We start from the raw sequence: 142,963 nt of genomic DNA, 5'->3' as shown, positions 1-142,963 counted from the left end.
GGTACTTGTGCTGTTGGCTTGATCTACTGCAGAGATAAGCATCAGCTGCACAATCTGCAAGCAGCTCTACATGCTTCCGTAGCTGAGCTGTAGCCAATATGGTGTTTTTCACTCTTATATAGCTTTCCCTCTTGGCATTCCTCATTGTGGCAAAAAGTAGCCATCCAACCTCTTTTTCTGTAATCGCTCTCATTAATTACAGGCAGTTAACAAATCAGCCTGTGAAAACCAATCTGCAGTCACTAAAGAGTTACAGCTTGTATATGCAAACAGGAAATTTTAGATGTTTGCAGGCAGCCAATAAAAGGAGAGATCAACAATGCAGCTGACTCAGGCAGGAAAGCTTGAGCTGTGTTTGAATGCAGTTCAAAGCCGACTTGCACTTGGTATCTGCAGCAGTTTCGCTCCATAGTTCCATAGTTTTTGTGCCCGTATTTCCAGAGGTAAGTTGATTTTTGTTTCCAATTTCTTTTACTGAAGCATCTGAATATTAACATAATGTAGAGTTTCTCTCGTACTAAGGAAAACATCTTTGCTAGGAATTACTTTTAAAAAAATTACCTTTAAAATGAGAAACTTGAAATAAATGGTTTTATAGCAGTCTTCCTCCTGCCCTTGCCTGCCCAACTAGGGGTGGATGACAAAGTTGTCTGAGACTTTTAGTGTCTTACTAAAAAATAATACGAAACCCTTCATTGCAAAGGTCACCTAAGAAATACTGGTTTTGTGGTTTGATAGTGAGTTTTTAAAAGGGTCTAGGAGAAAAAGCATTCAGAAGAGCAGAACTATTGAAAAAATGGCTTTGGTACCAAACTTGCAATCTGGGGGATAGAGAGAGACTTTATTATCTGTAATTCCATGATAGTCCCATATCCTCTGATTAGTCCTTCCAACTGTTTTAGAAATCTGGGTAGCACCCTAGATAAATAAAAGCTTTCTCATTTTAGGGCTAAACTCTTCTGGAGATTATCAGCAAATCACTCTAAGTCAAGGTGTGGAAACAGATGTACAAACTCAGACGCAGGGACAATGGTGCTTGGCATGTCATGGTTTGTAACAGAGAAAGATTGAAGTGGTTTTCATTTTGTTTGTAGAAAGTCTGTACTTAAATTAGGTTTTGCAAATCCAAAATAGGAGCTGATGGCTAGCTTTTATTTTTTAATCTAAGTAGCCAGTTAGCAAGAGTTTAAAAAACGGTTATAGCTTTACTTAATGCAATTTTAAATAAAAATAGATACTTTCAGAAATGGTTTAGATCCTATATTCATTGTTTGATCTTCCTTGTACTATGTTTGGAGTTGAGTAAATTCTTTTGGCTATTTAAATGATTATTTATTGTAGTATATAATAAAAATGAGACACAATTTTGCTCCTGCCAGCCTTTTGATTACCTCTTTTATATTTAGGATTGGTACATCTGTGTGGTCTGTCTTTGCAACTTTAAAGGATAAATGGCTCATTTGAAAATTTATCTTCATTCCGAGGAATCTTTTCAAATTTTATGAAACTCTTAACTTGTCCGTCAGCCTTATGCCATGTTGGATTTATTCTTTAAGGAAACTCTAAGTAAAGCACCTAGGCAGCTTTCAAACTACAATAATCTAACAAAAAGCAAAAAGTTCAACTGTGCTTTCCTATCAGAATCCAACACTGTTAAAGCTGAACTGGTAAATCAGCTGCTGAATTCTTATTTGCATCTTGATTGTGAGTAGCTGCAAAACTGAGCTTAGTACCCCTCTGATTGTGAATGTGCCTGCATGACACAGCTGAGATACTGAGATTAACCGAAAATAAGTTGGTCATGAACTAGAAGCAGTTCAGCCATGAGCATAGGCTAATTTATCTTCAGGTTTTTGTTTCTATTTTACTTGTGGAGAACAAGTGATCTGCTCAACGTCGGAAGACTTTCAGGCCTTCTGCATCCCAGAAGCTCTTTTTGTAGAGCCCATCTTCTAGAAGGACACAATTAACACTCAACAATCCTTACTGGTTACTTCAAATTTTTGGCCCTGTTACTTCAGTTCCTTCATGCATTTCCTTCTCTAGCCCTGGTCTACTGGACCCTGACAGGAGTATTCCAGTTTGAGGAGTTCTGACTCACTGACCACTGATCTTGCAGTAATCCTTACCAATGGTTTTATCCCATCTGTTTTCTTGGCTTGCTTGTTTTCCTCTTTCACCACTGACTTTTGGTTATCTCTAGTCTAATATAGCTTCACAGATGTAATTAAAAATGTTACTCATGTAGTAACACAGTGATGCTTTGCAGAGGTTATCTCTAATCTGCACGCACTGCCATGCAACGTGTCTGAGAGATTCGGATGGCCCTAGAGAGGTACTGTATAGAGAGTATTGGCCAAATTAGTGGCTGCTATAAACACACAACTCCATTTAGCAGAGTTCTGCCAGCTTACAGCAGCAGGAAATTTGCCTTTTACCTTGTTTTTGCGTTCACATGTGATGTTGTATTAAAGAAGATATGCAAGAATGATGCAGAACACACTGACATGAGTTATTGAAGAACTGTCTTTTTTATGAGAAGTGGGGAAACTATATTTGTCTAGCATGTAGCTGTAAGATACTAGCTTGTTATCTACATAATTCAGTATCACTTTAAAATCACTTTTTATATTATAAGTAATGGCCCAACACTTCAAAGTCATCAGATGGAAATAATAATGAGCAATTAATTAGCACCTTGCAGCCTCAGATGGCAAGTTATTGTCCAGACACTCCTTTGCAATTAGTGCATTTTTCCTGTCTTTATAAGGAAAGTCTGACACAGTGGTAAAAGGAAGCCTGTTGGATTAGGGCAATAGTTATTTGGGAAGTAAGGGGTGGTGCAACTTCACTGTGCTTTGGTAGTAGTGACAAAAAGTAGTTCTTAAAACTTTCTTCTTTTCTGCCATTTTTTCCCCCAAGCCAGCCATCAAGAAATGGCCAAATCATTACCTGTAGTAGCCCAGGAAGATTTGGATAGCTTTACGTTGACCAGGACAGGCTCAGGATTTGCACTCAAAGCCTTTCATATTTCGTGGAACACTCACATCTCTGTGAAGCTGCTGACCAGCCAGGACGCTACAGGGAGGTATGTGTCTTACTTGGCCAACTAACCATGCAGGTGGGCAGCACAGACCTGCAGTGATGGCACCAGAATGAATTGTGGCATGCCCAGGATCATCTGATCCCTAAACACATCTCCATTCCTAGAAATCCTGACTAGCCAAGAGGCAACTTGGAGGCAGTTATACTGAGAAACAAGCTCTATGGTTTTTTACAAATTTTTATAGAAGTAGAGCTTAATCCTGAAGTGATTAATTATCTCTACTATAATAATGTCTACAAACCCTGATCAGTAATACTTAGCATGCTATGATATTACATCTTTCTGGAGGTCCCTGAAGAGATCTTGGTTGAATTTAATCTAAAACAGCATGTACAGGTGAGAGAGTAGAGAAATGGGAGGAGCGAGGGATAATAGTCAGGGTTACAGGGTAGTGAGGTGTGTACGTGTCCTGATTATAAAAACAAATGAGCAATAACTGACGGATGTCAGCCCACTGACCACAAAATTCCAGTGTGCGACGAAACCACAGAAAGTTTCCAAGAATAACCACAAGCTACTTTTGATGAAGCAAGACCAAAGCATTTTAGGGAATGTACTGACCTGACTGTTTATCAAAAAAGGTGTGTCTGATGTGCATCTATGGACTAGTAACTCTTGTTAACTGAGAACGCTGCCATTCAGGTGGCTTTTGTTAAAAGTAAAATACAAAAGTGTCCTACTTGAATACAGAGAGCTTAATTTGTTCCATTATAAAGGCGCGGGAGGAAAAAACAGTATTTCGTACAAATATTTTTAAATTGACAGTTTAAACTGTCAGTGATACTTCAAAAACCAAGTGCTGCCAGAATTTGGGAACAGTTAAAATTTTTAAGGGTTTTTTTGTGGTGGGGGAGAGGATTGCTTGTTTTTAGATGATAGAAGTCCAGCAATTTTGTAATCTGAACAAATGTTATTTGTTTGGTAGCTTGTTTAAAGAAGAAAAGTTTCCTCTGTCCCCTGTCCACATTTTCTTTAAATCAAACAAACCAACCCCAAAACAAAATAGTTAAAAGTTACAGAAATCAACATTTTAGTTTGCTTTGAATTTAACATGCTGTCCTGATTTGGCATCTTTTCACTCAAACTTGCTCCCTAAAACTAAAGCCACTGTTTTGCCTTTCTCTCTCTTTCTACCATTCTGATCTCTTTTTTTTACACTATGCAGTGTTTAGGAAAGCTGGGAGAATAAACTGTGTTTTACTCTGGCTGCAAAATGTTTAACTGTGTGCTGATGATAAATATTTAGATTTGTGGAAATAAGTGTTAAATCAGGTGGGACTGTGAATTACTTCCAGTGATTAGTTTACAGGCTTGCGAGTCAACACAGTAAATATGAGAAATTGAAACTGAAGTCTCAATGTAAAGGCTGGTTAGAATAATGAGAATGAGCTCCAAGTATGTTGAAATCAACTGAAGTTTGAATTAATTTCAATGAATTTTCAGATCACAAGTACCATAGAGTAGAGATAATCAGATCTTTAAAACAAAACATACGATTAACAAAAATTGAACCCGTAGTAGAAGTTCAGTTATTTCCATGAAAATGCACAATTGAATTGATAGTTCAGTGTTCCCTGTGCATGAAGTAGTAACTGTTTGACGTCCGTGGACAACAAAACTTTCTTCTGATTATGATGATCAAAGCAAAGCTTTGTTATTCTCTGTAAATAAACTCTGTTTGAATTCAGGTCTACAATCCAACCGCAGTTGAGCTTGAATCAAATTTGGCAAAGTCACTAAAGTGGTACTGCTTACATCAAATCTGAATTTGGCTTCACTTTTATATCATGCTATGACATGCTATATCATATATCATTTATATAACATGTCCCATTAGATAAGCATGGAAGATCATAATTTCCTTGTAAACGTGGATCTCACTAATAGCAAAAGGATACAATACAAGTTCTTGGGGACAGTAAGGGGAAAAAACTTGATTTTTCTTAATCTAGCATTTCATAAAATTCAGCTTTCTCCTGCCTTTGCACTTCAATCCTGCTTTAAACTGTGCTCTTATGTTCACATTAAAGTATCCAGAGGTCTTTCAAGTTATATTAGAATAATACTTTTCTTAGAATTGTTTGGAAGATGATATAATATTGGGTTTATTAGTAGAATTATACTAGCTTGTGTTCAACCGTATGGTTATCTCTCATTTCCATATCCTACACTATCTCATCTCTAGCTGAAATTCCCTTCAGTCTAACCTGCCTCTAACCCTTGTTTTTTTTTTTTTCTTTTTTTTTTTTTTTTTTTTTTTTACAGGGAGCGGAAGTTGCTGCTTGAGGATATAGCAAGTGTCAGATGCTATGAGTCTGAACGTCTCCTGCCTTCTCTTGGGATTTACCAGTACCATGGACTTGTGGGGATAGTGACTAAATGGATGAACAATGGATCCCTCCACTCGCTCATCCATGAGGTATATAAAAGAAGTCATCTTTTATGTGACAAAATTAATTACAAGGTCAGCCAACAGAGAACAATCAGCATGTAAATTATGGACAGTAATCACAGTCCATCTGTTCTTTAGCTTCTGTATTGTACTTCTGTTTATTGTCAAATGAAAACGTGAATAGTAACAATTTCACGCTACCAAAACCTGTATTTTATGTTACTTAGCATCATCTGTACCCAGAACTTCCATTTCCCTTACTCATAAGGATCCTGTCGGATGTGGCTGAAGGGCTGCATCACCTTCACAGCCTCGAACCTGCGTTCTGCCACTGCAGCCTGAAACCTTCCAACGTGCTTTTGGATACACAGTACAGAGCCAAGGTAGGAGCTTCTACTTTTAGCCTGTAAATGTAAAATCCAGTGATTGTCCTATTGTTGCATATATTTATCCTAATAGTCAACATTTAATACCAAGACTTGAGGTAGTGTCACTAAAATTTACTTTTTTCTCCCATCTCCGTAGATATCAGATTATGGTCTAACCAACTGGAGGAAACAGCAACTGAGGTCAGACCTGCAGAACTGCAATCAGAGAAACTGCCAGGATTTAGTGTATCTCCCTCCTGAAATACTTGAAGGAGGTCTTCCTTCCCAGGAAGGTGATATTTACAGGTGAATGGGATTTCTAAGGGCAGGTCATACCTAGTCCTTGCTATGTTCTACGATGTTGCCGAAATACTTATTTTCAAAGACGCTACAGTAAAAATGTCAGATCTCCATAATGCAGTAGGATAGTATTCCACATGAGGCCAATTACAGCAGTGAATTAAATTTGAAATTCCCTGTATTTGGTGAATAATATACCAAGGTTAAGAACTGTTCTCTAAGTTCGTCATATAAATATTTATATAATGGACCTAAATGTTTAAAAAGTGTAACAGAGCTGCCAAAACTTTCATATACATTTAGAAACTATGTGAAGTAGTTATTAGGTTTCTAAGCGTGAACTGTTGTCGGCTTTAGTTTCAGGAAGAACTGTTTACGCCTAGATGAAGCCCAGGTAACAATAAGACTTTTCTCTCAATAGTGTCCCATTAAGGGCCTATGGAGTCTCTGCTGGAATAACTTACTGAGCCACTCAAGTACTCATACTTTTTAACAAAGTGATTTATACAAAGGAGGAAGATTACCTACTGCCACATGTCCCTTTTGGATATGTTACATGCTTTGTGGTTGTCTCGTTTATTGAGGCAAATTGCAACTGCGGTCTGTATGGACATACATCTTTACAACCAGCATACAGAGCCTGTGGACTAGCATTATAAATAACTTTTAAGCATGACCACTCTTCTGCTTTTAGAGCTTTTATGGAAGCAACAAATTTAAACTCCTGCTTTATTGTCACAAAGGCAGGCTCTAAGATGAGTCAAATAATGCACACACTTGAGGAGACCTATAAATGATATGACTAATCTGATGTTGTTCCTAAACAGAAGATTTTTGCGCAGGAAGAGTGGAGGCTTACTTTCAGGTAGTATAATTCAATTTTCCAACATGTCATTCTTATATAATTTTAGATGCTCAGATGTGACTGAGCAGGATGCATGTGACTGACTCAGATGCATGAGACAGGTGCATGTCTAGACAGTGGTGCAACAGAGAAAACAAAAGTATGTGTCATATATGAAATATTAAGTACATGTAAGTTACATGTATGCCCACATTACATTAATACTTTCCTAGAGGGTATTTAAGTAAAAGCACTTTCAGATTTTATGTGGAAATAAGGCAGAAGAGGGGGTTCTTTTAAACATTGTAATTCAGCACTACAGCAAGACGTATGAGTAAGCAGATATGTTTATCCTAGAACTGCTTCTTCCCCTTTTGATTGCTTTGCTTCTGACTCATTCATAGCCTGCTTTCTCTCTTCCAGCCAGCCTCCTTGCTTCTGCCTCTGATTTTGCAGATTGAGCTTTTTATTAAACAACTGTATTTTATACCATCTGAGTTGTGGGTTATAAACGTAGATCTATGGTATCACTGGAATACTTCCCAGGGTGTTAGAAAAGGAAAAAGGTATTTGGAGCCCCATCAAAATTTGCTGAAGAAAACAGACACACAGTGGGTCAGAACCAAGTTTTTGGTAGGTTAACTGATGTGCTTGTCAGTACCTGCTGAAAAGTCCAGCTCTTTCAGTTGCTATTTAAATTACTTGAAAACAAAACAAAAACCATAGAGAAAGGAGAACAGAAAGTTCTGAAATTCACAAGAGCAAATGGAGATAAGGTGGTAACCTGAAATGTAATTCTAATTGATCCTATATTTTAAAAAAATTAATTCTAACTGATTTATTATTTTATAAGAACAGCTCAGTTCAAAACTGAAACTTAATAATGCGGGCAAAAGGATCTCATCAAATTAAGAAAGGCTTGGATAGACTTTGTCTTGAAAAACTCCTTTCTCTTAAACCAATAAACTGGCTCTTGGAAATGAGAACATAAATACAGATTGCAAACTAATGAACAGTCTTTTGCTGTTCTTTCTTTTAGTTTTGGAATACTGTGTTGGGAGAGCCTAAGCAGACGGAAACCTTTTGAAGGTATTTATCTCTATTGTTCACGTTAGACTTTGCGTTGCCCTAATCTTTTCTACAAATTCCCTTATTGTAGGGAAATTACGATACAAACAGCACTGTCTTTTCAGATGTCCCTTTGACTTCTATTACTGTTAAAGCACAAAGCTCCACGTTATGGGATGTAAAGATTCGAATCCCTCAACAAATCCTCAGTGTTTCCAAAGAAGCTGATCTTTCTGAAGGGGAAAGGCATAGCTTCTTACCCCGCTTGTATCATCTCTCTGTGCTTGCTGAAGCACTCTGTTACTGAGTTGGATTTTCCGCTTACCTTTAGTGAGAAAGAACACCACTTTATATTTGACAGTTGTCATTTTAAAATCAGGGAACATTTTAGTGACAAGCAGCTAACTGGATGAGCAGAATGCTAATTTTTAAAGTTGCCGTGAGTTTCAAATTCTGATCAAGAAATGCCAGTTCATGCTGAATTCTCTTAAGCAAGCAGGGAATCTTACTTTCTTAGATGCATGTGTGAGCAATTTTAAAGAACTTAGTTTGCAAAGCATTGGATAATAATTGTCAGTCTAGGAATGATCCCTGTTTCATGGAGGTGGAGATCAATGAAAGGCTTCTTTGCTATGGGCTCCATTCAGCATGGCAAAACTGATTGAAGGACTCCTGTATTTTACAGGCTGAGGACCTTTTAGAAACACTGCATAGAATAGTATCTTAATGGTCATACTGCTTATGGCTGCCATCTTGTGGCTGCCCAAAGTAGATTCTTTTTTTTGCACGATAGGCATTAAATTCTTATAATGCAGGTGTAAGGCTTTATATAAAACTGTGTGCTTAGAATATACCTCAGGAATACATGTAATTATTATGGGTATCTGTGCATGTAGTTTACAATGCGTATTTACATATCCATTTGTGACTTATTATTTGGACAGAGTTCTTTATCCTGAAATGTCCTGTTGTAGTAAGTAGCTATAGTTATTGGTAAAGGTTAGCTTATCTATTTACAAGAGTGTTAATATATTTTGCTTTTAAAAAAGCAGTCTTTGTTTTAAAACACACAAAATAACTTATGCTGAATATCATTTTAAGAGAGTTCTGAGGTCTTCAATATTTTTTGCAGTGACGTTTTCCTATAAATTGCAGGTCAAACAACCCTGCTGGAAGTTTTGATAGGAATCTGCAGCAGTTTGCGGCCTGGCATTTCAGAAAAGTTTATACCAAGCAATTTGCCTGAGAGGAACAGACTGTTGCACCTTATCGCTCTGTGCTGGCATCAAGAACCAGATTATAGACCAAGTACTGCAGGTAACATTCAGGATTTTCTTTCTTTGCAAGATTTGTAATGGAGATAGTCTTGCTGGGAACATTGCTCTAGCACTCTAAATCAATGACAGAACAACTGAAGTGGAAGTATTTTTCAGATCGTTAGAGTACTTCAGATGGTTCTTCTAACTGAAGCTTCCTACCAGAAATAGCTTACTTATCTCCAAAATTGTGTTTAGTATAAATTAAAAATGAGTACAAATAAAGGAAGGGATATTATCAGCTATATATACTAGTTCAACAAAGATCAACCTGTCTTCAGCATTTCTTGATTCCAATGCATAACCAGTTCCCTTTGAAGTGTGCTATCATTGTTTACTTTAGTGGAACTGTTATGTTTATCATCTGTTTCTACAAAGATAGCCAAGAAATGTTAAAATTGTGATATTTGAGGACTTTTGAGCAAATCTTCAAAGTTGAAGTGCTGAGGAAGCAATTTGCATATAGCTTTATTGTGATAGATTTATACAGTCATGTGTAAACCTTTTGCAAGTAAGTTCACTACATCTGTACGAACACTTAAAATGTGATTTTAATGTGACTGCAACCGTTCTTGAAAATCAGTTCAAAAAGGAAACCAAGAGGAGGTATGAAGTGGAAGTTGTATTAAACTAATTTCATCTACTTCACCCAGCTACTCAACATCATAGTAAAGTTAGTTGCAATATGCTGATGCCTAAATATATACACACTTTCATACACAATGTGGTATTTAAAATGCCTTATTACCCCTGCAGAATGTGTAGACCTTCTAAATGGAATTTTGACTAGTATAAATAAGGAGGCAATTTCCACTGCAATCTACAATCTGATGGATGCAAAGGTTAGTGCAAAATTAAGTTTTGTTCTCCTACAAGGACATTACTTGATTCTTTGAATTGCAATCTTTGTGGTCCAAAACCAGGAAACGCTTTGTCTTCATTGTTTTACTGGACATGCCAGAGAGCTGGAGAGTACCCTTTGGCACTTTGGGTTCTTTCAGGAATTGCAGAAAACAGATGTTGTGAGGTTCTCTAAAACTATGTCAATTGCTACCTGTGATTATAAAAATACGATAGCTTCTTTCCAGTCACCAGCTGTAGTCAGACTGGTAAGCCCATGTGAGTGAGAATAAATATCAGCCTTAAGTAGATCAGATTAGGGCTAGAACCAAGGACAATTTTTGTTGTATGTACTGGTTAGAAGACATTTAGTTCAAAACCTGGACAGTGTTTGTACCTGTTGTAGCAATACTACTATCAGCACTTTTCTGTACGCTTCACTGCTTCTAAATTGACGTGCTTCAGGTACAAGACATTGCTTGTCCTAGGGTCTAAGAGGGTCCTCTGATACCACAGGAATGGATGGGGAACGGCCAACAACTGAGGGATACAGCTAACTCCACACGTCTACATTGCCATGGGAGATCTGGTACAAATCCGACTGCCACAAATATAGCTATATCCTATCTAGTTGACTTAGTCATAGTGGGGAAACTAGTGACACATTCTTCAGCCCTTGAACAAGTATTCTGACTCCATCTGGATTTACACAGCCCATGCTGTGGTGTCAGTTTCACTGCTGTGCTTACGTGAGTTGTTTATATTAATGCATGCTGGATTATTTCTACATGTTGCAATCACATTCTGGGATTACAGAACAGACTCGATCAATGTTTTAATAGGTGGCATAGTTATAGTCCAAGTCATTTTTACTACTGTTGAAGTTTATTTAGGATCGTACTGCCAAATATTCCATAATCTAATGCTTTGATCTCCCTTGAGCAAGGTTTTATTTTTCTATTTGCTAAATTAGCAAAGAGCACTATTATTTAAACAACTGAACTAATATGTCCAAAATGACTGTGAAAATGCTACTGGAGATTATTGAAAATGGATTGATTCATAAGTGTTGAAGTATATAAACTAAAAAATAGTTTAACGAATCTGCTGCAGATGTACAAAACAGCAAAAAAGTTACAAGTATTGACACATCCTTATTGCAGACAGTTTGGCATACTAAACACAGGACAGCCCTGCTGTGTGGATACTTAAAGGAAAACATGTTACAGCTAGCCCAAACTCCCTCTCTCTCAATATAGGGCTATTTTCACCTTCCCCTGCATGATTCAAAACTGGGTTTTAAAATAAGTTTGAAAGAGCATAAACAGTAACAGGGTAGAGTTGTGTCAGTTTCTATACCCACTTACATGTGTTAAAATGCAAAATTGGTCTGTGCGATTCACTGTTACTATATATCAGAGTATAATATATATTGTCAGTATAAATTGTTAGTGTCAGTATAAATTCTTGCTCCTGACAACTGTGAATTGAACAAACCATATGTATACTTATTAGAGTTACTGTGCTATTTTTTCCAGGAGACAGCACTTAATGCATGCAAAGGTTCAGAAACATACACATTGCAGACGGGCATATGCAATTCAGAGGTGAGTACATGGCATGAGAGTCTTACAAGAGCACTTCATAAGCTGCTTGTTTCTCCTGCTAGCCCTGACAATGTATAATACAAACACTGTGGGCCAAAATGTCCCTAGCCCTTTTTGTCCCTAACCAGGATAACTCCATCCAGTTAACCAACAAAAACCACTGTTTTGCCTTCTTCCAAGCAGCTGACTCTGATGTTGCTCTTGCAAAAACAACCTCCTGCACTTAAGAATTGCTTTGAACCTCTCCTTCTTGAAGAGGTCCTAATGAAATTGCAAAAATCTAACCGTTCTTGGTAGTGTGTTCAAAATGATGGCTGCAAAAAGTCCTAGGCTAAATTCTAGTATTTTCAACCAGTTTTCTTAGAGCAAGGCCAACTGCTTTGTGATAACTCCAAAATAAAGTTAACTCCCATTTTCAAAGTGATTTTGGCACTTGTGGCACGCCTGCCAATACTGAAAAATACAGAGACAGAACTGAAGCTCACGTGCCTGGATCAGAGCTAACTTTAAACAGCTCAAGTTCTAGTGACACCATGGCTGATGGCAGCACAGGCTGCAGAAGCAATCTAGGACTGCAGTAAACCCTAGGACAGTTAGCCTATGGATCTGTGCTGCCACAGAGACCCAAGGCAACTAGCTAAAGTTGAATTAAGTATGTCTCTAGGCTCAACAGCTGCATACCCACCCTGCCTGTACTGTGATACTACTGCCTTATATTCCAAGAGAAAACTGCTTAGAAAAGGTTTTGGAACAAAAGTTTCCAAGAAGGTAATTCTTCTCTATTTTGATCTTTTTCAGGTCATCTGTCCACAAAAAAACAGCCACTTAATCAGCAAGAAAATTCCTTTTGTAGTGCCAAGCTTGTCAACTATTCTACTTGATAGCAGTGCAAATCATGCAGGAAGAGAAAACGTTCTTGAGATGGGTCTGTCAAATACTATCCCACAGAACACAACAACAAAGAAAGGTGTCTACCTTGAAACATATTCAGCTCCAGCTATTCTAAGAAAAGGATAAATATTACCAGTTGGTTCATATACAAATGTTGTTTTCCATGAAAAATTGTCCCTTCTCAGAGTACAGCTGTGCCCTCTCCTGGTATCATCTGAAGCATGAGTTCACTACAGAAAACCAGAGATGCCACAATACCTTTTGATTAAGTGTATAAATCAAAAAGCCTTTTTTGCTGAATTTTTTTTAGAACCCTGACCTGTAATACACAGCTGCCTTTCCCTCGCACATCAAATATTGCCTGTTGCTTTTGACAGAACAAGTCCCTCCTGGGAACCACACTGCCTTGTGCCACCAGGAATAACTTCTTTTTTGTAATTTGCTAATAAGAAAGGGAGATATGTTTTAAAAAGACTGTGTTGCCAGGAACATGTGAATGATTCCTGGTAATCATCATTCCTATGTAAATAACTTCCTTTGCCTTTCCAATGTGGATTTGTCTTATCAAAGTGTTTAAATTTGTGTCAAGAAGAGACATATTTCCTTAAAAGCTTTTCCTGTACTCCTCATGCCTTTGGATACAGAAGTAGAGCCACAGGAAATCAATTCACTTACAGCAACATCTGCATTTCTAAGCATTTTAGTTCTGATCAACAGCCATCAGACTTACAGACAGAACAGAATGTTCCATAACTTCAGAAACAAATTCCTACAGACAGTTTGAAAAAGTGAGATGTGTGTAGTAATATATGCCAAAATCGTCCTAGGAATAATGATGTATTAACAAAGGCCCAAAGAACAGCTAGTAATAAGTAAGTGCTCTCAAGTCAGCCTTCACTTTAGTTCCAGTCTTCTGCAGTGGCTGACATGTATAATGTTCTGTCATGTTCAATTCAAGGGTCTCATCTTACTCATCTTAAACTTCTTCTAGATCACCCAGGCTCTGACAGTAGAAAATCAAATTCCTTTTGCACGATTCCTTTATCTGGTTCAACTGCAGGCAAAGAAAGCGGTCAGCATAACGACCCACCACCGGCTCTTAAGCACAGACCACAACCTATGCATCTTGAACAAGCAGTGACAGGTAAGACGCCATTTCCAGTTTGAGGTGGCAATATTCTCCTTGGCCAGATCTTAGTGATTAAATTGTTTAAAATTTGGAGGACACAGATATCTCTAAATTTTGTGCACATTTTCAAGTGTTTAGTGTAATAACTCCTCCAAACTTGATACAAATGACTCATGAGTCTATTCGTGTATAGCTGGTCCTATGTTCTCAGAAGTTCAGGCATTGGCCACTGAGAACACTGGGTTGTTCTTTTCCAGGGTCATATTCGGGCTGAGAACAGTTCTGAAAAGACCATAATAAAAATACAAAAAATATAGCACACATTGAATGTGAAATACATTAGTTAAGTCTGGAAATTTCTTTTTTGTAATTTTAAGCTGTGTATTCTATACCTCTACAGAAGTAGCTATTGACCACAGAAACAGATGACCGGGAGGAGCGGGGACCATTCATTTCCTTACTTACATGGTCTCAGTTCTTCCTACCGAACAGAGGCAGAAAAGGCCAGCTTCTGATTTGTGAAGCCTGCCTCTGCCTGTAGGTGAAGCTTTGTGAGCTTTTTTTGCTAACTTTTTGCAAGCTGGCCTATGATAGTTCTCACATCTAGCTGGCCATCCTTCTCCACTTCAATTTACTTCCAAGTGATGACGTAATTTCTGGATAAATCAACAGACTAGTTCATGCAGGAAAAATTCATCACAGAACGCTACTGGCAACAGACAGAAATCAGAATGACAGAGGCATGTTCGCCAAAGCAACAATGGCTTTTGGTTATTAATTTTCTCTTGGTGTATGTCATTTACTGTACACTAAAAACCCTAATGTCAGTAGTAAGTATTCTAATCAGTTTGTGAAAAGAGACAGAACCCAAAGCTCTTGACCATTTTACCAAGAGTATTACTTTTGTTATTCGTTTGGCTTTGACATATATTCAAGTTCCCAGTTTCACGCTACGTGTTTCAAACAGTCCTACTATCCTGAACTACCTATTATCTGTTCTACCACTTTCTACAGGACAAAGTTTTCTCATGTATGTCAAGCCAAGCTGCTTTGCATAAAGTTTGATACAGATGCTAGATGAATAGTGTGAGACCTGAAAATCCCCTCCCCTTACACAATCTGAGCACTTAATAATCTTTAGAAACACTTACTTTCCGTAATCTGATCTTCATGAGTTTCGAACAACAGATGAAAATACATTGGACTAGTTTTGAACAAAGAATGCAAATAAACTAACTCCTCCTACTCCTTTCCTCTACTGAGTTTGTATTTCTGGTGTTGATGCTATCACTTGCTAACAACTTCTGGAAGAAGAGAGCACTTAGTTTATCTCATTTTGTTTCCTTTTCACTCGAGATCCTTGCTGCAAAGGAAACTGCTGTCAAATATTAGCCTGCCAGAGACAGACCATACTGAGCTGCATGACAGAAGGACGCCTCAACCACATCCTCGATGTCCTTCGCTCACAGCAAATGTTGTCCCGAATGGATTATGAAACAATTACCTCCTACCCCACAGTGACCGGGCGTGCTCGGGCATTGTTGGACACTTGCCTTTGCCTCGGAGAGAGGGCAGCACAGGTTGTAGTGACTGTACTTCCAGTGACCAAATGTAGTCCTCTGGGACAAGGCAGCCGTTGCCCAGACTGTCCTTCTAAGGTAAACAGGCTGTTGTGACTTTTATTTTTTTGCAGTTTGTTACACGTATCAGAGCACTGGTAATTTGGAATGGCAATGATTCACATTAATTCCTCATAACCCACTGACTGAAGTCAATCCTTCCTACAGCCCATGATTTTAGTCCTCTAGTGGAAAAAGCTAGCTGGATTAAAAGGTCAAGTCAACCACTGCCTGCAGAAATTACGAAGACTGGTATAACAAATTCTAATTTGGACCTCAGAGATGGGAGGAGTGCAATGTGTGCCAGAGCAAACATAGTTCAAGTCAGATGACACCTTATTTCCTTGATTTTTTTAGAAGGGAGGAAAATGGATCATTACTTTTTGGAGGTCACACTATGGAAGAACGGCTGTTACTAAATTCCTCCAAATAAGGATAGCAAACAGGGTACTGGATGAGGAGAAAAAAGTTACTGCCTTTCACTGAGCTCGTATCTGAGCCAGCTGTTAGAGTGAAAGGCTTAAGAGAATCAAGAAATATTTCTTCAACAGGGCCTTAAGTAAGACTTGGAAATTTTATATCATGCATATAAATGATTTTATTTTCACTCACAAATGGTCATATGCTCTGCAAATGGGGCACTGATAGTAGCACTTTGGAGAGATGGGGCTTAAAGTATTTACTAAATGGAAAAACGTTAATACCTTATATCCATGTAGTTCTCTAAGTATGTCTGCAGTTCAAATGTAAAATTAAACTAAGAAGAAGAGGTGCCAAGCTGATCGTTTTGAAATGGTGGCTCTGCTGAACTGTAAAGGAAAGTAGTAAGATTATTTTAATTATAATGAAAATGAGGTTATATAAGATGCTGGTTTTTTTGAAGGCACAGTGGGATTCCTTCAAGCTTCATGGCACTGGATTAACGTGAGAACTTGTTATACAATCTACAAGTATTTCAAATGCAAAACCACATTACTCTGTATCCCTATGTTGCATTTGTTCTCTCTGCAGTTTCAAACTGCTTATTGACTTCAGTAGTTTGGCAGGCTGCAATTTTAAATACAGCGATGATGTGTTTTCTAGGCACATTTAAGAGATAAGACATTTGTTACTTCATGTACTAAATGCTACTGGAACCATAAACATAATTTTTTTTTACGTAAATTCGTTAAACTTTAAGACTGCCTTGAGATAATATATTGTTACAATTAAAAGCAATGTCTATCAGAATATGTTGACAATAGTTTTGCCTATTAAAGGAACTAAACATCTACTTTACTGTTGAATTTTTTTTAATCTACATTTTAAATGGGAACTTGGAACAATCTCTGAAAAAGGATGTCTTGCTTGTGAGGAAAAACTGCTGTTGTGGTGGTTTGCCTGTTTAGAAGGCATAAAATAATCAGAGTAAACCAGATAATTATTCACCCGTGGGAAATATTTACAGACTTCTAAGAGAGAAACTGGCAATCTTGTTGAAACTTAATTATCAGCTTTCAAAAATTATTCCATTCAGTTGTTCTGCTGGACACTTTATACTTCCGTGAAAGACGTGCCAGCTGGCAGGCTATACTGATTTTTTTGTCATTATATTTTTGACACAGAAACCGCTTTGGCTCTTTTCTTGAAACAGCTGCCTACTTGAGAATATCATTTGATGCCAGACCTAAGCCCAGTCTTAATTGTTAATTGCAAAACTGGCATCAAACCAGTGGGAGCACAAGTTATCTGTTTTTCCAAACAGATTTTTGTTCTCCTCATATTTAGCTTTCCAGTTTAAGTATTTGTAATAGGATGTGACCTTAGAGTTAGATCTATTACTATCATGCTTATCCAAATTTTTTAAAAAATAACGCAAGAAGACAGTTTATAACCAATTACAAAACAAAGGCAAATTTGTTACTTCATGTTCAAAAGAGCCTGAATAGAATTCTTTAAATATGTTGTTTAATAATTAACTCTATCCACAATCAGATTTTGGCACCTTGCTCAACTGAAATCAATGCATAAGTTTGAGATTTTTTTGTATGGATACTTTGGCTAAAAGCATTGTCATAACTAGCTATGCTACTGCCAAAGCCCTGCTATAAACATATTTAAGTTGATGTAGCCAGATGCATAGACTTCCTCATGACTCTCCCTTGTGTAATACAAACATTTAAACTTTGGGGTTTGTTGACAGTTGCAGCTGTTGGGAGTCTTTAAGTGTGGTATTTTTGAAGGGATGCTACTAGTTTCTTGAAATAAAACTGCTGTTGATATAAAAAGTTTTGATACAAAACTAGAATACAGTGACCTGAAACTAGCATGGTTTCATTTTGTCTCACCAAAAATACATACTCTTATAAGGCCTATAATGTGTTGGCTATGTAACAAAGACATTAATGTAATGTGGTGATCACTGATGTGAAATATTAAACTGCTTAAAGCTTATGGTATTCTGCTTGTACACAAGCTAGTTCATTAGCTAAGATTTCTATTGTCCTTGCCTCTGTGTTCTGCAGTTCTCTTGATATCACAAAACAATATAGAATAAATTACACTGAGCACGAGTAAAGATAGAAGAATCAAACTGTTCTTTAGTATCTATGGGAAGAAACAAGGCTGCAATGTGAAGAATCTCTGGAGTCCCAGGAAGGACATATGAAACATGGGTAACTCTAGAAAACAGCAAAGGAATAATAAAAAGAAGTCACCTAAGGACTGACCATACAAAGTGATTAGTAGAACTCTCTCTTGCAGTTACTCAGAAAAGACAAAACTAGAATTAATAGATTATTAATTATAATAATAGATAATTATCTAAATAATAGAATTTACATACTTATTAAAAATGATAAGTCATTCAAATTCTATGAAGCTATTTAGATTTATTAAAGGAACAGTAAGTGGAGTAGGCAGATGGTTATTTTTCTGACATTATTGTAACATATTTTTCTTCTTGATGCTGGTTGCAGCTATCTTTTGCTGACTTGTAAAAAGATGATTGTCCCTTGCCCTTTTTGGTATCTATACAACACCTTTATCTTAGCTGGGATACTTCCTGCAATGTAAGATTGTCTGCACTAGAATTTGTTTGAGGTTAATTTGTGGAAAATTAATCTGAGGTACTGGAATGAAATGTCTAAGAGATTAGTCCTTCCAGTAGAGAGCAAAACAAAGCTATAAATACCACTCAATAGTTGTCACCAGTGCCTGTTAAAATCAGTTCCAGAGAACAACAGAGGAAGACAAGTGCATATTCATAAAACACTGATCTACAAAATTTTTAAAAATGCATTAATAGACTGCTAATGTACACAGAAGAATTTTACACCAGGTAGGTAGTCTAAAAGGTACAAAAACTAAAGCACTAACCAAAACATACTAAACCTCAAGGATTTCTATTTTATTGTTTCAAGTCTGAATTCTACATAACCTTGTAAACATTTTTATGCTTGCACAGGTTTAGTCACTTGAGCTATTCATGTGAAGATTTGTAAGGAAGGTTAAGTGCATATATAAATACTTGTGTGACCGGTATGTTGGGGAAGGACCCAAACATCATCAAGGCAGGCATAGAGAATTTAGGTTTCTTTACTGTTATTTATTGATTATAGTGCTATACAGCTATTAACTATGCTCTCCTCCAGTAATCTATGCTGTCTCTAAGACTGCTGGGATTTTTTATGCGTGAAGAAATCTTGTCTTGTGCTATATTCCCTTTCATTCTTTTCCTGCCCCCTTTGCAAAATATTATACTGGAGCTCAAAAGGCCTTAGCATAGTTTTGATTTTGTTCTTTATCAAAGGAAGTAATCCCTTGCTTGCCTTGCCTGGTACTACATTCCCTTTACTGAGCGCATGGTTGACTTGACAGCCGGTATGTCAGCTGAGTTAAAACTCCTGGATTTTGAGGTAAGTCCACCATAAATTAAACTACCTGACAAGATCTGAAAAGAACATATTTAATGAGTTATTTGTGTTACATTAAAGTTAGTGTAGCTGCAAGAACACACTAATTGTACAGTTAAATTCAGTATGTGTTGAAGAAAGGCTGCTTGTAGTTGCAGCATTGCATTTTGCTTAATCCCAACATGACAAAAATGGTAGACAAGAAGCTCAGGTGTACTATTTCCAGCTTTTGTGCTGATATGACAGAAATTTGTGATCAGTATTTTGTTATTTCCTGCCTTTATTTCTCTTTGCCAAGAATACATCCCAAGTAAGAGTTAGAGATCTATAGCCTCAAACTTCCATCTTCGCTGGGTTTTAAGGTTGACCTTTCCACTTCCACAGAAGAGATGCATCAGTTGAAGAAACTGTGGACTCCTTCAATCAGGCTGAATTAAACGGCAGTTATTTAGAATAAATACTTCTTCACCCCTTGAAATGTGATAACATTCCGAAGTATTTCAACACCTATTTCCAACTGTTGGTCTTGAACTTTCCACATAGCAACAGCAATATCCATACGAGCAGAAAGCGCACCTGAATTTCACCCTTTCAGAAGTAACCTGGCTGTACTCCAGAAAGTTCTGTACAGTTAGTCCTTTCTTTAGATTTCAAGGAAAAGTGTTCATATTAGTTAGCAGAATGACTACCAACATTATATTTGTTTTTATTTGACCAAAAAGGGCTCAAAGCTTTCTTCAGCTCATTAGAATGTTACCTGGGAAAAAAAAAAACTGAGAGAAGTGACTAAGGAATACACCTGAAAAATAAAAAAACCCCAAATGTATGAGACTTTTGACCTTGGAATAGCTGCAAAATATGTTCCCAACAGAATTGTCTTTATGCTACTTACATGTGCTGTGATAGCGTCCTATCACAAAAGAACAGGAAACTAGAAGGAAAACACTGTGAGGTGAGTGCCGTGTTCACTTGTGTGTGTGCAAGGTGCCGAAGTAACCCTTGTTTTCCATTCCACACTGGCAACGTTTTAACTGGAAAACAGCATTCAGCTCTAAACATGGACTGAGAAGAGCCCAGAAGAGAGGAAGGCTGATAAGCGGTGAGGAAACCTGACGTGTAAGGACAAGTTGATAAAATTGTGTTTGTTTGGTCTAGCAAACAGGAGACAAAGGGAGGATACAAGAGTCTGGAGCAGAGGTAGTGAACATGCAGTGATGAAACACAGGACCTGGTACCAACCAGTTGTCTGTTCTTTATGGTTTTATGATTCTGGAGTGGCTTTCAAGCAGGTGCTCAAAAAGATTTAAAGGCTGTTATGAAGACAGTCTGCTCTCCCACAGCCAGAGCAATTAGCAATATTCATGGAACTTTTTTTACCTGAATAAGACCTCTTTAGTTGACAAAATTAATACAAACAACAGTGATTTGCTAAGCCTTTTCCCTCAGGCTGTTCAGTTTATTTATGCAAAATACAAATGTTTGAAGTGATTTAAGGGAGAAATTAATGTCTTTTTGCTGGGAGTTACTTAACATGAATGTTTATAACTGCCCTGTAACTCAGTCGCTATTTATTTCACTAAAATCTACCTGTGAAGTCATGTGCCTGTTAGCAAGTCAGCTATCAGGAAGACGGAATAGAGAAAACCTGAACTGAAGAGCCCCAGAGATTATTTCCACCCTCTACAGTGTTTCTGTGAATTCTAAAAAGGAAAGAAGGCGCTCCTGCATTTTTGCTTCTCTGCAGATCATGGTTGGTCATCTTCTCTCAAATACAATGAAAATCTTTTCCATCTTTACTAAAAGGCAATCTTTATCAAGCAAGATTTCTGTCAATCCCTTAAATGTTTGCTGAGAGCGCCACTAAAACATGTAATCTTTTTTCATTCAGCAAAAATAATTAAAACTATTTAAGATTCTTTATTTACCCTGAACCTTCTCTTGTCCCCTTTGTCTATTTTTACAATGGGATTTTCTTCGCGTTAATATATTTTCCTCCCTCTTTTTGCATGAAACCACAGGAACATAAAGAAAAATTACATACAATGTTAAAATGCAAACAAAATCACAGAAAAAAAAAATAGAACGTTACTTGTGCTGAACTGGTATGACCTCACACAGAAATTTGATTGTTTTTCTGATAGACTGCATGTCTCAGACAAGTTCTACTAAACCCTGTATGAGACAAAAAGATTTACAGCCAAAGAAATATTTCGACTCAGGGAAGCTTTCTGCAAAACAAGCCAATATTCCTGCCTCCTCCCTTCTGCTCTGAGTCCTGCAGAGCTGGTTCAAATGCAGTCTGGCATCTCTGGCTAAAACCTGTTCTCTCCACTAAAATCAATTGTATGCTCGTATTCAAGGCTGCAGATCTATTTGTTTTACAGAAATATCTCACTTAGGTATAGAATTAATGAAATATTCAAGAGAAGAGAAATTTGGATGCTGTTTTATATTATCGTGTCTTTCAAAACCAAAATTGGATAGTCTTTGATTTCATTTTCTATATGATATAAATAATAGGGTTTGAACTCCTCAGCTGTTGCATTTTATTTTATTTTAATGTGTTTAGTAGGTATGTTTTCTGCTATTCCATTACTAGTATATCAATATAGCAATTTAATTCGTTCTTAGAATCATAGAATCATTTAGGTCGGAAAAGACCTTTAAGATCATCGAGTTCAACCGTAAACCTAACACTGCCAAGTCCACCACATTCTTAGCTGGTCTGAGACAATTTTTTTTTTTCAATCCGATGGCAACTCTCAGTTTCTTCGCCCCAACTAGCCCCTAGCAGTGAAAGCTGTCATTTCTTGTTCAGTGTTCCTTATGTTCATCTTTGGTAGCAAGAGAAGGTGCACACACTGTGGCCAGGCCTCTCCTGCTTATAACAGTGCCAATTAACTGTACCAATTACTGTGCATAGTGACAACTGCAGCGGTAAAGGTTCACTATGGATTTGTTACTTTAAGGTATGCTTGGGCATGTAGAGAGGATTTTTCTTGTTTGTTTTTACAGCTGTAATCACAGATGTTTAATCACAGATGTTTTTCCTTGGACAAAGGAAGCCTTTTTAAAGAACAAAATAATGTAATTATCAGGATTTCACAGCTGTAATTTTACTGTACAGTATATATTGGATTTAACTCCAAGAGCATGCAATGCAGCTGTCTTCTGATTGTTTCAGTACAACCACCTAATGTAAATCTGTCTTTGTTTTTTGTTTTAATGACAAAACATTATGGGCAACTATAATGTATGTTATTCCAGCATAGAATAATCCAAAAGAACAATCTCTCCAGTGATACAGCAATAAAATTTGTCCTTTACAATAAGGACAAATCCAAGGCTGTTCATGTAGTGTGACACTGAGCAACCTACGTGATCAACCAATTTAAGTGTGAGGTGAGGACACTTACAGGTCTCCAACCATAAAGTTTGTTGCATAAGATGCATCTTAACAATTAACCTGGCCATCTCCTACAGCTTCAAAATAAGCTGAGGTCTTCCAAGTTTTCCCATACTAGTGACACTGAGGTAAAAATATCTCCCTGACCTCCACAAGCAGTAATATGACACCCATAACCATGAGGTTTAGTTTCCTTTATCATACTGCCTGAGCTCCGACATAGAAGCCCAAGTGCTTCCTCTCGCTTCACTTACTCTTCCAGATTCACGTGAAAGTAAAGACAACGTCACTAATGTTGCATAAGTGATCATGTCTCATTAAATCAATGTAACTGGTACTCAAAACGCTCTTAGCTTGTGGGATGTAAACTAAGAAAAATAGTACTGAAAAAAACAGCAGTAAACTTTAACAAAAGTAACTACTTTCTTCTGGAACTGAAATATACCTGTAAGTATCTGCAGCACAGCTGTGAGTGTTTTCAAAAGTTTGATTTATGGCACTTCACAGTATGTGACTGCGAAGCTGAAAAGGCTTTTCATAGTTGTGGGGATCTTGCATAACTTGGGAAACTCTTGGTAGCTCTTAATTACTCCACTACGATTTGCTCTGTGGGACACTATGCACCAAGTAATCCAGAGCCAAGTGCGGAACAAAGGAGCAAAGTGCAAAACACACACAAATAGACTGCTGGGAAATCATTTCTGAAAAGTTAGCAAAGCCAACCATAATTTTAATTTTAGGGCTGAATACCTTCTAATATTAGCAAAGAATGGATTAGAAATTGGAACAACTGTGCTGGCAGACAAAAGACTAAATCCATTAACAGGGCTATCCTATTTACTGCAAAGGCAAACGGATTGGCAATAAATCCTCCCATGTTTCAATAAAATGCAATTTCCCTAATCTTCAAGACCCTCTTAATGTTAAAATATTTTACATCTCAATTTTTAAGGTGTACTTTTAAATATTGAGACATTGTGAAAATCTTACTCATGGAACATGCAGTCTTGGGCAAGTACTCAGCAAAAACTTCAAGGGGGTTCTGATATATTTGTGAAACAACATGGTTTTGTTTATTTTACAAGGAATGCCTATGCTATATAAACTTAAGAATTAGAACTTGTTTAATTGTCAGTATTTCCACATGTTTAAAGGAGTACACATTAATCTGTTCACTTTATAGGCAAAATGTATTAATTCAAGTCAACATGCATAGGCATATTTGATTTGCATACATTGTGTGGGAATCTATACAGAAAGGTCTTTGGGTTTACGTTTTGGAAAACTTTACTTTTAAAGACAGCCTAAATTTCGAGCAAATACAACTACAGAATCCTGCAGAAGTCTGAAAGTTTTAGGAATAAAGGCTGTCCTTATCATCTGTTCACCCAACAATTGTTCCCACCACTATAAAGTACTGTGCTATTATAAGTTCTCTAAATAAAATGGGAGGGAACTCTTTTATAGAAGGTACAAATTTATTTGTATTGTACAAACATTTCAGGGTAATTCAGTAATTAGGAGAAAAGTAACAGGAGTGCACTGAAAGCAAAGATGCATCAGTGGGTCAGAACTGATGGAGTTCTAGCATGCTGAATTCGAAGTAGCTCTGCTAAGAAACATCTGGTTGAATTTAAATTGCAAAGTTTGGACTCAGCATGATAACACAAACAAAATTATAACATTGGCTTCAGCCTCTAGTAACTAGCTGCTTACAAATAGGGTATCAATGTAACTACTGCTGAGTATTATTAGACTCTTCTAAGCTTCCATACTCCTGCTTTTAATCAGAGAGAGAGACAGGTACCACAAGTGAAGAAAGTATATCAAAAAATGACTGACAATAATATAGAAGAATCTGTAACAGAAAGGAACTTTACTGTTTTGAAGAAAGTCTGAGCAGTCGTATTAGAAGGCTGAGAGTTGCATAACGTAAAAAAACCAACAGATGTCTTCAAACTGTCTCGTCCAAAAGAAACTTATCTAAATACTGGGAAATTGGGTTACAAACACTACCACTAAGGACTTCATAATCTATGCACACCCACATACTAATTTGGGACCTCAAACAAGAAAAAAATATTTATTCTTAAGAAGCTATTTTTTACAGCTAGAAATCCTCCTTAGCTTGTTTTTATACATAATCACTTTTATTAGCCTTCAAAACAGACATGGACAAAGAGCATTATCTTTAGAAACCCCTGCAGCTTTTTAAGTCTTGGTGAAACAATGATTCTAACTCCTATGTTGTTTTCCAAGAAAATGAAGCCAGTGATTCACCCACTCTCAATAAATAGCCAGATCCTTACGAAGTTAATTCAACATAGATAAGACAATTTGTATCATCCAAGGGTAGGGTCTCCGAGTTGAATGATTTAGTTGTCTAAAAAATTAAGTCAAACTATTTCTTTAAAAATAAGTATAACTACAAAGGATTATTTTTCCCAAATAAAGCCCCAAAATTGACTGGGAAAAACATGATGTATTGCACGTTCCACTTGTAATAGAGAAGACTACAGCAGCAAAAAAAAGTAAAATGAAAATAGAAAGTTTGGAGCATTAAGCAAAATAATGCTGAAAAAATACTGGAGTCCTTTGAAATTTATCTGAAGATTTGGATTTTTTTGCTGTTGTTTCTTTGCTCTCCTAGCAAAGTTTTACTGATAACATTTGAAAACTTGTCCATACTTTAGAAGATAATCTATTCCCACTTCTGCTTTGCAGCATGGACAGCACTGAACAAAAAGAGCTTGTAATCATGTGCAACAAAGACATGTATAAGCAAATAATAAACTTTGATGAGAGTGGATGAGGCAGTGAAAAGCAAAAGGTACCTGAAAGGCAACAGAACCAGATAGGAAAAATAAAATTAAAAGATGGGATGTTAAAACTTATTTTACAGTCTGTTTTAAAAAACTGCAGTACAGAGAAGCCAAGTTTTCCATAAAAGAAGGCCTAATGTTAATCTCCAGAGTATTTAAATAAGAGTGTAGTTGGACAAGACAGAGCCATCCCACAGTTTCTGGTCCTTAAAGGGACATTTTCCACTACCTCCTCCTCTTCCTTTTCTCTCTGCTCCTAGCTTACTCCACATTTGTACTTTTGTGATTATGATAGTAAAAAACTAACCTCCACAAAAGTATTGTTTTCTGCCAGCTTAGTGAGCAGAATTGCCTCACAGAGGGGGCCAGGCAAGTGCCAGAGCCAGTCAAATGCTGAAAGCCAGTGGAGTAGGAGGAGACTAGGAGCAGGGGAAGATAAATTTAGAAGCCTAAATTTAGACTTTTTTTTTTAATTGCCTAGCATTTTGGTTCTCGTAGTCACTCTCATTTGTAAGTAATACTTACTCTGCTTAAACCACCTACAGCAGAATTTTGTATGATGGGAAAAGGAAGGTAAAAAGTAGGGGCAAAGGATCAGCTAATTTGTTTTTGTAAACAAAGTCACTCAGCTTTAATCAAAGAAAAGAAACAGAAGCACTTAACACTCACTTTTGAACTATTTCTGTTACTCTCCTGAAACTACAGAGTACATGGTTGACACTGTGTTGTTTGAGATGAGGAAGGTTGAAAACTACTAAAAAGAATCTCTGCTTTTAAGTAGTTATAAAAATTGTCATTTGCTGGGATCTGGCTAAAGTCACAGATTTACTGTCCCGAATCATTTTATGATCCCTACAAATAACTCCTGTGTCCGCAGAATGTACATTTCAAAAGAAGCATGAAAGTGGTCCGAAGACTCACTCTGTATGGTAACATTTCAAAAGGAACCAACATAAACCCTCAAACACATGGCTGGAAGCAACATCTCCATGATAGTTAATAGCATAAGTTCCATGTAGCAATGAGTACTACTTACACATACACAACACACCTTCAGTGCTGACCTTTAAAGAGCTCAGTACGTGCTCGTTCTTCCATGAATTAAGTGCATGAGCAACACATTCTTGGGGGACTTAGGCAGTAAGGATATGCTTAAACTCACCCTGCACACCAGAATGAACTTGCTAACAAGCACGAGGCTGATGATTGGGCTTCAGATTCACTTAGATTTAACAGCAATTTTTACTTTGGCTTTGTCACGTTCTAAAACCATTTAATTAATATCCTGTGGATTCGGTTTCCTTTAGTCTGATGCAAGTTGAATTTTGGTTTGTTTAGGTACATTTAATCTGTTTATTCTTCAGGTTTTTTGAGTTGAATTACATTTTCTAAGATGTATTTAAGTGGAAATACTTGTCAGAGAAAAAAAAGCAGACAGGGCAAAACTCACAGACTTACCAAAACTCAGTTTGACTTTGTTCTCACTGGCTAAGAGAGATGTGATCTTAACTTGATTAAATTAGTATCAGATAAAATCCAGTGGAAACAAAGTCTTTTTTTAGGTTTTCTCTGCTATCGCTTAGAGAATGTACACTCCTGTATAAAGATAACTTACCAGTGGCCATTTATAGAGGATCAGGGATGAGGCATACAGTTTGTAGAGGTAATCTGTAGCAAGAAGAGAAGGAGTAAAGTAAGGAGTCCAGACTTACATTTGGCTTCCATAGTAAAATTGAAGAAGTAATTTATAAAGTTATGAACCTTGCCAAAATGGACAAAAATATTTATTTGGATGACTATTCTGAAGTTTGCTTCTGGTCACTTGCAAACACTTCAGAAGCATTGTCTAGCCTTACGATGATGTCTGAACTTGGGTCTCTCATACCAACCTCTACAGTATCGTAAGTTTTTGGAATTCAAAGGGTGAACGTCTATTTTGAAATCCCCAAATGGGCATTTTTTCCAATAGATCTTTTTCAAGGTTCTAAAATAAAATGTCATCCTCTGTACTTCCAGCATATGCCTAATAATTTGTTTCCTATGTCTTTTCAGCTCTCCCCTATTTCTTGTTCCTAAAGGCAATTTTATAATTAGCTCACATTTTATGAGTCCATTTTTTGGAGGAATGAATGTTGTCTCCGGTAGATTCAATTTATGAGAGAGCTTAAAAGGCAGTGTAGCAACAACTGAAATCAGCTGCATCTTTTACATTCACACTCAATCCATTTCTTGATTAATGTGCGAGACAACTGTTGCAAGTATCCATCTACCTGAAAGATGCTGTGTTAGTATTACAGAAAATAGAGCACTATCAATATTTGTAACAGTGACTAAACACTATTACCATCTAATAACTGCTTTCTGGTTCATATTATCTTTATAATGGCAATCAATTAGTTTCATATTGTAGAAATTTGAGTTATATTCCGGGGATGTCTTCTGCGGTTTTTTATCTTCTATCAGTTCTGTACAAGTGGCTTAAAAACAAGGTCATGTATCAGGGCTGTTAAGCTTCCAGAAGAAGGCAGACTGGTTTTGTTTGCTGCTTTGCAACATTGTCAGTAGTTTTAGGAGGTAATAGATTTAGCGTAGTTACCTCTACATGTACTTGCACAAGACCTAAACCCAACAAAAGTCAAACAAAGAGTTGAAACAAAGACAATTAAAGAGCTGAGATGATCAGGCTCCTTCAGATTATGACCTGCAAATGACAGTTTGTTTTGCTATTGTGCTGTATAGTTCGGAAATTAAGTCTAATGTAGTTCTCTCCCATATGTGCACTTAAAAAGCGAACTTCTAACAAAATAATACTTTCTTCATTCATTGTTGTCCAAACACAATGTAACGAATATCTGGAGATACAGAGGGCAGCAGTTGCTTTGTATGCTGATTGTCTCTTGTGACAGTGAAGGAAAAAAAACCTCCTTGATAAAACAAGCTTTGAGAGAGGAAGTAGTATGGAAATTAGAAATGTAAGCCTCGTGGCAATAGAACTGGACTACACCATCGCATTTACTAGCACATTTATGGGTATTAAAAGTGCAAAGTTTGCCTTTCCCTGTTCTTTTACAGCCTTATAATTTTTATTTACCCCTAAGGTTTTTACCCCGGTATATCCTATTGAAAAAATCCACCTCTGACTCATCTGAGACTGTAGATAATAATCATGGACCAGGGGAGGGATAATTAGATTGTTTTGAGGGAGACAAAGACTATCATGTCTCCTGAGCCCCGTTGTCTTTCCAGACACTGACCTTCTCTTTCCCTAGCAGGGAACAGCAAAAAGGGCAGTAAAAGAACATTAAGAGGGGGCTGTAGCCTGGAGTTCACTGGCTTAGACATGCTAAAACTATTAACCTGGTAGAGGAAGGCAAACAAGTCTTCCTTACGCTACCCCACATAAGCCTGCTGAACGGCAAATTGCTTACTCACTATTATTTTCAGACACGGTTGGGCACTTTTAATCACGATTTTGAGAGATCCATTAGATGTATTTTACTGGACCCAAATTTTGGGTGTGGCTGTGCCCCTCTTGAGGGCAGGAACACACTAACGGCAGTATTTTAGGGGTTCCCTTTTTATTTCCCTATCCACTATGGCTGGCACTTAGCACCTAGTAGTCGTCCCCAAAAATATCACCAGATTTAAGGGCTTCGACCCTTTTAGGCCCTCATTTTCGAGCAAACTCATGTGCTTGTAACTTCATGCCATGTCATCCCCCCGGGTTTCACAGGAGCTCTATGTCCCCGAGGCCCTCACCTCCCCTCGGGGTGAGGGCAGGGCCCACCTCCACCTGCGGCAGCCCCGGGGGCAGGCCGCGGGCCCACGGCTCCTCCAGTGAGCCCGGGGGGAAAAGGCGCCGTTTTCGTACCGTCAGCGCTAAGCCTCTTCTCCATCTTGTGCCTGAGGAAAAGGGGAAGGATGGTTCCCGGCTCGGCAACAGGAGGGGGGGGAAAGTGATCGCCCATTCCGCGCGGGGGACGAGAGCTCGCCGCCCTCCTCACCCAGAGGGCGCGGCGGGGCTGAGGTAAACCCGGCAGGATCGGGCGGGAGGCCGGACCCTGCGGCGTCTCCCTCAGGCGGACGAGGCGGCAGGCAGCGGCGGTTTCCTGCCGGGGAGGGGAGGCGGCGGCGGCGGCGGGCCCGGGGCCGCGGGGCGGAGCGGAGCGGCCGCCATCACGTGTCGTGTGGCAACGAGCGAGCATCCCCGGGACACGCAACGGCGCGGCCGGCAGGAGCGGAGGTAACGCGGGCGGCCGCGCCGCCACAGCCGGCGGGGAGGTCCCGCGGGATCCCCAGGGGCCGGCATCGCGGCGAAGCGCGGTCTCCCTCCCACCTTGGGAGAAGGCTGCCGGGGCGACGAGCAGCCGGCTTGGCGCAGGGGCTGCCGGCGGCACACCCTGCGCCGTGCGCGGAGGTTTCCGGCGCCTTTCCACGCCGTCGCCTCCCCTGCAGCATCCGGGGCTGGCGGCTTTGGCGACCCGGACCGGCTGCAGGTGTGCGGGGTGGCAGTGCGACAAATGCCATGTATTTATTTTTTTCTAAAGGCTGCCTCAGCGGCAGCACCTGCGGCTGCCTCAGCCCTGAGAGCCCCGGGAGGCAAGCGGCTGCCCCGCGCCTCAGGGCTGAGGCGGCGCCTCAGCCCTGAGGCGCGGGGCAGCCGCTTGCCTCCCGGGGCTGTCCAGGAGGCGTGAAATATGTCTGAACTTCGCTTATTTTATAAGGAGAACAGAGTAACCACCGCTTGGGGAGGGGGGCGCGGCCACCGAGAGGCGAAATGACCCCAAATCCTTCCTCCTGCGGCGCGACGGCGGAACCCTGAGGGCCGGTCTCGTCACGCCGCTCCCGCCGGCGACAGCCCGTCATGTCGTGCACATCCCGACTTGAGGGTGGTTTTCTGGAGCCACGTGTTTTATTTAGTTTGGCAGCAGGCGGGTATGAGGGTTGGTACTCAGGTCGGGTTATAACAGGATGTTTTTTAGTGGCGGGTGCGTGTAATTATAACTGATCTGCTAACTAGCTATTGCAGGGAACTGAAGTGGGTTTAGTAATACCCTCAGGCAAGCATGTCTTTGCTCACTGCCATTTGGTAGTGATTTTGATTGCTTACGTGTTTTTTAAGTGACATGTATTAAATGCAATCTGATTAGGTGTGACTGTAAGTTACAGCTAAAGAGTACACATGGGTATAGATTTGTAGGTAAGCATGTGCCTTCTGACATTACTTTTCCCCCTTTTTGAGAGGTTTCCAATTCTGTACCCCAGCATAAAAAATAAGATAAATTATGTTAACAAACTCTATTATTGTCAATTCTGTCTTTATCTGGGGCTTATTGTATAAATTTCACCAGATGTTCCTCTCGTTGCAGCTGCTTCGTGCACTCCCAACCTCACTTCTGTCTAAATCAAGACTGTCTACCACAAAGTCCCTTGTTGTGAGCTTGCTTCTATTTTTTCCTTTGGAAATATAAAAATAAATTAGAAGTGTGAAGGACATAGTGGCATGTTATTTTCCACTTGTAGCTAGTACAGTTCCCTAACTTCAAAGTGACTTGGTTTAAAATCTAGGTTAATGTTACTGAGGTGGATTTGTCTAGGATTGGTATTTTAGGAGATTTTGAAAAGTTTCTGAGGCATTGCAACTGAATATCTGTTTGTGAGCTGATTATAGGTCTTTCCCTCATTTAATGTTCATGGTCTTATTCAGGATTTGTCTGAACATGTGGATAGTATGTGTATTTGCTGAACATCTCTTGTGCAGCTGTGTCACAGGTGTGTATAGTTAGGACTTACTGCCATCACTGATACACTATCAAGTGAATAATTGACATAGTAACTTCTCTTCCATACCTTTCTACATGATAAACCTACCTTGTCCTTTTTTAAAAAATGGTCGTTACAACCAGTTCTATTTGATCAAAGGTTTGTGTTGTTTTTTATAGCACTGACAGTGGTGTGTTGGCATACGCGCGCAGAAAAGACTTGGTTGAACAGATTAGATCTTTACATTGGGAATTGCTTTTGTTGCAAGGGCCTTCTGTCTGCTAACTGTATGTATGGCAGGGAAGTGATTCTTCTCTCACCAGAAACAAGAAAAGTGCATGCTACACAAACTCTAAGCTTTTCCCACTTAAATGTTCAGTCTGCGAGGTGCCTAAATATATACATTGCAAGGAATAGGCATTTCTGGGACTTACAACCTTTGCTCTGTTGATGCTTAACTCCCTGAAGACTTTCATGCTGTTTGCCTGTGTAGGGCAATCTTGAGTCTTACCCGAAGGGCCAATCATTGTGTTCAGAAATAGGAGTTTTACAGCTGGTACATGTGAGTAGTCAAAGTATATATGTAAAGCTATGTTACAATAAGAACTGTTTTATGCAGTCAAGACAACTGCGGAAGACAGAGGCAAGAACACTAGAAATGTTTGCTATGAGCAGGTATTGTATAAGAGTATATAGCAAAACATAGTAAGCTTTTAGCAGTTTGGTATTTCACATTGGTCATTAACCCGCTTGCAGGTTCACCCAAAGTTGAACAAATGACAGGTCAGCTGCTGTCCTGCTCAGTGGGAGAGAGGGGATCTTGGCGGACGGTTCCGCTTTCCCCTCTCTTAAAGGAGGGCCACCGTGTAATGTGGTGTTAGTACTTTGCTAACTGCACATTAACCTTCATTAGCTCCTTTGGTACATGGCCAAAGTGTGATAGGCCTTATCAGAATATATATTTTTGGTGAGACAATGAAGTGATCCTAGTTTCAGGTCACTCTGTCCTGGTTTTGTATCAAAGCTTTCCATATCAACAGCAGTGTTATTTCAGTAAAAAAATCTTATGCATATCAGCAAAAAGATTCCTCACAGCTGCAACGATCAGCAAAAAGAGTTTAAGACTTTGTATTGCACAAGGGTGAGCTATGAGGAAATCCATGTGTTAGCTTGTGTGAAGGCATAAGCCTGCATTACCCATAGCAGTCCTGCGGCAAGGCTTTGGCAGCATTAGAGATCATTCTAACAGTGTTTTTAGCTGCAGTATTACAGGATTGTTGTATATTAGAAAATATATACTATTCGTCTCTGGTTCTCCTCTTCCAAGCTCGTCTTCCGTTTCCACAGAAGTAATGGTCTTGTGACAGAATCATGGATTTTAATATACGTGTTTTTTTCGCTATGTTGCTAATCTTGACATAGCTTCACTTTTCTCTAGTCTCTGCTCTCCCTCTTCCTTTGTAGGTTTTTTTTTCAGTTGGTCAAAGCTGCTGAGTTTAGTTCCAGTTAAGATTAAGTGAAGTGCTTGCAGGAAAAAACGTGCCAATAGTTTTGTTTCTGTCATAAAGGTGGTGTAATAAGACACGCGACCCAGGCAAATAAGCAATTCCTGCCCTGAAGGCTTTAAGGATATAAAAAAACCAAGGTTAGAGAAGAGAATGAAATGCCAAATCTTGAGTGAGCTGTTGCATACACCTTCATGCAAATCCTAGTTGTCAGCAGATACGTGAAGTTGGGAATAACAAAAGCAGACTCAGAGAGGAAGAAAGAGTACTGGGGGACAAAACAAGCTAGATTGAGAGATATTGTGGTTGTTCTTTCCTGGGTAGAGTAGAGTAGGGCAAGAAACAGTCAAGGTCATCAGTAACAAAGTTGTATAGAATTGCAGTCACGTGCTTCTAATTGAGGCATTTGAACAGTGACAGGATCTGTAGTTACAGGTAATTAAATGTACCTCTGAACTTCAGACCATGAGGTAAATCACGGAGACTCTTAGTGCAAAACTGCCTGTGTGTGAACACATCAGATTTGATTTGATTTGAATGAGTCAACTGATTTGAATCAAATCAAATCACCAAAATGCCTGAGTATTCAAAGTAATGTTTATGCTTCTGAACAAGTCGTACTTTGAAAGGTGTTCCAGGAAGAAATGGGAATGATGATTAGGATATGTGGAGTAAGAAATCATAAAGCTGTGTAGTTATCACTAAAATGATGTTTTACATCCATGAGTCAATTCTTAACATATTACTCAGTTTTATCCTTTAGCTGGAAGAGCTGAGAATGAACATGGCATATTTTCAAACTGGCAGTCGGATGTCGTAATAATAGCTGTAGTATTCTTATTTTTTCCACTGACATTTGTTCAGAGTGATTTGCCTTCTGAAATACATTTGCAACTAGTGTCCTGTCCGAGTCAAAATAGAAATGAAAAGACTCAATTTGGAGTTGAATGTTATTTTTATGGGTCATAAGTGTTCTTTAAATCCATTTCTTACAGTCAAATTAGTCATGAAGACATCTGCTTTGATTATTTGTCCTGCTGTTTTACACATTTATGCTTTCTGATGATTGCATCATACTTGCAATTGATTATTATAATAATTTATATTCATTTACACAGTAATAACTGAACTTTCTCTTGTAAAGCAAACCAAATAATCTTACAAGCTCATAGGCCACATGTCTTTTTGAAGACTTAGCTCTGCTACACCAGTGACAGAAAATCTGCCAGTATGTGGCTGCAGGTGAACTTGGCACAAGATAGATGGAAGAGTAAATAACAAGGAGAACCGGTAACAACTGGTGAGATGAATTTGCTTTCGTTTTCCTTTGCCGTTTGGGCATACTCATCTGTAGAAACTGTGTGGATCCCTCTCTCCAATTTTATTGGAGGCGCCTCATTATAACACTCAAGCTTTTAAGTTCTGAAATAGCAGAGTTTAGTTTCTGGAAGGTTGAAAGTTTTTAGTCTAATTAAAAGTGTGAAATTTGATGGCTTATGATGTATGTATGATGCTAGATAAGATGTTGACTGATGTGTAAATGATAAAATACATACTTAGTAATTAACCATCTTTAAAGTGTTTCTTTGAAATATTGAGAGGAAAATAAATCAAAAGGCATCTAACTAAGCAGACTGAGGATCTCATTTTGCATTATTTAAAAGAACACAGTTTCTATTTTAATGTGGAAAAAGCTAGAAGATTCATGAGTTGGAGATGAATGATGTAATGTATTTCAGTAAATGATTTGTACTGCGTTTCTAGAAGTTACTTTTTTATTGATTGAAAATAATCTTTATCATTTTCACATCTTTAAAACTATTCTAGATCAGGGATGTCAAGTCAAATTTTCTGTACTGTAGTATACAGGTGTTGGCTTCATAATAAAGGAAGAGTATCATTATTAAGTTTTCCCTCCAGAAAGGTGTGCCTCTAACTGCATGAGCAAAACCTTGTATGTTTGTATGTTACTAGATGCATAGATATATATGTAGTTTGGGTGATTGCATACTGACCTTTCAAAATCCCCATACTCAGGGTTTTTGTTCTCTTAGTTGACAAGTTTATTGTTGGAATAAAAAAACCTTTTGTAAAATTAGTGTTGTCCCAAAAAAGTGCAAAAACTTTTTTCCCCCCTGCTGGATCAGCTGCTTTATTCTAATTGACCCAGACTTTTTAATTTTTGTGTTCTATAGTAAATAGCTATACAAGTATACACTGAGGGTTTAATGAGGGGCAGGGCAAATGAATGGTAGTGCATTCTGGTAATTATGTAGGGCCTATTCTTTATGCAGCTGATAACCTAGTAATCAAAGGTGCATTTGCAATTTAAGCTGGTTTCCATACAAGACTGTTCCTTGAATAGATTATTTCTTACTTGAACTTCTATAAAATGGGCCTTATTCAGAATTACTGCTAGTTATCAGTATATTCTTGTGCTAATAAATGTTATGAGCAGTAACTTGCTTTAGGAAGGCATGGGAGAATTTCCTGGAGACTTGAGAAGAAGGTGGCTCTTTTCCAAATGTTCAATTCTGAAGCAGAGGAAAAAGTTTATTTCATTTCTGTGTTCTTAGGTGCTGTTAAATACAGTTGCTAATGGAGGAATTTGGATTGAAACTACTGTGGGTTTTTTCATGTACAGCCTGCACTCTTAGATAGCTCCAAGAAATGAGGCAGTGGGAACTGGGAACAGTTTTGGGGAGGGAGCGAACTATAGTATCAGTTAAAAGTTGAGAGTTGGATCAAGGGGATTCTGGAGTAAGTATCTCTTCATATTGCCCTTAGCAAGAGCTCACACTGCATTATTAACATGTGCAACCCTGTTACTAGATCACTCATAACTTACATGTGTAAGTACAATAATTTGATTAATTTTTTTAGTACTGCAGTAGATCTGTGTTCATGCTTAGAACTTGCAACTTGGTCTTACAGTGCTTGTTTTTCTATATCACCTCACTTTGTTTCTATCTGTTCTTTCTTCCTTTTCAACATTGGAATCCCTTAATTCTGTCCTTCCTACAGGTGGGTTGGTTGGTTGGGTGGGTTTTTTTTTTCCTAAAGGTAGAAGTTGGTTTCTCAGCTTAAGTTATACTGGAATTTATCTCTTGCTCTGTGTGTGTTGGTTTTTCTGTTTATTTTAACTATGCATGAATTTACCTTTGTGTAAGAAAACATATGAAGCAACAAAAGGGAATTTCTCAATTTACATTTGTAAATCATAGGGTAAAAAGGTAGAAAGAAAATTTGGCAAGAAAGTCCTGGGATAAAAAATTTTATAATGATTTCAGCTGTCTATATTTTGTTTTAGATTGTGATTTGGAGTCGTGGAGAATTCACAGTCTTTCCACAATGGGAGAAAGGACAGATTGTATGAAGTCGCATAGTTCACTGGCTGAATACAGCCCCGTCAATAAATCAGACAGGACAGATCCCAGTGACAGCTGTGAAATGCAGGATGGAAACCAAAATACAATGCAACTGAAGAAAGAAATATCTTTGATAAATGGGATAAGCCTTATAGTAGGCAACATGATTGGTTCAGGTATCTTTGTCTCTCCCAAAGGAGTTCTCATCTACAGCAAATCTTATGGATTGTCTTTAATAATTTGGGCAATCGGAGGGATTTTTTCAGTCTTTGGAGCTCTCTGCTATGCTGAACTTGGAACCACTATTACGAAGTCAGGAGCCAGCTATGCATATATCTTGGAGTCTTTTGGGAGCTTCATTGCTTTTATTCGTTTGTGGACCTCACTCCTAATTGTTGAGCCAACTAGTCAGGCGATTATTGCCATCACCTTTGCTAACTACATAGTTCAACCTTTCTTCCCTTCTTGTGATCCTCCATATTTGGCTTGCCGTCTCATAGCAGCTGCTTGTGAATGTAAGTATTTCTTGAAATTTACTATGGTAATTTTTTATCCAGGGTTAAGTTTTATTAAAGCAAATCCTGCCAAGTCCCGGAGTTGTTGCATACTGAATCTGCAATGGTTTGTGTTACAGTGGGGAAAAGAACAATTTCCAGCACATGAATAACTCGCAGGTATTCAGTCAGTGAATTACCATTTTCTCATTCAGAAGCTGAACATGGTATTTAACTCTTCCAAGTTCACTTACATGGCAAACATGGGGAAAAAAGTTTGTTTTCCCTCAGAGAGGTATATTAAATCAAACCTCAATATACTCTTGATGTGGTCTAAAAGTTGTTGCAGAACAGCTCTTACGCTATACATTCTGGTGTAATTTATTTTACAATAGCTTCTCAATGTAGACATGCTTAAGTAATAACTAGGTAGGGTTTCAAAAGATCATTCAGGATTATTCTTTATGCTTGTGATTAACTGTAACATCAGTACAACAGTACCTGTTGTAAAGCTGTTTTGAAAAGCGGAAATTTTGTGTGCACATAAAACATTGAAATGTTTGTAATCAGATAGCCAGCTCTGTTAGTCAATATAGAGGAACAACTGTCCATGTGCTTCGAATCAGGACTGTTCTGCTGTATCAAGAGAATGAAACTGTATGATTGTACTGTGTGTGTCTTATTTAATTTTAGGTATTTCCTATTAAAAGTGTTTATATACATATTTTACATTTCCAGTAAACAGTGAAAAATATATTTCAGAAAGTCTGTCATGTCATGTCCTTTGTCATGTACTGATCAGTCGCCATGTGCTGTGGAGCCTGCCATCCCTATTGACGTGATGCTTTTATCATAAAGCTAATACAGAACTTGGGCTTTTTTACTGCTGACAATATGCTACAGGGAGGAGATGTCCTGCTCCTAGCTGGTTCCTTTTTGAGGCAACAGGGAGTGTGTTGAAATAGCTCTAATGTTCCTTATTACAGTTGTCTGTAGGACTAGAAGAGAGGAAAGACAGACGAGCACTAGTGTGTGCTTCAAATATTTGACCTCTACAACTAGTTATGAACATTATAGCTTCCCCTTCCGTTTTTGTAAGTTAATTTGTTGCTGTTGGAAAAGCACTAATGTCCTGGTCCAGGTCCAGGTAGTGGGAAGAATAATCACAAACTTCTTCCCAGAAATCTCGTCAGCTTACTCAGTTCTGTTCCCTCCGTCTCCCTCCTCCCTTCCAAATGAGTGTCCACATTTTGTGACAACTTCAGGAAAGAAATGAAGGACCTGTAATGGCATGTTCACATTCCTTAAACAGATACTGTCCCAAGGTATCCTGGCACAGATTGAGGAGTGCAGGGGAATCTGCTCTTCCATTTAAGGTATCTCATGTCTGAGGGGAGTTAGCCCTTATAAAAAGCAGTTTATCAAAAAGCAAGAAATTAAGACAAAGTGATTCAATTAAAATTATTATATTGTAGATGTAGAAAGACAATGTGATGTCCTCTACACTTGCTGCTAAGAGAGGGGATTTAGCACCTTTTTCTTTAGTGGAGACACGTGACAGCAAGACCACTCTCATGTAGGTGGAACAACTTACTTAAACGGTTTAAATGCTTGTTGTGTCGTGCTCTAGGTGTCAGTGCTGAGACTCTCACCCCTGCTCTACAACTTCATTTGGCTGTTCCTGTTAAAGCCTACGCTTCTCCCTGGCCTGGCAGGGCTGATGTTGTTTGTCAAATCCTTAGCTCTGGATACCATTAATACTTTATTAATGAAGTTGCTGGGAGTGGAAGTCTGAACATTGGTTAGGTACACATTGTATGTGAGAATGGGTGGGTTTGTTGTGGGGTTTCTTTTTGTTCTTTTTTTTTAAACTGTAGTCATAACAATACTAGATCTAGTGTGAGATCAGTCTTCGTGTTATACAGCATTACTCTGTCAATCATTTTGGCAATGGAGGTGGCATCTGGTGCTACAGAACTAAACTTGACAGTTCTCAGGAACTTTAAGTAGCTAAACAATAATTAAGTTGAAGAAAACATGAGAGAATAATTTTAGTAAAAGAAAGAGGGAGGGGATGTGACTTATTCAGATTCTTGATTATCTTTTTTTTTTCTTTTAAGATATCAGAGACAGAGTAGCATTTCATCTGAAGTAGAGACCAAGCCCTAACTCACTAAAATAAGGAGTTAATAATAATTACTCCCAATGAAAGTTGCTTTAAAAAAAAAAATTAATGGCCGGAATAAACCCTGTGAGCAAATACTCCATAGATAATACCGCATTAATACTGAAGAGCAGAGACCAAGCAGAGTTGTTTTTTTCCTGAGGGCTCTTTGGGAGCTGCAGCAGTCCTGACTTTTGAAATTTGATACAACTGTTTTTTTCCTCTCATCTTGCCAAGCTCAGTGGAATCTCGTTCAGCTATTCCACTTGGCCAGGCTGTCTAGTATACTAGTGCCATGCTTTTGAGATCATTACCTTTCTTTTGTTATCTTTTTAAAATTATTACTTTTCTATTTGGTAACTGTGCTAAGTACATTTTTTTATCTTAATAGTATCACATTATTCTTGGATTATGGGAAAGGAAATAATTTATCACATCTTCTAATTTAATTTTGATTTGCTACTACCTTACTCCTTAAACAATCAAGTTTAGTTTTTATTTATATGCATATTTAAAATCCATAGTACAAGAAAATTGTTTGGAGATAAAAAGTGCAGTAGAATATAACCACTTTTTTACTAGCTAGAGAAAAAAATCAGATTTGGGGGAAATATTTAAACTTCTGGGTTGGAATCAATAATGTAATGATAATGTGGATGAGAAAAACATGCACTGAATTAGTATTTTGTTCAATAAAGAATACTGAAGATACTGAATCCTATTCAGTATTCGGCATTTGAGTTCAGGCAGAGGTTGTCTGGCTCTCCACTTGAGGAAAAAGTAATAAATGCAAAAGCAAAATGTTGAGAGCCATGAGAACAGTGTATTTAAACAATAGCTTGAAAAGTGTTTGTTGGGGAAGTTGATCATATGAGTAAGTTTAGTCAGCCACTGTGACTAAAATATCTGTGAAATCTGAAAGTCTCATTTCAAGTTCCATTACAGTCTTGTGAAATAGGTCTGACACTAATTTATTTTAGAATAAAGGGAGAAATATAGTCAGAATACTCATTACTGACTAGCAGTTCGTAAAAATCCAGATTAATGTTGCATTAGCTGTAAAGCATATGTTGTTTGGTCAGATCTGTTCTAACCTCACTTAGTAATACAGTTTAACACAACTGGAAAAGAGTATTGAATCGCCAGTGACCATATTCAGTATTGCAAATACTCCATGGATGTTGAACTCATCCTCAGCCTAACAAGGAAGGATAAAAAAACTTTTCAAACACTATTTTAATATGTTTGCCTAAAGGAATTTGTAGATAATCTTTCATTTATCAGAACAATATTGATACATTGAAATGAATTATTTCATGTAATGGTTTCTTTAGCTTCAGGATAGTTGCAGAGTGCAGCTGATAAGTGGTAATGTTAGGAAAATGGGCATGTAATCAGAGAGGGGGAAGGTCTTTCCTTCCATCTTTTGAAACAGTGTGTTTAGAACATCTGTTTCCTACTGTTTTGTTTAAACCAGTGTGTTTTCAGTACCAGTGTATTTTGCTTAGCTTAACCTAAGTATTAGTATAACAGGTAAGTGCATATTTAGATTATAATTTAAAATCTTTGAAAAATGAATTAAACTGAATATTGTTCAAATAGTCTTTTCATTTTTCTTTTTTTCTTCCCCCCCCCTTCCCCCAGGTCTTCTAACATTTATAAATTGTGCCTACGTTAAATGGGGAACACGGGTGCAGGATATATTTACTTATGCTAAAGTTACTGCTCTTATTGTCATCATCATAACCGGACTTGTTAAACTATGCCAGGGTAAGCTTATAAAATTAAAGCAAAGGTTTGTATTTATCAGTTAAACTGAGTAACTGGTCTAAAGACTGTAAAATACCTCTGTATGTGTTATCAAATGCCTCAGTACAAGCATAATATAGCGACTTTGAAAACACCAATAATACCAATGGTAGGCCTTATCATGATATTATATCATGAGAAGCTACCCTATCTCAGTTGACTTTGAGCTGGGTAGAAGAAGCTAGCTGATTGCTCAGCAATGTGTGCGATTTACAGCCTGCGGTATGGAGTAATAAAGGAAATGAAAACAGCAAAATACAGAGCTAGCAAAATACGATGGGAGCGGAGAAAGCTGTAAATTTCTGTAAGGAACATACTATTCTACAATGAAATCAACTGTTTTTTTTTTTTTTACAAAATGAATTTTGTGCAAGTCTCAAAGTGACCGAACTTAAAGCAAAAATAGTTTTGTAAAAACATGTAAGTAGACTTGTGAAACAGCAGCTCTTTTTTTGCTCAGATCCTGAGTTCTGTTATAGCTGTTGAGAATTAGAAAGTTGCTGGTTTTGGGGTTTTTTTGTTTTTTTTTAAAAAAATTTTTGTGTGTGTTGGGCATTGTGCCTTCAAGTTAGAGGAATTCTGAACTTAGTTTTGTTCTTAGCCCTTCCTTTGGGGAGAATTTATTGGTGTGTTAGCTTAAAAAAATTCCCCTGCTTTCAAAGCTGCCATAAAGGTACTTTCCCTGGCAATCTGGCAATTGGTGTCCTTTGCTCTAACCAGTTATTGTTGAAAGTCCATGAGCAAGGTAATTATTGTGAATGGAACAAGAATATGCATATGTGAGCACCATGGTGGAGTGTTTAATCCTTAGCACATCTGCCCATCCCTTGTTTTGTAGATACTGAGCTTGTTCACTACTAACTTGCTTGACATTGTCTCCCTTCTCTGTTTCTAACTCAGCAGTTACTCTGCCTATGTCTGTGCCAAGGGAATAGCAATGTCTGATGAGGGTAAAAAGTAGGGAAGAGAAATAAGTGAAGATATTTTAGAGGCCTCAAATATTTGCCTGGCCAGTTCTGATGAAGTCTAAACGTTTCGGGATGCATAGTACAGGGCGTGTTTTGGACTTACATTGGAACTCACCTTTCTGTATTTGGTGTTTTTGTGTGTGTGTCTGTATATGTAAAGTAGTCTGAATATATAAAACTGTCATTGATGAGCTTGTCTTGACTTGCTTAAAGTCAAAAGATGGCACAAGTTCTCACAAATACTGGTGCAAAAAACACACACTTTTTCTCTTAGCTTGGGAAAATTTTATCTCAAGTACCAATAATATTTTATGTTCTGTTAACTGTTCTCAGTTTTCTATTTTTAATAGCTAAAACTTAAACATCCATTTAGGTTTTTTGGGGTTTTGTGTTTTGGGTTTTTTTTTGTAGTTATCTAAAATCGACTGTAATCTTTGTATTCTGCATAGGCTAAATGATTGGAAATTTAAAAGGATATAGAAGGATAGAGTGGATTATTTTATAAATATATACATTATAAAAAATACCCTTAGCCTGAGTACTGTCATTGGCCTGTTGTTTGTAGCTTAGTCTGAACTTAACATTCCTGAACTTTTTGTGCCATTGTGGACAAACTAGGTGTTTAATTACAGAACAGTATCATCCACAGAGCATAATTTTTAGTAGTTTAAATGCCATGCTTATTCTCATGGCTGAAGCACAGAGTAGAATTGGAAAAGGGCTTAATAAGCAGCTTTGAAGGAATTAGGGTTTCTGAGTTTTTTTGTATTTGTGTGCCAAATTGAAAAAATTACTTGCTGTATTTTATTATCCTCTACTTCATTGCATCTCTTCCACATACAGGACATTCATCGCACTTTGAGAATGCCTTTGGGGAATCCTCTTTTGATATCGGAGACATTTCCCTCGCACTCTATTCTGCCTTGTTCTCTTACTCTGGTTGGGATACGCTCAATTTTGTAACGGAAGAGATCAAAAACCCAGAAAGGTAAATGATTTGAGCTTTCTAAACCTGGATAGTTCCCAAGTTGCTTGTTTTGTGGCTGTCTTTCACTAATAAGTTCTGAGCTTATACAGAAATGAGTAGAACTGCTCAATACTTAGATGGTAAGGCTGTGAACCGCCACTAGCAAAGATTTACTAGTTTTAAACTCCATTAAAAATGGGAGGGGGGGGGGGGGGAGAAAAAATATAAGAATAAGTAAGTCTAGCCAATTGCAGGATGCTGTATTCAGTGCTTGATAAGCTTTCAGTTTAAGATGTTGCTATTGTTTGTTACAATAGGTGTTAATATTGCAGTGAAACAGTTACATAAGTGTATGTGCTGTGTTTATCTGTGCAATAATTCTGATTTCATATTTAAGAATGTTATATTTTCCATGAATTTGTGCTCTAAAAGTGTGACTGACTAATCTTGTTCAGTTGTGAGTCTGTAAGCAGATGCCTTTATGTTAAAAATAGAATCCCATTTGATCATTTTTACTTCCTATTCTAAGCAACAGCTCAGATTGCTACAACTGAAAGTAAAGAATGGAATAGAGATTTTTTTTTTCAATTCTCCCAACTGATTTTGACTTTTGCAGTTTGTTCTGTTACCGCTGAGTTCTATGCTGTGCATTTATTTAACCAGGAAAGTTACCTATTAAAAAGATAAAATAGCAGATAAGTATTTTAAGTCTAAAAATAGCTATTTCTAGTCAGACTGAATTTCAGGTTGACAGTGTTTCCTTAAATTGCCTTGCAAAGATTTGTTATACATATTCAGAAAAGATGTACGTTTTGTGTTTGCATCAGTCATTTGGTCCTTCAAATTGTTTTTTTTTTCATTGAAAGAGCTCCCCTTTTGAGTGCTGTTGCAATGCCTTTTCATCTTTTTAAAGTTAGGGTATTGTTCTGTGTTATCAGTTGGATAACTCTTGTATTAGATGTATTGTTTGAAAAATAATTTTTCTCACAGGATATTTAGCTGATGAAAATTTCTTTAGATTAATTTGCTATTTATAGGCATCAGTGCCTAATACAAGCTTCGTTCTTGGTAACAATTGTAGCTGATAAAGTGAACTTCAAATTTCAGCTTTCTACATTGACAATTCTTGGGAATAATGAGATGTTCCAGACGTCTATAAAATTACTCCAAGAATTACATATTTTTCATTCACTTGATTCGTAGTGCCCTCATGCTTGTCCAGTCAAAAGTTGAAATCCACAAGTTAAATTTGAAATAGTCGCTTGGCTTTAGTCTCAGGTGATGCAAAGTCCTTAAAATGCCATTTCAGCTTTTTATTACATTACGTAACATTTCTGAATTAATTTCTAAGTGGTTTTCTAATTCTGTTTCTTCTCTGTGCTGAGGTTCACAGGTGTCTTACTGTGAGTGTGCAACCTGGAAGCAGAGTCAGAACTCCCAGTTACTAATTTACTGATTTATATGGGGGGTTGTGGTGTGTGTTTGTTTTTCTGCTTCCACAGCATCAGACAGACACAGCTGGAGTTCTGGGCCTCAGGAAATTTTTGAGGAAACTTCCAAAGTGCATTTCATTTTTCTGCTTTGTTGGTGTTGATTTTTTTGTTGTTGTTATTGAAAACAGTGTTCATGGCAAATGCTCATCCATGTCACCATGCCGTGTTTGATTTCAAACTGGGCAAATGCGAGAGTAACACTCTCAGTTCTGCTTTCCCTTTTGAGACATTTGAATATCCCTGCAAGCTTTGGGGAAAGAATAAGGCTGAGAAAAGCCAAAGCCTAAAATTAAAAGTTTCTTCTGCTCCTGCTCTGCAGAGTTTCTCCCTGTGGAACTGCAGACCCAGGGCTGTGAGTTTATCTCAGCTTTAAATTAAATCTTATCTGTTTACATCTAGAGGTTTGCAGCATTTTCATGTTACTCTAGACTTTTTTTGTATTATTTTCTAGGTATATGTTTGCTAGTAAGATACACCACATCCTGAGATTCACAGCTGTGTAGCAGTTTTGGATCTGCCCTCTGCATCTCTACTTTCTGCAGTTACGCAGCCCAGTTAGTTTGTTCTCTGCAGTGATGAGTGCAGATGAGAAGATCAGGGGTTTGGTTTGGTTTAGTGGATCTCCCTGCATCAGTTCTAGAAGTAGGTGCTAGAAGAGCAGCAGCATTCCCCGGGGAGAATGCGTGCTGTGACTCAGAGCTCTGACCCTTTGGGTTCTAGTTGTGGTAATTAACATGGCCAGTAGGAAATAATTTAAAGCATGTGACTTTGAAGGCTATTATTACAGATCTGGAAACCTTGAAGACAGGGTACTTGAAGAGCAGTTGCATAGAATCCCTTTTTACACATAATTTAGGTTTTAAGTTATTGCAAAAAATTTGATTTTTTTCCAGTATTCTATATTAGAATTTCTAATTTTAAAAGAAACCAAACTCTTCCAGAGATACCTTTATTCTGTCTTCATACCTTTTATCTCTAAGGTAAAGGATGCAAATAAATAAGTTTATTCTGTTATTAATGGAATTTTTTTTCCTGGGTTGTGGGTTTTGGGGTTTTTTTGTCTTACAGGAACTTGCCACTGGCTATTGCAGTGTCTATGCCAATTGTGACTGTTATCTATATTATGACCAATATAGCTTACTATACAGTGCTTGATGTTGAAGCCGTTCTTTCTAGTGATGCTGTGGCAGTGGTAAGTTGACCATGTGGTATTTTGCTATATTATTCACTTTTCACCTTTTAGGGATGCATTTCATTTTAAGGAACAAAACAGGAAAAATCCCTAGTTTATTACAGTACTTCGCTGAATACAGGAAGACAGAACAACATCATGAGTAATTTAATCTTAAATAGAAAAGCAGTTAATGAAATCATGTATAATATATATTACCAGATTTATTAAAACAAGTGCAGATGCATCTTGTTAATATATTTTGCAAAGATGTTAATTAGACTTGTGCACTTTGAGCTGACTGTAAATTAGACTCATTAGTACATAGTTGTCTTCTCTGTTCCTTCATGCTGCAGGATTTAGAAAGCTGGAGTGGTACGCAGAACAGCGTTGCACTGAGCTACATTCTGTTGAGCTAATAATTGGTGCAATGCATATCTGTAAATGGATGTGTTGCAGCTCAGCTATGACAAAGTTTAGCTTTGTATCTCCTTTTTAATAACTTAAATCACTGTCTTCCCAACATAGTATTAATTCCAACAACTTTTCATATTTTGAAATTCATTATTTTTGTATATGGATGGAAGTTTGAATCCAATTAAAATATATAAGCTTCTTAAAGTAAAAGCTGGTCAAAACATGTTTTATACTTAAAGCTAATCATTAAACAAAAGTGAAGGGTTTTTTTTGCCCTGTAGCTAGTGAATTAATTGGGTCGTTCTGGTTACTATATCCTTCAGAGTTGAGACTTGGAAAATTTAATCTTCTTTTTGGTTATTTAAATTGGAGAAAAAGAAATAGCTTTCCTCCCTTTTAGATTCCCAGTTGGCTTCTAAAATTTAAGTAGTTAGACAATGGACAGAGAGTTTTAAATACATCAAAATGAAGGAAGTATTCACTCTGTTTCCACAGAGGATTACAATGATTAAAAACTGGCTTAGCAAATCAGCAAACTTTTGTTTCAGGCATTTAGGCAGATGGTTCCGCAAAAGCACTTACTTGACTTTCTTTCAAACTTGAGAAATATTTATATTTAATGTAAGCTTTCAAATAGTTTATGGTAAATGTGGGCTGTAACTTGTTATTTCAAATGTAATTACGCAGATGTTTATTTCAAAATATATTGAAAGTACATAAACTTTAATTCTTTGCCTCTTTTTAGCTGGAATATGGAAATAAAAAGTTGGCATAAAATATATTGTGAAAAACTTGGTAAAACACTTCAGAATGAAACAAAACAAGACAAGGACAGAAAATATTTGATTTTGAATAAGCATATGTTAAGGGTTAATAACATCTCCAGGGATATTTATTTCTGTTGTGGGCTGTAGTATCCAATATAAAGTACCTTCCAGTGACTGATAATGGAATTTTTATTTCTTGTCTATAATTAATTAATCCAGACAAAACTAAAAGCCAATACACAGTCCACTGTCCGTCCTGACTTCTGTAAAGTAACACACTATTGTTTTTTTCTAACAAAGACTTGGAAAATACACTCCTTTGACAGCAATGAAATTCTCCAATCCAGCCTATCCCCTAAGAGTATTCTGTGCCTACTCTACTGCTCCTGACGTTTGTCATCGCAGAGGTTTATACAGCCATTTGGTGGATGGGATCAGGAAAACTGATCCACCCTGGGAGACTGGGGGAAAGATTCACTGTGGGCCTGTCCGATCTATGTTGCTATACACAGCAAGTGGTAGCACTGCAGCAGCAATTGGTGACCAGATAAAGGAGGGATGACGGATGCCTGAAGCTTACTACCCATGTGAAACCCAGGCCTAAATTTTTATGATTTTATATACACTTCATTTAGTTGTTCTTTGACATTGTTCTTGACCAAAAGTGAGTATATATTTATTTTTGTGTGTGTGTATACATTTATGTATATACACATGCTGTGTAATTTTACATGAAATTGTAATACTCAGAACTGGACAGATCAGGTCTTCCTCTCTAGTATAGGATGCATCCAGACACGGAGGAGAAAAAAGACTTAAGAATGATATAAAGTCCTTAGTCTAATTGCATGCAGAGATATTGGGCAACCAGGATAAGAATGAAAAAATATGTTTGCGATTTCCGAAGTTATTAGGGGATTTACTTCTTGTGCTAGTTTTAATGGAACTTAACCGAATGAATGACTTTGTAAGTCTAGAACTGTGCTTTTTCACTAGATCTCAGGATTGCCAAATACTTGCACTTAAAAGCTTAACTAATGTTCTGTCTAAAGGCATTTTTGCTGAGACATCTCATCAGCTGGCAAACAATGGTCTTCTGATTGCCACTACTTATATCCCTTTTAGAATGATAAGGTGAAAGTGCAGCTGAAGTTTAATACTTAACTCATGACTCATTAAAGATTCCTTTTCATTGCTGATATGAATTTAATTGCCCAGTTTTATGAAACCAACTTTAAGCTTGATCTGCTAATACATTAGCAAGTAGTGTGGACCTCTGGAAGGATGTTTTGTAAAGTGGACCAGTTGACAGTGAGGACCTGACACATACACTATACATACTTCAGGGATATTTTACTTTGGACTACCTCTAATGAGGTCCCATGGACTGAATGCTTATGTGTGATTGGATTGCAGTAGGGGAGTGCAGTAGGTATGCTCTTGCAGTTCATCTTCCCATTTAGCCTGTTCTAAAAGGGACGCTCCCTTTAGCTCCGATGCTAAGCAATGTGAACCAAAAAGCAGTAAGTGGCAATAATTGGGAGAGTTGCTTCAAAAGTGCACTTGCGGTCCAAATTAAAACACTCATAATGCATCCATAGTTTTCCAGTGAATAGGGAAAAAAAAAGAGCTAATGACTGTAATGGTCTGTATTTGAAAACCCTCCTATAATGCAGAAATGTAAAAATCTTCATGGTGAAATTTCTCTGGGTCGTGGAAGAGAATTTTATCCCCAGTGGAATCTTTAAGAAGACTTAGGGCATTGTGGTCAGTGGATGAATGAAAAGGAGATGAGAATTAAGCCATTCAAAAAACTAATCTGATGAAAATGAGCCACTTTGATCTGCTCACGTATTCTACATGTGATACATGACACAGATTGCTGTAGTTTCCTTATTGCACTCTATGTAGTTGTAGGGTGAAAATTACAATAATGATTTTTTAAAGAAACATGGTAGTGATATTGCTGCATTTTAGAGTCTCTTGTGTCGTAAAGCAGCAGTTAAATTTAATCTTTCCTTGTTGCTATTTTGGGAAGGAATGGAGTAGCTTTCTCCTATTCATTTCAGTCAAGAGGCTTTGAGCTGGAAAGGAGGGGGAAAGCTATTTCCAGTTTCTAAATTAAGTAAAAGAAATACTAGTAATAGTGTATCTTTGCTCATGACCTCGCATACTGTTTTTCTTGGTGGCTGGGAGGTGAAAGAAGTCTTACTAAGGGATGATATGGAACAAAACAATAAAATGTCCTTCTTTTACTTCAGTATTAGCTTCATTGTGGTATAGTCCCAGTGTCAGGGCTAAGAAACTCCTTTTTTTAAGCTCTCTTTTGTTGAAGAAATTTAAGTGATACAGCAACAGCTAGCTTAGAAGTTCTGCAAATGCTCCTCAGACAGTTGCTGATCATGTAAAAATCACTTCCTTTTTCGAAGATTCCCATCAGAGTTTCATAGTTGACTCCTGTTTTACCTCCTTATGCAAACCATCACAACCCTTACTGTTAAGTTTTATGCACATGAAGCAGTTACTCTGTAGCACAAACACACTTAAATAAATAAAAGCAGAAATTTTATCTCACCTTCCCCTGTCACTGAACAACTATTTTTTTGCATCTGAGAGCGCCATTGTATTTTTGTTTGTGAAGAGGGCAGCTGGCTCCACAAGCACTTTTTGAGCTGCTTCATTTTCTAACAGGAAAGAACATACTGGCTGCCAGTGCATAGCTTCTTACCTGCTTTCTGTGTTTGGTCATGTCTGGGGTTTTTTGGTTTAGTTCATACAATAGGTGATATTTGGCAGCTTACTTCTTTTACTTGGAAAAGCTAAAAATGAATCCTAGTTGAAGCAAACAGTTGGTTGTCCTGCATAGCTGGTTGTTATCTTTCTTGGAGCTGTACAGCTTTGTTGGTAGATTGGGGATAAAGATGACAACTTCAGTTGCATCTTTGAATACCATCTTGCGAGTCCAGCATTGATCAATCCAATTTACCCTGGTGTACTCATATTCTAGAGCAGACTTGCTTTGCTTCAACATGCCCTCTCCTTCAATGAACCAGGAGCGTGGGAGGCTGTGTGTTTTAGCTATTTTATTCTTCTTTGGTGTATGGTTTAACAAATGATGAGTCTCTTTCTTCTAACTGAATTGACCCAGAAATTTTTAAGTTACTCGTAGACTCTTTGGGTATTACTTCTCTTCCTTCATTTGGCCAGTCACTGGCTTCTTTTCTGAAGAGGAAAATCTGCTTGTCTTCGGCTGCCAGTGTCATGTCCCCCTTCTTTGCTTGCACTGGCACCTCCCAGTAAGGTTCCTTTGGATGAAATGCACATTCTGTACCTTGTAAGGGAAGAACTCTTCATTAGGGACAGGCAGTTCCTTTTAGAAGAGAGCTGTTTAGTAAGTCATTTGACTTCTTTCTTGGAGCTAGCCGTAATTCACTACCAATGCAGTACTCCTGTTGCCAGTTAACGTAGAAGTTCTCTGGCTTTGGAGGCCAAGCTGAAAAGCTGCGCCAGAACTTGTAAGAGTGCTGCATGGTATTTTCAATATGAGAAAGGTAAGAGACTTTGGAAAACATTGAACCCTTATTCTACAGCTAGCTATTAAAAATGCTAAGAACAGGATAAACACCTGAGAAGATTTAGATCAAGTATCTTCAGCACCTCCATGAAGACATAAACAAAACTGTTTTACTGTTGGAGGTGGCATCTGTAATCTTAATGTGGGCCATGCAGAAGAGACATGTTACATGCAGTAGACATGCAGTATATTAATGTCATAGAGTAGTGCTGGTTTCTCTTACCATAAGATTGTATTGAGTGACCTAAAGATGAAGAGAGAATTTCATGCTGGACCTTGCACTGCACTGGTACCTTTTTCTCCAAGAAAAGGTGTTGCCAATAATACAAGGAGAGAATTATGTCTGTCTGAGTAGAATCAATCAACAGAATGATGGTTGAAACAAGAATTACAGGAAACTTGAACATTTAAATTGCTTGCTTTTGCATCTTTACAATTTTCTGGCTCTGTTTTCAGTTGATGTGCACTCTCTTTCCTTTCTTTAGGTGACGTTAAATCTAATTTGGTCAAACTGAACAGATGTCATACAGTATCTTGACAAATGTAATCTATGGCAGTGGAAGAAAACTTCATGTACTCAGTGGCTTTTTTGCATGTGCAGCTTCCTTATTGTCATAAATCAGAGTTTCTTTGTTTCCTTTAGGAAGTAGCTCCTTAAAGGGCTGAGAAGCTAAAAATTGAGAAAACAGACTGTAGTTCTGACTGCCAAATCTTCCTGTAATGTGGGAATGTATTTGTACTCTGCCTCAAGGGAAAAGTCAAAGCAGAATTAATTGCACTTCCAAGATACTAGTCAGATTGCTCATATATATTAATCTCCTTACTGCTCTATATGACTTTCAGGATAAGAATGTTATAGAACTGAGCCTGGAAAAGCTCGCATGTGCGATAGGATCTTGAAATGAGCTACATAAAGAGGCTCTGTAGATGCCTTTTAAGCCTTCCTAATAGAAACACCTCATAATCTTTGGGTATAGTTTTGTATAAGTTTCTTATTCATGTTAGACTACATTCTCTTTGCATTTATCCATCTGATCAATACTGTTTAGTGCTTTGCCAGCCTAGCATGTGCTCACAGCTCCATATGCTCTCAGTGTAGTCTGACATTTTTTGTGTGCCTCTTAAGTGTACTTTGTGTGCAGCTAAGTGTGATGAAACGGTTCTCATCTTGTGAGTCATAACATAAATGTGGGTCTTTCTAATCATCTGTGTGCCTGAATTACTGGGTGTGAGGCAGTTCCTGTGTTATTTTGTTGTGGCAGCTCTTTATGCGGGGCAATTCCCGCTGCTTTTAGTTCAACCTGTTTGTATAGAACTGTTGTTTGGACCTTTAAAAGGACAAAAAAGTGTTCTTGCAAACCATTCACAAGTTACCAGCTGATGATCATGAGATCAAACTAATCCAAGATAAAAATAAAATGTAGTTAAATCAGTCTTTCATGTCTTGAAACAAAGCTGTAATTCAGTTTTTGACCATTCTTCTGGGAGTAATGTAACATTTTAGTCATGACAAAATAAGGGCAGTTCAGCTGAGAAGTGCATGGCTGGAAGCTTCTTCCTTCATTATAATTCCCTGTTGATGGTTTGGGAAAAAAAAATCAGAACTAAGGGGAACAATTCCAGGTGCATGTCTTTCTACATTGTGCGTGTATATATGTATATCTTACATGTCCAATGGATGGGAGGGCATAAAAGGACTTTATCTGTAATTGCAAGTGCTGTATCAGCCACTGAATTCTCTTACTGTTTCCTAGCTGTTAGAAGCAGTTATAGTTCAAGTCTGGACTACAGGACTTGTCAGACTATAGCAGAGATGACAATTTAATCTCTTAATCCTTCTTGCTCTTTAGACTTTCTCAGAAGAAACCTGAGAAGAAGTCCATCCCCATAGTGGTGGCTTTCTCCTGTTATGGTGGACTAAATGCTTCTGCTATAGCTGCCTCCAGGTAGGCTCCTCTGTCATCCTCCGCATACCTTTGCGAATGCTCCATTCTTTCCCCTGTTGCCAGTGCATTTGTTTTTATAAATGCACTTCACTACTCCCAGAAGTAGTGGTAGTTAAAGTGGAATTGGTCAGGTGCTCAGTTCAGAGCCCAGGTCTAGCTCATTTGTGGAGGATCCATGATTGTACAATCACGGTTTTAGCAGAAAGCAGCCACTAACTCTTCCCCCTCTCTTTTTTTTTTTCCTCTTGGTACAGTGCACGTGGTGTATGTGCTTGATAATTGAATGCTTTTTGTACTTTTCTCTGCCCTTCTTTCGTATGCAAAATAACCCTCTGACATATGCACACAGTTGAATGCTTATTGTGGCCACTTTTACTTACACTTCAGTAACACTTTCTGCAAGAAACACTGTAGAGATCTTTGGTTTTGTCATTGTTCACAAGAGAGTCTAGCTCAGCTTTGGAGAAGACATTTCTTGGCATCTGTTAAAATGGGAGTGTTCAAGGATTTATAAATGTGTACTCTGAAGTATAAAAGTGTGTTTATTGTCTGAGTAGTAATACATGAACTTGGCTGATTTTATGTTAGAAATGAGGGTGAAACCCTGTCAGAAAACACCTGCATAAAGGCAGGTGGATCTATACTTGTCTTGTTAAGCTAATTAATATCACTAGAAGGTTTAGCCAAACTTCAGGTACCTTTCAACTTTGTTTTGCTGAAAGATCATTTTGCAGGCAGATCTACTTGGCAAACCAAGCTGAACTTTTTAGATCATTCTCAATTAAAATACTCTTTTGCATTACCTCACTTAGGGAAAAGTTAAACTCTTGAAGTTAATGCTCCACCCTTTGCTCTCTCAGGAATCCCAACTACAACATTAGGAAGTACATTGGAAATGGCAGTGTTTGGTAAAGGCTGTCACTAGGGTATTCTGTCTTTTGAAGAGTCTGACTCATACAGATCTAGAGAAATTAATTATTTAGACTTTGAGCTGGATCAACAGTTGTTATACATCATATAGCTTGCATCCAGAATACATTGAATCTATAACGTCTTGATCTGTATATAATTTGTGGCAGTGATACCATACCTTTGCCTTAACTCTTTGTGGTTTTTACTGCTCATATGAGTGATTGCTGTTTTCCAGGATGTGTGAAACAACATTAGCATATCTTAGAAAGATTAGATATACATTATAGGATGGAAATGGCCTTTGAGTTAGTCCCACATCTGGCATTCCACACTGGCCCATTACTAGACGTTTCAAAAGGAAATGGGAAATGCTTGCAAAGAACAAACGCAAACCTGCTTTCTGGGGGAAAATATTTCTGCAAATGACATATTAGCTAATTTGCATCCTGCAGCATAAGATTACATTCATATGTTTTCTCTCTCTTGTTTAACTTTAGCTGTTAATATTACTTATCTAAATGCTTATCCTTTAGGCAACCTTACTAAACATCTTAATTCTCTAACATCTTGTTGAGTGAGTTCTGTATCTTAGCTTTGTATATTTAAAAAAGAAATACTCTAGCAGTTTTAAGTTTGGTGTCTAGTAATTTCACTTGCTGTTTGGCCTCGGAAATCAGCAGTCCAGGTTTAAATCATCCTTTAAAATATTACAACAATTGCCTATTAGAATTTTCATCTTGTCCTCATTCTTACTTGTTCTGGAGAAGTTGTCTTAATTCATTCACTGGATCATTATGAATTACATTCTGCTTTGGGAAACCAGGTTTCTCAGAGCTGCATTTAGATCCTATAAGGATCTGAGAGAAGCACTATGGGTTCTAGTAATTAATTATTCTTGAGCAGCAGAAATCTTTTATATACAATAATGTAAATTATTAGTTGCTTGTTCAGTTTCAATTGACTGAAAATGAGTAATCCATGGTATACAGAACACATTCCTTATGGCATGGTCTTTTGCTAAATTGATGTTCTGATTTCAGCATGAAATAGAATTCATACATGGGTTAGTTCTTTTCTCGTGTTAATTTTTATAATTTCTGTGGGAATCTGTCTGTGTGCATTTTTCCACCCCTGTGTTGAAGCTCCATTTTGAGGGAAGCTATGCTAATACGTATAAACTAAAAGAGCTCAGGAAGAGAGGTGCTTTAGTAAAAATCAGGATGACTAACACAGTTGATGCATTGACTTTGAACCTTTTGGCAAGGTTCCCATTGAAGTGATTATATGCTTTTGCATTGTCCTTCAGCAGCAGGAAATCCTATCTGCCTTTGCTGAGGCTCAACTAAATTACGCAAAAGGATGAAATAAATTTTGCTTTTTAGTATAGATGATGGTATACCGCTAAGCAGAGTTGGATTCTGAACCTTAACCTGGATAACATGCTGAACAAAGCACTTCTTCCTATTCTTTGTCTGGGTTGACACTTTAACCGGCCAGGCTTTGTTTTATGTCAGTAAATTTTTCTGCATTTTATGGTTTAAAGATTGACGTTATACGCAGGGGTTTGCCTCATGAAAACCAATCACTCATTTAACAGGAAAAAATCTATATTAAGTCATTTAGGCTTTTTTGACCTAGAAGAACATTCAGAAGACAGATCATAACGCACTGCTCTTGATGATCTTGTTCCTGAGTAATTAACTCAAAATTTGACCACTGTTAAATCCAGATAACTTTAAATGCTACAAACAAAGGCCAGTTCTGAATGTTAATCCACTTTGACTGAACTCCTTAGCTCATAGATGTTATGATGGAGACCAGTAGTTTAAAGGGGAGGTCAAGGGGGAGGTGTTTCAACATACTAAAATATTAAAAACTGAAGAAAATTTTTGTAATAGGAAAGACAGACCTGCAGAAAGCTGAACTAGTATATATGCTTTTTATGTGTGAGGGTCTTGAAATTGATAAAGCAAGCGAGAGCTAAGAAAGTGATTTAGAGAAAGGTTCATAAAAAGGTCTAGATTACTGCTACCTGCTGAGGTGTAAAATGTTCTAATACCCACAAAATCTTTGGGGTTTGTTTGAATACCACTTATACATAAGTATGTACCTTTCTGTTTCTATAAATAGTGATTTCATGCTGTCTAATGTAGACATGATCCTTTCCCTACCATGACTGTTAGTTTGCTTCTGTAAAAGAAATCATGGAAGTAATTTAGCTATCAGTAGGTAGAATTGGGGATAGGAACGCTTCCATCCACGTCCTCTGAACACAGCATGAGCAGATTTCTGCTTAACTCCAAACATGCTAATGTTCAGACATGTACAATGCTCAGACCGAGATGGGATTTAGAATAGCCATCAGTCTTCACGTATTAAATTTCTTGGTTTTTCAAACATTTTGTCTGATATTCTAAGTCTCTCTCCCTTTTTTCTCCATCCAGGAGGCTGAACAGAATTGACCAGGACAGTATCTTGCAAATTATTACCCATTTTCATTATAGGTCCCAGATCACTGGCAATCGATGACTCTTACCACTTGCTGTGAAACTTTGATGCTCCTGGCTTCTTGGTTTCAGAGCTCTATCATGGAAAGTGACCACAGTTGGCATGGAGTATTGTCTAGCAACATTAACAAATGACTGCTAATGAGATACTTGCTCTGTCATTTGCCATGTTGTGAGAGTAGAGCCCAGAGGCCCTGCTGGTGGAGCTAAAGGAAAAGAAGATGTTGCTTAGGAAATTGAAAAAGAAGGAAAATAAAATAGATTCCTAGAATAGTGTCTATAAACAGCAGGTGTGATGGTGGCTATGTTTATCATCTGCAATATGGCACTTCCCTTTTTGGATATGTAATAATATTTTTGTCCTTTATTCTCTGTAGTCACTACATTACACTTGAGTTTTGTAGTTCAGTTAGATAATAAAATATATTGGGATTGGTGAGAAAATTCTAAAAACATTTTGTTTTCCTTTGTGAGCATTATTTTTGTGAGCAGAAAATGTGAGTTCAGGTGCTTGGCTAAAGAAGTTTATGCTTATTTAGAATCCATAAATAAATAAAAAAGCTGTGTGCTGCTTTGTGCTGCATTATGGATTGTCCTTACTATATTACTATTTTTCCATACAAACTTATTACTAAAGCTTTGATGTCATTGTTTTACGTATGCTTTGTTGCAGATATTTTCATGTTTCCTTTTTCTTTTCCCTTTCATCAGACATTTGCTGACCAGGTATTTGGTATCTTCAGCTGGACAATTCCCATTGCTGTAGCCTTTTCTTGTTTTGGTGGACTTAATGCTTCAATTCTAGCATCATCAAGGTAGTGCATATCTCTTTCTGTTTGACAAATGTTCATAAGTATTTTTACATGTTACTGTTATGCTCATCTATTATGAGAGTGGCAAAAATACTTTTGCAACCGAACCTATAATAAATAGCCACAATAAAATAACAGACCTAAATAAACCTCTGTGTGCGTGTACATACACCCTTAACGCTGCCTTACTTCCCCAAAGTGTTCCTAGCTGTATGCAGAGTACAATTAAAGATCAGATGAATGTAGTCTGTGTGGCGAGTCCACAGGCCGCCTGATTATTTGGATTGAGTTATCTTCCATTTTCCTTGATACAATAATTCTAGTAAGTTCTTGTTTTCAAATGTATTTACTTAAAACTTACTGACTGTTTAAAATCAGTATCTTTAAGGTTTTTTTCCAAGTAAAAAGTTTTAAGAGTTGCTACTGCTATTAAGCTGCAGTCAAAAAGCTTAGGATACAGTATAGAAGCTTTCCTCTGAGCACTGATTATGGATGTGACTAATGAAAATTTTAAATAGATTTATTCAGGCATTTTAAGATCCTTCCTGTCCATTGAATGTATGTGCAGTGCCTCTGTACTGAGAACAAATATGAACATGATCTGGTGAAGCAGTCAATATAGAGCAATTTGCAGTTGATAATAAAATTATGTGTGTTTGTTTTTTGAGCATGTGCTTGAGTGACCTCTTTTTAGAGACCTCGCAATCTCTTCTGGTTGGCATTGAAAACTATTCTGCTATAAGCTGCAATGTTTTCACTGCTAGCTTTTAGAATTTTTTAAAACAATAGAAATTTATTTCAGTTACTGTAGATGTTTTCTATTTTACCTGTAGGGTTGTTTTTTAAAAATGGGTGTTAACAGCATGTTTCTAAAAGCATATGTATCCTTTAATGATTGTTGTACAGTACATTTTTACAATAAGGGTTGAATCCATGTTCCAGTTTAAAGGATGGAAATTCAGTGGTGTAAATACTTGTTTTGACTGGTATCGTTCTTTGATTTTCTGTAATACATTCTCTCTCACCTGTGGCCTCAACATCTGTTTTCTGACTATTTTTTTTTTCAGGCTATTTTTTGTAGGATCTCGAGAAGGTCACCTTCCTGATCTGTTGTCTATGATCCACATAGGGAGGTTCACACCTGTGCCAGCACTGCTCTTCAATGTAAGTTATTATTGCTTTTCTTTTCAGCTGTTCAGATGTGACTATATGAATTATTTAAAGGAAAACTTTAACAAATCACAAGAGAGAACTTCAGATTTACTGTCATTGAGGTGATTTCTGAGAGAGTGATTTTTGAGGCATAAAACCATGCCAAACACCAAGGAGTATAAGGTGTTACTTTAAGGCAAAAAGCAGCATAAACAATAAGATTCAAATTTCTGTTGTTCATTTCACTCTGTTCTTTTCTGGCAGTGTGCTATGACCCTTATTTACCTGGCTGTGGAAGATGTCTTCAAGCTTATTAATTACTTCAGTTTCAGTTACTGGTTTTTTGTTGGTCTGTCTATTGCCGGGCAATTATATCTACGATGGAAGGAACCAGATCGACCCAGGCCTCTTAAGGTAATATTTACTTATTACAGAATTGTTTAAAATCCCTGTCTTCCACATAATGTAGAAGTACCGTCTAAAACCTGGACCGTACATGTGATGTCTAAAGGTTACAAATTGATCAGGACATAAAACATGGCTTCCATTTTATATTGTACCACGAAAGCTAGCTTGTCTGCTAGATAAGTGGTTGTTGCAATAGTATACTCTTTTATTGTACGTTAGTTCAATCAGTATCCCTTCTCTCTGTCAACTGGAGAATGTCTCAATAGGCTACCATAGTAGTTAGCCTTTTTTCTTAGATTAGAAATCTCTAATTAGGAATGCTTAAGTTAATTAATTCTGTCAGTGTGGACCACATTTAGCTCTGGTGTTTCGGTTCAATATCTGATCCTCTTATCACCTTCTCATACTTGTTGATACTCTACACGAAAAAGTCATTCTTGTTTCCTGAGTTTTATTGGATTTGTCTAAAAACACTTCATGATGCTATACCGTTTCTTTCAACACAGCAGAGTTACCATACTTGATTACTTTTGCAATTTTTAGCAGCAGTTCTGTTCAAGAGTAATTCTACAATTTGCTTATGGTTCCAAATAGCCAGATATATAAGAGGAAGAGCAGATAATTTCACCAAGTGGGGTTGAGAGGGAAAAGTCTGTAACTCTCACCAAAATGTAACTGTAGACAACGAATATTTCAATAACATTCTGTTCTGTTTTTCTGTCTCCAGCTGAGTGTGGCTTTCCCAGTAATATTCTGTATATGCACAGTATTTCTGGTCGTAGTGCCCCTCTATAGCGACACTGTAAATTCATTGATTGGAATTGCCATTGCTTTATCTGGAATTCCAGTCTTTTTCTTGGGAGTCTATTTACCTGCATCAAGGAGACCTCAGTTTATCAACAAGATTTTAGGTAAGTTTCTTTGTAGATGGAGGTTTTGTTAGGAAAGAGGAAAATTAAATGAGTGAATCTCGGTTTGCTGATGAAAAGGGTTGTGCTCAGCTGACCCCAGCCAGTAGCTAAGTACCCACAGAGCTGCTCGCTCACCAGCAGCCCCCCAGCAGGATGAGGGAGAGAATAGGAAGAACAAAGGTGAGAAGACTTGTTGGTCAAAATAAAGACAGTTTAGTAAGTGAAGGAAAGGGGGGAAAAAAAACCTGCTGCTGCAAAGGCAATCCCTTACCACCTCCCACAAGCAGACTGATGCACAACCAGTCTCCAAGCAACAGCCACCTTGGATGACACCCTTCCACATGCACGCACTTCTTCCTCTACCTGTTTTTATTGCTGAGCATGACATTATATGGCATGAAATATCCCTTTGCCTAGTTTGGGTCAGCTGTTCTGGCCATCTCCTCTCCAAACTTCCTGCCCATCCCCATGCTGCTGGTTGCGGGGAGGGCACAGTGGGAGGGAAAAAAAAAGCCTTGATACTGTGCAAACACTGTTCAGCAATAGCCAAAACATCAACGTGTTACCAACCCTGTTTGAGCCAGAAACCCAAAACACAGCACCATATGAGCTGCTATGAAGAATGTTAACTGCATCCCAGCCAGACCCAGTAAAGGGGTATACTGATTTTATAGAAATGTTTTTACACCCAGATTTTATTTACTGTATATTTAAAAGACCATCCACTTTCTACAGGTTTTGTCCTCAGTTCTTATACATTTCTCTTTATCAAGCACGTGAAAAGTCTTTTTCTTAAGCAAGGTTGATGGCTGTAAAAGGGCTGGACATTCTTGGTAATGCAAGCTAACTGTCTTGCTTTACTGAATCAGTAGTTTGAAGATGGATAGATTTTATGTCAGTCACAGATGGAATTTTGCCTTCTATTGAATTGCTGCAGTAAAATTACACATTTTTCTCCAGCAGTGCACTGTTGTCATTGTTACTATGTGAGAAAACCACACTGAGGGATGTGGAAAGGAAGGTTTATAGCACAATCTTAGAATGCAACAGGATGTGGTGCTGCAGCTGCTAGTGAATATGTAAATACTCAGTAATCTTGTCACTTTCCTGTGTGCTATTTGTTTTATTTTTTTATTCTACCAATTTTACACTCTTAATTATAGAGAAAAAAGATTTTACTTCCGTTCTTGGCAGGGTGCCTAAGAAGAAAAACACCCTAGGATATCAACAGAACATTTTTAAACATTTTTATGTTTAAAATCTTTTTATCTGTTTAAAAAAATTGAGTGGAAGACACTTTTTGTATTAACTTTTATCATTTGTTTCCCTTAAGAGAAGTGAGGCAGCATTCTTGACAACTAACTTTTCATTAGTCAGATGCATGTTGTGTAATTAGAGTTGAGATAGGTGGCTATTCTTCTGATTTATCTCCAATTTCCTATGCAGGTGCAGTCACACGAAACATGCAGCTGCTCTGTTACTGTGTTTTAACAGAGGTAGACACAAATGAAGAAAAGAAGTTGGAAATCAAATCCAACTAAAATTTCAAAGCCATTACAAGAAACAGGACGGAGGATAAAGCAATTATGACAACAAAAGGGAAGAGATGGAACTGGAAAAAATGGGAAAACTGTTTCCAGTGGTCTTTCAGAAACACTGAAAATGTACTTACTTGCAGTTGGATTCCCACATAGATCGTGCCCTCGCGTCACCGTCCTGAACTGTGGCATATTTTCAGGGCATGTTTTCATTGGATAATGATTACCTACTCATTTCAGGCACACAAGCTATGCGTCAATACTGTTCCTTCTTCAGAATTGGTATTAAAATGGTAAGAGCTAATGGATCAAGTTAGATTTTTGCAGAACCAGGCGGTGAAGTAATGCATTTTTAAGTTAGACTGAAAACCACTTTGACTCAAAAGACCAAAAGTCATTTCCGGCTTAATTCTGGCGGATGTTTGCATGAAATGATTTGCTGTGCTATCTCAGTTCTTATCCCAGAAGACAACTGGTCACAACAAACTACCTGATTTGTCATTATTAGCAGAAAAATGAATAAAGTTGTGCTACATTATTTAAAGACTGAACCAACCTTTCTCCCTTGAAGATAAGTATTTTATTCCATACGCTATGTGGAAATGTGGTATCTGACTGTGGCAAGGATTTAATCAACAAAGCACCTTGCCACTAAAGATTTGATTAACATTTGATGATTCTTTCCTGTTAGCTTGTTAGTACTTGGTCAACTTCTGATAGGCGTTATGAAACTTGAAAATTAAAATGTTCAGTTTGAAGCTTGAAACATTTGTTTCTGAACTGTTTCAGGGAACACACATTAGCAGCGTTACCTCAGCAGTCAGAAAATTCCCTTTCTAAATTTCAGTGCTGTTCACTAGAAAATGACCATCCAAAAACTCACAGACCACTCTCTTTTTTTCTTCTATAGCAGAAGTAAAGTTCTGTGGCAGCAACTGTATCTTGAAAGCTAAGTAGCAGGGAGAGAAAATAGGAATAAAAACAGAAATAAAAAGTAGTATTGCAATACAGACTGATGCTAATTAGTAGTATTTATAATTCCAAAGCCGTAAGCCTGACATCAGGACACTTTGATAGTGAATTTTGGTGCAACAAAAGGTAACATGAAGCCAGCCTGTTTGGCTAGCAGAGCGAGATATACTTCAAGAACATAGCTGGAATTTTTATCTCAGTTCAGAATGTTTACCTCAGTTGACCTGAGTTTGTCCACATGTGCAGTTTTTTGTGTGTTTAAGTTGAACTAAATCTTGTAATCACAAGATTATGGCTGAAGCAGTGCACACTTCAAACGCTGCACCACATTTGCATCAGCCACTTGAATAATAGTGAGAATATTTGGATTCCTGCACTGACTCAAGGCTATCTGTCTTAAACAAAAAGCTACAGATAATGGCAAATGGTAGTAGATGGTAAAGACTAACATAAAATGGAGTCTTGGGCTACCTTTATGAAGCAGCATTGGGATTTAAGATAGCAAAATTCTAGCTGAGGAACTTTGTGCACAGTTGGCACGTAAACATGTAGAGTCTTTTCAGTATTCAATGAAAACTGGCATTTAGCTATTACAATACAGCTTTTTAATCTTGCATGATTAGAATGAATTCAGTATCATCTAAACGGAGACATCTGTCCAGTGGACAAGCATAGCCTTGAGAGGCTAGGGTTGTGACATAGGTTAACAGCCATATTAACCTTTCTGTGAAACCAAGGAAAAAAATACTTTGCCTCCTCTACCTTGACATCACCAGCCAGAACTAATTGACCTAAAGTCATTGCTGCAACCTACAGCTCATGAATGACATTGATCTAACATCCTATTAGCTATTTTTTAGACTCAAGTAGGAGAGTGCTGAAATACTTTGTGTGTCCAAACAGGTAAGATTAAATTGTTTTAAACATGTATGAATGCAGGTTAAAATGCTGACATGGCTTCAGCTGTACCAAATCCTATGATCTTTAAATTAGCAAAGAAAACTCAGTCAAAAATTCTTTATTTACAATTTAAATGCATATATATTGTTCTACTCCAATAGTAAAATTACTGGAGAGAGATCCAGCAATAAAATGGACAGGTCAAGGCATTTCAGATGCTCAAACACTTGTAAAGAAAGTAACTTGAAACTTAGGAACAAATACAGTAGAAAGCACTAGGACAGAGTGCCTTTTTCCAGGACTTCCACGTGCCATTACAGCGGACATGTTGATCTTCTTGTGAAACCTGACACACGAGTCATGACCAGAACGGCTGCTGCCAACAGTACCTCTATATATAATGTAGAGGTACTGTCGGTACAGGTACAAATTCTTGGGCATGTAGCTTTAAGGAAAAAAAAAAAAAAAATCCTTCAGAACCTCAGCATCACAGAATGGGCAGAAAAATCTATTTTACAGCATATAGTACCTTTTGCTTGGAATGAAAATTTGTATTGTCAAGTGGCCATATTCACACCCATCTGTTTAATATCTACCAGCTGAAGTTGGCTGCTCAGATAGTAACAGCTCAGATGATAGATAGTAAACGGTTTTAGCATTTACTGGAATCCCAATCTAGTATCTAATACTCAAGCCTAGTCAGTAAGCATTAAGGTGAACCATGCTAGTCACCAACAGTTTCAGAAGGCCAGACAGGCAAAAATTTAGCTTAAAGCTCATCCATGTGAAGATTGGTTTCCTACTGTCCCAATGAGCACAACTTTTACTGGAAAGTGGTTTTCCAGGGGTTTTTTCTTTGTTTGTTTGTTTGTTTGTAGTTCAACATTCTTATGAATAGCTATCAGCAGCTGTCTGGATTTTCAGTCCTACTGCAACAGTAGAATTTCATCTTCAGTAAGCATTTCGTCTTCAAAAAAGGGCTGTTAGTCAGAATCAAAATCCTGGATCTCATCATATCCAAATTCCTGTAGAACTTCCTGTCGGTATTTGTTCCACGTTCTTCTCCTGTAACATTGGTCCTCATCACTGAAGCTCTCTTCAGACTCTAAAGAAAGCATCAACACTTTTAGATTATCCCTTCTTTTTAGTTAAACAATCAGGTTAATCAGACTATTTTAAGCTTCTTGAGTAACTAACAAATACAAAGTCTGCACAACTACTATATTAGGTGAAGTTTGAATTGTGCTTGGAGTGCACTGGGATGGGGAGTTCAGAAAGCAGAGGCAGTGTTTCACCAGCACGTGGAACCAAGTAATCTATTCCTTCTCAAAACAAGCAATCCTTTGAAATTGCAGCAGCCTGAAATGGAGTTCTTAATTTTGACTTTGCAGAAACACTAAGATCCTTTGTAGTTCCAAGAAAGATGATCCTTCTCTAAGCAGATCTAACACATTATAAGAGCAGAACACTACCCCAGCAGTGCTCAGTTAGTTGCTTTTTTAGAGACAGCATGTAAAAAGGATGGGATTTATGTGTGCACAGCATGAAAGCAAACAGTATTTATGACAGGCATACCTTTTTCTCCATCACCATCTTCCTCAGGTAAGAATTCATCTTCATCAGGATAATCATTACGCCAGTTATTTTCATCATTTTCATCATCTTCATCTTCATATATTTCCCCTGGAACATGATCATCATCTACCTGCATGTCAACACAAAACATAACATTCACTATAAATACAGACACTCGGCATTAAGCGGTTTTTCATCCACCTATACACTACTATACAGATCATAAAGAGCCAAGAGATACTTATCTACTGCATGCATAAGTAATTCTGCAGTTGCACAAAGCACACTGCAGAAAAATTTGTGGTGTTAGGATATTCACCATAACATAGCAATCTGCTTTAGGTGAAAAATCAGTTAAGTCATGCATTTACATGTTCCACTTCAGCATTTAAATGCTAAGGTTAAAGTCTAAATTAATCCTACTCACTTCAGCAGTAGTGTAATAGATCAAGGAAAAGAAAAAGTAGCTTCAGGTTCCTGATACGCAAGTCTATTGATCACAGTATCTATACAATGATACACTAAAGCTTACATTTAACTTCCTAACTCCACAATCACTGAAGGACAATTCTATTACAAGAAAATATCTCATTAAGATTAAAGTCAAGACCTCAAATACTGAAAAAGTTGTGTGTGTCCCCTTGCTCCTTTTTTCACTTAACCGTATTTACAACTACATTTTAATCGCTGCCTCCGAATCACAAACAAGACGTGAATTACTTAAGTTTACATTTGTGTGCCAAAATTTATTTGGCAATTTGAAGCCAGACTAATTCTTCTGAGTACCTGAGCACTATCCCTTCAGTTTTCATTGTCATATCATAATTTGCTTGAATCTACAGTAACCTGCAGGAACACAGGACTGGCAGTTACAAAAAGCCTAACACAGAACTCACTGAGCATACGCGTAGTATCTCCAAGGATCTTTCTTGGCATGGCAACTTTTAGTAATAGGACTTTAAGCATGTTTATTTGTGACCTTTCTATTTAAGATCTGGTTTTGCACACCCTTACCAGTTCATATTCTTCTCTGTAGGGCTGTACAGAAAGGATATTTTGGATCCAACCAGGGGCTGATGTTTCCATATAGTAGATGTCATAAACATACTCATCTTCTTTCTCACAGTGTTCTTTTTTACCATCTTCAGAAACATTTAAACGCTCACGGATCATCTCTACGGCATTGCAAAGAATCACATCTGGATCAGCCTTCTGCTGAGAAAAAATAAAAAAATGTTTATTTCCACTGAAGTCATGCACACACAGTCTTAGTTACAGCCAACAGTCTTCTTTGTAGACAGTAGCCAACAGCTAGCTGAGGATGACATTCTGAAATCTTAGACTGAAATACTTTCCTGTTGGAATGCTGATATTTAGAACATTAGCAACCTAGAACAGAAAGACACCAAAGAATTTTCCAATTACCGTGGTACTGTGCAGCCATGCCTTGTTTCAGATAACAGGAGAAAACTTCTGGAACAAGTTCATTAGAAACTATTGAAGGGGATATGACTAATCCCGTAGAACTGTTCATCTGTTTCTGATGACACGTTGGTTGGAAAGACAAGTTTTAAGACAGCCTGTGCTTTGTAGAGCATTACACTTGCAACACTGCAGGAAAGATACGCATACAGTAGCATGGATAATATGCAAACAGACTACAGTATACAAAGTGTGCAGGAGAAACAATGAAAATGTGACAGATTAACAGGAAAAAGCTGACAGGCCCTACAGACAGGCTTTTTATTTCCCTTATTTCCTCACTTCAACATTAACACAGAAGAAATTTCTTCATGCTTTCTCCTTCCTAATAAATTACTTGCAATGTATTTGCTTTAGTAACCTGCACTTGAAGGTCTCACAGGCAGGTTTTTGCTGCCAATTTTTCTCTGCTAGACCTTTTCAGAACATCTTGTCCAATCCACAGTGGTGTCTCCTGAACTACTTAAGTAATTCTGAGGAACAGCTACAGACCAGCCTTTCATTCACTTCTAAATACTTACAGAATGAAAAAGAAAGCTTACTTCTTGCTTTCAACACTTACTGCTAGCTCTAAAAAAGAAGAAAATTCTGATGCTACCTCAGTTTTGTTTCTGTTTTTCTAATCAGCAGAGTGATAGATAACAGTTAACTAACAGATCTCAAATGTCTGTTTGAACTACTTGCTTAATAGAAAGCAAGAGTTCATACTAAAGTGGGATGGCAAAGCCCTGAAATAACCTGTAAGTAACACTGAAGGATGACAGCTGGTTGGGCTCTTCCTTACCAGGGTATCTTCTTTAACATTAAGCATTTAAGTTTTCCTCAGAGCTGTGATGGGCTGCATAAGTAAAACATCCACATGTACTTACATACACTGAAGGAACTACTAAAGAAAGCATGCACAGCCCTCTTTCTTACCTTCTTTTCCATATAGTTATGAGTCTCTAATACAAAATCTGCTTAACACTCTCTATGCAGGGCAACCCTACACAGAAGGCAGAGCTTCTTCATACTTAAAACCATGCTACATACTGAGCAGATATTCCTTGAACTGAAAACATGCTTAACTCATAATACCAATGAAAAGAGGATGCAGGGGCTTAAGCAGCCTGTCAAACACCTAGAGTTCTGCTAAAAACAACATACACAATAAAACCTTATATTGGAATTATGAGAAGGGGAGATTCAAAACTATCTTGTCCTTTAGTGAATCTTGCCTACAAGTGACATTCTTAGGCATCTGGGTAGAGGAGAAGACACTGAATTAGATTTTTTTTTCTTTTCTAGGTAGAGAGGAAGCTAATAAAAAAACCTCAGAGATCCACCTGACAGATGAACATGAGAATTTATACATCAGAACAGGGTACAGAAAAAACAGGGTGGTACAAGCCCTTCCTGTAGCAGCTAACTCCACACGGCCATCTTTCTCAACATTAGTGCACTTAAGGATCCTCATGAAAGCTACTCCCTGTACAATATTCCAACTTGCAAATATCTCGTTAAAGCTCCTATTAAATAGTGGAATACTTACAATGCAAAAAAACTTCCACAGCAGTCAGTTTGCCCACATGTACCAGTCAACAGGGATACCAAAGTACTTCAAGTACACTAAGTTCGTTTGCTGACCTGTGGGTTTGCAGCAGTGACACTGGAGTCTCCCACCACCTCCTCTTCTTGTACAATATCAAACAACTGGAATTTCCCACAGCAGTCTGAACTCTTATCAGCAGCACCACTCTCCTTTTGTGAAGCATCTTCTGTTGCTTCAGAGTCTGATCTGTCACCATCAATTGATGCCTCGCCATTTATGACAGGTGCAACTGTTTCAGTACAGTTGGGTCGATGGCTGGCTATCACACGGTAACGGTTTTCCTTCCTTTTCACTTGCTTGGAAGAACGGAGTTCCTGAATGATTCGCTGAGTGCTTCCTAAAGAGGGTCGCAGACTTTGAGCTGCTTTGTCTCGAGTGATCACTTCTTGAACGTATTTCTGAACTGGTTCATTCTGTGTAGAGAAAAAAAAAGGAGGAGGCATATGACGACACCATCAACATAGTAAGTCATACTCCTTCCTAGAAGTGATTAATTACTATTACTGGTGCTTCCTATTTGAGGACTGCAGTACCAATGTTCCTAACAACGTCCAAGTAACTTCTACTACTGATTTAAGCAACACAACTATCATCATAATATTATCTTGATATGGGGAAAAAAGTATAAGATATCTGTAAATTGTAAGACTGTTTCAATTTGATTTTTAAACAATATACTTTGTGGTACAGGATAACCCTCCAAACAAAAACACATGCCTTTGGAAGACTGTGATGGTCCTAAATTTAAGGCATAATATCCTTTACAGTCTCCTATAAAGACCAGTAACCAGGCAAGACCAGTTTTATTCAATATAAAAGGCTGTACAGTGGATGGAAATTGTTAGCCTTGTAGGGCTGAGCTTCAGCACCTCAAACAGCAGAAATTCAGGCTTCACTTACTCACTATTCTGTAGTCTATAGGTGAAGAACAGTCTGTAAGTATAGAAAAGTCAGTGTTGAACACAGCTTTTCATGGCGGTCACTCTGGGCTATGTTCCTTAACTAACAACCTTAACTAAGAGCCTGCTTTGCACGCAGGGATGCTGCTGCGCAACCGGCCGGTCAGACAGTAGGGACGGGAAGGCCGCCGTACCCTCGGTTATCCAGGACCGGACGGCATCTCGCATCGAGACGCTACTCTCCAGGCTACTAGCAAGAACTCCGCATCCACCAGCGATCCGGAAAGACCCGCGTGGGGCGGCACTGTACGCCCGGAGAGAGCTTGCTGCTTTCAAAAGCCCCTTCAGGAGCACAACGAAATGGCCCGGCTGCATCAAACCGCCCCCGCCCGCCTGAGGCGCGGCCTCGGCCTACACCGGCCCCGGCGCGCGGCAGCAGGAGCAGCGGCAGGTCCGCCGTACCTTGGAGGACACGGTCGCCACCAGCTTGAAGAGGCTCCTCTCCACCGGCTGGGCGCCGTCACACTCCGTGCGCAGCCGCTTGCAGGCGAGGAGCAGCGCCTCGGCCGGCTCCGTCCCGCCGCGCTTCCGCTTGACGCGCAGCACCGCCGCCCGCTCCATGGCGCCCGCGCGGCACGACGGGAAGGGGCGGGCACGGCCGGCGGCTCGTCCCCTCCGAGCCCGCCCCGCCGCGCGGTGCACGCCGGGCAGGTGGCGGTTCGCGCGCTGTGAGGCGGCCGGAGGGGTAGGTGGAGGCGGCGGTGGCCGCCATGTCGGGGGGTGTGGAGGTGCCGCCGCACCGGCGTGGGGCCCTGAGGGGGAGATGAGGCCGCGGCGCTGGTTTCGGGCAGGGGATAGCGAAGAACGTTCTTGCCGTCTCCCGTCGCAGCTCCTTCCTGAGGTGGGGGAAGGTCCGGGCCGAGGCTGCTCTGCTCGCGGCCGGGTCTGTCCCAAGGTGACGCCCGCCCCCGGCAGAGCTGCCGCTGCCGGGCGTAGGGCGTTGAGCAGGCGCTTTGCTCCGGCCTGGGCCTCCCCACCGCGGCCCGGGGTCCCAGCCGGGGAGGGCACTGCGGTCGCTGTGCGACCGGCTCTGCCGCTGCCCAGAGTTTGCAGGTCCCTCCTCAGATAGGGCGTGGGGACCCCCTAGAGAGGGTGGTTGACCTCCCCCGGCCAGACGTGCTTCGCCTCGCGGGGAGGTGTTTTTCCTGGTGAATTTACTGGTGATTTTCTTTCTAGGCTGAGTTCCTGAACAGGACTGGGTGACAGGTTTGAGCTTAAAACGTTTTTATAGAAAAAGTGCAAGGCAGTGACCAGTGCTTCTGGCCGAGGCAGGTGTAATAGGGAAAGTATATATATGTATCCATAGCTAAAGTGATGTCTGTTGTTTTCACTTGAAGTTTTGTGGTTTTTTTTTTTTCCACAGCCAATATTTTGGGTATTATACTGAAGCCAAAGCAGCAAACCCGCACATAATACATAAATAACACAAATTGAGATTGATCATGAAGACCTTTTGTGGAAGACCTAATCCAACCACTGGTGCAATGGAATGGTTAGAAGAGGATGAGAACTACGACTACCATCAGGAAATCGCAAGGTATGCTGGAAACAGTAGCTTCTTGTTCCATTAAAGCTACAAAAAAGAGCAAACCCAACTTGTTTTTTTGACAATTTTTGGGTTTATCTCTGTAGAAGTTCCAGGGGCATGAGATGAACAGACTGTAGGATAGTCTAAATGTTACAGTGCCCTGTGTTGTACAGGGCAGAACTGTAAATGTAGAATTTTGTAAAGTATTCTCCAAGTTGTTTCCTTCTAAATTTTTTTAAAGGTTTTCTGAGGTGCTTAACGTAATGCTGACAGTGACTGAGTTGTGGCAAAATGCACTGACTAAATTTCTTTTAAATCCCCAGTGCAACAAATAATTGCCAGTTGTCTGTTCCTGTAGTAACTTTTTAAGAGCTTAATGTAATAGCCAGAGAAATTGGGAAGATTAGATTTTTGGGGTATTTTTAAGTAGTGCGACTGATGAAGAAATGGGGACCAAAGAAATTTAAGTCTTGGTAACAAATGATAGACCATTATTAGGCTGTCTTTCATTGCTATATATTGCTCTGTATGAACCTCCGTCTGTGCCAGCTGTTATTTCACAGCTCTTTCCCCAGAGGTTCATGTATTGGGTCCTATGCTGAAGAGAGGATATATGCCAGCGGTTAATTAGTTCATTTATATGCTGATGACCAGATCACTGAAATGACATTATTCCTTAGATTTGGGAAACAGTTCAGATCCTCAAAGAGCGTGTCAGTTATCTGTGCATTTATGGGCCATGGGGACCAGTTGCCTTAGTAAGAGAAAACAAAGGGAGCTATATAAGATCTACCAGTTTTGTTGTGCTTTGCAGTGTGTAGTATTTTGACTGGAATTTTTTTATTGTAGGTCACGCTATGCAGATATGCTTCATGATAAAGACAGAGTAAGTATAGAAGCAAAAAAACTTCTGAATGGTGAGAAAATACTCATTTGCTTTCTCTTGAGTAGCTGTCACTGCATGATTATACAGATTTCTCTGAAAGATGAAATGATCAAATTTGTACCCTTTAAGGTACCAGACCTGCTCTTGGATCAACATCTGACTATAGTGTTCTGTTTACTGCCGAACATGATATTTACATTCAGTAGCTGATTTTTCCTGTTCTATGTTTGACATTTTGACAGAGAGAGTTCATTAGATGAAATTTCAAAGGGTGTAAATGTGAATCTAGGCTTCTTAGTTTTTATAGGAATGTAAGTAAAGTCTATCTGTATTCTTTTGTGGTATTTTTAGCTCTTATTTACTGCTTAGGATTGAGAAGAAAATTGAGACACCGTATTTACAGGCATGATAACATGTGGAGTGAATGGTTTAAATGTTTTTTCTGCTCTAGCCATTTAGTCAACCATTTAGTCAACCTTTTTAAAGACTTTTACGGTGCCTATACTATGAGTCTTGAGTTCATATTGAGTTGAAACATGCCAGAGGGATCAGGCACTTAATAAGCCACATAGAGACAGCAAGTTGTGTCTAAGTAATTAAAAGAACTCTACTGGAATTATATGTCAAAAGCGTTAACTAGAATTGTTCAGAAAGGGATCCAGCAGACCTTCGAAATTTATACTGTCCAAAGATAGTGTATTATTTGGAAAGGCTTGGTAAATCATTTGGAAAGGAATGTCTTACAATAGGCTGTTATGCAGTAAATATAAGCATGTATTTCAATATGTATACTGTAGCTCACAGATGGCAGGATCTGTTTTTTTCCCTGTTGTTATTGCTGGTATGCATGTAGCCCCACTTAATGGCACATAACCAAAAGCCAGTATTTACACATGTTGCTTCTCATGTATGAATGTTTTCCAGTAGATGAAGAAAGGAATCTAAATCAGCTCTCATGCTGGCATAGGCTCTATATGACTATTTGAGTGGTACTGCAGGGGAAAAATAATAAGAAAAGCAGTAGTATCTCACATAGATCTTACTATTATTTTTATATCTAGAAAATGTATTACATTTGTAAATTATGCATGCACTGTAAATAGCTGATTGATCAATGATGAGTGAATAGTGTGATAGAAATTGATGTGCTTTAAATGGACTGATTCCTCCAAACACACTTGCTTTTTCTGAAAATGGCTTTGATATGACTATAGCGTAAAGAATGTCTGTAGGCTTTTTTCGAATTATAAACTCATAGTCTGAGAATGTAAGATTTCTCCACAAAAGTTAAAAGTATAAATAGATAAAAGGTTGCTGATTTTTTTTTTCTTTTTTCTTTTTTTTTTTCCCCCCCTTCTCCACAGAACACAAAATATTACCAAGGTATTCGTGCTGCAGTGAGTAGAGTAAAAGAAAGAGGTGAGAAAGCAATTGTTCTAGACATAGGGACTGGCACAGGACTCCTGTCTATGATGGCAGCTTCAGCAGGTGCAGATTTCTGCTATGCAATTGAGGTAAGCATTTGTTACTGGTTGCACATACTTTTGCATGCATGTTCATAACTTCTTTTTAGAGCTTTAGTGCGGTTGTTCTTTCTGAATGATCAGTGCTGTGGATACATTTGCTGTTCTGTATTGTAGTTTCTGAAGTGCAAGTTTGATGCTTTTATGTGTGTGAGAGAGACTTGGATCTTACAATATGGTTGAAAAGACAATACATTTTTCATTCTTGGGATAGCTTCTGTAAATCTACAGATTAACAGTACTAAGTCAAGTTTTTTAGTGTTCTGTCTTCTCTACTTATCAAAACTCAAGTGTAATGTGGAAAACTTGATTAATGTTTTTGGAAAATGTGAGTATTCTCAAACTATATTGCTGATCTTCATAAGTTTCAGCTCTTGGAGATGGGTGCTCAGACCCACTAAATCATAACATGGATCCCATCTTAATAAAAAGACTGTCTCCTAAACTTATTTTTCCATCTCTTTGTGATTAGATAGAGCATCTCCTGTTTTATTGGCAGTTAAGAAACATCCTGATGGTCATTAGCAGTCATTACTTATATTAAGGATAACAGGAACGTTTTGACAAGTTTAATTTTTTTTTACACATTTGAAGAAACAAAGAGAAGATTCCCTTGTCTGTAGGTCGTAGTTTTTCAGGGACAGTCATCTTTCATATAGGCAAAGGAAGAAATAAGCTCCAGAATAAATTTGTCCACAGCCAGTCGTAGGGAAGAGACAGTATCAGAAGTGAAGTGGTAGGAGGAATCTTTTATCTTCTGCTTAGTAGTTTATTGACCACTCTAGCAGAGGAGGATGACTAGCTTGTGGGAGGAAAGCCGGCCCATGATGGAAAAGAAAAGCCTAATCTGAAATGTCTGAGAGCTACTGGTATAGGTGTTCTAATAGCAATACATTATTCCAGTTCTGGAACTTGGGCTAGGTTCCAAAGTGGCCACAAGTTTCTTAAGTAGTCAGGTTGTGTGGCTGAGTAGAATATTGAAAATTTTTGAGTTTAAAAACTGGATGTGGATGTTAAGCCCTTTCAACACATTCTTCATTCTGCTATTTTCAAGCTATATACTTTCTATATTCTTCTCTTCGTTCTAAATGAAATAAAAATTCTCTTCACAGTTATGCTGTTAATAAAAGCAGATTTTTGGCGTACTTAAGTGACCATTTCAGTGCTGGTTGTTTTGGGTTCTTTTATGTATTTATTTGTTTTATAGCTTGAGCACATATAAGTCTCTTGGGGCCTCTCTTTATGCATATATGTATTTTTAAAAATAACAAGTTTGTTTAATGTAAATGCTAAAATACTCTTAACGTGTATTCTTGTCTTTCAAAAGTTAAATTGGAGTAGCTTTTGGAGACAGCTAATAGTTGGTAACAGTGACATCGGAGCTCTATGAACTTTTGAAGTGAGGCTTGCTGTCTTATTTCATGGTAACGAACTTCAAATACAGGAAAAGATACAGAAGATGTTAAAATTTTCGCAGGACTAAATATATTGCATTTTATGTTGGTGTCCTTTCATTTTTGAAAGCTAATGTTAGCTTACTAGTTTGTTACACTCTTGCTATTTACAGGTTTTCAAGCCCATGGCTAATGCTGCTGTGAAGATAGTGGAGAAAAATGGTTTTCGTGACAAGATCAAGGTAATCAACAAGCACTCCACTGAAGTCACAGTTGGCCCAGGTGAGAAAAATAGACAATGGTTAAAAAAATTGGCAAGTACCTCAAAACCATAAAGGAGTATGTCTTTTCCTTACTTTCCAAATGTTTTTAATTAAGACAAGCAAATCCTTTACTCTCTAGAAAGTAACATTGGAAATTTACTTCAAAAGGAAGTTTTGTAATAGTATTTCAGTAGTCATTTGTATTTCATAGTAAACTTCTAAAGGAAAATAATTTGCAGTCTTCAATAGGTTCTCTAACAGGAATAAGTTTTTGAATGATTTGTGTTTTCAGTGTAGCATCTTCTTGAAAGACTTACATAAAGTCTTAATTTTACAATATTAAATTGTGTCTTTTAGATGGAGATATGCAATGTCGTGCAAACATCCTGGTAACGGAATTATTTGATACAGAGCTGATAGGGGAAGGAGCTTTACCAACCTATGAGCATGCACACAAATACCTTGTACAGGTAAGAAAACAGAAATTGATAGTGTGTCAGATTTGTCCCTAGAGAAACTCTTTTGTCCTTTTTGGAGTGGGATAGAGGTTATACTTGATTTAGGCTTCTGTATCCTTTGTAAATACACCATCAGCTGTGCTAATTTCTTATTCAGTGAATAATTTACTTGATTCATTCCTAGAATAAAGCTATTGGAGTACATATTGTAAATCACAGGCTCTGAAATTAGACTTAGTTGCTTTGTATTAAAACCAGTAACTTGCTAGTTAACAAATGTCTTTCAGAAAGGCATCCAGTTTTGATTTGGAGCTTTCCTTAGTAGTTTGTTGCAATGGCAAATAGCTCCCAAGATGTTTTGAAAGATGATTTCCCCCCCCCCCCCCCCCCCCCCCCTCCTAAATTTGATGGGCTTCACCTCTCAGGCATTGATTGTTTTGGGTTTTTTTTCCTAAGGAGCTCTTGCTACTCCGCATGTTTTTTGCCTGTGGAAATAGTTTAAACACTGTAATCAAATTAATATCCAGTGGGTTTTTTGACACATAATGTATGGGTATAATTTTAGGGCTCTCTCCTTTACCCTTTCTAATATTTCCCTTTAATTAAAATGTGGATGGCAAAACTTTATTTAGGTTTCTAAATTTCATTTCACCAGTTTTACATATAAAGACAACAGCACTCCATAACTTTTTGCTGCTCTCCGTATACAACTCTAAATTGTAATTAATCTTTTTTGTAAAAGCATTGTTCTTGGACTTCACAGCTCTTAGTTCACAGTGCTTTTTTAGAACAACTTCCATGTTTTCTACTCTTTAAACATTGATACAGAGTTGTTTCTGCATAAATATTTGAGCCATTATTTTTCTTATTTACTCATTGCAGTCACAAACTCTGTTTTATGTTGATAGCTTAGTAGTTATCTGCCTTGAGAAGCTCAAGATAGATCTCTCATCTCAGAACAAGAATGGAAATACATGTTTAACTGAGGCTAGTAAAATGATACTGTTGCATGGTTAATAAAGTAATCTGGCCTTGCTGAACCACACTGAACAGGATAGATAAGTGTATCGTATTTCACAGATAGAGACAAAGTGAAAGTGCTCTGATGTTGCAGAAGTCTCTGAAATAATTTGTGTTTAAGATTTCAAAGCTCCGAGTCCAACTTTTCTTTAAATTGGTTCACATTTCATTTGATTTAATTCTCATGCATGTTAATAAGTCAGATGTGTTGAATGCATTTACCCTTTGTTTTGACCACTCAGGAAGGATGTGAGGCAGTGCCTCACAGGGCAACAGTGTATGTCCAGTTAGTGGAATCCAAAAGAATGTGGTCCTGGAACAAACTGTTTCCTGTTCGTGTCGAAGCAGAGGATGGTGAAAAAATTATTGTCTCCCCTTCAGAAATGGAGAACTGTCCAGGTGTTCCTTCTGTTTGTGATATCCAGCTGAACCAGATGCCTTCAAGTGACTTCACTATCCTTAGTGATGTGGTGACAATGTTCAGGTAAGGTAGGCATTGTTTTGTTCAAAACAAAATTTTCCTGTTACGCCTTTTATATAAGTTGTGTATTCAGCTTAGGAAGCTAGTGAGAATTTCTGAAGAATGCTGAACTATTTCTTTTTACAATTTTGATTCTTCTCTGCAGTGTGGATTTCAGTAAGCCGGTAAGGAGTGCTTCTACCTACTACAGAGTGCAGCTGGAGCTTGTAAAATCTGGCAAGGCACAAATTGTACTTTCCTGGTGGGATATTGACATGGACCCCTCTGGGATGATAAATTGCACAATGGCTCCGTACTGGGTAAAATCCACTTCTGCTTTCCAGGTAAAATACTGAGCCTTCAGATACTATCATCAGATGACTACCAGTAATTATTTTGAGTAAAGGCTGTACTGGGTGTTTTAAGCAGCTGTCTCTTAAACTGTATAGGAACTTTGCTAATGTTTTATGTATTGGAAAATGCTAAATAAGTAAATCATAGAAATGTTAATTTTAGTATGCACCCGTTTTAGGTTTTCTTTAATGTAAAACTTAAATGTAAGATGTAATGTAAAGCTTAAAAACTGAAGCTGTCTTCCAGACGTATTTTATTTTAAAGAAATAAACCAAAGATTTCCACATATTTTTCCTTAACTAGTCTCTGTCCCTGGTCAAAATATTAGTCTGTGGTTTGCTTCTATGTCACTCTTCTATTAAATTTCCAAATAAGTGTTAAGTTTATGGTAATATATTTATACTCCAATAAAAAAGACTGGTGTGGGAAAATGCTGGGTTGATATTGGATGTTTAGAGGAACAAGAGATCACTATTAAATCAGATTCATGTGTTTTTGTATGAATGTGTTTACTAGTAGGATCAACTTAGTCAAAAGGAAGCTAGAAAATGATTTTTTGCACTTAGTGTGTTTGAGAATAGAATTTGTAACTATCAGGCTTCAGGGCATTCGGTCAGCTTAGAATGACTGATCAGCTTGGGATATTTGCAGTGCAGAAAATAGCTTTTTGAAACACAAAATAGTTGTGCTGTCATATCAGAGTGACACTAAGTGACCTCATTTGATGCATGAGGCTCCAACCACTGGTTACTGTCAGCAATTCAATACAGGTTGCTAACATAAGTGAACTATAGAGGGGAAACTGCATTAATAAATGCAAAGTGTATTTTGGATTTGTTTTTCATTTGATTAAAATACAAGCTTAGCTAGTCAGCAAGCTAGTGGTCTCAGGCTTACTCTGTTGTACGAAATCTATATAAAGTACGTTTATTCAATATATGGTATTAGTCCTTATTCAGCCTTGCTGATGTGAGCAAGATCTTTCAACTAGTTGTACATCAGTGCTTCAAAGTTGTGCCCGTTCTTACTAATTGATTTCCTGGTATTTGTTTACTTTCCATTTACTATCTATGAGTTAATTCCTAAGGTTTTGTTTATCACTCCTTTTCAGTGGAGAGATCACTGGATGCAGTGTGTGTATTTTCTTCCAAACGAGGAGCCGGTTCTCCAGGGTGAGAAGGTGTACCTGACTGCCTGTCGTGATGAGTACTCTGTGTGGTATAAGCTGCAGAAAGCCAGGTAACAATAGCTGTGTGTGAAAAAGGGTGGTATTTTATTCCACGCTCGAGTATTTGCTGCTGTTAGAGCAGCTATTTTGTAGAAAAGCAAGATAAGAACCTAAAGACTAGAAAATTATTAAAAGCCACTTCATGGGCAATGCACAGGTGAAAAAAACACATGATGCATAAAACCACAGTTGATGTTTGGACTGCAGGCTCCTACCTTATACCTGGTGGCATTCTGTGACAGAGAAACAAAAACCACTCATGGTAGGTTCCTGGAAATCCTAAAATACAGCTCAGCTGAGCTGGCATATAGGTAAAGGAGTGAAATAATTGCCATTCTGTCTCTTCATTTTCTATTTTCTTCGTCAGCACTGTCTTTTTGAGATTAATGCTTTTTGCTGAAATTAAAAGGAGCTTAATCATGTTGATTGTGATGACAATAGCAGCCAACATTTTTAAAAATCAATGCCAGCTTTAAAAGTTAATGCCTGAATTTTATGTGCCTTTTTTACTTAGGAATCCAAACAAGTAACTTTTTTCTAAAAAGTCAAAGCCTAAAATACCTAACCATCACAGTCAGTGGGAAAGTTTAGGGGGTTCTTGGTTTTGTTTTTTAAAAAAAGTGAAAATTGGCTCTTCTTTTCATTTGGAAATGCAAAACTAAAAAAAGGTCGCTGCAGAACTAGTAAATTTGAATAAGTAAGAGTGGAGTCCATATGCATTAATGTGCATACTAGCTAAAATGCGTAAATGTACCTGTTTGCAAAAACATGTTACTGATGCCAAGTTAATTCTTCATTGAAATTTTTGCAGAGGAGAAGAGGAGAATAAAGCAGATGTTCGTGTTGAGAGTCCTGTTTGTAGATGTCAGGCTCATCTTCTTTGGAATAGACCGCGCTTTGGGGAATTAAATGATCAGAACCGAACACGCCAATACATCAAGTCTTTGATGAAAGTGAGTGCATGTTGCTTGTAGGTTTTTTGGCTTCTGTGATAGATGTGTGTATTGTTTTATTTGCAGTAGTTATTTATGGAATTTGTTTCTCCCTTGCTAAAAGACTGCTCACAACGTGTATTTTATTTACATGAGCAGATATAAGTTATATTTTGTCATGAAAACTTTGGTATTACTTTTTTTAAATTGAAAGCAGCCATTTTTGCATAGGAATTTGTAGCAGGTCTGTGTATTTGTTAGAAGGGGTATTGATAGTTGAATAAAGACACCCAGTAAGTTTTTGTGCAAACTTTTTCTGACCTAAAACATGGATTACATGAACATTTCTTACACTATTCTGTTCTGCTTGAAGTTGTTATATTAATCACTGTATCTCCCAGTCCTTATTTGATATGGAAGCGTATAAAGTAGGAAAAAACGCCACCAAAATGTCTAGAATTTGAAAACTTTTTCATCTGGAATAGGAATAACAATGACTATTTAATTTCTGTAGGTTCTGAAAACAGATAGTGTTTGCCTCTGTATCAGTGATGGCAGTCTGCTGCCTGTGCTGGCTCACTATCTTGGAGCAAAGCAGGTACAGTACTTCTTCCTGTTTTCTGATCTTTGTGGTTTAGCTTGGTATTTTTAGTTCTCTCATACCGTTCAGCATTTCCAGCCCATTATTTAATTATTTCCAGTGCCTCTTCAGTGACAAGTGACAAGGAGGCTCCCTTTGTGTTGAAGTGGGAGGTTAAATTCATCTCTGATCAAGCTGAAGTCTAGGGAGATAATAATTACCAGTTTTGATGTTTACCAATATGTAGCCTTGAACGAAAGTGGTGTTCCTTATTCCCCACTGATTCCTGTTTGCCATCTTGTATCTTGGTGCTTTTGGAAATACTCTTTCTACTGACCTAAATGTCTGGCAATTTTTTTTCTTCTTTTATGTTTCCAATTCCATAATTATATTTATTATCTAGTCTGAAATGGAACGTCTGTAACAGCAAGATAGGAAGCAGTAAGAATACTGAGTCTATGTGTAAATGAGAGCTGCCTTGCTGTCTCATGTATATACTGTACTTGATGAGTTCTCTCCTGGGACTCTTCAAACTAAAATCCATTATAGTTGGACTGAATATCTGGGACTGTGTAATGTAATATAATCCTGAGGAAGATGCTAGGCAATTCACAGAAATAAACAAACATGCTGAGTTAAACCAGTGATCCATGGCCCCTGTATTTTTGCCTTTAGTAGTGGCTGGTCACAGATGACCAGGAGAGGAAATGAATAGGGCAGACGCAGAGATTCCCATAATATTTTCCTAGCCCTGTAGCAGCGTATTGCCTAACTATTCACCGATTTTGCATAAAACCTAATTTTTTTCCTTACTTCAAAAGACTGGTGTGCTGCATTGTACATCTGAGCTCTTTCCAGCTGATACAGTCAGATCTTGTTAAGCAGTGCTTACAAGGAGTAAGCACTAATGGAGGTTGATTCAGCACACTGGCAATATGCTTGCATTTGTTCAGGAGTATATATATGCCTAGAGCAAATGTTAATATGCTAGGTGCATCTTAAAAATGGAAAATAAGTGTTTGCATTCTGTTGGGTTTTTTGTTGTATGGCTGTGAAAACAGCATTATTTAGCCTGTAGTTATTGGGGGTGTGTTTGTTGTTGTTAAAAAGGTACATGACAGTGGGCTGTGGAATAGATGCATGGTTCTTATGAACTATGTTCACTAGGGCATCAAAATAGTTCCTTCATTGTTTGTTTACATATTCCTTTAATTAAAAATTATAAAGCTAGTTGATTAAGCGTTGTGTATTTTCTTCAGGTGTTTACATTAGAAAACTCTGCTGTGTCCTGTTCTGTCATGGAAAAAGTGAGTATTCAGTTTTCTGTTAAAGCAGTAAATGAACTCATGGCATTTCTAAGGCCAGAGCCGATGCCTTTGATTGTCCTTGCATCAATTGCTTGGAGGTTAAATCAGTTTAATGAATGTATTTGATCATACAGTTTGACAAGACTGTGGGAGGTGGGATACATTGCGGGGAGGAGTTCTGACTTTTTCCAAGTAGTTGTACAGAGCTGTATGCTTGGAGGAATACATCCCGTCAGAGATATATCCAATCTCATAGCTTTAGCCATAAGCTGAATAGGCCACTGGGGAAGTTGAGCTGAGCAGAGGGAATTACGGTCGCCAGTGCTTGATCTCTCCTTGCAGATGGTGTTGGCTTGTCTGCTTGAGCTGCTGCTCTGCTGCCCTCGTTGCATTGGTGATAAAAGCCAAGCTGTTTGTTTCTGAGGATTAGTGGAATGTGAGAGCATCCCGTAGCTTGCACCAGTCTTACCTGGCAAGTGGCATCTAGCAGTTCTGTTTTCCAGCTGAGACAAGTTGGGAATGCCTGCTCTGCTGTTTGGCTCTTGGGAGACAGCAGGCAGTGGGTCTTAACTGCAAGCAATGTTTCAGCTGCTTCCTTGAGGTAGAGTGCAGAAGGCCTTGCCAGTGGAGTGGAGGCTGTTCAGGAGAGGCAGCTAATGCCTAAGAAGTGACTGGAAGCAGCTTCCTGAAGTCATCGTTCGACTGTGTCTGTTTTAGTTGGCACTATATATTTGAAAGAGGTCTATCTCAGCATGTGGCTTAGGAGTACAAAAACATGAACAGTAGGCAAATTAGGCTTCAAACCTGATCTCAAACAGAAGCCAGATATGCAGTGTATTCATAGTTGAAGTAATTTTTATCTTTCTTGACTGTCCTTTCCATATGCTTCAAAGTACAAATGAACGAAGGTGAGGCAACTTTTGTGTTACCTGCCTTTTTATATACTTAATTGAAGGAATACGTAGGGCACGTGCTTTAGTTCACTAGGTGTGACATGTTGGCTGTAAGTGCATGCACCCTTCAAGAGTAGACTTACATCATCCTGATGAATTATGGTAGGCAGTTTTTTAAAAATTTCTTTTGGCTATTGGTTTCTTTTTTGTTTATTTGTAATAGAACTATTATTTTGGTATGGGTTTGAGTCTCAACTGTAGCTTTTGATAAAGACTGTGCTAACTTGTTTGTTTGGTTGGTTTGGGGTTTGGTTTTTTTTTAGTTTTTTAAAGCAAATCATCTTGGAGATAAAATTAAAATAATAGAAGCACGTCCTGAGTTGCTGACGTCTTCTCATTTGGAAGATAAAAAGGTATGTTACAGTTGCCCACTACTGAATTTCAGTGGGGTGGTGGGGAGCGGAAGGTGAAAATGAATCTTGCTTTCCTACTGTGCTACTGTAACCACAGTGAATCCCAGTATATCCCAGTTCATATAAAGTGTGATGAGTAGATGGTTCAAACCTTGTCCCACTGAAACTAAATGAGGCTTAGTCTAAAGACTGTGGGAGGGTTTTTGCTTTGTTTTTGAAAGGGTATGACTTCCCCTTCCTGCCTAATCTACACTAGTTGTAAGGGCAGTTAAACTGGTTTAACTGCATATATTCTGCTAGGCTGTAGCTCTTCTTTCTCAAGACACTCAGAAGATTGCAGTCTATTTGGAAGTACTAACATCCTTAAATTAAAAATTTCAAAATTCTATGACTCTTACTACAAAGCCTTCCAACCTAAAACTGCAATATTTTCTCAAACTTTGTTGCAGGAAAATTCATTTTAAAATTTGCCAACTAAAAACACAGAAAGATGTCTGTTATGCAGTGTATGCAGTAATTAAATCCTTATGGAACAGTAGAAGTTTTTGTCTAGATGACTTCACTTGCTATATTGCATTGTCAACTATTGAAGATATAAACAGCCTGTGTTATTGAGTTGTTGTTCTTTATTATAATGCTTTTTATCTCCTAATTTCTTTGCCAAGATTTCTGTTCTTGTGGGAGAGCCATTTTTTACTACAAGTTTGTTGCCGTGGCATAACCTGTATTTCTGGTATGCTAGGACAGCTGTGACCAGTCACCTTACCAGCAGTGTCACTGTTCTACCTCAGTCTGCGTCTTTGCACATGATGATTGTGGAATTTCAGGTGAGATTGTTTAGAACTGTCCATTTGATGTTTACACAAATCCACTTAAAATTGAGTACTCTTCAGGATTTTTTAACAAGTTCATCTCGTCTTAATGCTGTCCGCTTCAATACGTTTTGCACTTACCACCTGAGAAAAGAATATTTGACATCTTGAAGATGGGTTTTGCTATTTCAGCCATCTCTTGTCAGAAAATTAATTTGAGTAATTTTGCCTGTTTAAACGAAAGGGCTGAATGTTTTAAAATATTTCTTTAGATTAGAGAGATATTGCTGAAGCATGTGAGAATTGTGGTTATTTATAAAATTAGATATTCTGCAAAATACCACTTTTTTAAGTGATGCTTTATGGGTATAAGACTGTAGGCAGGATTCATAATTGCATGTTCTTTTTTTTAACCACTTGAGGCTGTGCACAGTTCTAAATTTGAGCACATCTTAAAAATATGTTGAAAAGTCATCTTTCAGAAATTGTACAAAGATATAAACTTTTTTGCAGTTATTAAGAACTTGGTCACTAAAGATTGTGAAGAGTTTACCTACCATGACAATGGAAATTAAATAAGTACTTCCATAATTAATATGCAAAGTTTTTGTCCAGTAGCTTCAGCGAGGGGACCCTTTAGTCTGAAATTGCGTGACTAAAATATACATATCTGTAAATTTAAAAAATGCCTATAATCTAATGACTTTTCACATAAACATAACCTTCAGTTTATCTGTTAAAAATGCCAGGTCTTTTCTCTCTCTCTTCTTCCCTCTGTCTGGTTCACCAGCTGTGTAGTTTTGTGTCTGAGCCTTCTCTCCCTTAACAGTTTCCTTGTTCAAATGCTCTTTAACCTTGTTCTCTTACTTCCGCCTTTGATTTGTGCATGTGAAAATATGTATGTTCTTTTTCCCTCTGGGACTAATCAACTACGCTGCATGTTTTTACATACCTTTCAGTTTTCTGCAAAAGTGTAGAGAATTTTAGTATATACTGAGTAAATAATGTAGATCTGAATCTTGTAATAGGAAGCAGATGTTTAAGACTAATCAACAGTAATCAGATTGAAATAAGCAGTTAATTTTAATTCCATGCTCTCTTATCTAGAGGATTTACTTCCCTAGAACTCAAAGCATTTTGTAAGGAAGTAAGCATTATACTCTTCGTGTTCTGAATGAGGAAACTGAAGCATGCAGAGTGATGACTTAAGACTATTCAGCAGTCTAGTAGCAGAATGTAGAGTAACATTCATGTCACCTGGACTTCAGTTTTATACTTTTATGTACAGGATTGTGTTCAGAGATGATTCCACATAGCTATTTGGGTAGAACATTTAACTTGTGTTTCCTTCCATTAAGCTATTCCAAAAGCTATTGCTTTAATTTTGCATTTTCCTCTTTGTTCAGTGGTGAATCTAGACTCAAAGACTAGAATCTGTGGATTTTTTTAAATAACCTCTGCATTTACCAGTTCTTGATTAGACAGAAGGAACAGACACAGTGTTCTAAGGTATTCTGCAGAACTGGTTCTGTAGGCTGTTCTGTCTTGTAAGAATAGGGATATGTCGTTACAGTTAAGCAATTAGCAAAAGCATTTTTACTCTGAAGTAAACTGTGCATAGAGATGGTAGGAAATGTGGCAGATTCTTTAGAGGAGTTGAAAACAGAGGCTAAAGAATTAACTGACTTGCAAAATATTTTCCCAGAATTACACTATCTTCTGATTCTTGTGGTAGTTCTAATGGTTTAGGAATGTATAGATAGTAGAGAGTCTTTATCTTGTTATCAGATGTCTAATCTACAGCTAAAATTATTTTACGATTTCGTATTTCCTTTAATAAAGCTAAACAAAATCCTGTTTTCTTTTTTAGGACTTATGGAGAATCCGGAGTCCATGTGGCACCTGTGAAGGTTTTGATGTCCAGACTATGGATGATATGATTAAAGTAAGAAGACTGAAATAGTTTTAGCACAAGTCTCGGCAAAACAGAACAAAACTCACCTTGGCTTAAAAAAGTATTTAGTGACACTTGAAAAACTTGTATATTAGGCAGAACACGATTGTTTTAGTTTTTCATAAATATGGTGGCTACTTAGTTCTTGCAAAACTAACTTGTGTGGCGTAGGTTTTGGGGTTGTATGTTTCTTCTCATTTGTCAAGCTCTTCATTACTTTGTACTGTTTTGAAAATACTTCTGTTCATTGAAAAAGAAAAATACTGATCTCAAAATTTTGTTCTGAGCTTGAAATCAAATCATCTGGGAGTTGTTCATAGGTGAATTCTACTGCCCTTACTTGCCCTTGCAGGTACTTTTGAAAAAGGCTTTTTGACTTCTGAGAAATAGATATGAAGGGTGACATTTATTTGTATAAATTTCTAGAGCTGTATTGTCAATATCCATATTTGAGTTAGCCATTTAGATTGCCTTTGTAGTCATTGTGGAAGAGTACAGGCAGTTCTAGAGTAGAATTCATCTCAAGGGAGAAGAAAAGTTAAATGTGTTGTATTTTGAAAGTGCCTGTTTCTGTTTCACTGCTGAGGACCATAGTCATAGCAATTAGTTCATGCATGTAGTACATATTTTCCCTTGTGCCTAAGAAGTGCAGTCGTGTCCTCTTGCAGCTTTATTGCTTAAAAGCTCTGGGTTCAGGACACATAATTAACTTGAAAACAAGGACTGTTTGCCTTTGGATTGTTTTCAGATAGTTTTATTACTTTCTTTCTTCAGAATTCTCTGAATTTTAGGGAATCCAAGGAAGCAGAACCTCACCCTCTGTGGGAATATCCTTGCAAGTCACTCTCTGACCCCCAGGAAGTTTTGACATTTGACTTCAGAAAGACTGTACCGCAACACTGTCTCAGCACAGAGGGTTCTGTAAATCTTTTACGGTGAGTTTTCTCATTGCAATAAATAGTCTTGTCATCATCCATTTTTTTTACCTCATATTCAATCTCTTTGTGTATTACGGTTAACTAGTGGGAACATACTTGACGGTTTTTAATAATGTGACCTCAAGTTGTGGAAGTTACTCTGACACAAATTTCCTGTGGCTATTCACAATAGGCTATAACAATAAGGGTAATTTCTTAGATAATATGCCTGTATTTCAAAAATAACATTTTTCTAGATGTTACCGTGATTTAGAACTTAAATAGATTAATTTATAGTTCAGAGAAAATAAACCATTGTCTGGATGCTTTTAATCTTTCCGTTTGTTCCCTGTTGCTGAGTTCTTGCAGAAAAAGCTCCTATTTAGCTTTCAAAATTATTCTGTTTAATAGCTTTGAAGTGTACGCTATTCTTCCTTTTAACTATAACTCTGACAATCTTGATATTTGTCACGTCTTCTGAGATATTTTTCACTATAACTACAGATTGTACTTAATTCTGTTCAAACTTGAAATGCTGTTAAGAATTAAAAACCAGGGGAAAGTTATTTTTCACTATCTAGAGCTTATGTAACTCAAACACTGCTGTAATTATATGTTTCTCTTTGTGAAACAAAATTCAAGGTTTCACAAAATCCAGAACCATCTGCATGGGGTCTCTGTGCCTTTGCACCAGTTGCTGTATTTACAGGCAACACGCTAGCATGACCTCTGCTCCTTGTGGAGCAGACACTTGAAGTGAGATGGTATGTGTATTAAATATTTCCTCAAAATTCAGAAACAATAGAAGCTGCAGTCTCTGAAGGAGGTACTCTCAAAATATGCCATATAATTTATGTCATGTTATCGAGTGCCTGTTGAATGACTGTGGTTCTGAGCAGATTTAGTTATGACATGTTCTATTCTTCCTTGTCCTTTTAAGATTTCATATCTGCAAATACTTTAAAAGTTGCTACCCATTTACCAAATCATTCAGCTGGTCAACTTTTTTTCAAGGAAACAAGTTATGCTTTTACAGCTCTCACCTAGACTATGAGGAATGGGTGCAGCGTTTAAGCTGTCAGTATTGTATAAAGTAACAGGTTTTGATCCTCTGCCTCTCCCCAGGAAAGGAAGAGCCATGGAGCAGTTCTGTGGATGGAATATCATCTTGCTGCTGATATCTCCATTAGTACAGGACTGATGCAAATTTCAAATGAAAAGGTATTTCTTCAATCTAATTTATTATGTCAAAGTCTATAGGATTACAGTGCTGAAAAATGGGTCTCTGTTGGCCATACTTGGTTTATGTAGTGCTCTTTGTTACACTGTTTGAATACTGTGTAGACAGAACTAGTAGAATTATCTGTTCATATTTTTGGGGGGAGAAGGAGATGTACCTTAAAATGGGAGAGCCTGAATTGGATCCAAATACTCCCATAGTTTGGAACCACATTCAGAACTTAAATATGATGCTAGCTCAAAGTAGAATTTATTCATACAAATCCCTTTTCTTAGTTTAACAAAAGCAAAAATTTTGAGGGGAAGGAGTAAGTATTTTCAGTATTCTATCTAAGTATTCTTTGACCAGATCCATTTTTTTTCCTCTACGACTTCACTGTGCAGTGTAGCATATGGTATTTCAAGTTATGTAATTCCTATAATGGAATGGATGGCAATGGAGGTGATAACTATCTGATCATTTTATACTGAACTGGGAACAAGAACTCTTGCTGCATTATTACTGTCTAGTAATAATATCGTAGAGTTTTGACTGCTTTCACTTTTAACTCTCTCCTATAGGGAAACTGTGGATGGAATCCCCACTGCAAGCAAGCTGTCTATTTCTTCAGTTCTGTTATTGAATCAGAAACTCTGTCAGACCTTCCTAGTGCTGTCACGTATGCTATAAATTTCAACACAAAGACAGGAGAGATTGCCATGGACTTTAAGCTATTGTAAAATACTTTCCTTTTACTCATGTTCCTAAATTATAATAAACTTATATAGTATTTTTTTTGTATGGCAGAGGGATTTTTTTTTTATTGTGCTCAGAGAGCAAACTGACTGTTCCGAAATATACTGTAAAGCTTTTTGGTTTTGTTTTCAAAATATATAGCTGGGGAGGTAGAGAGGAACCTTTTGTTAAGGACAGGTATTCCTGACGGGGTTTATGTACGTATATACACATACTTCTTATCATCTGTTTCAGTGTGAAACTCTGATATTTTGGAGTTTTGAATAATGTTATGGAGCTACAAAACAGTTGACTTACTGATTATTGCATGGCGTATCAGTGGATGAAGACACTGAACCTTACACTAACATTAGATAAAAGTGAGTTAAATTCATCTATTTCTAGGCTTTGCTCTTGTCACTGTAAAATGGGAAATAATCTTCAGTGTGCACAAAAAGAAATCCCAAGTCAAGCTACATATGTATATTAGTACACTCAATAGGGAGACGGAAACAGTTTAGCTGCTCGCAGACTTGTGTGAGTTGTGGCTAGTATTAAACTGAAATGGTCAGTGAATTAAAGTATGATGCGCTGATGTTCTGTTGAAGTCTGAGATGCTGCATTTCTGAAGAGACATTTGCCAGTGACCGAAGTCTGGAAAGGTGTAACTGGAAATTAGAAAATGTACATATTCAGGTTAATTGGAAGTGACAAACTGATGGCAGTCTGACCAGAAACAAAAGAAAAAGAGCCGTAGTCCAAAAAACTTGCAAATCTTTAGGAGGTATGTAATATGCATTATATGATCAAAAATGTGGCTTTCTACTCATTCCATCAGAGGTCTAAATAATATCTGCCAGTTTAGCTAAGTTATATGTTGTTCTGCAATAGCACACGTCCACAACTGAGGTTTTCTTAGTTGCATTCCAAATCATGTTGGCAGAAATTGTAGTGTGTGACCGTGTGTGTGCAATTAATTCTGCTTTAGATGAACAATCCGTTGGTGTATCCGTTTTGTACGTGTGACCTATTAAGGGAAATAGAAGATCAATGTACTGCCTGTCCTAAATTATGTCAGCCAGCCGCAGGGATAGCTCTGCTTACCAAAGCTACTCCTGTTTCTTCTGAGCAGCAACTTCAGCAAAGTGAAAGGAATGCTGTAAAGAAGCCATGAGGGAGCAGGAGCCTACTCTGCTTTCTTGGTCACCATGATATGTAATGCCGGTGAGTAGGAATTTTTCCTGTTTCTCTTCGTAAGAGTGTGATCATATTTATAGACCTGGAAGCCATGTGAAATATTCCTAAATTTTTCAGAACTATTTTCCTGACGAAGGTCTTTATACTTAATAGATGTAAGGAAGCAATGAAATACATGACTAATGTTTTTCACTAGAACAGAAACCCTGCAGCTCCTACTGAGATCTGTGGATTTCACTTTTCAAAACTGTACTTTTAAGATGCTTAACTTCAGACTCTTGTTTCTTGCAAACTTCACTGGAATATATAGGTTACTGTTCATTAAACAATTGTTTCTAATTTTGATACACTGCACCTAGCCCACAGAAAGTATGGTGGCACAAATCTGTTTGTTACATGTTGGGAACATAAGCTGTACAATTGTAAAGGGAACAATAATAGGCCAAGCCTTTTAAATAATAAAGGCTTGGCCCTTCATTTAAAAAAAAAAAGGCACAGAGACAGTTGTGCAAGTCTGAATGCATAAGGCTTGCATTGTATAGCTTCTCTTCTGGAGGACGTAACAGCAGAAAAAACTTAGATGCTGCCTCCTGTGTTTGCTCGTGGCCTGACACAGAAAGCATGAGCTACTGTTCTCATTCTGCAGTAGGAATAGCTTCTGAAGGTGCTCTGCATTTAACTGCACAAATGATTCTGGATCTAACAGAAGCATACAGTGTTCCAAAGGGAACACAGAACTAAAAGACAGCAATATATTAGAATTTATGTGTTTGAAAAATAAAAGATAGAACAAAACCACAACTGAATTTACAGTATTTTAATGTCTAGTGTTAACTTTCTCAAAGATAACTGTCTATGTGTGTGCCTGAATTGTACTTCCTAAGAAAAAATAACACAGATGAATTTGCTAAAATGCCAAAGGGAAGAAATCCACATTGATGGGAATTTGTATTTTGTTGTCAGTGTTATATGTGTTGAAGATATGTGGGCACTGCAGTAGATACTGGGCATGGTGACTGAGAGGTATCCTTTTTAAACCCTTTTGGTATTGTGAGACTTGGGACTACTGAGATTCTCAGAGGTGGGTTTAGTGAAAGTGAAGGGCATAGGCTAGATGTAGTAGGTAGCATATCTGCAGAACTGTGCTTCCAGAAAGGAACTCTGACAGTTAATATGAATCATATTATCTGCATATGAGGAAAAACATCTTAAATTTCAATATACCTGGAGCAGTAATTGTATTGCTGCTGTCCAAAAAAAAATAAAAAGGCTAGAAAGCTGGAACGCTGAGCATATTTTAGCACCTGTGGGTTCCTTAGAGGAACAAAATTTGATGGATGTGCTCAAGAAACCTTGTGCATGTTTTAATTCACTGTGAGTGTGATCAACATTACTAATACTTGCTGGTTATACTTATGCATTTAGACAGGCACCGACACTGCTTTGAGGATTTGGTTAAAACATGCTGGAAGCTGTTATGTTGAAGCAAACCCTTACCACATGTATGGTTTGAATGTTTTCACATAAGTCACACCACTCATTAAATTATGGTACATACAAAACATAGCTGTGTTGATACGCGTCTGGGTGACTTGGGGAAAGATTTGTTCATGTGTAATTAGGAGTATTTAGTGTATGTATCAGTCTTCCTTGGCTTCTGTGAATTCTTCAGATTGGACTTAAAAACCTAGTGTGATCTGTAAATTGTGTGGAAAACAGCTGCTTATAGGGGGATACTGGGCATTCCTTATCCATGTATGCAAAAATAAAACAAAAAAGTACTTCTGTCTCTGTCCTCTTCCACAGGGCATTTTACTGCAAGCACATACATGGGGAAGGAAAGCTGCTTTATCAGAAAAACACGTCTACCCAGTAGCAGCATTCAGACTCCTGTTTGTTCCCAGACCTGACAGAAGCATTGCGATGATGTGCTGAGTTGGAAGAGCTTCTGGCTACTGGTGTCTTAATAAGCAGAGCAAGAGTCCTATTTTCTCTTGGAAGGAACTTACTCTGTGTGGCCACCACAGGCAATTTTTTTTCTCAATGACAACAGCTTTGATCCTGACGAGGCCTGCAGGCGTAGATGCATGTTTTAATAGAAGCAGGATCCCCTGCCACCACTGAACTAATAGTATTACAGTTCATTTATTGCATGAGAGCCAGTGTGTAACTGGCAGATTTTTTAATGTGGCACAAGAGATGCTTGCACTAAAGACACAGGTTTATTCAGGTATTAAAAATAATCATAAACTACAAAGTTTTGCCATTCACATTTAACTTCCTATTGTAGTTTTGCTGCAAAAATAGTAACTTTTCTGTAGCTCTGAGTTGTAATGAAAGTGTTCCTAACACGTGGTGGTTATCACACCACAAATCCACAAGAGGGTGCTGAGAATCCACTTTTAAATTTCTAGTGGATTTTCAGCCCGTGTTTACTTCTGATAAGGAAAGTGCACAGACTTGCAATGCAGCTGTCTCATCTTATGTGCAAATAAAACGCTTGTGATGTTATGAGATACACTGTGCATACATGCACTGAAATGGAAAACTAGTACAAAAAAATGACAACTGCTAGTGAGACTGATGTGGACTTGCACCTACCATAAAAAGCAGGCAGGCAACAAAGTGTCGCATGCTGAATACACAGAATGAATAATACTCTTAGGACAGTGAAATTGTCATGGTCCTAATGAAGGACAAGTCTTGCGTTTTAAAGGGTGTTTTCTAAGTCATGGCAGCTGCAAGATTCGTTCCTTTATTTGCAGAACTGGTACCTTTTGTCTGAGGCTGGCATTAAGGACTGAGATCCCGGAGCTTGCTTTTCTCCTTCATTAGTCCCTTTGAAACTGCTCTGTGTAGGCTTCCTGCATTTAACAAGATAGAGGATGCAGTTCAGGACTAATTCATTTAGTCACTCATCTTTTGTATTCTGTTTGCAGTTACAGCTGGTTGTTAGGAGGGGAACAGACTATTACAGCTTCCTAGTGTTAGATTTTTCCAGTGATGATTGTGAGCTGAATACAATGGGTGCTTGTGTTGTCATTCAACCTTATTGACTCCGATGGCATTGCAAAATGTTAATTTGGTTTGGTACTTAATAATTTTAAAACTTCACATTTCCAAGCATTTAATGCAGATTAATGGTTAAGACGCTTCTCAGAGAGAGGTATGTGTTGTCACCCCATTTTTTCAGATGAGAAAAAACTAAGTGTGCTTTGTGTGGGTGTTCAAGTGTTTCATCTGCCCCAGGCTCACTATAAGATTAGGGCCTCAGAGCTAAAAATGACTTGCTCAAGGCCATGCAGAATAAACTAATCCCCTGACTCCCTTGCTCTGCTTTAATCATTTGTTTTCTTAGCGCAGTGTGATTTCAAATGCAGCCTTATGAGATTTGGCCGAGATACAGCAGATAAAGGCTCAGAGCAGCAAATCCTTGGATACCTCAGTAATTAAAACCATGGGGTTTTTAACATATATATAAAGATATATTTATGTATTACATATAAATTATATTTTTAATATAATGATTATATATATTTACAAGGCTAAAGGGCTTTGTTTTTGTTTTGAAAGGCTGTCATGAAGATGACCCACTTTTTTTTGTTTTTCTCCCCCCTGCCCCAGCAGGATTCTGTCTAGGATTTGAGAGCCCTAAAGATGCCTCTTTTGTGGACAAGAGCACTAATGAAAGAATGAGAGCTGATTATTTTCCTGTATGCAAAGGGAAAGCCCCGCAATTGCAGGTCTGATGGTGCTCTTCACAGTGGTGTGGGCACAGTCCCAGGATATCTTAGCTCTTAAGTTACAGGAGAGTGGCCAGGTAACCTCCTGTTCTTCCTCAGGGTTTTGCTGAAGTGCAGCTGTGTAACGTACTGCAGCAGCAGCCTGCTTGCTGTGGGTTTTGTCTCTTGCTCCTGTTATTTTCCGCAGCCTCTGCTCTTTCTTGCCTTGCACTTCACTCTGTGTGAAGCGTTGCACTCGTGCTTTGGAAGAAAGAGTGGGTGCTGCAAGCTTACTGAGTGGACTCCTGCTTCTCAAGGGGGATGGATCCTGCTATATCTGTTCTCCCAGAAAGTGATGGCTTGCTTCATGTTAGAGTATCTAAGAAACCAATTATTCACAACCCTGAGAATCAGCAAATAAATCAAGCTACGGCAATGAACGGGGTGGGGGAGAGAAACAAACAGCCTTTGCTGCAGCCCTTGAAAATGTCATGTTTCTTCTCAACTGCAGTATTTCTAGGAATGGTTGAAGTGACTGTACTGTAGCTCTACATGCATAATCTCACAGGCAACTGCAAAGTCATTTATAATGAAGGGCTGATGATCACATCCCTCGCTTTAGGTGGAAAGGGCCGTGAGCGCATCCAGAATTAATTAGTAATAAACCGACTCCCCTGGAGCCTCCCAACGCAGAAGGCGAGGGAGAGGCAGCGAGGCGGCCGTTTGGCCAGGCATGCCTCCTCCCGGGGCCGCCGGTCTCGGGGACGGGAGCGTCCCGGCTCTGCCGCCACCGCACCGCGGCCGGGCCCGCCGTGGCCGCGCGCCCCCGGCGCCCCTGTTCCCTCGGGAGCGTGCCGGCCCCACCTGCCCGGGGCGCGAGCCCCGCTCCTGATTGGCCGAGCTCCCTCCTCAGGCCGGCTGGGCGCCATTTTGGCCTCCTGCCGCCTCAGGGGAGGGGACAGACATGTTCTTCTTATACCCCCGCTTCCTCCCCTCCCCGCCGCGGCGGAGGCAGCAGCGGCCGGTGTCAGCGCCGCGGGAAGGCCGCCGTAAGCCGGGCCGGGGAGGGGTTGCGTCTGCGGGGACTGGGGGGGGCTGGGCTGGCCGAGCCGTTTGCGCCGCGGCGGGCGGCCCTGGGCGTCAAGCTTTCGAGCGGTTTCCAGTCAGGGCGGCGCGCCGGGCGGGCCCTCACCCGTCTCGCCGCGGTGGCCCTTCCTACCGGGCTGTGGCTGACCTTGCTGCACCCGCCGGCCCTGCTGCCTTGGCGGGTCTGCATCTCCCAGTGAGCCTGGTTGTTTCCTACATAAAATAAGTTGTGTCAGCACCTGCTTCCACTCCACAGGTTTGCACGAGGGAGCAAACTTTGGCTAGCTTAGAGGCCTGCTTTGTTTTATAAGTAATAGTGGGACTTCAGAAACAAAAGTTCATGTGTTGGGTGTGTCTGTGTGACTTTCAGACTGAGGAAACCAAGCACACACATGGGTAATGAACTGGTATGGAAAGAATATTGATACCGTATAATTTTGCCTGCTATTTTGCCACGTGTGTATCCTGGCATGCTGGGACGTTGTACCAAGTAGTGAGTAAGCTGAGGACCAAGACAGTGGCTTTAGTATTGAATGTTCATGCCCCTGGTGTTTTAAAACAGCAGTAGTATTTAGGTTCTCTCATCTCCTCAGCTGGTGTTGTTTAAGAGTTCTCCGTAATGCTTCTCATAGCCTGTTTCCTGCGAGTGGAGCCTCTATCCTATGGCCTTTTAGTGGAAAGCTTATGAAGAGGAAAAAATGTTTTGCACACACTTAGTCTCTTTCTTTAGAGGTACAAAACAAAAGGCTTAATTTTTTGTTTGTTTGTTTGCTTGTTTTAGTATCATTGAAATTTAGTTGCTTTTAGGTCTAATTTAGCTGTAAACTTTATTTTTTCTTCTAGATATGCTTTTACAAATAATAAAATAAGTCTAAACCACTATTTTTCAAGGCATGCTGACTGACAAAAAAGCAAACAGTATGTAAGGTTTTTTCGTGCATTCTGTCCCCCTTTAAGATACCTTTCTGTGTTATGGCTAGCATTTATATTGTAGCTTTCCTTGCCCTAGGGGGAAGAAGGGAGAGGGCAATGGGGGATAAAAGGAAAATATTAGTTGCAGAGCCCAGTTTTGGGTTAAATTTAGTATTAATTCTGTTGTAATCTACATGCAAGGCTGTAAGTCAGGGGAAGGGTTCTTTATGTTAAAGTCTAGTCATCCTGGTTCGTTTTAAAACTTTTTTTTCCCCCTCTCCACTTTAGAAACAAACGATCCTGGCAGCTTTATGTACCTCCTGTGTCAAGTGACACAGATTAGCCTCAGCTGCCTAGGTATACAGCTACTTCTGTTACTATGTGTCTCCGGTAGTGTGTTCTCATCTGAGTGATTAAAATGGTATTTGGACTCCAAATCTAGTAGTTTCATTCTGTTGAGTTTAAGTGGTGGCCCCTTAAGCAATCCTCTTGGCATTGCTCCTCGTTAAGCCTCAGCCTTATTTAAAATCAATGGCCATCTCTTTCATTCCTCCAACCTCCCTTGTGCCCTGTTGACCAGGCAGTCTATCTGGAGAGCAAAGCAGAGGTTTCAGAGGCTAACAGAAAAGCAAGCCAGGAAGTCTTCCAGAATTAGGCAGGGACTCGCACTTCTCTTCAGCAAAAGGTGTTTCTGCCTACAAAAATGTCTCATCTAATGTTTCTGCTTCTGGAACTGAAGCATAAAACCAAAACTTTATCTGAAGGCACTGATGAGGCATAGGAGGAGTGTGGTAAGAATACAACAAAGTTGCCTTGTGCAGCCTGTGTGTCATTAGAGAGCACTAATCCTGAGTCTCTAGGCATAGCATGCCAAAGGATGAAGATCTTGGTGGAGGCAGCATGTTCATAAGTTATGGTCTTGTGTTGAAAACTGTGCTGGTATATTGTATTATGATGGCTTAGTATGTGTTTCTATTTTGTATGAAACTGTTAGGGAGGTTGCATCTCTTCTCCTTCATGCATTAAATAAATTTTTTTTTAGATTTCCTCCTCTTGTCCTTCTCTTTTTGCATAATACTGACTAGTGCTCAACAAAAACTAGCAGGTCCCTCTATGTTGCACAGCAGAATAATGAACCATAAGGTCAACTTCCATGTTAAATGTTACGTTTTCACCTTTTCTTGCGTTATTTTGGCACGTACCCTGCAATATATGGCAAAAAAGTCTCCAAAAAGGGAAGAAGGTAGAGAAAGATCTAGGAAAGACTATGTCTTCATATTTCAATACAAAATAGGCTTTATGTCTGTTGTAGCAGGGCGCTCTGCTCCACAGGTTTCATGGGTATATACTGACAAAACATTTAATTTCTGTGTGTTTTCTTTTGTGCCTGTCACAGACAGGAAGCTCTTCAAGGCCAGTCTCTTACTGTATTCGGGTGCAATGCCTGCACTGCCAGGCTATGGTTTTTATTTGATGTTTATAGATGATATGAATGAAACAGCAGGGTAGAGGTATAATAGTATTTCCCTTCCAAAAGGGGCACCAGCACCTCAGATCATCTAAGCAGTTCTTCCTGAACCAGGTTAGTGTCAAGGTTGCGTTATGGAGAGTTTAACTCCTCTAATTATCTGTTGTAGATAAGCTAATGTACAGATGCGGTTAGCAGTATGTTCATTGTTCCACAGTCACAGTCATCAGGTATTAACAGGAGTTTTGCAGTAAGGATGTGATGTAGCCCTTTTAGGTGCTGTTTAGCCCTGTTGTCTTTCTTTGAAGCTTCCCTCGATGGCAGAATGTGTCCCCATTTAGAATGCTGCCATTTTTGTATTTGTCATGGTGCTAGTCAGCTAGGCCGTGTAGCCTGCCTGAATAAATAAAGGTATTTTCTCACAGGAGATCATCTGTTCAGATCGATGCAATGCCTTACATCCACTGCCAGCTTCCTGCTGCTTTCTTGGATGCTGCTGCCCATATCCCTTTGCTTACAGGGAGAATATTCCACTTGTGTCTCTGCCTCAAGCCGGGAACTAGATACACTGGGAACTAGATACACTGCTCCATTGTTTACCTCCCCTTAAAAGCTGAGAGTTATGACTTTCTTTTTGAGACAGTCTGTGTTTGCATTCCCTGGGTTGGCTGGGCAACAGCTAATAAAATAATTGTATTTAAAATAAGATTTAATAAAAAAGTATCTCTAAAACTAAAGGCAAGGTGTAGTCATGCTTCTCACCACCAAAACTAGTCAGCAATGTACATACTGTGGAATGTTTCCCAAATAACTAAGGGCCATTTAATCTTTCTTAATGTTCTTAACGATTTTTGTTGCTGGTTTTTTTTTTTTCCTTTTATGATGCTCTCCTATCTTTATAGTATGTCTGCAGATCGAGTATCTCCTCCTTCCATTCCTTTTTTTTTCCATTCCCCCTGCCCCGCCATGCTTTTAAGTATACTCTTGTTACATAGAGCCTTGACAGGGAGCTATTCATACTTGAAGAGTTTCTGCTAGTAAGCGCCAGTTCTGTCCATGTTTAAAATGTGAATAAAAATATCAATTATTTTTTTAAAAGAATAAACCGAAGCTCCCAAACAGATAATTGTGCTTGCACTTGTAAATAATCATTACCCAGAAGCAGAAGAAATTCTGTACTTTTCCCCTGTCCTCAAACCAAACACAAGACTGAGTGGGACCTTCTGGGTTGCTCTGTGTAGTCCCTTCCTGTAGTAGGGTTCATGCATATAATCTCTCTTTAAAAATACATCAAACTCTGTTTTAAAAGCAGTGGGGTTTCAGAGAGGAATTTTTGTTTGTTTGTTTGTTTTGCATTCCATTGTGGTCATTTGGAAGCTGGTTTTGAACTTGTCTGGTCTTGTGGTCAGAAACCTTCTTCTAATTGTCAGCCCTTGGGAATCCAGGCCTGGACAAGGACCTCTTATACTGGGTATGGAGCCACTGCCCAGCGTTTAACCAGACTCAGCTTTTCTTTCTGTCAGTGTATAATAAATGCTACATTTACAGCTTCTAATTTGCTCTAACATTGGAACACACAGCTGCAGAACGGTGAGGCCGAGGTTTTTGCAGTGACGTGGAAGGACACTCGAGGTCAGCTGTGGGCAAGAGGGATCTCGCCAGGGTAAGCACTGTTAGTTCAAAAATGCCACAGAGTTCCAAGAACACCAATCTAATAATTAATGAGGTAGCTACAGCACGAAGTCCTTCTTATGTGCTCGTTGTGGGGTACAAGACACGTTTTGTTAAAAGTCTGAGTTTGCTGTGGCTATAAATAGCTTTCTCGGCAAATATGGAAAAGAGAAATTATATGTAGCCAGGGAGTAACAGAAAATAGAGTTTAAATACCTGTTTCATAACAGTCTTATTTTGGGGCTGAGATAATGGACCAGGCTGCGTACTGAGAATTAGTTTGTCTTGTGTGATACACCTTTCATTAGAAATATATTTAGCATAGTGCTTGGCACCATGCTAGGCCTAGGACTTTTTTTCACTTGGTGTCTTGCAGACCTTGCAACTGCCTTTTGTTCCTTGATATCCTGAAGGTCCTTACTAAGCAATATGAAACATTCAGTGTTGGCTTTGCTGAAGCTGGTGGCAGTTGACTTCAGGAGAAGTTTTTAACTGTAGAGAAAGATCCAGCTGGATTTTGCTGGGTATTCAAAATTCTGGATTGGCATTTGAAAGGTATTTAAAAACCTGTTGCAGCCAAACACAAAGAAGGTAACAGTTATACCTAGTTAGATTCGAAAAGGTAGTGAGGATGTTACCCAAATTGTAGCAGGGCCTGGGTGTTCAAGCTGACAGTCTTCTGCTAATTTAGAAGTTCATGAACCTCTTTAATGAGAACAAAGGTATCTAATTACATTTGATGTGGAAAGACGTCATCTTCCCCTCATCATGCTCATCTCTTTCTGTTCATTGCAGTGGGATCCATTCAGAATATATTGCCATTGGGTGATTTCAGGTTCTGAGCTCCCACATTGCTTCTTTCAAATACCAAAGTGTTTGGAGGCTGCCCGCGCAGATGCTGTAGCATGTGATGCTGTGGCAGCATTGGAAACCCCTTCAGTTGTTTTTACTGCATCATCCAGAATCTTAAAATTACAGAAGTATTGTTGTGCAATAGAGCAGTTCTTACCGTAGTTGCATCCTGAGCTCTGTGAGAGTCATTCTGCTAGGCATTTGTGGAATCACAGCTCACAGGTTAAATGTGTAGGGGGGTGTCCCCCCGCTTCACAAACGTGTTCTTATCCTTTCTACAGGCAGCTCTGTTTCTCTGGTCTAACACTGCAATATCTTAGCCATCATCCTCTTTTTTTCTATCGTTAAGGCAGGATTTATATCAGTTACTAGCTAATACAGCGTTTAATGTGTGTATCTGTGAGGCAAATTCCATTTTAGCAGGGTGGAAAGCGGTCAGAGATATCAATATTCAGTATACTAATGACAGTACAGCATTCAGGATCACATTAAGGTCTCTATTGACCTCATCAGACTGACGCATCTTGTTGCTGGGATTTGGAAGAGTCAAAACATTTGCGAATAGGAATGGGGCTTTTAAGGCTTCTGGCTGCTTTGGACACACGCTGCCATGACTTGAGGAGCTTTAGCAGAGCTTTGCAAAAAACCTGTTGTAACAGATGTAGTATAACAGTGAAAACTACTGTGAAGCTTTAGGCTTTTGTTGCAGTGTTTACAGAGATAAAGGATATTCTGACATACCTGGCTTACCAACTGTACCATGGCACTTGAAGCGGTTTGGAGTTGTTCTGCTGGGTTTGGCTTTGGAGACATCAAAGATTTACTTATAAAAGGGAAAGAGAGGGCTTGGCAGTGGTGGAAACTGTGCAAGCGTGTGTTGGTGAGTACGAGAAGCTCGTGGGGAGTGAGGGAAGGTGAAGCATCAGCTATTTTCTAGGAATTATGCAATTTACAGACAGGAAAGCCAGCTGAAAGCTAGTATGTTAATAGGAACATGGGGAAAATGTCCCTTTATTGATGTGATTATATTCAATTATCTCATCCTTTAAAGCCCACAGGAAGGCTGTAGCATTTTTCTACTACAGTTAATCTCCTCTTTTGATTAGTTTACTGTTTAGATGGTTCTTGGTGCCTAGGAATCATTTTCCTTGGCACCTTGCTGGGTGCTGTATAAGAGACAGGACAGTGACGCAGTCTTCTGCCCGAAGAGTCTGTGAGTCAGACAGGAGGAGGGTGAGAGGACATAACAAATGGTGAAGGCAGATGGATGGGTTCACAGGTTGGAAAAGCCTCTGTCAGTGTGAGAGCCAATGGTATCGGCATGGGCACTGCGGCATGTGTAGGGCTGAGCACAACCTCAGCAGCTGATATGATTTGCAATAGTACGACATGTTCGTCAGACCTAGAAAGGGGTTCTGGGGGTTCAGGGGGGGAGGGAAAGGGAATGAGTATACGGTCCAGATTAAATGTTGATGGAGATTCCATGATCTTTCTGGGTACACAGACCCAATGTGTAACTATCCTCAGATTTTTTTTTTTTCCTCCTCACTTTTTCTTCTAATCTTACCTGTGATTAATGCACATTTCTTCCCGTTCACATCTAATGGTTGTAAGGAGCAGTTGTTAAATCTGCCATTATGTAAAAGATGAGAAAGAGGATTGTTGTTTTCCTGCCAGTCTTCCTAGCAAGGCCTGCTCACTGATTTCACAAATGGCTGCTCGGAGCCTTCCCTAAATGTCAGGGAAAGTATGGAAGAAAATATGACAGGCTTACAGATTTAGGAGTGATAGATGGGAAATCTGGAGTAGTCAGAAACAACAATAGAGGGTAAGAGCATGTCTTTTGAAAGGCCATGACAATGTAGATGAGCAACTTGAATTGCTGCAACAAGGAGAATTGGTACATCAAAGTATTAAATAGTCAAAGAAAAGGGCTAGAAGAGTAACCGGTTTCAGCAGCATTCTGAGCAGGAATTTCTGATTTGTGTTTTAATAGGTGCTTTGCCAGGAGAATCTGTACAATAGCCAGAGAGGCAGATGGCATTGCAGTTACAGTGCTGACCGACAGGCAGCTGTGGGCACGAGTTCATAACAAAATACACTACAACTCCTGGGGCAGAGGGAGCAGGAAGGAGTTACTATTTTCTCTGCTTGTTCTTCTTAGTTAAATGTCTGGAAGACACAAACTGTCCAAGAAATGATTGTGTTTTACTTTGTGGTTCTATAGCACTTCATAGATGGGAACCCACTCATGAGCTGCTGACATAATAATGCAAACTGTAACAGCGGAAAAATAGATCAGGTATTGCAGGAGAGGCACATACTAGGAACCCACCACTGGAAAATGAAGTCTGTCAAAGTGTAATGCTATGGCAGCATCAGAATGCAGACAAAAATCACCTGTAGAGCAATGGAGAAGGCTGCAGAGATCCATCTGTAACATCCTGTCTCACAAGATGGAGTGGTTCCTTCCTGAGCTAATGGCAAGAAACTTGTGCGCTCTGCTCTTCCTTCATCACTTGCATTCCACTGATTTCCTCCTTTCTGCTTGTGGAAAAAGGAAATTCTTAGAGGTCGGGTTCCCTGCTGGCTTTTATAAAGGACTTTGAGGACTGTTCAGAAAGACTGAACCAGTAAAATGGATTCTTCTCCCTTGACATTGTTTTGTTAAATCACTGGATTTCTGAAGGATGTGTGTACAGGGGGGAGGTTTGTTTTGTTTTTTAATTATCTTTGACTGGACAGTACAAAGATAAAAACCTGCTCTCCATTAACTCAGGGACTAGATAACTGTTGAGATGTCAAGATATACAACTGCATAATTAGAAATTGTTCTTGTGAAGTGGTCTTACATTAAATGCTAGCAGAATGCAATGGGGAGCGGACATCCTCGTACTTAAAGCCTGGACTTGGTGCAAGATGCAGAGTTCAGGTTTGCAGCCTGCAGCAGGCACTGTGAATGCTTGTCTGAAGGTTGCACACCTTGACAACTGAGCGGGGTGTGTCTGTGCAGGGGGATGTTTGAGCAGTAGAGGCCAAGGTGGAGGGCGAGTTAAAAGCACTCCTTTCTTTCACCCTTTACTTTCTGCAGATTCACTAGAACAGGCGTAGCGCAGTGAGACCATACTTAACCCGCCCACCAGACTGCATCTTAGAATCGGATTTCGGTTAGTGCCATCAGGCTCCACATCACAAAACCAGAAAAAGTAGACTGCACAGAATCATTTGAGCCTTGAAATTTTATTATCTTGTTTGCATCAACCAGTTATTCCTTTCAGCACCAATAAAAGACAAAACACCCTCCCTATTGTTCAAAATACCTTGTTTTTACCAGGTCTGAGATTGTGGTTTTCTTGCAGGCAAAGAAACCAATGAAAATATTTAAATTTTTATTTTTTTAATACATTTATAACAAAATGTCAGAAGGTGTGTGCTTACCATATAAAAACATTAGGTTCCAGGATACAATACCGAAAAATCATTGAAATAAAAAAGGTTATTCTTATTATAGGATTTCTAAACCTCAGCAATAATACAAGTCTTGAAAAGCATCAGGATTATATCTAAAACAAGATGGCGTGGAAAAATGAGACCTTCAGTAACAATTTGACCCTCATTGTAATGGATGATAAAATTGGGAGTTTTTCAAAGTGCTTGAATTGTATTTCTGTTCTCATCCTATAGTGCCAGGAGGAGGTAAAAATGCTTCATTTCTGAGCTGATGATATGTGCTGACACTGATGTGCTGCTGTGTGATCCCAAGGTAGCTCAGAGACCAAACTGGGGACAGTCAGATCGGTTTAATCTGGACCACCAAACAAAGGCCATTTTTAAAAAAAAAATCTTTATTGGAATTGTAAGTTCCTTAAATCTTACTGTCTTACCCAACAAGTAGGACTGAGGGTCTAGCCAGGCTAGCTGAGAGTGCTTCTGGAACACAACCGTGTCATAATACTAGCACAAGATAGGTAAACTCATTATACCAGACAGCTTTCTCAAGGGTTTCTCTACAGCAGGCCACAGCTCAGCGGCCTGCAGGCTTCTCTTGGAGCCAGTCTGTGGTACAGTTCATGTTTGGTTGCTTTAGACAGCTTCTGTTAAGCATCCAGTTTGTGATGGAATACAACTAGCTGGCCACCACTTGAATTAGTTGTAGTAAACGCTTTTTCACATAGCACGAAGCTGTACACTAGGCGCTACTACCCTGGTCCTCAGTGGCTGAGCTGTGGTGCAAAGCAGGTGGATCACGCATCCCTCAGACAAACAGTGCACAGATTAACTGCATCTGAATGTGCCCGAGAGGCTACGTTCTGTAGGTTGTGTTTTTGAAGTGATCTAAAGGTACCAACTTTGTAAGGACCTGACATCCTTGAAACTTCTGGAAGTTCTTAGTTTTCGGCTGTCCTCATTTGTGTCTTTTGTTCACTTGTTCTAAAAGTGTTGTTGTAAAATGCAAATTGGACATGAGAAACAGAAGACGTCACCTAGCTTTTATAAAAACAGATGACACTTCACCTACAGTATCCCTGTTGAGTGGCAGTTATTAAACCAAGAATAGCATTAGCACCCACTTCTTGAAGATACCTGAAATTCCTGTACAAAGTGGGCTAAGCATAGTAGAGTAAGCTTAACACAAATTTCTTACAAATAGCATCCTACTAATAAATTGGGTCATGCTATCCTTAAGCAAAGTGGGATTGACATCTGAAAAAGCTATCCAGGGCTTGATTTCCTGGGCGTGTTCTCCCCGCCCCTTTTTTTAAATGCAGATATTCTATTACATAGTATCTGTGATGATTGCTATCCTGCTGGTACAGGCATTGTCTGAATGATTCTCTGCGAGATAGTATATGGAACTGTGGTAGTAGTGGTGTAGACAAAACTAATTTTTCTCCAGGATGTTACTCGTCTGGAAAGGAAAGCCTGTTTGTTACAGTTTACCGGTACGCATGCTCTCTGACTCCTGCAAGCATACCAAGGCATCAAAAGGCACAGGTTCAATGCAAAAAAGCAAGGAGCATCTGTACAGTGGTGCCACAATGCTGTACCTCCCAGCATCACTCTCTTGCAAAGTTAGATCCTTAAGACCGTAAATTAGTAAGAGCTACCTAGGCTGATTAAATGTTTGTGTATTGTTTAGAGAGAACATTTTACAACTGTCCATTTCTTGATCACTGAGAAACTAAGAACATCAAAATCTAAAACAGTTTACTTCAAATTTGAAAAAATATTTCTCAGCGTATCTCAAGAAGTTGACAAAAGTGCCTGGCTTTTAGTCAGCACAAAGCCACGGAACTAATTTAAAAGTAATTTAGACCATGTTAGTTTTACCGTAAATAACGTAACGTTGTTTGGCAGTAGTTTTATGATTATATCTCGCACAGTGTCAAATTCAGCTCCTGCAACTGATACTTAGTGAAGTTGATATCAAATTGTAATTTACATTGTTAGGAAAGCTATTAAAAATACTGTACCTTATATTTAATCTTACTACTGAGAAATAGCTGCTGGACAGCACACAAATTGCTACTGATACTGTCTGTTTTTTTTAAAAAAGGTTAATAAAATACAAGCAAGGTAGAAAATAGGATTAAAAGCATTGTTTCAGGTACAAGTTTTTCTGAATTGGGTGGAGAGGTAAGAAACCAGAAAAACACATTGCACATACGTGCACCCTCTGTATAAAGAGAAACATACAAAGTGGGAAACTGGTGGTGCACTGGGATAGTACACTAAAGTCTCTGATGCTGTAAACTTGAATTCCTAATTTTATCAAAAAGGGGAATTGAGTCTGGTTCCATTTTTGAGTCCCCATGGGTTATGCTTGCAGACTACCCCATGGTTTGGCACAGTACACTTTTAAGAGGCAGTCTCTGCTGAAGGGACGCCAGGACTGGAAAATGAGGCATAAAACGTGTCAAGACCAGGCGCAGTGGGAGAGCGTGAGCAGTGGCCTACTACCTACTTGGAATTAGCCAATACTGTTAGTCCAGTACTTTCATGACTATTAAGAGCTTCTCTACTTGCAAAATCAGGCTGATCTATGTTCCGTTGTTAAGCCACTACCAGAGGCTGCGCAGACCGGGATTTGTAATTTAAATCTATTCTGATTTAGCTCAAGCTGATTCCTAGCAGGTGTAAACTAAACCAAAACAAGAGCATCTTCAGGAGTTTGTGGCCAGCATAACTAAAACAGTTTACTTAATGGAGTAAGTATAAGTATTAGATTAACTCTTCTCTTTTTAACACAGGGAATTTGTAATGTAAGAGGAAATAACAGTAAAATTGAACAGGAAGTAGGCAGAAAAAACTAAGTATTGGTTAAAACGCAAGGGGTCTCATTGTTCTCCCAGCAACACGAACCCTTCTGAATTTAAATCCCTAAAAAACCACCAAGTCTCATTATGGACCTGATTCTCAGCTTTTTGTTATTTTTAAGGTTACAGAGGCTAGGTAGGTCAGGTCATGGGGATAAGGTGGCAGAGGGGAGCCCCACATTTAAAGAGCTGCAGTGGAAAGAACATATGAATTAGATGGCAAGACCCCTATTAAAGTCTGTGAGTGCATAACAAACAGAGAATTGTGTCTCACAGACATAAACAAACCCTCTGCTCCTAGGAAGTAGTTACCTAAGGCTGAGAGTCACAGTTCTATACTCTCTAGCTAGCCATGTTACACTTTCCCTTTAAGTGTACTGATTCCTTTAGAAAATTGTTAGGTTATCCTGCCTTATCAATCATACACTGTTCTACACTCTTTCCCCCAAAATGTCACTTACGTTTATTTTAACTCTATATCTAGCATGCATTTTACAAGCTATTTCCCACTTACTCTTTCTAGCTAAGGCAGAATGTTGGCTCTGGTGTTACCAATGGTACTACAGGAATCTATTCGCTCTACTGTAACATACATATCATCCCATACCATAATTCAGAACTGCCCCACGTATGGGAAAGAAAGAAAAAACATTACAGGGGAACTATATTTCTTCTTAAGGGAATAAGTTGCGCTTAGAAAGCTAAAGGCCCAATTCTGGAGTCATTATTCAGACAAAACACTTCAGAATTTCAGTGGGAACACAGCTGGAATAAGGGTAGAAGTGTGTTCTTTAAGTCTTAATTCCAAATCTTTTAAGTATCCTTAAATGGACAGGAAGATCTTGGTCTGCAAATTGAATAGAGTTTTTGTTTGTTTGTTTTAAGGCCTATCTGTAATGACAGAAGGGTTTGCCAGTCCCAGAATGCCTTGCTCTGGCTGGTATCTGATTTTTGAACTCGCTTCCATTCTGATATTCCCCATGGTATCTTACTGACTATTTTATCTCAGAGTGGCATGCAGTGCGGGCGCATGCTACTGATGCAAGCACGCTACTACAACTTTTAACAGGCTAAAAAAAGGAAAAAAGCTTTAGCTTCTTAGTTATACAAAGAAATGATGCAAAAAACCATTGAGCAGCACTAACTCACAGACTAATTACAAACTAAATTGTGCTATATATTAGTATAAAAACATGTTTTAGTAAGAATGGCACTGGTTCAGAAGGAATTAGGACTTCCATCTTGGTTCCGTTCGGTCCACAGTGAAAGCATTGTAGTACAGGCCTGCCCTGTTGCCTGAGCAACTTGTGACAGTGGCTTTTGGCCACAACCCCTTCCATTTCTTCCCTTTTTATATCCACCGTTGTTGGTACATTCTGGGAGTAGCCCGGGTCAGGTCTGTTGTCTTTCCTAACGTGGCACCAGAATAGTTCGTTCTTATCCTCTGATGATTTTCTTAATATTGTTAACATTTCCCTCTTCTAATCTCTCAAAGCTGGTCAGTTTTAAGGGTCATCTTCTCCTGTAGACACCATGAGACGCATTGCTACTGGTAGGTGGTCTGTCAAGCCTGCTAACTGGGTAATAAAGCTGAACTCTTCCACTTCCTGCAGAAGGAAAACAAAAGCAAGAAAGAAGGAATTGGAGAATTGATGTTATACCACACAGCAGGACTCGGCTTTTATGCCTCTTTTTAGTTTACTTGGAAGTACCTTACTGTATTAGCAGATGTATGGGACCAGTCTAGCTTGGCTGGGCTAATGGTAAACGATCTGCCACACAGGGCATGTCAGTGTGGTGCAGCTGAAGAGGTGAACCATTTATATGACACACAGTTGAACTAGTCTGGATGAAATCTGTTGTACCTTTTCTTTCCATTTACAGTAACATCTGCGTCGTTCCAGAGGGACTTACCTGTAGTGCTGCAGTAGGTAATCCATGTGCATAAGGAGGCACTCACCTGGGAGGAGGGGCTGGCCATACCGTACTAGATAGGGCACGCAGCTAAAAAGGAAGCCTGTCTTCGTTAGATTGAGGTGTTAAACTTTGTGGGAACTTAAGGCGGTCAGGAATGCTGCTCCTCGCGTCTCTGAATTCCAGCCTTTGTTCTGGCAACATTTCACAGGACCAAATTAAAGTTCTGTAGGAAATACTGCGGCTTCCCAGCTTCTGAAAGCTGGATGGAGCAACTGTAACGCTCACTTGATACAATGCAGTTGTCCCCTCCCATGGGTCAGGTACTTACTTTGGGAATTGCTTGCAGGAAGCACAGGTATTTTAGTTCTCTCTCTGCTGCCAGCATGAGCCTTATCAAAGACCTAATCTGGGTGAAAACTATTCAAATATTGGTTTTGTTGCTGTTTGTGCACAATGTAAGATGGGTTTACCATACAGATGTGCCATGGGCATTTGTGCATCTGAAACAGGAAGCCTTAAAAGAATTTAGCTGCTAAGCTGCTGTGTTTACAGAGCGCATGCAAACAGAGGGCAGACAGGTTGAGGTATCATGCACTAAGCTATGCTGAACTGCTCTATTGCCTGCTCTTCTGCAGCAACTGCAGTGGGGTATGGTAAATAAGTGTGACCTAGTTTCTCATTTGCATCATGGAATTCTGTATAAGCCAAGGTCCTACACCAGGAAGCAGACAGTGCACTACAAGTTCTCATTCCGGTTACCCGTGCCAACTTCTGCCTATGTATCACAGACTTGTCACTTAGGTAGGTTTTCATAGGCATAATAAAAGAACATCCAGACACTTGAAAAGACTAAAAAATATTCGGACTGCTGGCATGGAAAGCATCAGCCAAAACTCTTAGTCTGGCAAAAGTTTAAGGAATGGCAACAAGGTTTTTTGTTTGTTTTTGAAGAGCAGCATATCTACCAGTGTTGCTACCAGAATCCCTAAACTCACCTTAAATTTGTTCATATAATAGGTTTACAAACTCAGTACTTGCATGCAAAGGTAAAAAATAGCAAAGCAGCAGGCTCTCCTTGGAGTATGAATTTGAACCCATGCAGAACAGGCTGCAGTGCCATCCAGACAAGTTTGTTGTGTGGGTTATGGCTCTTTTTGTCAACTCTGAAACTCACCACTTTCCATTCCAGGTAGAGACCTTCTTCTGTATAGAGCATATAGTCAATCCTCCTCCCGTTGCCTTTCAATGATGCCTTCCTCCCCTTTTGACTGGAACTGTGGTTCTTGCTGGTGGGATAGACTAAGTATCCTTTCCTTCCTTCTTCACTCTCCAGCACCCTATTTCATTAAAAAACAAAGTAAGTGCTTTAAATGTTTGCTCATTCTGTCCCTTCCTGCGTTATGCTAGATTCCCTCCAAATCCCCGGTAGCGGTAATGCCTTTCCAAAAGGACTGTTAAACTTGTAAAGCACATCTTCTTCCAAATGTGTTTTCCAGTATGAGGCTGTACTAACTGCTGACTGTGCTCTTAAAGCCTCATGGTGGGTTTGGCATCACTGGTGCTGTACTGGGGGACCCACCCTTGTAGCCAGGAGAACAAAGATCTGAGGAGGACCTTGCCTGCCTGCTATCTGTAGCATATTGCAGCCCACAGCCCCTCTGTTGATTTCCAGTGTTGCTGCATCTAGCAGAGGAGGAAACTCTTTCATGGATTACTTTAGAACAAACGTGAGTACTTTGATGCAAACCTCTCCATTCTGATCAGAGCAACTCCTTCTGAAACGAAGACAACCAGCTTTACAGACAGGGTATGGATGAGGAGTGGTTTTCAGGAGCACGCATTTGGGCATGTGGTACCTGGTTTTGAGCAAGCCTCAGCATCAGATTACTGTGTCTTGGACCCCAAGCACTTTACTAATGACAGCCCAATTTATTTGATTCCTGTATGTGACATTCTTCAACCTCCTCCACAGAGATGGACTTACTCAGTGGGTGTGTTAGTACTGCCCCCATCTTGCACGGAGATTACCCAGCCCAAGACCATATACAGAAGCAGTCAAAATTAAGAATCAGTTTTCTAGGTACCAATCCTGTGTTCAGGCAAATAAGCTGCAGCTCTCCCATTAAAATTTTTAGTTTGGGTGCTTAAACCTTAACAGGAGGTTTTATACAGAAGACTATTAAGGTTCCGAGCAACTTGATCTAACTTTGAAGCTAGCCCTGCTTTGAACGTGACTTTGGACCACATAACCCACAAAGGTCCCTGTCACTCTCTTTTTACAATAATTCTGTGTTGCTGTGCTGTTCTGTGTTTTTGCTGTTCTATCGGATTTAAAAGGAAACTTGGTTTACCTTCTTGTATTCTATTTAAAAGATCTACCAAAGGAGCGCCGAAGGCAACAGACAACTGTGCATGCAAAAGCAGGAGCTGCACACAGTAACTGCACGTGTAGGGTATTATGCAGACAGTTAATATCAAGTACAATCGCAGCTGTTTTGCATGGTAACTGTGCATGTAGGGAGGGGCAGATGAGGTTGTGGTTTTGCTATCTGGCTCAAAACACAAGCAAACTACTTTCAAAACCACCTCCTTGAAAATCATTTTCCTTTACTTACCTGCCAAAACCTGAGCTCAAGGTTCTGTGGTTTCCCTTGTAAGAGTTGATTACGCCATTAAGCTACATCATCAACTGTCGCAGGAGAAACACTGAGCCATGAACTTGGGTCCTAGCAGGTACAAAGCCTTTAATTTCACCTTGGAAAAAAATAAGATATTTTTGATCACCCAGTTTTTAAGACTTGACTTTGGATGGGTTTTATGGGGTTAGGTTTAGGAATTTTTTGATGCATGCACGTGAGAGTACAGAATGAAGGAAAAACAAGAGACAAACACCAGACTCTCGTGATGTGTTTTAATGTTTGAGATTCAAATGGTTCCTTTGTCAAATTTTGTCTCTTTGGAAGGATCTGAATGGTGGCAGAGGGGACCAGCACTTGCTACAGTTGATTACGTCTCAGTAGCATTATGATCTGTAAGTTTGGGTCAATTGATACATACAAGAAGTACTTTATGTGCCTTCAAAAGATAACAATGACAAAATTCTGGCCATATAGTTATGTAATCAGAACTTTTCTTAACCCCCTTTGGACTTAGTGAGGTATTGAAGTTTATGAAAGTAAGCTTCCTTTTATGTATTATTCAGTTTTAGACTGTCATCTAATATCTTGGGTTAAATTAGCTTACCGTCTGCACCCCATTTGCAAGCTGATTCTACAAAGAGCTACTGCAAATGATTCACTTCGTGAAATTCTTCTTCTAGGTTCAAGAAAGCAAGCTCTTTGGGACTGACTTCTTTCAAAAATTGTATTTATATTTGGCAAAGCTAAGTAACAAAGCAGAAGAAACTGCTGATTAGCGCTGCAGTACTACTGCAAAAAAATCTTGTTTGCATTAATTTAAAAGATGAATTTGTTTTAGCTTCAGTTAAAAGTCTGTGAACGCTGGGTATTCACTTAACCTGCACAACTGCTCACGGAAGGAAATGTTAATTTCAAATACATGAGGAAAACAAATTGTAAATGTGGATGCATCTGCTTCTGACTAAAACTTGTACTACTGTATACGCAATGGTTTGCTGTGTGTCTCTACAGGAAGTAGACACAAGTACTGGACATCTGGCTATGCCGTGCTAACAATTTAGGTGAACAAGTTAAATGCTAACAATTTAAGTGAACATAACTAATTATGACTGAGTTGCACAACTAACTCTGAATTTTGTCAGAATAATTGTCTTAATTCCTAGGACACAAAGAAAGGGACGATAAAAAGTGATTGGAACTTTATTTTTTCCTTGAAAGATTTTCAGTCCCAAATTGTCACGCAGCTCTCTGGCCGATGGTTTGCTTGTAGTGCTGACCGTAGCTGCAGTGAACAAAGGAGCATGAAGAACAGTATATGTAAGGGAGCCATAAAGCAAAACTTGCTCCCTCATCATAAAGCTCAAGAGACCACCTCTCATTCAGGTGAGAAGCACCCGAGTTAAGGAAGCCTTTTCTTACCGGTGTTGCAGCCTGTCGCCCAGAATTGTGAGCCACTGTCCAGCAGCAGAGACTGGAAAAATTTGCATTTAAATCTTGTTTCTTAGTTGTGCTGTAATGTGCCTCCTGTGCCAGACACATTTGGGGTTTAGAGACGAAATTTGGCTTATTCCAGTGCTTTGCCTGAAGGTGACAGTCATCTTTGTGAGATGAGATTATTTGTGTGCATTTCATGAAGCTTTTCTGAGCAGAAGCTTGTGCGGCTTCCAGCACTGTGACAGGGCCCAGATGGTTACATCTAGCTTATTAATTGTTCTATAATTATAAATTACTTGCTCATTATTTGTACCAAGTATGTTCCTCTAGTCCGATGTTTTACGTATGCTGTACTTAACATGAAAAAGATATTTAAGAACTAGTTGTTCTGCTGCTTTTATGGTCTAATTAGTAATGTGAACTACTTAATTTTATTTATAAACTAGAGAAGAGTGCTAATGAAGAAATAATTCTCTGGATAGCTTATGTTGCCAATTTAAATGTCTGTTTTCAACTGTCTGTAAAGCTTGATCAAGGTTTATTATTGGAAATTTGAGAACGGATCAGTTTTAGGCTGTACCCTGTTTTGCTGTGTATATGAATGATACTTGTTAGCTAGACAGTGCTCCACAACTTCTGTGCTATTTAACATTTAAATGTCTTTAAAGCCTAGATTCCATTAATGGCTTTAAATTTTACTGAACTTACTGGCAATTTTTATGTTTACCAGTCCCTTGCAGAGATGGGAGGACAGGCTCTCTTGGCCTCTCGTGGAAGTGGTTTCTCTAATATATAAGCACATCTACATAATATATACATGCAGATCCCTGTTTCCCTGCAGATTTGTGTAAAAAGCTAGTGGAAATTCTGGTCTCATAAAGGGTTTTTTCATCAGTTTAAGAGAATTATAACGTATTGTAGAAAACTGAAAGCCACATTTAGTAGGCAAAAAGTCTTACGTATATTTTGTTACCAACGCTCAAGAATATTTTCCAGTTACCTCATACTGAGGTGCTGTACATACACATAGGTAGCAGAAGTAATACTCTTAGATCTTTATTGATCATTTGATGGCTCTTTATCTATCAGTCACGTATTTGTCAGTGGAACTTAATTGCTGAATACAAGTAACTCTTCAGGGCATAAAACAAAATACCCCAAAAGTAATTTGGTGACAGATTGTCTCAAAAGGCTGCTTGAAGACACAGGGGGTTTTTTTTGGCTTTTCGGTTTTTAAAATTTTTTTTTTTTTTTTTAAAAGAGGTCCAAGCCTGCTCTTGGAACCTTAAAATAGAATGTTATACCCACATACAGATTTGCATTTACAAACTTGATTGTAGAGCCAAATTACCTTACTTTTGCTTTCCAGAAATCCCTTTCACGTGTACCAAATTCATGTTTTTAACACGTGAATAGAAATGCCTGGAAATTTTGCAGGCTCTTGAATGTGCAAAGCTGACTTGCTGTAACAAATCCTTATTTTGAATATAAACTAAACCCAGACTTTTGTCTAGAATTCAATTTCTTTGTTCAAAACTGACACAAAGACGACTTCAAGGGGAGCCTCACCTAATACATTCAACTAAGTGTCCATCTATACCATGCAGTGTACTGTACTTAGTGAGTAAAAATGCCAACATAAACTGTGCCTATATAATGTACCATTTCCATTATGTGTTTTAACTGAAGCATCTGCACAGACTCATTAATTCAAATAACTTTACCTCTTTAGTATATTTTGGTAATGAACAGTTAGAACATCTTTTATAGTTAGTCATGATAATAACATATTTAGTCCATTAAACTAGCCTTCAAGGTAGAGAAGGTGCAAAAAGGATTATCACATTCATTAAGTGCTGCTCTAAAATATACAAAGCTTATTGATTTCTCTCCACTGGCATATCATTAACAAACAGTACAGGTATTCAAGAAATTCATCTTAAGACTTCTGCAAATTAAGGTTTTTTTGTATTTCTTATAAGTCCACTAGCTCAAACCAAAGATACCTGTTTCTCAATATCAAACACTCCTTACAAGTAATGCTGCACTAGTATCACTGATAGATATTAAGCCATATTCCTAGTTATGTCTGATGTGCTATTTCATTCCTCTCTGTATTTGTGAGCTTGCTTTTTTAGGTTGTCCTGGTTTCGGCTGGGATAGAGTTAATTTTCTGCTTAGTAGCTGGTACAGTGCTGTGTTTTGGATTTAGTGTGAGAATACTGTTGATAACATGCTGATGTTTTAGTTGTTGCTGAGTAGCGCTTATCTTAAGCCAAGGACTTTTCAGTTTCCCATGCTCTGCCAGCAAGCAGGTGTGCAAGAAGCTGGGAGGGAGCACAGCCGGGGCAGCTGACCCGAACTAGCCAAAGGGGTATTCCATACCATAGAACGTCATGCCCAGTAATAAACAGGGGGGAGTTGGCCGGGAGGGGCGGATCACGGCTCGGGCATCGGTCAGCAGGTGGTGAGCAATTGCATTGTGCATCACTGTTGTTTTTTCTTCCCCCCCCCCCCCCTTTTTTTGTTATATTCCTTTTCATTATTATTATTATATTATTATTGTTACTATTTTACTTTAATTATTAAACTGTTCTTATCTCAACCCATAAGTTTTACTTTTTTCCCCAATTCTCCTCCCATCCCACTGGGAGCAGGGGGGCAGTGAGGGAGCGGCTGCCGGGTGCTTAGCTGCTGGCTGGGGTTAAACCACGACATAGGTGTATAGAAATCTGCAAGCTTTCTAGAATGGGTAGTTAATTGTTGGGTTGGGGGTGGTGTTTTAAACTTTATGGGTTTTTTATTTGAGGAAAACTACATTTCCTTTTGTTGCTGTCCTTTGCAGTGCTGTGACTGCGGAACTGGCTGCCTGCAGAAGGACCTTCAGACAAGCTGTCCACGTACCCTCTTCGGTAGTGCTCTGAGTTTCTTGTCCTATGGGCCTGTCCAGGTAGGACCAACTCTAGAGACATAAAAACACTGCAGTTGCTCTCATCTTTTCACCCATTGAAGCCAATTCTATTAGACTTACAGAAGCAGCCGCTTTTCCTTCCCTTTTTTTCCCTCTTCCCCAAGTAACCCTAAGTAAAAAATTATGTTTGGTTGTTGGTTGTTTTTTTTTTTTTTTTAACAGTCCATAAAACACCCCTCAATTTGTGAAATGTTAAATAGCAAGCAATGAACTGGCTTTTTAAGGAATTGTCTAAAGCATGTGGGAGGATCAGGAATTGCATACTTCTGTAGGTTATCTGGAGTGCACACTTCTTCATCATATAGTCCCTCAGGATCCAACAAGGTACCTGTGAACAGAAAGGGAGATGTGACTGTCCCAGCATACCTCCTGTGACTTGCCTCTCAGGAAGCTTCCAGGGGCACAGGTGTGTGAAGACAGCACCCGTGCGGGGCAGAGGGGACCGCTCTGACTGAGAGCACTTTGTGTTCCCTTCTCCTCTCCCTTCCAGTTTCTCAGCCCCAATGTCTCTGATTTTTTTTGTTTTTCTGCTACAACAGAGTAAAGCCACATTAGTAAACAGTTCCACGTTCTTACCTTTAGTATCTTCACAGTTATAATTGCTCCTCTAGAGAAGTCTAATTCCTGATCTAAAAACTTAACCAAGTTCAACTGAGTTTCACCAGGTGTATCTCAGAGTTCCATGAAATTTTTTGTAAGATGAACCTTACAAGTTCGTAGTGTTGTTGAATTGCTTTGTTAGATCCTCACTTACAGTATTTATAGAACACCAAAGGGAACAGTCTGATCAAAAGCTGCAGGCTTTCACTGCATGCAGAAAGCACAGAAACAATAATTTGGCTTTCCCCCCACCCCACTCCCCCAAAGTAATCTAGAGATTATTTTAAAAGTAGAATAGGTGTGGGAAGGCATTCAAGTAGCTTGATGCGTAAGTTCTAGAATGTGGACTGAAGTTTGAATTATAATTGAAAACCAAACAGAGATCTCAACAAGACACTGTTAAGGTTTATACAATCTACATTACAGAAATACCCCTTGTAAATATTTGGTCTCCACCAAATTCTTACTGCCAGTTAGATGAACTACCTGCTGCTTATAGATGTCGTGTGAGTGACAGACAAGTAAATCTTCATACACCGATAGCTAGAGAAGGTCTTACCGATTGCCCATGGTTTATCCTCCCCAGGACCAATTCGACATGGGTCTTTGTAGTGTGTAAACAGAGAATGCTGTTGCTCCAGCTTGTCCTCTGCAGGGAAAGTACAAGCCCAAGAAAAGGCACATCAGCTACGTGTTCTGAACCTGTGGACGACTGCGTGTTCTGCCACAACAGAAAAGGCAAGTCCTCCTTCCTACTCGGTATACTTACATAGGGTTGATTTGAACCAGTTCAGTAGTAACTTTACTGCACAGCAATATCTTGTCTTGATCAGAAATTCCAACAAATGCTTGTTAATAACAGTGCTTTCCTACAAAGTCTTTCTATGAAAGACATTTTTTGGTAGTTTCTAGCTGTAAGCTGAAGTGAAAGTTTTCCAACATATTTCCTTACCCTGCCATTGACATTGCATTGCTTACACCGGTACAAAACTGTTGTTGAGATAGATCACACAATGGAGAATTGGACTGACTTCACAATGGCAATGTAAATGGCCGTTTGTAGGTGTACGTACACATCTCAGTAAGTTTGAAGATAAAAGGTTGTGCTTTACTTGCTTTGGAAGAATTCACTGACTGAATATCTTCCAAGCTATAGTAGATAAGAGAAAGGACAGGCAATCGATAATTTGCTTGGGATATTATCTACAGCATTAAAGCCATTCTAAACATAATCAGCATGACCTATCAACTTTTAAATTAATTTCTTCCTAATTGCTACTGTGCTCCTTGCATTTAAAGCATACAGTGCATCAAGCTCCTAGGATTATTTAGTAAGATATCCTACAAAAATGTATACATTAGAATTTCAGACACTGAACAAATAAGCAAGTTCTAGTTCTGTGCATGCTGTTTAACATAGCAATCATTACACCTGGGAAACAAGCACAACCAGAACTTGAAAATACCAGCTGCTACAATTCCATTTTTGTTAAATGGCAAAGAAACTGGCAACAGCTCCTGATAATGTTCTTTCTTGCAGCATTTACACCTTCTACAAGGTTAAAACTTCTCAGCAACACTTGAAGGCTCTCTCTTGGGATGAACAGAATATTCACCTGTGTTTGGAGCTGCTGCTGTAACATATTTGTCACTGTCTATTGCCAAGGCAACAGAATATGTAAGTACGCATGACAATGGTAGTCAGAAACAAAACTTGGAACCGTGAGCTGTGTATCTTAGACAGAATGCAGCTCACACACTGTAGGAATCACATTCGCTCTCCTTGTGTAAAATGCCGTTCTTGCCAAGTGAAGCAGCTGTTGACCTCTCCCTATTAAGAAGGAAGCAGCACACACATGTGGAGTACAGTAGTACTGTGTTCATAGCTGTAGGCACTTTTGCCATTTTGTTATTAATAGTCATTAATACAGCTGAGTGTCCTTCAGCTACTGCATCCACACCAGCTGATCTGTCTCATTACATCTTTCTAGCTTCCCCCACCTCCCCTGCCCCAACTAGCTCTTGATCTTGAGAACTCCCTCGTAATTGCAGGGAGATTGAAAAATGAATTGGCCAGGGTATTCTGGAGTTGTGGCAGAGGATCGGAGGACTGACCCTCCCTCAGATTTGCTAGGTATGCAATGCAGAGAATTGCTCTTTCTGTCTGAACAGCCAATTGGTTTGTTTAATGTTTATGGAAAAGTAGATGATGTAATCTGTGCAATTGTTCATTTCTCCAAGTTTTCCCTTGTTATATCATATGTCTACAAAATTTCCCTCAAAAACCAGAGAGATTAAAATTTTGTCGTGATTAATTTGCAACTGTGGCACTGACAGCGATAAGTCACAGCTGATGAGACAAACTTAACCCATCTGACTGGAAAGCTTTTTATCTTACGCTAAAAGGTTTAAAAATGTTTTAAAACTGACTTTTACACAAGTCAGCCCAAGCAACCTGACAGTAAGTAACTTTCTGATAATGTTCCCACTAAGTGTGAATTCACTGTGTGAATGTTGTCATAATGTTCTGTAAAGCTGGAGGGGAAAACTGAGTTGCAGAAGATTTGTCATAAGCATAAGGTCACTCATGGACCTGGAGATCTTTGAAAACTGTACTGTCAATACATCTAAGAATAGAAGCTTGATATTCACTGAAACGTTAATTACTTGCCGTATCAGTCTGTGGAGTGGGAAAGAATACAGAAAATCATATACAGAATTACAGGAAGCTGATTATTGCTTAAAAAAAAATTAATCTTGAGATGTTCAGTGCCCTGTAATGCTAACAAATGTCCCTAAAATAATGAGTAATGTAAAAATGGAGGAGAAAACTTTAAAATGTTGCATTAATCTTGCTTAGTGTATAAGAAAGCAATCTAAAAATAAAAAATGAAATAGCTAGCTTAATTTCAGCTTCCAGGCTAGGGGAATTTTAAAGGGGAGGGGGATGTAAATAAGCGGCAGAGATATAAAAAATCACTTTTTTTGCTAACCTACTTTTCAATCCTCTTTAGCAGTAGTTGCAATGTTTACACCTATTATTTGCAAAAGCAAATAGTTGTTTTTACTTTTTTTGGTTAGAGTGCCAAAACGTCTCAGGTAGAGAATACTGACCATACACTCTGCCTCACAGCTTTACTCCCGTCTCTCTCTCTCCCCTCATGCTGCACAGCCTCACTCACTTTCAATTTGCGATCTGACTGGGCAGTCTCCGCTTGGTATGCAGCAGATATTGTTTACTTCCTTGATGGACACCTTTGTCTCCAGGCCACTCCATCCATCCAACGATATTGGAAGGGAAACAGTCAAATCACAGCAGATGTGTCCATTTGTATCCCCCAGCTTCTGTCTCCCTTTGTCGGGACTGCTGCAATTGCCGCTTCAGCCTGTCTGCGTAGCAGCTTGGCTAGCTGAAGACCTGTTATTGACCATGTTTGTTTCTTTCTTCCTTCCCTGAAAAACTCACTACCACTGGTACCATTATATTTTATCCTAATACGTGTTTAACTACAGTATTCTGTAGCCATTACCACTTACTGTTCACCTCCACAGTGCATAACGGATTCTCCTACCAGTCAGAGCGCTTGCCAGCACCTTCTCGGACCATTCTGAGTTTACTTCGGATCATATAGTTGTGACTGATTTATTTTTTGTACATATGAGCTAGAAACGAACAACAGAAGGGCTGTGTTTTGGGCTGATGGTCTTTTCTACCCAGTTAAATGTTTCTCCAACTTTACTAAAATCTTCTGTTACAAGTGTCTGGTACAAGTCATGAGATTAGAGAATACTGGTTACTTTTGGGATCAGATGACACTTGCTTTTTGTTTCTTGAAGTTATTTTTGGTACAGTTGTTGCTCTCAGCCTCAGTTACCTCGGCTTCTTACGAAGACTACAGAATTCACACTAGATGCCGTTCACAAATTCACCTGTTAATCCACGAACTCTGGTCTGAATTGCTGAATCCCACTTTGAACGCTGCAGCCTGAGCTCATCCGTACACTGCACATCTCCCTGGTAACACAGCACAGACGAAATCCCTCTGAGCCCCCCTCACTGTACCTGCCTTGTGCTCTTTGTATCTCAGTACTTCAGTTTTGGCCCAGTCACGCAAAAGGCCTTTTAGCCATCAGCCTTGCGGGGAAGGCTGGCCGCTGGGCACCGCTGATCCATTTGCCGGCTCCAAACCAGCAGAGTCGATTGCCGTCGTATAAAGCCAGCAAGCAGCTCTGCTGGATGCCTGAGCTGTACTGAGCAGGAAGGCAGAGAGGATACACAAACACAATGCTCTGCACTCTATGTTGGCAATTTAACTGTTAACAGAGCATAATATTTATGTTTGGAAAAGGCTACTATCTCTGTGAACTCACCACCCATTAATTATGGTTTTGTGGAGTTCTTTTTCTAGTACTCTCAGCATCCAAATTAGAAAAAAAAAATTAAAAATTTATTAAAATAAAAATACCCCAGAAGTACAAGGCGTCAGTTAGTTTTTTTCCAAGACTGATTCAGCAATATTTAGTTCTCTCTGCAGCATTAATCTCCTATGTCTGTGTATATGCCCTATCAAATTATTACCTGCATGAATTTACTACTTTTTCTCCACAGAAGTCCTGTAACATACATGTCTTTCATTAGTCACTAAAATTCTAGGACAATAGGTGTCTACCTAATTCAAGTAAAGCTAAACCACTGGCTCTGTCCTCATTACTGCTACCGCAAGTCACAAATTAGTGCTCTTTGTGCCTTAAAAGACATCATGCTTAGTAACTCAGCGGAGCTCATAGGTGAGAGCTACTCTCCTTGGCTCATCTCAAGGCTAGTACCTATTTTAGAAGTATCTGTAGCAATTAACTCTTCCCTTGCAAAAGCCAGTCACAACTTAGTATACTGCTGTAACCCACAGGAATCAAGAACCTCCCTATTCCTTTTTGGAATAGGTAGACACCAGGAAAAGGAAAACCTTGTCTTACCAGAGGAGCAGTTATCGAAGTTGAGATCTCCACACATTACATCAAAAGCCACCAGCTCCTCTGGATTGGCTGTACTGGAGGAGGAGGTAGATTTTCTGAATTCAGACAGCCAATCTTGAAGCATATCCAGTTGCTCACATCGAACAGTAGTATCTCCTGTAGCAAACAAACAAATAAATAACCAAAACAAGAAATAAGACCTCCTTTTAGCATATTACTCAGCCACATATTAGTTGCTAAGTTATTGACAGACATCTTGAAAAAGGGTGCAAGATAAAAAATGGTGTGGCCAATAGCATACTCAGTACATAGTGCTTAGCCCATTATGAAGTTCATTAGGAACCACGCTTTTTGATGATTTAAATATCTCCTTCTGGAATCAATCATACTAGGCATGTCTGAAGAAATAAGAAGACAAGGCATCTGTGCTGCAGACAACCAGCCAAAATGATGACGTTTTTAGCCACAGGAAGAGGAGGATCTGATGCGCTACGTTTATAATCAGGAGTTCAGCGTTAAAATCCTACTTCAGACAAAACTGGACAGCATGTTCTGGGGTAAACCACTTGATCCTTCTTTGCTTTGCTTTCTAATTTTTAAAAATCAAAAATTTAACTTTCAAGTGTTATTAGTAAATACACATCAATGGTAAATTTAACTTACTCATACTGTAATAGTCCATCTGAGGAAGAGTTCTATTTGTGTTCAAGTAAGAATGCCTAAACTGGAATTATTTTTTCATATTTTTAAAGGTATGTGTAGATACAGGTTTAGGTAGCAGTACTTCAGAAATAAAGAACCAGATCCTTTTCACCAGTTGCAGGGAAGTTACACTAGGCTGCCTGTGCTGAGGATGTACCCCCGTTTTATAGGAGTGATATGAAAGGGTTGAGATTGATTAGTTGCCAAATATTTCTTGTTTGTGAAACCATCTGACACACAAAACAGCTCTGTAATTATAGCAACTAACCACACTTATTTTCAAGCACATTAGGTGACATGAAGTCTAAGAAAAAATTAATTACGGGCTCTCTTAAAATGATTACAGCAAAAGCTTGATGTGGGGAAAGGAGCCGGAAGAGACACATTCTAGAAATAATCGTTTACCATATTGCCTTTCCTTTTTCTTTTTGCTGTACCTATAGTTAACAGTTATAATTTTGCTTGTTTCAGACTTGAAATGATATGTCAAGTCAGGACAACATTACTTTTCTTCAAAACAAAAGATTTGTTTTCAGATGCCACAATCGGAAGGAGAAGCAGCAAACCCCAAATGACTTATTCTGACTACAATTTTATTTTAACCTAATTTACTACTTTGTGCTAGCTATTAAAAAGGTGTAAAACACAATTAGAAACATCAGTTATGTATGTCCAAAGCTGCTTTCAGTGGCCACTATGGAGATGGTGAATAAGTCTACCTCCTCACCGCTTGTTACTCACTCGTCTCAACTGCAGCTGTCACCAGCACCCTTTATAGACTATATGAACTCCTCAGCACACTTTAGGCATTAGGACTTCACTTTCCTACCACTATTAACCTGTGAAGGGTTGGATTTTCAAGAACATGTCGGGGTGGGGGGGTGTGTTAAAACAATAGTTAAATACAAACTGAACCAGAAGCGTTCAACCAAGCATGATTTGATACAATCCTAAATAATTAAAAGAAATATTGAAAAGAACGTGACCAGGGAAAGAGAGCTTTAAGTAGGTTCTGACACTGACTCATCTTTTCAGACCAGTAATTCCAACAGCAAATAATCTGATTTTTTTTTTTTCTTCCACTCGTGTTATTCCCAACAAATCTTTACCAGTTGGGCTGTAATATAAAAGCAGGTACGAGTGCTTCCTGGATCTATTTCCTATCCTACGGTTTCTAGTTACTTGTACCTCAAGTTCACATAGTACCCTAATGACACAGCTTGACAGAAATCCAGACCAATGTATTCGTGGGAAAACCCCTTGCTACAACAGCACAAGAAAGCCCTACAGTGAAGACTTAGCTAGACGAAAGCACAAGAAATAGGTCACGTGGAATAAATACAGCCTGGAGCAGGTGACACTAACCACAAAAGGTGTGCGTGACTAACATGTATGTTCTGCTTAACTAAAGATACAGACAAAATTACAGATTCACAGAAAGCATGAGCTTGAAAGGGACCTCTGGAGATGATCTAGTCCAACCCCTCTGCTCAAGCGGGGTCACCTACAGCCGATTGCTCGGGACCGTGTCCAGTCCGGCTTTGAATATCTCCATGGTTGGAGACTCCATCACCTCTAGGTAGCCTGTTCCAGTGCTTAGTCACCCTTGCAATAAAAAAACATTTTCCTTTGTTTAAATGGAATTTCTTGTATTTCAGTTTGTGCCCATTGCCTCTCGTCCTGTCACTGGGCACCACTGAGGAGAGTCTGCCTCCATCGTCCTTACACCCTGCCGTCAGGTATGTACACACTTTGGTAAGATCCTTCTGAGCCTTCTCCTCCTGAAGCTGAACAGTCCCAGCTTTCTCTTTCCTGGTAAAGCTTATTCAAATTCATGGACTGTCCTCATTCTGCAGCATCTGAATCTTGCTATCCTATCTCATCTCCTTAGGCCAGTCCTTTCTTCTAGCCTGCCTTTGTTTCCTCATAACATAACTTTTAAGCATGGTGCTTGTTGACAAGAATGCTGTAACTTGTCTTGCTCCCCACAAAGTCCCGATTATATAAATTGCTTAACTGTCTAAGATGGGTTTTTACATCCCTGAACTGTCAAAGTTTTTTTGCATTTTCTGTGAATCATCCATCTAGCATGGCTTCACTAGGATGAGCGATAAAATAACGTGGCCATTACCATATGGGCATAAAACTCAGGCAGCAACCTGTCGCAGACCAGCGTGAAGAACATAGCAAACCCACTTAACTGAAACGCACAAAGGTAAAATTCTCCAAAACAGAAAACTCTTGAGAAAAACAAAAGACAGACAGGCAAAAACATTTTAGGAGGATATTGTGAAAGCTTTCTGGTAACATGCATTGCTATTACTAAAAATGCATTAACTACATAGTGACATACATCTCCCTCGGTAAGAATGCTGAGCCTTTGTAGCAGCACTGTACACCAGGTAACCTCAGGGCTCTACAGAAAAATAGTAGCCTTGGAACTCGAGAAACTGATTACTTTCTTTTCTTTTTAGAAAAAGTGTAGAACTTGTGACAGTCTGGCATCTCTGATTATCCCCACTAGAGGTCATAGAAGTAATTGCACTTCAGTACGTGGAAAGTGTGCAATGAAGTGAGCTACATTTCCATGACAAAAGATGGGATCCTCTCATGTGACTTGAATATATCTGTTTTCTGAGATCAGTATTAAACTAATGGTATCCAGCTTACTGCAGCTACACAGCAGGCACTGCATGTATCTGTATGCAAGTTACTGGTGAGACTCAGTCTTACCAGCTCCCAATGATCAGTAGCTTTGGAGATGAAGATAACTGAACTAATCAGACACCTAAGTAGAGCAGAAGCCAAACCGGAATCCAGAACAATCAGGGGAGCAGACATTTCAGAAACTGCTACTGAAATGACATAGCATCAGTAAATATTAACAGAAGAGAACTAGGTAGTAACTCCCAACACTAACATTCAACAACTTCTTCCAGCTTTCAGCTCTAATTAAATGTTCAGATAGAATCACTGAGCTGACTGACTGCCACCAGTGATTAACCAGAGAATACAGATTTGTGCTAATTGCTCTACACTCTTTTCCTCAGTAACTGGCCCGGAAAAATGCAAATAATTGTGTTGTGACTGGTTCCTGCAGTCAGCATTTCCGAATTCTTTGCAAGTTCCCTTCAGCTTCAGATTCTGTGGAAGGATGAAAGGGTAGTGTGGGAATCCTCAGCCAGCATACATAAATACTTCACCTTTGTTCATTACAGGATAATCCTACGTGCCCTTTCCCTTAAGTGAAATCCTGGCTTAAGTTAGAACTGCAGGTAGGTACTATACACTGAGGAAGACTGTTTTGTCCTACTCTGAAAGACATTAGAAGGAGCTATGGTGGTTGAACAAAGCAGCTGACAGGTCTAGTCAGAGGAAATTAAAAAGATCCAGTGGAGGTTTTTAAAACCAGAATTCTCAGCACTGATAAGCGCTGTGGGATATATTGACAGGGAACCTGGGGAAGACGAGCAAAAAAAAGCTTGTAAAGTGTAGGATGTAAAGCCTAGTCAAAAGGAAAAAATTGTTTCCAAGTCGCAACCAAAGGCTTCAGTTTAGCCATGAGACAGGCTGTGTCACACCTGACTGTGACAGATCAAGCAGACCCCTACACTTGTAACATACTTAATCCAGGATAGCCTGGGAAAACAAAACAAAATAAAAACCAACCACCCAAAAAACCAAAGTGACAAAAAAACCCCTTTTACTCTGCTGGGTTACTTTTCAGGTAGGTCAGGTCCCCAGTCAAGTGCAACACAGCCTACAACAGCTGTGTTCGCACAACTGAGAGGAGGGGGCAAAGGCAGGCTGCCACGGTGTGGATATGCCAGCTTTGCTATTTCAGAAACGTGTGGAATCACTGCCTAAGGAGGCTTAGCACTGAAGTTACTCCTGATTGCACAGTCAGAATTTCAAACACTGAGGGATCTCTCTCAGTCCTGAGCTGAGTTCTGCTTAAGCTGTGTGTAGGCTTGTGGAACCTGAACCTGGTGCTAGAGAAGAGTTGCCAATACCTGTACTGCTAATGGCTAGACTCATACTAAATGCAAACCAGGGATGTGAACGAGGTTATGAGATCGCATCCAGCATGCTACATCATCTGGACCTGGGCTGGAATAGCTTGAGGCTTCCTCTGTTTTGATGGCTTGGTGGGGTGTCTGAAAGGCATGACTCAAAGAGACTTGGGAGGTGGGTGGATTCTAGGCAGCAAAACCTGTCCAGAACATTCATCACTGACTAATTAAAAGACATAAAAGAACCATGTAAACTTAACAGCCCCTTGGAAAATAATTACATTCAAGTCTCATTAAAAGATCCCTTCATTTGTCACTGAAATGCAGCTATTTCCACGGTGGAAATGAAGAGCTGCTTCATAGCGCCATTCAGTAATAGGTAGAGAATTGAGAGGATAAGCTACATCTAATTCTAAAGTTTTATTGAAAAAGGTGAATGTCAGGTCTGAAAAAACAGTAATTGCTCAGAACAGAGTTGAGCCAGCACATCTCTTGAAAAAAGCATTAGTAGTTTGTCCCTGACCATAAGCAGTTGGATCCCTTCTTCTTATACTCATGTAGGTATCAGAACTGTCAAGTGTAAGTTTATGTATCCTAGAAGGGAAGCCAAATTGCACTCAGCCATGTACGACGCGATGATTTAAATGGCTAACCTTTTAAACAGTGCTTGTTTTTATAGATACCACATATTTACATCGTTGAACTGTTTTTTGGATAATTTTTTAAATGTGTGAAATGTTATGAATCAGATGATACAAATCAGAAAGCACAGCTCTGCCAAACTTAGGAACTTTAGTTTTCCATTTCATTACATAAACTAATATGATATATCAAAGGACAGTTAGACTCTTAAATCATTGTCTGCTCTATTTGAATGTAGTTTGAACCAGATAAGCGTAAAAATACAAAGCAAGAACATAAGTAGGAAAACGAAAGGTTGCGTTTTACCCTTGAAGAAGCTTTAGGCTGACATTGACAATAGAACATTACTTCCCCATTCTTCTTCCCTCCCCACTCTTCCTCTTCAATATTTTAGGGATTTCACACTGTGATTACTGTGATGACTAACTGAGAATACATGAATAGGTAGTAAAAAGGAACAGGACTAAAAATGGAGGTTTATAACCTAAACTAGAACAGCAACAAATCTCAGCTCCACAACAGCAATCTCACAGTACATTACCATAATTCCAGAATTAAAAATAGAAAACCAGAGAAGGACGTTACAGTGTTAAAATGCAGCTGAAAAATTCATGAATCTTCTTTAGAACTATCCCGTCTCTCTAATGGACTTCAGGGACTGGCAGTTTTGTTCCCAAGTCTGTCCCTCTGCAACTGAAGCACTGACAAAGTAGAATGAACGCTAGCTGCCTGACTGGGTTAACCTAGACATGCTGTAGCACATAGGCTCAAAGTTCTACCATTTATAATACATTACTGTCTTGCCTCAGTCTGCAGCGTACATGCTGCCTTCAAGCAGTCTAGGAGGGCTATGTCGTGCTCTCCAGCTCTCAGGAGCACAAGAATCACAGCTGCATCAAGTAAAACTAAGGATATCCACCCCTCTGGCTAAATTAAATTCTGATCTTGCACAAAGTAAAAGTTTGTAGATTTGGCTTTGATTTTATTACTACACCTACTCTAAATATAGAGCTGATAGTTTTGATGCAAAAGATAGGAGAGATACATGGAAAATTTTCCATAGACTTCTCCAAGAATTTCAAGTATTTGTCAATTGTAATTGATGAGTGTTCAGGTGAATAGCTAAAATGGAGAAGCGTCTTGATTTCAGAATGTATGCATCAGAACACTAAAAATGGAAGAAAATGACCTGAAGTTACTAACTTTTCTTCCCCTCGCTTTCTGGGCTTGGGTTGTAAAATGGAGATAAGGCCACCCATCTACCTCAGTCTTGTTCTGAATATTAAAAGAAGAGCTGAGTGTTGAGATACTATCATAAAAAAAGGTCATAAGATGGTTGAGGAGGAACAGGCTCCACCACAACCTGACAGAGCTACGTGAAATTCCAGTCTGGTTATGGGAAGCACTGGAGTCCACATCTCTTGCAAACACAGGAATCTGCTATTAAAGAACACCTCATTCTTTTTAAAGATAATTCAGGGAAAATTCCCAAAAAACCTTTCCACACTCTGCTAAGAGTTTTTCATTTTGTTTATCTTTAACAACCTTAGAAAATACTGTTTCATGAAACAAAGGACACAGAGCATGCTGTGTCATGCTGTAGTAAATGTAATAGTGGAACTGCTTTTAAACATGACCAAGAGAATTTTTCAATGAGTGTATTAACTTGCTAGCCATTTATGTATGAAATTTGCAGGTCAAAAAACAGAGAATTTGGCTTTATTCCAGCTGCTGATTTCTGATGGAAAAACTGTCCCAACTTGTATCTTCTGATAATCCCCTAGTTATGTACAAAGAAATTTTAGTTTATATGCTGATACTCACAGGATGCGTTAAATGCTGCTGAGTAATGATGCTAGTAATATATTTGCTAAAATAACAGTATTTGGTTAAGAGGGAGCAAAGAGAAGAAAAGCTCTCAAGGGATATTTTTTGTTTGTGTCCTATAATGCTTAATTACTCCGAGACTGAAAATGTGAAGCTTGGGGGATATACTTGGCTACCCTTCTTTCTTCGCTATGTCACTGCTATTTGGAATGCACGCTGCACATTGTCAGAAATACTGGAGGAGCAATGCTTGCTACTTTTGCACAAGAATACCACCACAGGCCTAGAAACAGTGAAAAACTAAGATACGCGAATTAGGACAGTACCTGCAATAGCTTGCAAGTGAGTGCAGGAAATGTATCCCACAATTCTTTGGTCCTGAGGTGTACTTCCCACTTGCACCTGGAAGGGAAGGAAGAAATAAAAAGGTGATTAATGGAAGAGCTCTTACAACTCCATTTCTAACCCCGGCTGCTGTGCAGCCTTTGTACACGGAATGGGCCTTTTTCACCACTCTTTCCATCTAGCTCCATTTTGAAAACACACACCCACATACAAAAAACCACCAGAGAGACCCAGTGGGGCTTACCGGGGTCCCACTTGCTGCTAGCACGCTGACTCCTTCCTGATCACCACTACGTCAATGTTTTGATTTTGATCTGCAACACACGCAAAAATTTGACTTTCTCCTGCTCGTCACAATCCCACTGGCTCTCGGTCCCAGGTCTGTTGCCACCCTTTTGCATCCCAGCCCTTGTTCATATGCAAGATTCAGGCCCACCACTGAAGCGCCATATAATACTAATATTATCAGCAGTCTGATTCTTGGTATCCGTGTGAGACTAGAACGCAGAAGGAAAAAATGCCAAGGGAGTCTGGGGAAAAGGGTGAAAGATGAAATAAGGACTGGTTTTGACCATGCTTTCGCCATTCCTCAGCAAGTTTTGGATTTTGATGGATTTTTTACATTCTTCTACAAAGGTGTTGGGGATTTTTGCTAGGTCTCAGCAAAGCGTTTACATTCTTCAGCTCACAGCAGCAGCCCCCATGTCCGTCAACCAGATGAAAACACAACACGCGCCCCTGCTCTTACACACAGAAGAGGCAGGGCTTCCAGGGGAGCTGGTATGTAGTGTAATTTCTCACCCGTATCATACGCTACGATCTTTTAAAAATATATTTGCTGGTGGACACACAAGCAAATTAGAATCAAGTTCCGGTTTAGGTTTTCAGCTCTATTGAAGGTTTTGGCAGTTCAGGACTTATACAGCTGCAAATCAAAATTCCCAGTGATTTGAGGGTCAAGATTTGGATTGAGGCAAGAAACTAGTTTGAGTATATGGTTTTCCTGTTGACAACTAATGTGGCAACACTGCATGGACTACTAAAGAAAATGCCCACAGAGGAAAGTTGTACCCAGGGCTCAGAAAACAAAACCACAGATGAGTCTCCTTCACAAGGCTAGGCTCAAATTTCATCTGACACCTGTAAATAACAAGCAGAGCTCCATTTCATACAGACACAATTTTGTCAGCTTGGTTGGTTTTCTTGTTTTTCAGCTATCCAAGAGCCATCCGATTCATTTTAGAACTGGAAAGTCAGCTTTGCAGTAAGTGAATTTAGAAGTCGTTTGTACCCAACAATGCCTTGTTAACTTTCAGTTTTTGTTCCAGTTAGAAGAGTATGTAATAACTTGCATTATTCTGTCCTCAGTCTGTTCAGTCCTCTTTTAGACAGTTTTCCAAATGGATATTGATGGTGTTCTTATTGCTGTTCCCATACAGTTAACCTGCTTCAGGGAGGGTGAAGGCTGAGGAAGACAAGGAAAATACAGGCAATCACTGGTGGATCTACCCCTCAGCCAGAGGATTCCCCTAAACTCACAAGATTGTAGCAGAGTTTCAAAGGATATGCCAGTCTGCTGGATGGCTGGTAGCGAATACTGCAGAAGCTTCGCCACGCAGACCTCCTTCTTCCTCCCTCAGGCTGCCGTGGTCTGAATATATCACAATGTCACAGGTGAATTAAAAGGAGCGTTCTCTCCAACTTTTTTATGCAACATATGCCATTCCAATAGAAAAGTGGAAAACCGTTAGTTTATATCCTCTACTATCTAGGGCAAGCAGGTGTATGAATTATATTTTCCAAACGTAAGAACTCAAAATCAGATTTTCTCTTCAACACTGAAAAACTATATATTGTAAAGCATCTATTAGTTTACCAACAGCGGTGTCCTCTGCTGCAGAGAAAAAGTGTGCATGTTGTACATCTTTCAATGCCATCTACTGTAACCACACTGAAAAGAAAATACTGCACGTGAAGTTTTCTGCCTTATAGCAACAATGTGCTGCTTATAATCCTCTTATTGACTAAAGCAGATGGAATCATTTTCAGTGTCTCTATCCAAAAAGCATAAAAGATTTAAGTCTAAAAGCTGAACATCCAAACATAAATGATAGTCAGTTGAGAAAAAGAAGTCAACTCAAATTGGCTTTAGAATTTCCTGTGCAGCCTTAATGGAGTGCCTGACAAGGCCTTGTACTCATCAACCGATTTATGCATAGGATCACACTCATTTCCATTAATCATAAATAAATATGTAGTGTATGGTGTCCCTGTGTGCACAGATCTATACGGAAATGGACTTGGGATCTTTCGCTCTCAAAGAATGACAAGAAATGGCCTAGAAGAAAGACTGACTGCCGCTATACGCAGGTGGGTGGGCGCAACAAAGGCCCCTCGGGGTTGCCACCACAGGGGGACAGTGCCCCAGGGCTCTGCACTTGCTAGGAACAACGGCTGCTTTACACACACCCCTGAGGGGAAAAGGAAAGGGGCTTTCATAAACACTCTGCTAATTGAAAAAAAAAACAAACTCAAAAGCAAGAGCTGAAGACATTAACATAATTGGAATTTCCTTGGAAAGTGCCAGCATGGAAGCACATCCAAAGCAGCTTGTCTCCCAGATTTCACAGTTCCTCCAACTTTTTTGACTTTTGGGGTTGGAGGGGTTTTTTGAGTGGCAGTATTGATGGAAACCGCCAAGCAGAGTCATTTTGAGTATAATCATAATGGAGGCAAATATTTGTGACGACTACGAGGAGAGAAAATAAGTATTCTTGCAGCCTCCCAGTCATCTCCCAGATACAGCAGAAGCACCAGTATATTAAATATGGTCTGAAATAAAAGAGTAAGGAAAATCTGATTATTCAGTCTAATTTGGTATTTCACAGATGGATAAGGACTATGGGATATGCAGACAGGAAAAGTACTTGACCTCTGGAATATTACAAGCCCTGTAATTCTGCATAAAAACATTCCTTTGTGTGGCCAAATACTGTAGCTACTTTTAGACTGTGCCATTTTCAAGGGTATATTATACTGTGGTGGCTTGGCCTGAGCAGCTACGTGGCAGTCCTGCAGGAAGACAACACTGAGCGTTCATTTCAGCCTGCAACGTGGATCTTGGCAGAAAGGTTCCACTTCCACCAAACCAAGTCAGCACTTCACAAAGACAACGTAATTTTTGCTGCTTAATACAGAAGAAACTTCTAAATTCACATTTACAAAGAAAATACATGTAAGCAAATAAGCCAGAGTGGCTCCTTCACCATAAGCCTGACTTAAGTTCACCTCAACTGTTCTACATTAGTAGCTCTGTATCAGTAATACATTCATTGAATTACCCTTCTGTAGGAACTAGTGCAGATACTGCTTTTTAAAAATCATTGTATAGTCTTAGTTGTGTCACGGACCACTCTTCTATGTCTATGGAAATTTATAGGAAGGTAATATCTAAATATAAGTTCCCAATGCTTTAAAACAGGATAATTATTACAAGAGGAAAAAGTTGTATGTGATATCCTGTTAAACTCTGATGTTACCTAGAGGTAAAATTAAAACTGAGAGAACATATTCATGGTTTAATAAAGTGTCCCAATTATATAATTTTGCCAGAAACAAATTAATATTTGTCAATATTATGCTGAAATATGCAAAATATATTACAATTCTCAGTACATTTGCAAAAGTTACGTAATCAAACTGGTCCAACATTTGGAAGCTAGGAGTGAATTCTGATCCCTCTTACACCACTGAACATTACATTTTGTTAGCTGTTGCAGGGGCAGGGCATCAAAAGCTCATTACAGGTGAGAAAGAGGCTTTTTTCCGTAAAGGGGAGAGCCTACTAAGGTTGTGTTTGGAATTCAAAATGCCAGTTTCTACTGCTACATATTTACATTTGTCCCCTGCCTGTAAATTAAATAAGTAAGTGCAAAACTGACAGCTCTGAATTTTTATTTTCAGAGTACTGACTGTGTCAAGTACACAAAAGTACTTGACATCAAGTACTTTTTATTAAAAGATTTCATCTCTATGCCATAGCACATTAGTACAATCTGTTGGAGAGACCATGCTGTTACTGTGCAGTACTATGCAAAATTGTGTGTATTCCTATAATTGTATATCAAAAACTTGTCCTATATGGACTAAGGAGTAGTACGTCCTCCAATTAAACTGGTATCGGGTAATAAAGAGTGCTCATGAAAGAAATCAAGCCCACAAAATTCAAAAAAATCCTAAATAAAGTAGGCAGTTTCTTAAATGTGTACCCTCCAATATGAAGGCTTTATATCCATACAAGTCCAAGCATATGCCATTGCCTCTTCCTTCATGGGAAGCAAATCCAGGTGTGCAAACCAGAAGAGAGCTCAAATTTTGACGTACTCCTGGAAAAAGAGCTCCGCAGAGTTTATCACCGCACAATCTACATGCGGCCAATAAACCCAAAGCTGGGAAAAGTAAATAATCTGAATGCAAGATTAAGAATCCTTCAGGGAGATGGGATGCTACACAGAGTAGCTCTAGCTTCAGCCGCTGTAGTTTAATCACATTTTGGACTGTAAATGAGCAAAACAATTCATTTCATCAGCTTAGTTGACCACGAAGGTGTCAATTTTGCCATTGGAATACACGTGAACTGTAGTACTGATTCCTGCATTATTCTTTTGAAGAGGGTATGTCTCCAAAGTGTATAGCTCTCCAGCAAACAAATGCAGAGTCATGACAAGAGCCAAGCTAATGATGTTCATATTATGAAGAAAAACTAGCCAGGCTGCAAAGCACACCTGCACGCTCGGTGGAGAAAAACCTCTCTCCTTAAAAACAAAAGCAGGCACACTGCATTTGTAAAGAACATCATCTAAGCAGGGGGCTCGAGTTACTGTTTGTCTTAGAAATAAAACACCCCAGAGAGAGAATAAGAGCAGGGCACAGAAACAGACTTTACAGTAGACGTGACAGTGACTTACTCCCACAGAAATATTCATCTTACCATATGGAGCCAATATTGTTTCAGTTCAAGGGAAGCTCCATTAAAAATACAGGAGCATGAAACTCAACTGAATTACTGCAGATAAAGCAACTGTATACGCACAAGCAGCGGTATCTCCACACAGACTCGTGGTTCAGATGCTCTGAGACGTGCTGGAAACAATACGCTGTTTGTACCTCCCTGTTTCAACTACTGTGGGAATATCATTATAGACATCCTATGTAATTATAATGAGCAAACAATAGAGTGAGGAAGAGAAAAGAAAGAAATGGCAAATACAGTTTCTCTTTCTTTCTGTACAACTTTTCCGTAATCTCCCAAATTCTGTCAACCCCTCCTGAACATTTTTTTCCATTTCAGCAATTTTCCAAGACAAACGGGAGAGTCGGCACCAAGAAACTAACTGGAATAGCCAAACTGTGTGCCCAAGCCCTCATTCCTGTTACTGTTAAGAGAAGATGCCAAGGAAAACTTGCAACTACTCCCGTTCACAATTCAAACATTCCCGTCCCACAGAGATGACTTACAGTAGCAGTAACTTCCAAGAAAGATGTAGTTTATTCCTGTACTTGCTGTTCTTTGTAGTAGTTTTTTGGTTAGCTTAGACATAGTGTAAAAGGATCTATCTTATTTTTAGAAGTTTGACAGCTCTGCCTTTTGCCTTCAGGGATATGTAGCAGCTTCTAAAGAAGACGCATTAGTTAAATTACCAATTTATTATTATAAATATATTAATAATATATTAAGCATATTAAATAAATTAAAGAAGTTTAAAATGTTATAGAGGTCAGCTCAAAATTCTCTTTGGTGCTCTGCAATTCTTTCTAGCCACATTTGCACTCGATTATTTCAGAATCCTATCTTTCCCTACCTATCACGTGACAATTACTGTCCCATGAACTCAGAGAATTAGTTATTTGGCACGGCTTCATTAAGCTTATATGTGAGGGAAAGTGGCTGTAAATCGGTGCCATGAATGGAGGGCTCTTCCTCTTCTGAAGAGGATAAAGCTCACAACTCACATTCTCTCAAACCTGTATTTCATTCTGTACAACAGTTTTAATTTGTCCCCATTAATGAAGGAGAAAAAGACTGTGACTAATAACATTAATTATTGGTAGGGTCATTAATTGGCCATGGTAGGGTCATTTGTTTCTTTTTTAGAAAAGTCTCAGGCAGTTTATTGGACTCGATCCAATTCCTGCATTAACATTTTATAGCAGAAACTGAACATGTGGAAAATGTTTAGGTTACCCTCCTGACTTAAATGGCACAGCTTCGCAGTTATCTAAACAAATTCATGAACAGCACTAGACATTTCTTTTATACAGCTTGGGATAACTGTAGATACTGGACAACTGATCAAGGACAAGAAACTCTAACCACTGCAATCTCTAGATGATCTTTTACTGGGGTCAGAAAACAGCCATTCCCCTTTTCTGTGTAATCCCTCGGTAAAAAAGCTTCCCCTCAATATGTTGTGCAACTGCGTAGCAGAAGTTGCCCCTTCGCTCTCAGCCACAACACACAAAGGTTGGCATGGGACAGTAAAAACAGCTTAAATTACCCAAGCAACATGTATCTGCATCAGTAATATCAGAAAGGAGAATCACAGAGGTTAATTCAGGGAACCCTCATTTTATCATACAAAGCAGGCACCTCGAGAGCAGCAAATAGTAAAAACTGTGCTTCAAAGCAGTTTTGCAACCAGAGCTACTGCTCCTTCTACCATCTGTTACCACCGTATCAGCTCTTTTGAAAACAAGTTTAGCTTTGCACATAAAGCAAAGGTTGCTAGGTTTCCTTTAAGCAATGAATAATAACATGTTCTCTGCACAATTACTGTACTTCCTGAGAACAGCATTAATTTTCAGAGAATTTGAAAAGTAAATCTGTTAATAAGCTTAGGAATTAATATTAAACAAACACAAGTTCTTTCAGAAATTTAGCAAAAACCACAAGACATATTTTTTCCTTTTGATTCCTTTTGATTCTGTTAGAATACTATTAGCTGTTCAAACTACCCACATCAGACTGCGGTTTTGCTTTTGCTCTATGTTCACGTACTGTGTTTTAAGCAAGAATTCTTATTTTTGCTAAAATTCTCTCTCTTGGCAGATGCCAAGACCCAGAATAACTTCCTACTAAGAACGGTAGGAAGAACAGCCTTGTATACAACATACTTCCATATCTCCCAGTCTCAGTGGGAGGAAAACCACTCTAAAACCTCTCCTCAATCAATAGCCATTTTGAGAATGATACCTCCTTCATTCACCTCCCACCCCAAGTATGCATTTACATGTCTTGTATAGCTTAAATTTACATTACAGTTATAGCTATTACAATTTAAGGATAAGAGAGAGGCAAAATTTGTCAGCAGAAGTGACAGGTTTTATGAGATTGATACATCTGGAAAAATATGGACAAGCTCTCCCATTCTGTAACTCATGAGGTCAAGTTCGGGATGTTTTCTGGTTGTATTACGTACTGTCCAAAACTTACACAGCATCCCTGAAAGACAGTGTAACTAAGGTGACATACTAATCCCTCTATCTAAAGATTAACGTTGACATTTTGAAACCTTCTAGTAAATGACAAACAGGTGATGCATTACACAATTTCTGCTCAGCACTCACTGATACCTTTTAAACTTGATTTGACTGCAAAATTATCATCCAGTTTCTGAAAGGGACACGTATCTTAAAACTCCCTTTAAATTCATCAAAACCACTGTGAATTAAAATCATGTATGTGTCAAACCAACAGCTGCAGAGTAACTGAGAACACTGCAGTCTGCATCACGTTACCTACAGATACATACAAGCTAGCTTTTCAGTTAGAATCACCAGCGCAGGATAGCATCTGTGTCAGTCCCACTTCCCTCCTCTGTCTGTAGCAGAGCGGCAGTAAGAGACAATTGGAGTTATAAAACCTACAAAGCAGACTCCAGGGTTCTTTTCTTAGGCATTTTAAATTAATGTGAAATGCAGTGCTAGAACAGAGAGTCACGGCAGAGTCTCCCAAGGGCCCAGACTGTCAAAGTATGAAAATGGATTGGCTGATTTATGTATTTGCTAACTTCTCCTCTGAGTCTTCAGCGGCAACTAGGAACAGTGGTTTAACACTTCAGACATGAAACTCACTTCGATGCAAGTGACATTTCCCCCCCTTCTTATATCTTTTTTTTCCTGTGACTTGTGTCCCTCTTACGTCCCAATGAGACCCTCAGATTGGAGACAGAAACATTGCTGGAGTTTGAAGAGATCAAAGTGCTGAATGTAAATTAGTCCTCCAGTTATGCAGAAAATGGGCTTTACACAATAGCTCCTCACAACTATGTCATCCTCATGCCTTCATCCTGACCTGGATAGCATCAGCCTATACAGATGGAAAAACCAGTCTGTGATCTCTGTCAGGAAAATGCCAGCAGCAGCACCTTTTGTGGCAGACATCTTTAGGAAGAGAACAGACCAAGGCTAGCAAAATTCCTTTGCAAAGGTCTCCAGATAGCTGCTAGTTAGCATGAAGTCAGTAGCATGAAATAGTGTTAAAAGCCTCCGTGATTTAAATCCAACTTCTTTCCTTGGTTGTGACACGCCAGGTGTTAAGCCACAATCAAATCACTTAACCTTCCTGTGCTTGAGCTTCTCCTCCTATTAAGCAGATACTGACCTTTCTCTATTGTGCACTCTGAGACATAGGAATGAAAAGCAGTATGTAAGAGCTGATTGTTATTATAGCTACTAATAATAACCCTTGAGCTGTGTAAGTCTCTCAGGTAAAATAATTCTGTATGACTAAGCAAATCTCTCAAATCCTTCCAAATCTCCACCTGAACTTTACAATCTAGATGGTGAAGGCAGGGCAGGGAAGAGGGGGGCAATGGAAAATCATTTCGTCTTCACTGGAAACAGAACCTATTCCGAAAGGAAAAAATGTGTGAAACACTTGTACCTTGGCAGTAGGGATCTGTTTTGTAACACAACCTGCCCAAAACAGTTTTGCCTTTTTGTTCAAAATAATTCAACTTGCATTAAATGTTTAGTTCTGAGACCTTTCATTTATCTCCTTAACAGTTATATTTGTAGTAAGGAGACAAACCGTACTCATTAAATGAGAACCAGTTTCTTTCTCTGAACGTTCTTCTGAATTTGGATGTTGGGTCTTTCCTGAGGTTCAGAAAGATACGAATAAAGGCTTCATCCTCCCAATGAGTGGAAACATTAAGTGATTTTATCCATATTTTCAAAATATGCAAGTCTTCTCCCCTCACTCCCTTTTCACAACTTTTTTTTTTTTTTAAAAACAACATAGAGAGCAATTGCTCCTTTACTCAGAGGTGGAAGCTATGCAAGGGGAACAGTCTTCGTAAGTATATTTCCTGAACAAAACTCATTGATGTCTTTTCTACTTCAGAAATGGGAACACCGTGCTTTTCACAAGAGTCAGGAACTTAAAAACACACAGTTCACATAGGACAGAGAGACTTAACTCCATGCCACTACTGAATGGAAAGCAATTAGGAGACTCTTGTTCTGCAAGGCTCTCTTAGTATCTTTGAAACCACGCTGAGATAAACTGTAATGTAGGACTGGATTGCATTATATACATACAAAATATTGTAAGAGCCAGTAAAAGTAGTATCTAAAAGCAGTGATAAAAGCTGTCTGTTTTGAATGGCAGAGTCCTGGCTAGAATGAGACCTTCCAACCGCAGTTACTATACACTCTGCTAGCTTGCTGCTATCCCAGTGTAAGACCTCGAGACTTCTGAAGTTTATGGATTGATTCTCACTGACTTCAAAAACAAACCAGGCTTTTACTTACTGTAGCTGTTGTCTCTGGAGTCCACACACACTCAGCTGCTGATCAAGCACGACATCAAGAAAAACAACCTTCAAACCTCCTTTGCTTCAAAGCTAAAATTAAATAGATCATTCCTACTGGTTTTTTTTGGTCAAAGAAAGAAATGACCAATGATCACTTAATGCACAATTAAGACAGAAAGTCATTTCATATCAGGATGGACTTAACTCAGAATGAAAAATATTTTAGGTATAAAGTACAGTATGTCAGAATGACCCAGACATGAGGAAAAATGGTCTTTTAGCTGGGCCAGATTTCTGTCAAAAGAATGTAGTCATCCTCGAATCTTCATAATTGGTCCCTATTCCCTGCTCAACTGTAACATTATTTAACAACTCGAATCCATAATTAAGTTCATCATCCCAGTGGAATTTTGAAAAGAGGCTTAATTTTCTGCAAGAGAAATGGAGACATTGCGGCCAGCCTAGCAGGGTAGCAAATCAATGACTCAGCAATGGGCAGTTGAAAGCAGATTGGTTTTAATCTCTTAATCCCTAATATATGCATATGTTGAAGGGTAGTCTTTGTGACCCTGGTAATATTCATACTGCACAACGTGTATGTTCATTTTTTGCATGCAGCACTTTATGATGAAAAAAATAAATTTTAGCTGTTTATAAACACATAAGAGTACAGTATAGAAAGCTTAGACCCAATTTTTGGAAACCTGTATTCAGATATGGATAGGCTTTTATGTCAAATGTATATGAAATACTGAACTATTATCAGACTGCAAATCCTAATATCTGCTTTTTTTATGCAAGCCACAATACCAAAAGTTTTTGCTTTGTTTACAAATTACAAACAGTGGGTACAAAACCCCGCACGGATCCTTATTAACAATCCCCATTCTTAATGGCTATTAATGGCTTTTGTTGAGGACTTGTGAGCATATGCACCAGATAGTACATATAACTGGAGCACCTGATGTATTTTGCTAGCATTAGGAAAAAAGTTCAGGTTTTAGTTAGTGAAACCCATTCCAAAGTGTGACAAAAATCACAAAATCTGAAATCCAGTATTCTAGGAGGCTTTCAGATCTGTCTAGGTTTGGGTCTACAGATTTGGATCACTGCAAAAAGTTTTGGTTCTTGATTAATCACAAATTAGAAGAGCCCGCTTTCCAGTTTTTGAAGAGCACAGCCAGGTTCTCCCAACAACTAAGCATGAACAGCCACTAGTCTTGGAAAAGCAAATCATTGCATGCAGACTTTTATTTCTGCTTTCCATGATTTACAGATGTATAACCCCAGGCTTCGTGTTCTCACTACCATTAGTTAATTTAAGTAAACTGTGTTAATAAAGCAAAAAAGTTCTGTGCTCCCCAGAGTCCCAGGCATTTTTTTTTTGTTTACTCTTCTTTGTATCTCTCCTTAACAATTCTTTTGCAACTAAGAGAGAGGGATACCCTCACATTTCATCTCAATTCTTTCAGTTTTATTCTACCGGCATTTAGACTTTTGATTGTCTTTGATTCCCACATAAACACACAATGTGCATAAGCTGGTTTCCAACAGTAATGCCCATTGTACTATATTCGTGTTATGAAGCTTAGAATTTGTGCATTTTATTAAAGAGATTTCTGTAAAAAAGAAACTAAAATTACATGAAAACTACTTCAAATTTTGACACTTGAAATTATACTCAAGTTCGGCCTCCAAAAGTCCCTCATTATTTCATGCACACCCATCACTTTAACACAGTATCTAGGCCACAAAACCTCTATGTAGGTTATATCAGGTAATCTAGATCTGAATATTGCCTCTTTGAACTCTAACAGAAACGACTGAGAGAAAAGAACGTAACTTTATAACTTGTCACATACATAGAGTCAATATTTATGGCTTCAGAAAGGCTCTTACCTTAAGAAACAAGGCTCCCTTGGAAGCCAAGGAGTCCGTTCCTCTTCCATTGGGGTAACAGTGATAGGCAGCATCCATAACAGGATAGCGGCTGGCAAAAAGTAGACCACTGTTCACAAACTTAAAGCTACAGCAGCCGTGGCAACTGTAGACCCCAACATCATAGACAATGTATTCAAAATAGTGATGAAGCTGCTCTTTCAATTTCTCCGCGGCTCTTTTGTCAAACACTTCCTGCAAACACAGAAAGTCCAAGTTGGCAGGGAAGAAAGCAGAGATCTCATGATCAAAGGTCTCATCTGTGTGTTTCTTTTTCCGCACTGAAGTCTTCTTCATGATTGAAGCTTTGTAGAGGAGCTTGTTGTTGACAGTGCTTTGGTCCACTGTGCCATCTCCGACGCGAACTTTAACTAAGGACTCTCGTGAGGCAGAGTAGCTGTCTAAACTCCCAGAATCTCCTTCCTTCTGTTGGTGGTTAGGTGTTTTTGAGACCTCTGCATCACCTTCCAGTGAGGGCTCTGCTGGGCCACTGGCATGAGCCTGGCCATTGACGGTATCTGTTTCTGTGTCTGACATGTGGCCATTATCCTCTCCATTTATGCGGACAATGCAAGTGTTTTCTTCTCCCTCATTTGGCTCTGGAGCTCCACCTTTATCTTCTCTACTATCCTCACTGTTGTTTGAGCCAGAATTGTCTCCTTTGTACTCCATTGATGTTGTCCTTTTGATGCCAGCATTAACAGTACGATTAGTGCTATCTCCACCCTGGGGGGAGACCAAGCTGCTAAAACTCGCTGCACTGATGGATGTGTTGGTGGGAGAATCTATATATATTTTGATCTGTGGTCTGCTTGCCCCATTTCGGATCCTCCGGCCAATCTCTTTAGCCCTAGCCTGTGTATTGAAAACATTATTAAATCGTGCCAGAGAATCTGGCAGCAGGCAAACATTGGCACTGCCAAAGCAGAAGCTTTTCCCATTCCCTGCAGCCTTCCATTCAGTGAGCAGTGTGGCTCCATTGGCATGGTTCTTGTCTTCTAGTCTCGAGTAGATATACGGCCTTCTGGCTGACTGGAGCGGGGACCATAACAAGAAGCCAATCAGAGCAAAAGGAAGAGAGGCTACCAACAGTGCCAAGTAGATAGGAGTGGTAATAATGATGCAGAGTGCATGAAAATAGCATGGATCATCTGCTCTTTGACGTTTTTCATAGGTGGTTGGAACAAAAGAGGCCACAAGCCTATCTGCTAACCAGTAACATGGGAAAATCAGGCCCCAGGAAAAAGAATGCAGAACTGACAGAAAGCTGTTGGGAAATGGGGAAGTGTATAAAACCATTGCAACTTAATTATGACAACACTTCAGGGCCTACTACATGATGTCACTGTGTCAAGCATCCATAAGAACACCGGCAGAGGGCTGGGGAAAAAAGGTCCAGTCAGGAGTTTGTTTTTTTTCCAGTGAGAGTCAATAACAAAACTTTAAGAGCACCATTTCACTGTGTTGGAGTAAAAATGAAACAAGGCCACTGTTTTCGTCTGGCTTTTTGGCATCTGTATTTGTCAAAGGATGTCATTGTTCATTGGAGGCTGCCATAACGAAACACTCCGGAAGCAAAAAGGAAATCTGTAAAAACAAAAGACACAAAACATATGTAACAGTTATTAAAAGTTTAAAGCAGATTTTCTCACACCAATTTTGCCTTACAGTCTAAATTATTTCCCTTTTTTTGTTTAATTTAGCATTTTTGATAGTCTGTTAAAGACTATGGATCTAGAACAACTCCAGCAACAAGGGACTGGTATTTCTGCAAATGAAATCAGTACTTTGACCATTTAATGCACATGACTAATGTCATGAAATACATTTCTATTATGAATTTTAGGCCTTACATTGAGAAATATAGTTTGAAGTTTCTTTTATTTTATAATCCATTCACACTAATATTTATTTATATTAGCTGTTTTCAGAACTTTGCAAATGGTGTTTAGCAGTTACCTCTAGGCTGCTCTAAAAGACTATTACGTCTAGTATTTTATCACTGAAGTTAAATTTGCTTGAATTGCCAAAGTCTTTAAAAAAAAAAAAAAAAGTGATGTGATGGAGGTACAATGGCAAAGGCACCGTGTATTTAAGAGCAAAAAACATTTGTTTGCTATAAAATATGATTTGGTTTGCTGTGCTTTAAAACAAAATGGGTTGATTTAAATCAGTTAAAATACTCTTCATATGGTTGAATATGGTTTCAAATTTTTAATTTTCAGTTTACTAAAAACAGTAAGTCAAACTACTTTGCTTTAATATTTAGGTATTTAATACTCAATATTTATTTCAAGCTGCAGTTCAATTTCATTCAGCTACAGCCCACAAACACTCCTGATATGATTTCCTATTAAAGGTTTCTTACATATAGTAAATACTTAGGCACAATATAAATCAATCATAATTAACATTATTGGTTTTAAGTTCCAGCTTTCAGCTTTGAAGGAAACAATAGTAATTGAATATATCAAATAAGAAAAACAGTTTCACATCTTTCCTCTGAAGACAGACAATGTCTTTCAAAAGTTGTCTTACCAGTTGGGAAATTCTGACCTGAATTATTTAGCAAATGTCATGATTAACCAAAGACATCAAATTGTTAGAGGCCTGATCTTATAAAAAAAGCTTGGCAGTATACATACAGCTTACCCTTTTTTTTTTTTTTAAAGTAATTTAAGTCATCTTATAGTAAGTTGAGGTTTTAACACAGGTTTTGATAATATGAAATGTAAATTATTTTTAAAAAAACAAGTACTCATATTAATCAAACTTTGTCAACCTTGAGAATGGTATCACCAATGAATGCAACGTCATGCTCCGTAAACTGAAACTGTGACATTACCCAGTAAGAGGAGCAAAGCTAGATGACTGATGAAGGCAGAATTCCCATTTATAATGTTTCAAGTTTCAAACCTAGAATGTAAATAACATTAAGCAGCACTAGATAAAAACCATTCACCAAATAAGCAAAAGAGAGGATGTACACTGGACCACGCTTCAAAACCCATCTTTATTTTTGACATCTTGAAGAGATGAAAATTACATAAGAATATTTATTGGCATAAATTCAATTAAAATTTGGGGCTCTCAGGGAGCCAAAATTAAGGAAATAGTAGTTTGATGTGTATTTTAAACATTCTGCAGGGCACCCAGAGACAGAGGGCATTTGTATTTCTATTTAATAGCAAATAAAAAAATGATACGGGACATAGAAGAGAGAAATACAGTTTTACAAAGCAATGCCGCCTTAGAATCAGAATAAAAATGCAATTCTTCAATTTTCTCTCACCTTTTAGATTTCTGCTTCTTCAAACCAAGCCCTTGCAACTGATTTGTGTTCCTGCTGTCAGCATATTTTTAATTGTGGTACACATGCAATACCACACTGCCAACACAGAGTATACTGTACAGGTCAGAAGCGATAAGTAAGGCATTAAAATACTTAAGAGGCTTAACTAGCTCTCTTTTTACCACGCATATTTTTTGTTTATTAACGATAAGAAAATTCTTCCCTCAGTCTAGATTCCTGATCAGCAGGACTAAGAGTAGTCACAGCACGTCAGATTTGCAGCCATACATTTTTGGTAGGCACCATGGCAAAGGAGAGTTTTCATAAAGGAACAGATGAAGATGAGATAGTTTTGCAGATACTTCTTCCCAGAAGTGAAAGGCAACCCTGGGGCAAGCAAGCAAGCGTTAGCCTGAAAAATCTCGTCAGACAGTGACAGGGGCTTGTATCAAAAACTGACTGGAGATAGGAATCAAATTCTAAAATAGAATGAGAAAAATCAGGTTGGGTGGGGACAAGATTATAAAGACCTTCAAAAGTGAAACCAAGTAGTTGGTACCTAAATACTATAGAGAAGGACGAGTCAATAAGCGCATGCATTAAAAAGGATGGCAGTACCACAACAGAGAACTGTTTTTAACTACTGTGTCCTGGGCGTGCAGGGAAAGCTGCATCTTAGAGATCTTATGTAGAATCTTCAAGACAGAAAACAATGCTTTATAAATACGCATGTATGGTATCAGGAAAAGATCACCAAAACCTGACTAAAAATAAGGGGGGGGGGATGACGAGGACAGAAGAAAAAGGAGCTGTTTTACTGCAGCAACGCACACCTAGCCTTCCGAGTGTAAGAATAACACCCCTGCAATTGCTCACAGCCAGCTGCACGTTTTGCCAACACCAGGCAGTCAATTACATTTAATGGGATATACAGTCCTGTGTATTTTTGCCCTGATGGTACTATTTAGACGGCAATTGGAAAAGTTGGATCAAGAGAGGTTATTTTTTTTTGTTTTTAATTATTAGCTTAGCATAACTTTCACAATCTTCTGCAACATGTTTGAGTTTAAATAAATGAGTGACTAGTCAAGTGCCAAGTAACAAATGCTTGGCATTTACTCATTGCCAAAGGCATTTTGGGATGTTGATAATAGGGGGAAGCCTAGCAGATTTGTTTTCCTGAATGATTTTTAGGACTCTTTAGTAAGAATGCTCAAAAGAGGCTCTGGCATCTACATATCAGCTAGGAAAAAATAACTTAAAACCTGTCCAATTATGTAATTACCATTAGACAAGAAAAAACTGTAAAGAAGTTATTCTGTTCTATTGGATGCTTAAAATGCTTTATAAAAGCCATCTATTTACATAATCACTCAGCAGACCAGAAAGGTTCTTGTTTACAACAGTGCTAAGGGTAAATAGAACACTGTTGTTTGGGGTATGTGAAGTGAGGACGGACTGCAAACCCTATATTCCAACTTTCAGGCTAATGACCTTTCTGGTGAAAGCTGCAGTTGTGTTGCAGACTATAAGGTCAATTTGACTTTTACTACTTTAAAATAACACACCAGAAAAAAATGCAGAACCACAATGGATCCATAATAATTTGTCTGATTAGCTCTTCTATAGATAAGTGTTTTCTTAAGTATATGATGACAGAGTGTTACAACTCCTAGGGAAACATGACATCAAGTGATAATTTTGTAGAGTAGTCAATGCCTGCTTGATGATGTGATGAAGTAAAAACAAAAAAAAAAATCAATCCAACGTAACTCATGCTGGTTCTGTTATGGACTGCAGCATCAATAAGCTGCAAGATAAACAGCTGTACAGCAAACCATAAAATGCTCAGCTAAAGTGGCTTCACAAAAGCAATTATCCAGATTACGGGGACATACTAATTCTAAGGAATTCATGCTTACTGTAGATACAACATGCTATCATGTGTAGTAGTAAAAAAGGAAGAAAAATGAATGCAATCAGAAATCCTTTCACGGGGTAAGATTACGCAGCAAGTGTCATAA

At 38.8% G+C, this 142,963-nt stretch overlaps 5 protein-coding genes and 2 long non-coding RNA genes across 12 annotated transcripts; 5 read left to right on the top strand and 2 right to left on the bottom strand.

Annotated features, from left to right (window-relative positions):
* The first annotated feature begins 369 nt into the window (after nucleotides 1-369).
* LOC127021294 (receptor-interacting serine/threonine-protein kinase 2-like) lies at nucleotides 370-17,956 on the top strand. 3 transcript variants are annotated; one of them, XM_050904271.1, is made up of 12 exons: nucleotides 370-443; nucleotides 2,923-3,088; nucleotides 5,372-5,525; nucleotides 5,726-5,881; nucleotides 6,024-6,172; nucleotides 8,050-8,099; nucleotides 9,234-9,395; nucleotides 10,151-10,236; nucleotides 11,773-11,841; nucleotides 12,640-12,808; nucleotides 13,793-13,876; nucleotides 15,218-17,956. In XM_050904271.1, exons 2-12 carry the CDS (start codon nucleotides 2,937-2,939, stop codon nucleotides 15,535-15,537), a joined length of 1,551 nt encoding a protein of 516 aa, XP_050760228.1. In that variant the 5' UTR covers nucleotides 370-443; nucleotides 2,923-2,936; the 3' UTR covers nucleotides 15,538-17,956. The 3 variants fall into 3 exon arrangements, with proteins under 3 accessions (XP_050760228.1, XP_050760226.1, XP_050760227.1); XM_050904269.1 differs by having other exon boundaries at nucleotides 13,724-13,876; XM_050904270.1 differs by lacking the exon at nucleotides 370-443 and adding an exon at nucleotides 1,012-1,049 and having other exon boundaries at nucleotides 13,724-13,876.
* An 11,839-nt stretch (nucleotides 17,957-29,795) lies between these two features.
* Nucleotides 29,796-61,245, top strand: SLC7A6 (solute carrier family 7 member 6). 2 transcript variants are annotated; one of them, XM_050903831.1, is made up of 10 exons: nucleotides 29,796-29,844; nucleotides 36,180-36,752; nucleotides 40,540-40,665; nucleotides 42,516-42,660; nucleotides 45,201-45,324; nucleotides 56,138-56,241; nucleotides 57,306-57,402; nucleotides 57,655-57,804; nucleotides 58,526-58,709; nucleotides 60,156-60,991. In XM_050903831.1, exons 2-10 carry the CDS (start codon nucleotides 36,221-36,223, stop codon nucleotides 60,248-60,250), a joined length of 1,557 nt encoding a protein of 518 aa, XP_050759788.1. In that variant the 5' UTR covers nucleotides 29,796-29,844; nucleotides 36,180-36,220; the 3' UTR covers nucleotides 60,251-60,991. The 2 variants fall into 2 exon arrangements, with proteins under 2 accessions (XP_050759788.1, XP_050759787.1); XM_050903830.1 differs by lacking the exon at nucleotides 29,796-29,844 and adding an exon at nucleotides 61,212-61,245 and having other exon boundaries at nucleotides 36,207-36,752; nucleotides 60,156-60,228.
* Nucleotides 61,246-62,222: 977 nt separating this feature from the next.
* Nucleotides 62,223-68,287, bottom strand: SLC7A6OS (solute carrier family 7 member 6 opposite strand). 3 transcript variants are annotated; one of them, XR_007767158.1, is made up of 6 exons: nucleotides 68,129-68,287; nucleotides 66,803-67,180; nucleotides 64,709-64,909; nucleotides 63,695-63,824; nucleotides 62,547-63,224; nucleotides 62,223-62,508 (listed from the first exon to the last, which is right to left on the bottom strand). XR_007767158.1 is itself a non-coding variant. In XM_050904005.1 (5 exons), exons 1-5 carry the CDS (start codon nucleotides 68,285-68,287, stop codon nucleotides 63,103-63,105), a joined length of 990 nt encoding a protein of 329 aa, XP_050759962.1. In that variant the 3' UTR covers nucleotides 62,223-63,102. The 3 variants fall into 3 exon arrangements, 2 of the variants coding, with proteins under 2 accessions (XP_050759962.1, XP_050759963.1); XM_050904005.1 differs by having other exon boundaries at nucleotides 62,223-63,224; XM_050904006.1 differs by having other exon boundaries at nucleotides 62,223-63,224; nucleotides 64,709-64,906.
* Nucleotides 68,288-68,522: 235 nt separating this feature from the next.
* PRMT7 (protein arginine methyltransferase 7) lies at nucleotides 68,523-86,668 on the top strand. Its single transcript, XM_050903903.1, has 19 exons — nucleotides 68,523-68,567; nucleotides 69,090-69,263; nucleotides 70,104-70,140; nucleotides 71,505-71,654; nucleotides 73,231-73,339; nucleotides 73,678-73,790; nucleotides 75,041-75,282; nucleotides 75,425-75,602; nucleotides 76,724-76,851; nucleotides 77,652-77,793; nucleotides 78,287-78,370; nucleotides 79,612-79,659; nucleotides 80,876-80,965; nucleotides 81,631-81,792; nucleotides 83,648-83,722; nucleotides 84,506-84,666; nucleotides 85,704-85,709; nucleotides 85,779-85,869; nucleotides 86,449-86,668. Exons 2-19 carry the CDS (start codon nucleotides 69,169-69,171, stop codon nucleotides 86,605-86,607), a joined length of 2,070 nt encoding a protein of 689 aa, XP_050759860.1. The 5' UTR covers nucleotides 68,523-68,567; nucleotides 69,090-69,168; the 3' UTR covers nucleotides 86,608-86,668.
* A 5,864-nt stretch (nucleotides 86,669-92,532) lies between these two features.
* LOC127021123 (uncharacterized) lies at nucleotides 92,533-114,120 on the top strand. The gene is made up of 3 exons (XR_007767163.1): nucleotides 92,533-92,570; nucleotides 112,663-112,767; nucleotides 113,975-114,120. It is a non-coding gene; the product is annotated as an uncharacterized LOC127021123 (long non-coding RNA).
* Nucleotides 105,267-139,228, bottom strand: SMPD3 (sphingomyelin phosphodiesterase 3). The gene is made up of 7 exons (XM_050904058.1): nucleotides 137,609-139,228; nucleotides 125,873-125,948; nucleotides 118,363-118,518; nucleotides 113,948-114,037; nucleotides 113,053-113,116; nucleotides 106,919-107,081; nucleotides 105,267-105,434 (listed from the first exon to the last, which is right to left on the bottom strand). The coding sequence occupies exons 1-7, from the start codon at nucleotides 138,944-138,946 to the stop codon at nucleotides 105,333-105,335; spliced, it is 1,989 nt and encodes a 662-aa protein (XP_050760015.1). The 5' UTR covers nucleotides 138,947-139,228; the 3' UTR covers nucleotides 105,267-105,332.
* Nucleotides 114,935-128,256, top strand: LOC127021122 (uncharacterized). The gene is made up of 4 exons (XR_007767162.1): nucleotides 114,935-115,066; nucleotides 118,755-118,919; nucleotides 120,723-120,803; nucleotides 127,331-128,256. It is a non-coding gene; the product is annotated as an uncharacterized LOC127021122 (long non-coding RNA).
* Nucleotides 139,229-142,963: the final 3,735 nt, after the last annotated feature.

The sequence above is a fragment of the Gymnogyps californianus genome, chromosome 12, assembly GCF_018139145.2.
Source record: "Gymnogyps californianus isolate 813 chromosome 12, ASM1813914v2, whole genome shotgun sequence".
NCBI classification, from domain to species: domain Eukaryota; kingdom Metazoa; phylum Chordata; class Aves; order Accipitriformes; family Cathartidae; genus Gymnogyps; species Gymnogyps californianus.
Note: the sequence above shows the minus strand (reverse complement) of the source record. Positions and strands in the feature narration are given on the sequence as shown.

What these genes read in the sequence shown, in the direction of transcription:
- SMPD3 (XM_050904058.1), bottom strand. Translation starts at nt 138,946, where the DNA reads ATGGTTTTATACACTTCCCCATTTCCCAACAGCTTTCTGTCAGTTCTG. An exon ending in TCACTTGCAAGCTATTGCAG is followed by an intron (nt 118,519 to 125,872) that starts GTACTGTCCTAA and finishes TGTTTGCTACAG; the next exon opens with GAGATACTACTGTTCGATGT. An exon ending in GGATAAACCATGGGCAATCG is followed by an intron (nt 113,117 to 113,947) that starts GTAAGACCTTCT and finishes TTCTGTTCACAG; the next exon opens with GTACCTTGTTGGATCCTGAG.
- SLC7A6 (XM_050903830.1), top strand. Translation starts at nt 36,221, where the DNA reads ATGGGAGAAAGGACAGATTGTATGAAGTCGCATAGTTCACTGGCTGAA. An exon ending in ACTTGTTAAACTATGCCAGG is followed by an intron (nt 40,666 to 42,515) that starts GTAAGCTTATAA and finishes TTCCACATACAG; the next exon opens with GACATTCATCGCACTTTGAG. An exon ending in GTTTATCAACAAGATTTTAG is followed by an intron (nt 58,710 to 60,155) that starts GTAAGTTTCTTT and finishes TTTCCTATGCAG; the next exon opens with GTGCAGTCACACGAAACATG.
- LOC127021294 (XM_050904269.1), top strand. Translation starts at nt 2,937, where the DNA reads ATGGCCAAATCATTACCTGTAGTAGCCCAGGAAGATTTGGATAGCTTT. An exon ending in TCCACTCGCTCATCCATGAG is followed by an intron (nt 5,526 to 5,725) that starts GTATATAAAAGA and finishes TATGTTACTTAG; the next exon opens with CATCATCTGTACCCAGAACT. An exon ending in TTATAGACCAAGTACTGCAG is followed by an intron (nt 9,396 to 10,150) that starts GTAACATTCAGG and finishes TTACCCCTGCAG; the next exon opens with AATGTGTAGACCTTCTAAAT.
- SLC7A6OS (XM_050904005.1), bottom strand. Translation starts at nt 68,287, where the DNA reads ATGGAGCGGGCGGCGGTGCTGCGCGTCAAGCGGAAGCGCGGCGGGACG. An exon ending in TGGCGACCGTGTCCTCCAAG is followed by an intron (nt 67,181 to 68,128) that starts GTACGGCGGACC and finishes TTCTCTACACAG; the next exon opens with AATGAACCAGTTCAGAAATA. An exon ending in TCACTGCTGCAAACCCACAG is followed by an intron (nt 64,910 to 66,802) that starts GTCAGCAAACGA and finishes ATTTTTTCTCAG; the next exon opens with CAGAAGGCTGATCCAGATGT.
- PRMT7 (XM_050903903.1), top strand. Translation starts at nt 69,169, where the DNA reads ATGAAGACCTTTTGTGGAAGACCTAATCCAACCACTGGTGCAATGGAA. An exon ending in GATGTGGTGACAATGTTCAG is followed by an intron (nt 75,283 to 75,424) that starts GTAAGGTAGGCA and finishes TCTTCTCTGCAG; the next exon opens with TGTGGATTTCAGTAAGCCGG. An exon ending in ACATCAAGTCTTTGATGAAA is followed by an intron (nt 77,794 to 78,286) that starts GTGAGTGCATGT and finishes TAATTTCTGTAG; the next exon opens with GTTCTGAAAACAGATAGTGT.